The 112,166-nt window shown below is 43.7% G+C and overlaps 3 protein-coding genes and 1 pseudogene across 8 annotated transcripts; 3 read left to right on the top strand and 1 right to left on the bottom strand.

The window, feature by feature from the left end:
• Positions 1-6,465: 6,465 nt before the first annotated feature.
• LOC143975651 (gamma-crystallin-3-like) lies at positions 6,466-10,114 on the top strand (annotated as a pseudogene). The gene is made up of 3 exons (XR_013272405.1): positions 6,466-6,572; positions 9,093-9,335; positions 9,787-10,114. The product of XR_013272405.1 is annotated as a gamma-crystallin-3-like (transcript).
• Positions 10,115-17,442: 7,328 nt separating this feature from the next.
• LOC143975652 (gamma-crystallin-3-like) lies at positions 17,443-29,132 on the top strand. The gene is made up of 3 exons (XM_077478142.1): positions 17,443-17,595; positions 27,522-27,764; positions 28,805-29,132. Exons 1-3 carry the CDS (start codon positions 17,587-17,589, stop codon positions 29,078-29,080), a joined length of 528 nt encoding a protein of 175 aa, XP_077334268.1. The 5' UTR covers positions 17,443-17,586; the 3' UTR covers positions 29,081-29,132.
• A 9,016-nt stretch (positions 29,133-38,148) lies between these two features.
• LOC143975653 (gamma-crystallin-3-like) lies at positions 38,149-77,593 on the top strand. Of its 3 annotated transcripts, none has more exons than XM_077478144.1 (3): positions 38,149-38,285; positions 39,818-40,060; positions 42,674-43,001. In XM_077478144.1, the coding sequence occupies exons 1-3, from the start codon at positions 38,277-38,279 to the stop codon at positions 42,947-42,949; spliced, it is 528 nt and encodes a 175-aa protein (XP_077334270.1). In that variant the 5' UTR covers positions 38,149-38,276; the 3' UTR covers positions 42,950-43,001. The 3 variants fall into 3 exon arrangements, with proteins under 3 accessions (XP_077334270.1, XP_077334271.1, XP_077334269.1); XM_077478145.1 differs by lacking the exons at positions 39,818-40,060; positions 42,674-43,001 and adding exons at positions 75,349-75,591; positions 77,266-77,593 and having other exon boundaries at positions 38,194-38,285; XM_077478143.1 differs by lacking the exons at positions 38,149-38,285; positions 39,818-40,060; positions 42,674-43,001 and adding exons at positions 74,686-74,802; positions 75,349-75,591; positions 77,266-77,593.
• A 5,285-nt stretch (positions 77,594-82,878) lies between these two features.
• LOC143975654 (gamma-crystallin-3-like) lies at positions 82,879-104,040 on the bottom strand. Of its 3 annotated transcripts, none has more exons than XM_077478148.1 (3): positions 103,981-104,020; positions 84,766-85,008; positions 82,879-83,196 (listed from the first exon to the last, which is right to left on the bottom strand). In XM_077478148.1, exons 1-3 carry the CDS (start codon positions 103,987-103,989, stop codon positions 82,924-82,926), a joined length of 525 nt encoding a protein of 174 aa, XP_077334274.1. In that variant the 5' UTR covers positions 103,990-104,020; the 3' UTR covers positions 82,879-82,923. The 3 variants fall into 3 exon arrangements, with proteins under 3 accessions (XP_077334274.1, XP_077334272.1, XP_077334273.1); XM_077478146.1 differs by lacking the exon at positions 103,981-104,020 and adding an exon at positions 89,153-89,268; XM_077478147.1 differs by lacking the exons at positions 82,879-83,196; positions 84,766-85,008 and adding exons at positions 99,474-99,803; positions 100,252-100,494 and having other exon boundaries at positions 103,981-104,040.
• Between the last annotated feature and the right edge of the window lie 8,126 nt (positions 104,041-112,166).

Raw genomic sequence — 112,166 nt, 5'->3', positions numbered from 1 at the left:
GTAACTTATGAAGCACTTGCAGTTTATAAAGGCAAACAGGTTGAGTATTTAATATTTAATATAACAGAAGCATCGTTTTGAAAATATAAAGATAAAGATTTTTTCAAATCTGAAAATAGCAAATGATTACCTGGCATTCAATAGCAGCATGCATGTGTCCCTGGGTTAAAGCAGCGTCTAATAGCTGGAACCAGTGGCCTTAAATAACCGCTACCTGGCCTATATTGGCAGCGGACATGAGGACCGTACCGTGTATGAGCAAGCCGCGTCAGGTCCGCTCCTTTGCTCGTCGGCGCTGAGTCCTAACCATCGGCTCCAGAGGTGAGAGGCGTCACTCCCTCTGGTGGATGGAGGGAAAATCTCACCGCATCTCAAAGGGATGCGAAGAGATCATGTGAAAAGGAGAAAATAGAAGCGAGACGGCAACACGCATGTGGGACAGTAAAACAGGCGTGTGGCCAATTATAGCACAGGCGCCCTGAGCGTCCATATGGTCATCCGAATGCCATGAAACAGGGTCGCAAAAGTCAAACCAGGCACTCAATAGGGCTTAAAGATGTAAGGGATTCTTGAGGAGGATGGATTTCAACAGGATCAGACAGTGTGGTCAGGTGCAGACACGCACATATATTTACAAATAGCTGCCCTTGCGTCATATTTGGTCCGTCGGACCAGCACACAGACTAACGGTTTTACCGATTTTAGTCCGTCGGAATTGAGTCTGTCGGATAGATTCGAAACATGTTCTATTTCTAGGTCTGTCTGATTTTTTTTTTTTAAACGATCGGACTAGCCCACACACGATCGGATTGTTAGCCCCTGTACACACGGTCGGAGATTTCCACAACCAAATCCGTCGGATCTTGTCCGAAACTGTTGCATACACACGGTCGGACAAAGTTGGTGGAAAAATCCGATCTTTCTAAGCCCACGTACACACGGTCTGGAATTTTGCCAACCAAATCCATCGGATTTTGTCCGTCGGATTTAGTCTGACAGATTGTGTCCCAAACTGTTGCATACACTAAGGACTAAGTTGTCGAAAAATCCGATCTTTCAGAACGTGATGATGTAATTTCGTTACGATGGGACTACATTCAGGCTAGTAGCCAATAGCTTTGATGTAGGAATTTGATCTGAGCATGCGTGGCACTTGTTCCGATCAAAATTCGCTACACATGATCGAAGTATGTCCGATCGAACCAGTTGGTCGGGAAATATTTCCAACATGTTGGAAAATTGGGTCCGATGGATATTCGGACGGAATCAGTCCGATGCATGCCACACACAGTCGGATTATCCGACGACACGGTCCGATAGGACACATTCTGATGGATTCTCCGACCGTGTGTACACGGGCTTAGACGGATTGATCCCATCAGACCTAGTCTGCCGGAAAGTCCGGTCATGTGTACGCAGCATAATTGTTAAATTATTGCCCAAATTGCCTTCCTTAACCCCCCCACTGAACTCTGGGTAAGGTGTATTTTTTGTCGTGCATCCCTCCCAGTCCTCCCCACAGAACCTGGCCATGGTAAGATCTTTTAAATAGTTTTGTCTATAATCATAAACAATTTTAACCACTTACCAACTGACCCATAGCCGAATGACGGCAACAGGGCGGTCAGATAACTCTGTTAGGGCGTACTATGATGTCCTTCCAGAATCGCGCTCCCCTGGGGGAGAGGGGAGAAAACAGTTGCAGCAGCGCTGTGGGCTTGATGTGTAGTGCCCACAGCGCTGCTCAGTGACAAATCCAGCATCCATCCATCCATCCACCCATCCCTTTGTATAAGCCATCCACACTCAGCCATCCCACCATCCACACTCAGCCATCCCACCATCCACGCTCATCCATCCCACCATCCACGCTCATCCATCCCGCCATCCACGCTCAGCCACCCCGCTATCCACACGCATACATCCTGCCATCCATGCTTATCCATCCCTCCATCCAAACTCAGCTATCCTGCCGACCACGATCATCCATCCCGCTATCCACACTCATACATCCTGCCATCCACACTCAGCCATCCCCCATCCACACTCAGCCATCCTGCCATCCAGGCTCATCCATCCACGCTCAGCCATCCCGACATCCACACTCAGACATCCCACCATCCACACTCAGCCATCCACTCTCAGCCACCCCGCCATCCACGCTCATCCATCCCACCATCCACGCTCAGCCATCCTGCCATTCATACTCATTCATCCATACTCAGCCATCCCTCTGTCATACTTATCCACCCATCCATGCTCAGCAATACTCATCCATCCATCCATGCTCAGCCATCCCATCCACCCCCAGCCATACTCAGTCATACTCAGCCCTACCCAGCCGTACCCAGCCATACTCAGCCGTACCCAGGCATGCACAGCCATACCCAGCCATACCCAGCCATACTCAGCCATACTCAGCCATACCCAGCCAAACTCAGCCATACCAAGCCATACCCAGCCATGCTCAGCCATACCGAGCCATACCCAGCCATTCTCAGCCATACCCAGCCATACCGAGCTGTACTCAGCCATGCTCAGCCATACATTGTGATACCCAGCCATACTCAGCCATACCCAGCCATACTCAGCCGTACTCAGCCATACTCAGCCATACCGAGCTGTACCCAGCCCAGTCACAGCGCCTAGAGGCGATTCAGTTCGCATTGTGCGCTATACAAGTATTTCATTCATTCATTCATTCAGCCATGCTCAGCCATACCCATCCATACTCGGCCATGCTCAAACACACCCAGCCGTACTCGGCCTCTGTATGTGGCCAGGCTGTGGAAGTCTCACACATGTGGTATGGCCGTACTCAAGAGGAGTAGGAAAATGTATTTTGGGGTGTCATTTTCGGTATGTACATGTTATGTGTTAAAAATATTGTATAAATGGAAAACTGTGTGTTAAAAAACGCGTTTTCATTTTGTTTCCACATTTTCCAAAAATTTGTAGAAAAAAAAATGACATGTTCAAAAGACTCACTATGCCTCAAAGATTATACGTTGGGGTGTTTACTTTCCAAAATGGGGTAATTTTCGAGGCGTATCCATTGTCCTGGTGCTACAGGGCCTTCAAAATTGTAAGAGGTAGTCAGGAAATTAGATGTGTAATTTATGCTCCAGAACACCTGATGGCGCCCCCTGCATGTTGGGCCTCTGTATGTGGCCATTCTCTGTAAAAGTCTCACACATGTGGTATCGCCATACTCAGGAGGAATAGCAGAATGTGTTTTGGGGTGTAATTTGTGGCATGCATATGCTGTGTGTGAGAAATAACCTGATAATATGACAATTTTGTGAAAAAAAAGAAAAAATTATCTTGATCTTGCAAAAATTGTGGGGAAAAAATGAAAACTTCAAAAAACTCACCATGCCTCTTACTAAAAAACCTTGGAATGTCTACTTTCCAAAAAGGGGTCATTTGGGGAGATAGGCCATCAGTACTTCAAGTGTGATAAATTTTCAAAGATTGGCACCATAGCTTGTGGACTCTAAAACTTTCACAAAGACCAAATAATATCCACCAATTTGGGTTATTATTACTAAAGATATGTAGCAGTATAAATTGTGGCCAAAATTTATGAAGAAAAATTGCTAATTTGCAAAAAATGCAAAAACAGAAACAGAGAACATTTTTTTTTTTTTTACAGAATTTTCAGTCTTTTTTTCTTTTATAGCGCAAAAAATAAAAAACCCAGCAGTGATTAAATACCACCAAAAGAAAGCTCTATTTGTGTGAAAAAAAGGACAAAAATTTCATATGGATGCAGTTTTGCATGACTGAGTAATTGTCATTCAAAATGTGAGAGCACCGACAGCTAAAAATTGGTCTTGTTAGGAAGGGGGTTTAAGTTCCCAGTGGGTAAGTGGTTAATATAAAGCAATCTTCTAGAAAAAGATTATTTATAAAATACAGTCTATAAAATGTGCATATGTATAATATAGAAGTTTATAAAAGATTTTGAACTTTTTCACTTTCCTATATGGATAATTATATGACCTAACAAAAAAGATGGTCACAAATAAAGAAAGAATGTAATGATAATGATATATATATATATATCAAATAACCTTCAAAATAGGAAGGATAATAATAAGTTGATTATTCTTTCAGAGTTGAAGGTCAGTGATCAATCATTGGTGTAATATGACACTTTAATATTAGTAATAGCACCTCATCCCTTAATAGATTGAATATAGGAAAAGAGGAGTTGAATTTTCAGAGTGCAATTTTATTTGAAAAATAGTAGTACCCACTATATTATATAAGAAAGTTTTTTTATTATTTTAGAAAAAAATAATAAAATTTGATAAAAAGTACAGCAGTTTGACAAATACAATCAATAGGTACGGCATAGAGTTCTCAACATGTTTCGCCCATATATCAGGCTTCTTCAGGGGATGCTGCCCAAGTAAACGGTACAAGCCTTCTATTAAAGAAGCACATACATACAATGATTATAGCTAACGATAGATATTACAGCCATAAAATATGTAGCACTGACCCCCGAAGGAGCTGTTGGTTTGGTTGGGATTACCGTTACCTTCTCCTCCTCGATCTGTGTCTAGGGGTTCCCGTGATAGATGGCCCAGTGAACTCAGAGACTGACGACAGATCCGCATAAAGGGATTTTTATTTGCAAAACGTAGACAACGAACAGTCTCCTAAAATAGGATCAGTGGGTTAGGAAGGAAGTTCAGCTACTTTTAGTGTCAAAGTCCATAATGAAGAACTTGCTTACTTTGACTAAATCCAGAGAATAGCCATTCACAACTGGATGTTCACTCAAGTTGGATAAGTACCCTCTCCCAGAAAGCACAGCAAGAGTGACACTCCCACTGGGCGGGCTCTGAGAGAGAGTAAACTTAAAACACCCAACTAGACTGTGGTTCTATGCCTGCCAGAAGAGACAGTGCCCCTTGTGGTCAGGCTGAACATCCTATAGTCCAGTCAGACTAATGCTGAGGTCCAAATTTAGAACAATTGTACCCAAACCAAACTGCAGTTCAGGTGTAACCTTAACTTTCAAAAAGCATAGCGCGTGCTCTTCAGGAGCGGCCACTACATATACGTATAATATTTTAATTTAGAAAATTTTACAAGTTTAAAAAAATATAAAACTATACTTGTGCATGTCTGCAGTCCGGACAACACTCCTTACCTTGGTCTCTGGAAAGAATCAAATAAACCACTCATGGGTCAAGGTATCCATATGCATCCAAATAACCATATGCTAGGGGTGACCCTGGTTGTAACAAGTGCTTGAAAGAACTTTCCTTTGCAATGTGATAAAAATCATCTGTCCACTCCTCCTACTGCACAATGCCTATTGGGATTTGAAGTGTAAAGAGTCCATTCACCCCATTATATGGCTGCCAGTGATGTCCCGTCTACTAGGGGAGCCCAGGGGCTGCCCCTTTATCCATGCGTCTAGCTTCATGATCTACATACAGGGTGTCGGAATCATGGATTCCAATGATGGGTGGGGGGGTTTGAAGCACGTGATTAGAGCCAGAGGCTCTATTGGGCTTCAAATTAGGGTGGGCTCGGGGCTCAAACTAAGACTGGGATGCCATTAAAGTTTGTGTGTGTAGAGGCAGGGGTCCCAATACTTCTGACAATATAATATACAGTATATACATAGTATTTTTTTTCTCTGATAGTCCCCAAAACAAATTTGTTTTAGTTGCAGAATAAAATCTTTTATTGACTGTATGAACGAATGTGGTGCCCCCGTCTTTTCAATTTTCTCTTATTAATCTTCTCCGGCGGTCGCACTTTCTCTTAAAGAGGAAGTAAACCCTGACAAACGAAGCCCGCTGGTGGAAGCATCCATCTTCACCCCTCTTCCTTCTGAGGCCGTAGACTCCAGCTCTGTGACTGGCCGGAGCCGCGTGTTGTCACACGTGTTGTCACCTCCGCGCATGTGCGAGCAGTCGCGGCACACGCTGGGGGAAGAAGCGGCCCGGAGCATTTGCCGATTACATCATCATCGCATTGTACATGAAATATCTCCTGAAGGGCGCACGTTCCGGAGATATTTTCAGAACATATGGGTAAGCCTTATTTTAAGCCTACCTATAGGTAAATATGTCTCAGGGGGGTTGACAACCACTTTAAGGAAAGAGTAATTGTTGACTAAACAGGCCCATAAAACAAATGCTTACATTTCTCTGATCCATGGGGGGTGATCAGATTTGAGATCTGAAGTGGTTAACATAATGCTATTACATACAGTATATAAATATATATCTACATAAAATATACATTGTAGACCCTTCACGTGTGTGTATAGCTCATCTCTGTTCATCTCTCGTCTCTGTTCAGGTGTGGTACATATGAATGCTGATGCACTCAGAAAGATGCAAACAATAGTTATAGAAAGAAACCAAGCAAAGTTCAACACAGTAAAGGGAAAAGGCCATTCATACTCCACACAAAGCACAATGTCAGCATGTGAGTGTGTAAGCAGTAAAGGACGTATATAAGGGCCATAGACATCCCATCAGATACTGGTGCAAACAAATAGCAGCACGGTCGGTGACAAACCAAGCAAAATGGGAAAGGTGAGTTTATAAAAACAATTATTTTTTGGACTAAAAATTATTTAAATTGTTTTTGTAATTAATGTCTTTTTATTGCCGTCTTTTTGAAATGTTCCATCCTTTCCTGTCTATTTGACAAATGAAGGAAAATCTACCTAACAAGGACATTGGTGGCAATATAAACAATCCTTTTAACAGAGTATGGAAAGGTTAGAGCCTCTGTCAGGATTTTATTGCTTTTGTGGTATGGGACTTTGTGGTGATTTGTTGTAATGTTACAAGTGGTATGAGGTCCCGGAGGTTGCTTCTCCAACAACTGCAACCCTCAGAGGAACTTACAAAAAAAAATGTAAAAGATGGGAGCACCACATTAGTTTTGTAGTACCCCTTTTGTGCACATAGTTGGTTAATGTAGGTAAATTTAGTTGGGCTTCACTATAGCCTGTGAAGCTAGGTTATTTAAGGTCAGGTAAAGGTCTCAGTCACCTCCCCCTGGCTTCAGGAAGCTTCTAGAAGGTCCCAGAACTTAGTGGGCGGAGGGGTGGGGAGTTCAGCCTGAATGTTCATGGGGCCTCTATTAATCCCTGGGGGGGAAGGACCACCCAGTAGGCTGAGAGTGCCCTATAAGTATTCGGGAGCCTGACCATGTGGGGAGATAGTCCAGGATCCAGAGTCCTGGAGGGGACCCTGGTGCTGGGGGGGGGGGGGGGGGGAGAAGAGGCTTTGGCTCCAGGCATAAGTGTGCTGCTAAGGGAGAGAGAGAGAGGGAGAAGAAAACGAGCCAGAGACTTCACCACCCCCTGCATTCTCAGTCAGGCTTGGCTGTGACAACATTCTAGCAAGAGGGACCTGTACAGAGAAGGCCTGGACAGAAGTTGCCATCTTTGCTCCAGGAATTAACAGGGACTAAGTGAGTGATCTCTATTTGTTAACCCCCCAAGCCTAAAAGGGAGAAACAGCCAGGTGGAAGACTTAGCTAGTATTCAGGAGGGACAGAGCTTAGCCTACCTTCACCTTACCTGCTGGGAACATTTCAAGTGTTGAGCTGCATGTTTTAAGATTTCTTTCATTGGGAAAAGATCTAGATTCCCACAGTCAGTTTAGAAGTTTTCTTAAAGGAGTACAGTCTGGGAATTTGTGCTGGGGGTCAGCAATTGTTATCCAGTTTGTCCTCACGGTTTGTGCTTTGAAGTCAGTTCTGGGCACCCCATACTTCCCTAAACCTGTCCAAGTTACATCCCCTAAAAAAAACAAAAAATATATCAAAACCAAGCCAAGGGACTGAATTATTGACTAATGAGTGCTTGCCAAAAATGTGTGTTGCCTGGCTGTGCAAGAGAAGGGGGACCCAACGGCCCTTTATGGGGTAGGGCTACAGTTCACACATTCCAAAAAATACTTTTTTTCTTCATCAAAAACAAATGTGTTTTGGCGACTTTTCCAGAGCTAGAATCAAGAAAAAAAAAAAAAAATCTATATGTATATACAAGTATAATTACCCCAATGTACTCTCATTGAAACTAAAAGCTCAATGCTCCTTGATTCTTTGACTGAGGTTTTTTTTTTAGCTTCAAAGAGAAATTTAGAAATAATCACAAAATTATATGAATGATGAATAATTGCCAGGGGAGAAACACGGACGATGAAAATTGTAGTGCCCATTGGTGTTGAGTTGAAGAATGCTCCTTATGTTGGTGGTCAGTGGAAAAGTGCCTCCTTATATTGGTGGTCAGCATAGTGTTCCTTTTACTGTAATGGTCAGTGTGACTCCTTATTTTAATGGTCAGTGGGTCACCATTACAATACTGTTATAAATTAAAAAGTGCCCCCCTTACCAATAGCTAAAAAAGATCACTGATGTCAATAATAACTGAGGGACAGATATTGCTTATTGTTCAAGGAAACACTGGCAACCTCTGAAGAAACCCTAAGTGAGAAGGATTGACATTAAATCGAACCAATAATGGGCTTTCCGGCAGAAAAGGTCAGACGGAATCATTTCATCGTATATTCCGATCGCATGTGGGCTTCATCTAACTTTAAAAAAAAAAAATTCTGATGGACCTAGAAATAGAACATGTTTTAAATCTTTCCGACTGAATCAATTCCTATCGGGAAAACCGTTCATCTGTATGCTATTCAGACGGACCAAAAAGGACGCAAGGGCAGCTATTGGCTACTGGCTATTGAACTTCCTTTTTGTAGTCCCGTCTAAACGAACAGACTTTGGTGTGATCGTGTGTAGGCAAGTCCGTTTCAGCAGAACTCCGTCGGAAAGACCGTCAGAGTTTAAACCGGTCCTGTGTACGCGGCATCAGGCTTTAAACAAAGATCAAAGTTTAACAGAGTTTTGAACTCTTCCCCACCCTGATAAAAAATAAATAATTTTGTCTTATGTTAACGGCGATCTTGTGTGTGCCCAGCTGAGTTTTTAGGTTTATATATTGAGTGTGGAACATTCCTTCTCTTTATTTGGCAATCAAGAAGTAAAATGAATTTCACAGTTTATATGAATAAATGTCGACCTTTTTATTCCATTAGATCATCTTTTACGAAGACAAGAACTTCCAGGGTCGCTCTTACGAGTGCAACTCTGAATGTTCTGACCTGTCCTCATACTTCAGACGCTGCAACTCCATCCGTGTAGAAAGTGGGAACTGGATCCTGTATGAGCTCCCCAACTACAGAGGACACCAGTACTTCCTCCATAGAGGAGACTATCCTGACTTCCAGCAGTGGATGGGCTACAATGACTCCATTAAGTCTGTGCGTCTGAGCCCCCAGGTAATACAATGCAGTACAACGTGAATTAAAGCATACTACTGACCCTAGCCACGAGACAAATCTCTTGTGTAGCCAGCTTAGGATCTTGATGCCTGTAATCCATCTTATACTGTTATGCTGCGTACACACGATTGGATTTCCCAACGGGGAAATTTTAGATGTGAGCTTGTTGGCAGTCCATGTGTACGCTCCATCGGACAATTGTTGTCAGACTTTCCCCCAACAAATGTCGGATAGCATGCTCTCAAATTTTTCACCAACAAATGTGTGTTGTCTGACTTTCCGATCGTGTGTACACAAGTCCATTGGAACAAAAGTCAAAAGTACAAACTCGCATGTTTGGAATTGGCACTGGAAGTGAGAGAAGAAAACTCCCAAGTGAGAAAATTGGTAGTGTTGATGTTACAGGTTTGACTGCTTGGTTAATTTCAAGTTTTGTTTCCTTCTTTAGCACCAAGGTTCCTTTAGAATCAGGATTTATGAGAGAGAAGACTTCAAAGGTCAGATGATGGAGTTCACTGAGGATTGCCCTCATGTCTATGAGAGTTTCCGCTACAATGACATTAATTCTTGCCATGTCCATGATGGCTACTGGATGTTCTATGAGGAGCCCAACTACAGGGGACGTCAGTATTACCTGAGACCTGGAGAGTACAGGAGATACAGCGACTGGGGAGCCACAAGCCCCAGAATTGGGTCCTTCAGACGTCTCCATCATTCCTATTAAATGTTTAAAAATATTTTAAGTTTTCTGCTTGACAATAAACTTGATAAAGAAATTTTTCCTGTTTGTTTTTTTATGCAATGTGGATTTTCGATGAGAATTTGTAAAGTGCAGCAATCTCTACCACCGGTCAAAAGCCACCCTTAGTCAGAGACACAATCATCTACAGTATATGACAATGTATTGTACATTGGATGAGATTCGCCCTCCATCATAAAATCACATATTTATTTATTCCATGCAGAATAAGTTGGTTGTTTATATACATACTGGAGGGGATTTACTAAAATCGGAGCTTGCGAAATCTGGTGCAGCTCGGCAGAGAAACCAATCAGCTTCCAGATTTTATTGTCAAACCTTAAAGTGGTTGTAACAAGTGTATAGGGAAAGGGGAGTGGGATTTTCAGGGTTCAATTTGATTTGAAAAATAGTAATAACAACTAAATTATATAAGAATTTTTTTTATTATTATTATTTATATTATAGAAATTTATTATTTTATTATTATTTATTATTTTAGAAAAAAATAATAAAATTTGATAAAAAGTACAGCAGTTTGGCAAGTACAATAGGTATTTACACATACAGCATAAACAGATAATGTTTCCAACATGTTTCATCCATATGTCGAGCTTCTTCAGGGGATGCTTTCCAAGTAAACGGTACAAGCCTTCTATTAAGGAAACACATACATACAATGATTCTAGTTATTGATCGATATTACAACCATAATATACATATAATATTTTAATTTAGAAAATTTTACACGTTTTGACAAATATAAACTATACATGCACTTGTCTGCAGTCCGGACAACACTCCTTACCTTAATCTCTTGAATGAATCAAATATTATTATGGGTCAAGGTATCCATATGCGTCAAAAGAACCATATGCTAGGGGTGACCATAGGGGGCATTCAAGGGCCAACTAAAAAACAAATTGAATCAAATTTAGTTTAAATATAGACATTAAACCGATCTCCACACAAAGGAGCCAAGTATATAAAAGAAATCAACTTACAGAAATAAAATTCTAGACTCAGAATCAGGGGACAAATGCTGTCAAAGTGTGCCAAGGTCTATTGAAAAAACTATCCAGAAAAATGAATACAGAAAGAAAAGACTAATTAGAGAACACGTAACTTATGAAGCACTTGCAGTTTATAAAGGCAAACAGGTTGAGTATTTCATCAACAGAAGCATCGTTTTGAAAATATAAAGATAAAGATTTTTTTTCAAATCTGAAAATAGAAAATGATTACCTGGCATTCAATAGCAGCATGCATGTGTCCCTGGGTTAAAGCAGCGTCTAATAGCTGGAACCAGTGGCCTTAAATAACCCCTACCCGGCCTATATTGGCAGCGGACATGAGGACCCTACCGTGTGTGCGCAAGCCGCGTCACGTCCGCTTCTTCGCTCATCGGCGCTGAGTCCTAACCATCGGCTCCAGAGGTGAGAGGCGTCACTCCCTCTGGTGGATGGAGGGAAAATCTCACTGCATCTCAAAGGGATGCGAAGAGATCATGTGAAAAGGAGAAAATAGAAGCGAGGCGGCAACACGCATGTGGGACGGTAAAACAGGCGTGTGGCAAATTATAGCACAGGCACCCTGAGCGTCCATATGGTCATCCCAATGCCATGAAACAGGGTCACAAAAGTTAAACCAGGCACTCAATAGCGCTTAAAGATGTAAGGGATTCTTGAGGAGGATGGATTTCAACAGGATCAGACAGTGTGGTCAGGTGCAGACACGCACATATATTTACAAATAGCTGCCCTTGCGTCATATTTGGTACGTCGGACCAGCACACAGACTAACGGTTTTACCGATTTTAGTCCGTCGGAATTGAGTCTGTCGGATAGATTTGAAACATGTTCTATTTCTAGGTCTGTCTGATTTTTTTTTTTAAACGATCGGACTAGCCCACACACGATCGGATTGTTAGCCCCTGTACACACGGTCGGAGATTTCCACAACCAAATCCGTCGGATTTTGTCCGTCGGATCTTGTCCGAAACTGTTGCATACACACGGTCGGACAAAGTTGGCGAAAAAATCCGATCTTTCAGAACGTGATGACGTAATTTCGTTACGATGGGACTAGATTCAGGCTTGTAGCCAATAGCTTTGATGTAGGAATTTGATCTGAGCATGCGTGGCACTTCGTCCGATCAAAATTCGCTACACATGATCGGAGTATGTCCGATCGAACCAGTTGGTCGGAAAATATTTGCAACATGTTGGAAAATTGGGTCCGACGGATATTCGGACGGAATCAGTCCGATGCATATCACACACAGTCGGATTATCCGACGACACGGTCCGATAGGACACATTCCGACGGATTCTCCAACCATGTGTACAAGGGCTTAGACGGATTGATCCCATCAGACCTAGCCTGCCGGAAAGTCCGGTCATGTGTACGCAGCATAATTGTTAAATTATTGCCCAAATTGCCTTCCTTAACCCCCCCACTGAACTCTGGGTAAGGTGTATTTTTTGTCATGCATCCCTCCCAGTCCTCCCCACAGAACCTGGCCATGGTAAGATCTTTTAAATTGTTTTGTCTATAATCATAAACAATTTTAACCACTTACCAACTGACCCATAGCCGAATGACGGCTACAGGGCGGTCAGATAACTCTGTTAGGGCGTACTATGATGTCCTTCCAGAATCGCGCTCCCCTGGGGGAGAGGGGAGAAAACAGTTGCAGCAGCGCTGTGGGCTTGATGTGTAGTTCCCACAGCGCTGCTCAGTGACAAATCCAGCATCCATCCATCCATCCACCCATCCCTTTGTATAAGCCATCCACACTCAGCCATCCCACCATCCACACTCAGCCATCCCACCATCCACGCTCATCCATCCCACCATCCCTGATCATCCATCCCGCCATCCACGCTCAGCCACCCCGCTATCCACGCGCATACATCCTGCCATCCATGCTCATCCATCCCTCCATCCAAACTCAGCTATCCTGCCGACCACGATCATCCATCCCGCTATCCACGCTCATACATCCTGCCATCCATACTCAGCCATCCTGCCATCCACGTTCATCAATCCACGCTCAGCCATCCCGACATCCACACTCAGACATCCCACCATCCACACTCAGCCATCCACTCTCAGCCACGCTCATCCATCCCAACATCCACGCTCATCCATCCCACCATCCACGCTCAGCCATCCTGCCATTCATACTCATTCATCCATACTCAGCCATCCCTCTTTCATACTTATCCACCCATCCATGCTCAGCAATACTCATCCATGCATCCATGCTCAGCCATCCCATCCACCCCCAGCCATACTCAGTCATACTCAGCCATACCCAGCCGTACCCAGCCATACTCAGCCGTACCCAGGCATACTCAGCCATACCCAGCCATACCCAGCCATACTCAGCCATACTCAGCCATACCCAGCCAAACTCAGCCATACCAAGCCATACCCAGCCATGCTCAGCCATACCGAGCCATACCCAGCCATACCGAGCTGTACTCAGCCATGCTCAGCCATACATTGTGATACCCAGCCATACTCAGCCGTACTCAGCCATACTCAGCTGTACTCAGCCATACCGAGCTGTACCCAGCCATGCTAAGCCATACTCAGCCATACCCATCCATACTCAGCCGTGCTCAAACACACCCAGCCGTACTCGGCCTCTGTATGTGGCCAGGCTGTGGAAGTCTCACACATGTAGTATGGCCGTACTCAAGAGGAGTAGGAGAATGTATTTTGGGGTGTCATTTTCGGTATGTACATGCTATGTGTTAAAAATATTGTATAAATGGAAAACTTTGTGTTAAAAAACGCGTTTTCATTTTGTTTCCACATTTTCCAAAAATTTGTAGAAAAAAAATGACATGTTCAAAAGACTCACTATGCCTCAAAGATTATACGTTGGGGTGTTTACTTTCCAAAATGGGGTAATTTTCGAGGCGTTTCCATTGTCCTGGTGCTCCAGGGCCTTCAAAATTGTAAGAGGTAGTCAGGAAATTAGATGTGTAATTTATGCTCCAGAACACCTGATGGCGCCCCCTGCATGTTGGGCCTCTGTATGTGGCCATTCTCTGTAAAAGTCTCACACATGTGGTATCGCCATACTCAGAAGGAATAGCAGAATGTGTTTTGGGGTGTAATTTATGGCATGCATATGCTGTGTGTGAGAAATAACCTGATAATATGACAATTTTGTGAAAAAAAAGAAAAAATAATCTTGATATTGCAAAAAATTGTGGGGAAAAAATGACAGCTTCAAAAAACTCACCATGCCTCTTACTAAATACCTTGGAATGTCTACTTTCCAAAAAGGGGTCATTTGGGGAGTATTTGTACTTTCCTGGCATGTTAGGGTCTCAAGAAATGAGATAGGCCGTCAGTACTTTAGGTGTGATCAATTTTCAGAGATTGGCACCATAGCTTGTGGACTCTATAACTTTCACAAAGACCAAATAATATACACCAATTTGGGTTATTTTTTACTAAAGATATGTAGCAGTATAAATTGTGGCCAAAATTTATGAAGAAAAATTAATAATTTGCAAAAAATGCAAAAACAGAAACAAAGAAAAATGCATTTTTTTTTACAGAATTTTCAGTCTTTTTTTCTTTTATAGCGCAAAAAATAAAAAACCCAGCGGTGATTAAATACCACCAAAAGAAAGCTCTATTTGTGTGAAAAAATGGATGCAGTTTTGCATGACTGAGTAATTGTCATTCAAAATGTGAGAGCACTGAAAGCTGAAAATTGGTCTGGTTAGGAAGGGTGTTTAAGTTCCCAGTGGGTAAGTGGTTAATATAAAGCAATCTAGAAAAAGATTATTTATAAAATACAGTCTATAAAATGTGCATATGCATAATATAGAAGTTTATAAAACATTTTGAACTTTTTCACTTTCCTATATGGATAATTATATGATCTAACAAAAAAGATGGTCACAAATAAAGAAAGAATGTAATGATAATGATAATGATATATATATATATATATATATATATATATATATATATATATCTCAAATAACCTTCAAAATAGGAAGGATAATAATAAGTTGATTATTTTTTCAGAGTTGAAGGTCAGTGATCAATCATTGGTGTAATATGACACTTTAATATTAGTAATAGCACCTCATCCCTTAATAGATTGTATATAGGAAAAGAGGAGTTGAATTTTCAGAGTGCAATTTTATTTGAAAAATAGTAGTACCAACTATATTATATAAGAAAGTTTTTTTATTATTTTAGAAAAAATTAATAAAATTTGATAAAAAGTACAGCAGTTTGGCAAATACAATCAATAGGTACAGCATAAACAGAGTTCTCAACATGTTTCACCCATATATCAGGCTTCTTCAGGGGATGCTGTCCAAGTAAACGGTACAAGCCTTCTATTAAAGACACACATACATACAATGATTATAGCTAACGATAGATATTACAGCCATAATATATGTAGCACTGACCCCCGAAGGAGCTGCTGGTTTGATTGGTCTTACTGTTACCTTCTCCTCCTCAATCTGTGTCTAGGGGTTCCTGTGATAGATGGCCCAGTAAACTGGCGACAGATCTGCATAAAGGGATTTTTATTTGCAAAACGTAGACAATGAACAGTCTCTTAAAATAGGATCAGAGGGTTAGGAAGGAAGTTCAGGTACTCTTAGTGTCAAAGTCCATAATGAAGAACTTGCTTACTTTGACTAAATCCAGAGAATAGCCATTCACAACTGGATGTTCACTCAAGTTGGATAAGTACCCTCTCCCAGAAAGCACAGCAAGAGTGACACTCCCACTGGGCGGGCTCAGAGAGAGAGAGTAAACTTAAAACACCCAACTAGACTGAGGTTCTATGCCTGCCAGAAGAGACAGTGCCCCTTGTGGTCAGGCTGAACATCCTATAGTCCAGTCAGACTGATGCCGAGGTCCAAATTTAGAACAATTGTACCCAAACCAAACAGCAGTTCAGGTGTAACCTTAACTTTCAAAAAGCATAGCGCGTGCTCTTCAGGAGCCGCCACTACATATACATATAATATTTTAATTTCAAAAATTTTACAAGTTTTGAAAAATATAAAACTATACTTGCACGTGTCTGCAGTCCGGACAACACTCCTTACCTTGGTCTCTGGAAAGAATAAAATAAACCACTTATGGGTCAAGGTATCCATATGCATCCAAAGAACCATATGCTATGGGTGACCCTGGTTGTAACAAGTGTTTGAAAGAACTTTCCTGTGCAATGTGATAAAAATCATCTGTCCACTCCTCCTACTGCACAATGCCTATTGGGATTTGAAGTGTAAGAGTCCATTCACCCCATTATATGGCTGCCAGTGATGGCCCGTCTACTAGGGGAGCCCAGGGGCTGCCCCTTATCCATGCGTCTAGCTTCATGATCTACATACAGGGTGTCGGAATCATGGATTCCAATGATGGGTGGGGGGGGGGGGGGTTTGAAGCACATGATTAGAGCCAGAGGCTCTATTGGGCTTCAAAATAGGGTGGGCTCAGGGCTCAGACTAAGACTGGGATGCCATTAAAGTTCATGTGTGTGTAGAGGCAGGGGTCCCAATACTTCTGACAATATAATATACAGTATATACATAGTATTTTTTTTCTCTGATAGTCCCCAAAACAAATTTGCTTTAGTTGCAGAATAAAATCTTTTATTGACTGTATGAACGAATGTGGTGCCCCCGTCTTTTCAATTTTCTCTTATTAATCTTCTCCGGCGGTCACACTTACTCTTAAAGAGGAAGTAAACCCTGACAAACGAAGCCCGCTGGTGGAAGCATCCATCTTCACCCCTCTTCCTTCTGGGGCCGCAGACTCCAGCTCTGTGACTGGCGGGAGCCGCGTGTTGTCACACGTGTTGTCACCTCCACACATGTGCGAGCAGTCGCGGCACACGCTGGGGGAAGAAGCGGCCCGGAACATTTGCCAATTACATCATCATCGCATTGTACATGAAATATCTCCTGAAGGGCGCACGTTCAGGAGATATTTTCAGAACATATGGGTAAGCCTTATTATAAGCCTACCTATAGGTAAATATGTCTCAGGGGGGTTGACAACCACTTTAAGGAAAGAGTAATTGTTGAATAAGCAGGCCCATAAAAGAAATGCTTACATTTCTCTGATCCATGGGGGTGATCAGATTTGAGATCTGAAGTGGTTAACATAATGCTATTACATTCAGTATATAAATATATATCTATATAAAATATACATTGTAGACCCTTCACGTGTGTGTATAGCTCATCTCTGTTCATCTCTGGTCTCTGTTCAGGTGTGGTACATATGAATGCTGATGCACTCAGAAAGATCCAAACAATAGTTATAGAAAGAAATCAAGCAAAGTTCAACACAGTAAAGGGAAAAGGCCATTCATACTCCACACAAAGCACAATGTCAGCATGTGAGTGTGTAAGCAGTAAAGGACGTATATAAGGGCCATAGACATCCCAGCAGATACTGGTGCAAACAAATAGCAGCACGGTCGGTGACAAACCAAGCAAAATGGGAAAGGTGAGTTTATAAAAACAATTATTTTTGGACTAAAAATTTAATTACGACTTTTTCCAATACTTTTTTTTATTTTTATTTAAATAGTTTTTGTAATTAATGTCTTTTTATTGCCGTCTTTGGGAAATGTTCCATCCTTTCCTGTCTATTTGACAAGTGAAGGAAAATCTACCTAACAAGGACATTGATGGCAATATAAACAATCCTTCTAACAGAGTATGGAAAGGTTAGAGCCTCTGTCAGGATTAGGGATGAGCTTCGTGTTCGAGTCGAACGTACGTTCGACTCGAACATTGGCTGTTCGTCCGTTCGGCGAAATCCGTACATTTTGATCCGTTCGCGTCAAATTCGCGTGGCGCTCACGGCCCACAATGCACTGCGATGGCGCAGTGCATTGCTGGCTCATGATTGGCCAAGCATGCACTGTGACCCCGCATGCTTGGCCAATCGCAGCGCCAGCAGCGAGGAGAGCCATGATTGGCCACAGGCAGGATGCCTGTATCCAATCATAGCTCAGGCTGTGTAGTGCACGCCCAACACTATATAAGGCCGCCATCGCGGCGGCCTCGTGTAGTGTGTTGGCGTCTGAAGCAGTGGGTGTTCTGTGTACCTTCAACACAGTACACACCGATCATTTTCGGCCGATTTTCTATCTTGCTGTTGTGTAGTGGTTATTGTCTGCGTGCCCTGACCGCAGTATACACCGCTATATTCACCTCACCTATATAGCTAGTGATCTATCTTTTATAATAGAGCTTGCAGTCAGTAGTGTTAGGAGATACCGCTATATCCACCTACATAGCTGTTCTCTATTTGAGCCCACTTGCCATCTGCAGGAGTTATTGGAAGTTGTGTGTGCCTCCAGCACAGCACAGTATACATCTGTATATACTCCTTTATCTCTGGTGTTCTCTGGTTATTGTCTGTGTGCCCTGACCGCAGTATACACCGCTATATTCACCTCACCTATATAGCTAGTGATCTATCTTTAATAATAGAGCTTGCAGTCAGTAGTGTTAGGAGATAGTGCGTGCTGTCTGCGTGCTCTGTACCCAGTACATACCGCTATAATCCACCTACATAGCTCTTCTCTATTTGAGCCCACTTGCCATCTGCAGGAGTTATTGGAAGTTGTGTGTGCCTCCAGCACAGCACAGTATACATCTGTATATACCCCTTTATCTCTGGTGTTCTCTGGTTATTGTCTGTGTGCCCTGACCGCAGTATACACCGCTATATTCACCTCACCTATATAGCTAGTGATCTATCTTTAATAATAGAGCTTGCAGTCAGTAGTGTTAGGAGATAGTGCGTGCTGTCTGCATGCTCTGTACCCAGTACATACCGCTATATCCACCTACATAGCTGTTCTCTATTTGAGCCCACTTGCCATCTGCAGGAGTTATTGGAAGTTGTGTGTGCCTCCAGCACAGCACAGTATACATCTGTATATACTCCTTTATCTCTGGTGTTCTCTGGTTATTGTCTGTGTGCCCTGACCGCAGTATACACCGCTATATTCACCTCACCTATATAGCTAGTGATCTATCTTTAATAATAGAGCTTGCAGTCAGTAGTGTTAGGAGATAGTGCGTGCTGTCTGCGTGCTCTGTACCCAGTACATACCGCTATAATCCACCTACATAGCTGTTCTCTATTTGAGCCCACTTGCCATCTGCAGGAGTTATTGGAAGTTGTGTGTGCCTCCAGCACAGCACAGTATACATCTGTATATACCCCTTTATCTCTGGTGTTCTCTGGTTATTGTCTGTGTGCCCTGACCGCAGTATACACCGCTATATTCACCTCACCTATATAGCTAGTGATCTATCTTTAATAATAGAGCTTGCAGTCAGTAGTGTTAGGAGATAGTGCGTGCTGTCTGCGTGCTCTGTACCCAGTAGTGTTAGGAGATAGTGCGTGCTGTATGCGTGCTCTGTACCCAGTACATACCGCTATATCCACCTACATAGCTGTTCTCTATTTGAGCCCACTTGTCATCTGCAGGAGTTATTGGAAGTTGTGTGTGCCTCCAGCACAGCACAGTATACATCTGTATATACCCCTTTATCTCTGGTGTTCTATAATAAAGGCATCTGCAGGAGTTAGTGGGTGTTGTGTGCCTCCAGCACAATACACACTACCCAACTGCTGTTTTACCCAACTCCCTTCAGGCCATTACCATGTCTGGAAGGCCAGCAAGGAGAGGCAGACAGGCGCGAGCCGATAAAAGAGGGCAAGCAGGCTCTGTGTCTAGAGACAACAGTGCTGGTCGTGGACGCGGTGCATTGTCATCAGCACGTGGCCATGGGACATGCTTGTCCTTCTTTTCGGCAGCTGGACATGTTGAACCGCAACATGCCAACGACTTGGTAGAGTGGATGACCAAGCCCTCTTCATCCTCCTCATCCTCTCTCACCCAGTCTCAGGGTACTAGCAAAGCAGCTGCCAACGCATCGTCTTCCCTCCTCTCAATGTCATCATCAGTGACTCCTTCCCTAGACCCACCACGTCCTCCTGAGGAGTCTCCTGAACTCTTTAAACACAGTGTTGGGTACATGCTCCAGGAGGATGCTCAGTGTTTTGTGGGCTCTGATGATGACACTCAGCTAGAGGAAGGCAGTAGCGTGAGCGCAGACAGAGGGGATGCTCAAGAAGGACAGCAATCTGGCAGTCATGTTCCACAAGCTGCAGCATACTGCCAGGTTTGCTACAGCGATGAAGAGGGAGGGGATGATGAGGGCACTGACTCCACGTGGGTGCCTGGAAGGTGGGAGGAGGAGGAGGAGGAGGAGGAGGAGGCACATGTCCAACGAGGCAGGATGCCCTCCGGGGGCCAGCTTAGGGGCAGAACACCGACTGAATCACACCGCAGAGCTCCGCCTGTGCAGAGCGCTGCCTCTGCGCGTTATTCTAAAAGTTCTTTGGTGTGGGCCTTTTTTGAGACGAGTGCATCAGATCGCACCACTGCTATTTGCAACATATGTCTCAAGCGTATCTCACGTGGCCAAAACATCAGCCGCTTGGGCACCACATGCTTGACCAGACATATGTTGACCTGCCATGCAGCTCGTTGGCAAGCGTACCTCAAAGACCCACACCAAAGAACAAAGCGGACCTCTCCTTGCTCCTCATCAGCTGGCATCTCCAACCCCACTAGACCTTCAGTCCTCTCTGAAACCTGCTCTGAGAGGAATGAAGGTGTAGAATTAGGTGTGTCACAGCCAAGTGCTTCCGGGAACTCTGCTTGCGGTACACCCACGTCCGATTATAGCAGGCAAATGTCCCTGCCCCAGCTGCTGGACCGGCGGAAGAAGTTCACTCCCAGCCATCCACATGCCCAGCGGTTGAATGCTAGCTTGGCTAAATTGCTAGCACTTCAACTGCTGCCTTTTCAGTTGGTAGACTCGGCCCCCAAACGCCACTTTTTCTCACGGAAGGCGATTCCGGCTCTCTACCGGCATGTGGAAGGCAATGTCCTTGCCTCGCTGGACAGGGCGGTCAGCGGTAAGGTGCATATTACCGCTGACTCATGGTCCGGCAGGCATGGACAGGGACGTTACCTGTCTTTCACGGCCCATTGGGTCACCCTTCTGGCAGCTGGGAAGGATGCAGGACAAGGTGCAGTAGTGTTGGAGGTTGTTCCGCCACCACGTCTCCAAAATGCTACTATTGGTTGTGACACACCTCTCTCCTCCACCCCTCCTCTTCTTCTTCCTCCATGGCCTCTTCCAGTGCTCTATCCTCAGAACCAGCGGTGCTCCGTAGGCGTTCCAGGGGCTAAGCAAGTACGCAGGCAAAACGATGCCATGCCGTGCTTGCGCTGGTTTGTTTGGGGGACAGGAGCCACACTGGGGCGGATGTTTTGTCAGCTCTGCAGGGGCAGGCCGAGAGGTGGTTGACGCCACGCCAGCTTAAGCCAGGAATGGTGGTTTGCGACAATGGCACCAACCTCCTCTCCGCCCTACCACAGGGACAACTGACCCATGTTCCCTGTGTAGCTCACGTCCTTAACCTGGTGGTGCAGCGGTTCTTGGGCAGGTACCCCGGCTTACAGGATGTCCTGAAGCAGGCCAGGAAAGTCTGTGTGCATTTCCGCCGATCATTTAATGCCTGTGCTCGGCTGGCTGAGCTCCAAAAAGAGTTGAACCTGCCCAAGAACCGCCTTATATGTGACATGCCCACCAGATGGAACTCAACATTGGCCATGCTGCAGCGGCTGCACACGCAGCAGAGGGCCATCAATGAGTACCTGTGCGACTACGGCACCAGGACAGGGTCAGGGGAGCTTGGTTTTTTCTCACCACGCCAGTGGGGCATGATCAGGGATGCATGCACTGTCCTGTCACCGTTTGAGGAGGCGACAAGGATGGTGAGCAGTGACAGTGCATGCATCAGTGACACTGTACCTCTTGTCCACCTCTTGGAGCATACGCTGCGTGGAATAATGGACAGGGCACTTGAGGCAGAACAGAGGCAGGAAGAGGAGGACTTCCTTGCCTCTCAAGGCCCCCTTTATCCAGACAGTGTTCCTGCTGTGCCACCCATCACACAGGAAGAGGATGAGGAGGAGGAAGAGGAGGAGGAGGATGATTGTGTCAGCATGGAGGTGGAGGCTGGCACTCAGCATCAGCATCAGCAGCAGCAGCAGCAGCAGCAGCAGCAGCAGTCCTGTAGGGATGATTTACAGTCCCAAGAAACACGTGGACTTGTACGTGGCTGGGAGGAGGTAGCTGCGGATCATGTTGTCCTTAGTGACCCAGAGGACTCCGGACCGAATGCCTCAGCTAACCTACGCTGCATGGCCTCCCTGATCCTGCAAAGCCTGCGGAAGGATCCTCGTATTCTTCGGATCAAGGAGAGGGACCATTACTGGCTGGCCACTCTCCTTGATCCACGGTACAAGGGTAAGGTTGCCGACCTTATCTTGCCATCGCAGAGGGAGCAGAGGATGAGACATCTCCGGGAGGCCTTGCAGAAAGGTCTGTGCAACGCGTTCCCAGAGACTGGGAGGTTACAAACTCCTGGTCCTGGACAACGTGTTTCTGAGGCATCGGTCAGAAGGAGCGGTGGAGAAGGTGGCCGTCTGACCGATGCTTTCAGACAATTTTTTAGTCCGCAGCCCCAAGGTATGATCGGTTCCAGCACCCATCGCCAGCGTCTGATTTACATGGTGCAGGAATACCTAGGGGCAAGGTCAGACTTGGACACCTTTCCCACCGAAAATCCTCTGGCTTACTGGGTCCTGAGGATGGATCACTGGCCAGAGCTTGCACAGTATGCAATTGAGCTACTGGCCTGTCCTGCATCCAGCGTTCTTTCGGAACGCACCTTCAGTGCTGCTGGTGGCTTTGTTACCGATCACAGGGTGCGCCTGTCCACCGAATCAGTTGATCGACTGACCTTCATCAAGATGAATCAGTCTTGGATCACCCACAGCTACCAAGCACCTGAAGCTGATGTAACCGAATAATTTTTTTTGAAATACCACATCCCTTCAAGACTGCCTATGCTGATGCTGAGTGACTGTCCTGTTATGTTGATTGTCTATCCTCTTCCTCCTCCGCTGATATGTTGGAAGAACATTTCTGGTTCTGGTTGATGCCATCAGCCCAATTTTTCTGCCCCTGTTTAACAGGGGTGTTTAAGTACAATTTTTGATGCAATGCTTTGCAGCAGGGCTAATTCCTGCAATCAAACAAGAGTATATGGGAGAGGTTGCAGTGTGGTGGCACCAGCACCAGTGCCTAAGGCCCAATTTTTCTGCCCCTGTTTAACAGGGGCGTTTAAGTACAATTTTTGATGCAATGCTTTGCAGCAGGGCTAATTCCTGCAATAAAACTAGAGTATATGGCAGAGGTTGCAGTGTGGTGGCACCAGCACCAGTGCCTAAGGCCCAATTTTTCTGCCCCTGTTTAACAGGGGCGTTTAAGTACAATTTCTGATGCAATGCTTTGCAGCAGGGCTAATTTCTGCAATAAAACTAGAGTATATGGAAGAGGTTGCAGTGTGGTGGCACCAGCAGCAGTGCCTAAGGCCAAATTTTTCTGCCCCTGTTTAACAGGGACATGTAATTACAATTCTTGATATAATATTTCACAGGAGGGCCCCTTCCTGTGCCCACCCAGAGTAACGGTGAGGACTTATAGTGTTGTGGCACCAGCACCACAACCACCAAAGGTCAATTTTTCTACCACTGTTCAACAATGGCATGTAATTACAATTCTTGATATAATCGTTCACAGCAGGGCGCTCCAGCGCCCACCAAGAGTCACTTTGAGGGCTTACAATGTTGTGGCAAAACCAACACCTTGTTCCGCCATTTCTGCAGAGCATATAGGGCAGGCCCCTACTTTCAAACATCCAATTTACAAACATCTCCTACTTGCAAACGGAAGGAGACAACAGCAAGTGAGATGAAAAAAGATGGACGACAAAACAAATTATACAGGGGTGATAACCCTTCCCTATGTTTTCCAAAAAGCTTTAAAATAGTTTTTTTGACTGGAGCTACACTTTAAAAATGTACCAGTTGAAAATTACAAACAGATTCAACTTAACACAACAAACCTACACAGTCCCTGTCTTGTTTGCACCGCCTGTATACTGCTGTTCTGAGTATATAGGGCCTGGGGGCCACACGCATTTCCTTTTTTTAATATGGGTACGGGGTTCCCCTTAATATGCGTAAAAGACCCAAATAGGCTGGTAATGGGCAGGGAGGGCTACCCATGCCATTTTTCTCAATGATTTTCAACCATATTGCAGGAACCAGATATAACATTAAAACCGCAAGCAGTTTTAAATGGTGTTATTTCCGTTTAATGTCATTTTGTGCAGGGACTGTTCTAAACACGGGAAACACTTGGCACTTCACAGGCATACTACAGACACCCCCCAGGCACCATATTTAAAGGAATATTTAACTTTTTTTTTTCACTTTAATTGTCATTAAAATCAGTGCTCCCGCCAAAACGGCCATTTTTAAAAACATTTTAGGCATTGACCCATGTCCCCTGGGGCAGGAGCCAGGTCCCCAAAACCTTTTTAGGATAGTATCTTGCATATTAGCCGTTAAAATTAGCACTTTTCATTTCGAAAGTTCGAGTCCCATAGACTTCAATGGGGTTCTAACGTTCGTTCGAATTTGGGGTCCGTTCGAAAGTTCTGGTGCGAACCGAACCGGGGGGTGCTCATCCCTAGTCAGGATTTTATTGCTTTTGTGGTATGGGACCTTGTGGTGATTTGTTGTAATGTTACAAGTGGTATGAGGTCCCGGAGGTTGCTACTCCAAAAACTGGGACCCTCAGAGGAACTTACAAAAAAAAAAATGTAAAAGATGGGAGCACCACATTAGTTTTGTAGTACCCCTTTTGTGTACATAGTTGGTTAATGTAGGTAAATTTAGTTGGGCTTCACTATAGCCTGTGAAGCCAGGTTATTTAAGGTCAGGTAAAGGTCTCAGTCACCTCCCCCTGGCTTCAGGAAGCTTCTAGAAGGTCCCAGAACTTAGTGGGCGGATGGGTGGAGAGTTCAGCCTGAATGTTCATGGGGTCTCTATTAATCCCTGGGGGGGAAGGACCACCCAGTAGGCTGAGAGTGCCCTATAAGTATTCGGGAGCCTGACCATGTGGGGAGATAGTCCAGGATCCAGAGTCCTGGAGGGGACCCCGGTGCTGGGGGGGGGGGGGGGGGAGAAGAGGCTTTGGCTCCAGGCATAAGTGTGCTGCTAAGGGAAAGAGAGAGAGGGAGAAGAAAACGAGCCAGAGACTTCACCAGCCCCTGCATTCTCAGTCAGGCTTGGCTGTGACAACATTCTAGCAAGAGGGACCTGTACAGAAGAAAGCCTGGACAGAAGTTGCCATCTTTGCTCCAGGAATTAACAGGGACTGAGTGAGTGATCTCTATTTTTTAACCCCCCAAGCCTACAAGGGAGAAACAGCCAGGTGCAAGACTTAGCTAGTTTTCAGGAGGAACAGAGCTTAGCCTACCTTCACCTTACCTGCTGGGAACATTTCAAGTGTTGAGCTGCATGTTTTAAGATTTCTTTCATTGGGAAAAGATCAAGATTCCCCCAGTCAGTTTAGAAGTTTTCTTAAAGGAGTACAGTCTGGGAATTTGTGCTGGGGGTCAGCAATTGTTATCCAGTTTGTCCCCATGGTTTGTGCTTTGAAGTCATTTCTGGGCACCCCATACTTCCCTAAACCTGTCCAAGTTACATCCCCTAAAAAAAACAAAAAATATATCAAAAATAAGCCAAGGGACTGAATTATTGACTAATGAGTGCTTGCCAAAAATGTGTGTTGCCTGGCTGTGCAGGAGAAGGGAGACCCAACGGCCCTTTAGGGGGTAGGGCTACAGTTCACACATTCCAAAAAACACTTTTTTTCTTCATCAAAAACAAATGTGTTTTGGCGACTTTTCCAGGGCTAGAATCAAGAAAAAACAAAAAAAACTATATGTATATACAAGTATGATTACCCCAATGTACTCTCATTGAAACTAAAAGCTCAATGCTCCTTGATTCTTTGACTGAGGTTTTTTTTTAGCTTCAAAGAGAAATTTAGAAATAATCACAAAATTATATGAATGATGAATAATTGCCAGGGGAGAAACACGGACGATGAAAATTGTAGTGCCCATTGGTGTTGAGTTGAAGAATGCTCCTTATGTTGGTGGTCAGTGGAAAAGTGCCTCCTTATATTGGTGGTCAGCATAGTGTTCCCTTACTGTAATGGTCAGTGTGACTCCTTATTTTAATGGTCAGTGGGTCACCATTACAATACTGTTGTAAATTAAAAAGTGCCCCCCTTACCAATAGCTAAAAAAGATCACTGATGTCAATAATGACTGAGGGACAGATATTGCTCATTGTTCAAGGAAACACTGGCAACCTCTGAAGAAACCCTAAGGCCTCTTTCACAGGGGGCGGATCAGTAATGATCCGCCCCGTGATGATCCGCTCGCTCAGCAGGGATCGCTCCGTTGTCCCCGCTGAGCCGGCTGCGGACAGGGCAGTCTCCGCACACTGTGCGGGGACCGCCCTGTCAGCTCTCCGCTCTCCTCTATGGGGATCGGATGAGCACGGACCGTGTGTCCGTGTTCATCCGATCCGCTCTGCAGACGGATAGAAAAATAGGATTTTCCTCCGTCTGCAGAATCGGACTGTTGCGGAGGCGGAGGAAATCGGGTGTCTGCGGATGTTCATCCGCAGACACTCGCTATCCCATAGGGATGAATGTATGCCCGTATTTCATCCGCAAACAGATGGATGAAATACGGACATATCATCCGCATGTGTGAAAGGGGTCTTAGTGAGAAAGATTGACATTGAGTGACATGAAATCGAACCAATAATGGACTTTCCGTCAGAAAAGGTCAGACGGAATCATTTCATCGTATATTCCGATCGTGTGTGGGCTTCATCTGACTTTTTTTTTTATTCTGACGGACCTAGAAATAGAACATGTTTTAAATCTTTCCGACTGAATCAATTCCTATTGGGAAAAACGTTCATCTGTATGCTATTCAGACGGACCAAAAAGGAGGCAAGGGCAGCTATTGGCTACTGGCTATTGAACTTCCTTTTTGTAGTCCCGTCTAAACGATCAGACTTTGGTGTGATCGTGTGTAGGCAAGTCCGTTTCAGCAGAACTCCGTCGGAAAGACCGTCAGAGTTTAAACCGGTCGTGTGTACGCGGCATCAGGCTTTAAACACAGATCAAAGTTTAACAGAGTTTTGAACTCTTCCCCACCCTGATAAAAAAATAAATAAATTTTGTCTGATGTTAACGGTGATCTTGTGTGTGCCCAGCTGAGTTTTTAGGTTTATATATTGAGTGTGGAACATTCCTTCCTATTTGATAATCAAGAAGTAAAATTAATTTCACAGTTTATATGAATAAATGTCGACCTTTTTATTCCATTAGATCATCTTTTACGAAGACAAGAACTTCCAGGGTCGCTCTTACGAGTGCAACTCTGAATGTTCTGACCTGTCCTCATACTTCAGACGCTGCAACTCCATCCGTGTAGAAAGTGGGAACTGGATCCTGTATGAGCAACCCAACTACAGAGGACACCAGTACTTCCTCCATAGAGGAGAGTATCCTGACTTCCAGCAGTGGATGGGCTACAATGACACCATTAAGTCTGTGCGTCTGAGCCCCCAGGTAATACAATGCAGTACAACGTGAATTAAAGCATACCGCTGACCTTAGCCACGAGACAAATCTCTTGAGTAGCCAGCTTAGGATCTTGATGCCTGTAATCCATCTTATACTGTTATGCTGTGTACACACGATTGAATTTCCCAACGGGAAATGTTAGATGTGAGCTTGTTGGCAGTCCATGTGAACGCTCCATCGGACAATTGTTGTCAGACTTTTCCCCAACAAATGTCGGCTAGCATGCTCTCAAATTTTTCACCAACAAATGTGTGTTGTCTGACTTTCCGATCGTGTGTACACAATTCCATTGGAACAAAGTCAAAAGTACAAACACGCATGCTTGAAATGAAGGACAAGCCGGAAATCGTTCGGTCTTGTAAAACTAGCGTTCCTAATGGAGATATCACATGACTATTGAACTTTCTTTTTATTGGCTCGCCATACATCTTGTACGTCACTACGTCCGTAATTGTTGGCCAACATTTGTGTGACCGTGTGTATACAAGACAAGTTTGAGCCAACACCCTTCAAAAAAAATTCCATGGTTTTGTTGTCGGAAAGTCAGATTATGTGTATACGAGGCATAAGTCTTAAGATATGTCAAAACAACACAGACCAAAAATGCCTAACAAAATAAATAAATAATACATATGAGAGGTCTTCAAAATGTTTCCACACTTTTACATTTCGGTTGGAAACAGTGAGGGCGCTGAGTTTCTCTGATGAAATAAAAAAAAAGGTACGAGGCTAGGAAAAATGCATCGCAAAGGAAGGTGACTATGCAGAAAAGTGATATATTTTTTTCATGAAATTCTTAATAAAGAGAGTTAAAAAAAGTGTAGAACATTTTATCTATCTATCTATCTATATATATATATATATATATATATATATATATATATATATATATATATATATATATATATATATATATATATTGACACTGGAAGTGAGAGAAGAAAACTCCCAAGTGAGAAAATTGGTAGTGTTGATGTTACAGGTTTGACTGCTTGGTTAATTTCAAGTTTTGTTTCCTTCTTTAGCACCAAGGTTCCTTTAGAATCAGGATTTATGAGAGAGAGGACTTCAAAGGTCAGATGATGGAGTTCACTGAGGATTGTCCTCATGTCTATGAGACATTCCGCTACAATGACATTAATTCTTGCCATGTACATGATGGCTACTGGATGTTCTATGAGGAGCCCAACTACAAGGGACGTCAGTATTACCTGAGACCTGGAGAGTACAGGAGATACACCGACTGGGGAGCCACAAGCCCCAGAATTGGGTCCTTCAGACGTCTCCATCATTCCTATTAAATGTTTAAAAATATTTTAAGTTTTCTGCTTGACAATAAACTTGATAAAGACATTTTTCTTGTTTGTTTTTTTATGCAATGTGGATTTTCGATGAGAATTTGTAAAGTGCAGCAACCTCTACCACCGGTCAAAAACCACGCTTAGTCAGAGACAAAATATAAAGATAAAGATTTTTTCAAATCTGAAAATAGCAAATGATTACCTGGCATTCAATAGCAGCATGCATGTGTCCCTGGGTTAAAGCAGCGTCTAATAGCTGGAACCAGTGGCCTTAAATAACCCCCATCCGGCCTATATTGGAAGCGGACGTGAGGACCGTACCGCGCATGCGAAAGCTGCCTCACGTCTGCTCCTTCGCTCGTTGCCGCTGGGTCCTAACCATCGGCTTCAGATACGAGGAACGTCATTCTCTCTGGAGGATGGAGGGAAAATCTCACTGCATCGCAAAGGGATGCGAAGAGATCATGTGAAAAGGAGAAAATAGAAGCAAGGCGGCAGCACGCATGCGGGATGGTAAAACGGGCATGTGGCCAATTATAGCACAGGCGCCCTGAGCGTCCATATGGTCATCCCAATGCCATGAAACAAGGTCACAAAAGTTAAACCACACACTCAATAGGGCTTAAAGATGTAAGGGTTTCTTGAGGAGGATGGATTTCAACAGGATCAGACAGTGTGGTCAGGTGCAGACACGCACATATATTTACAAGAAAATTCATATTAGACTCAGAACAGTACATTTAAGGGTAAAGCGGGCAAAAATGGAAAATAAAAATAAAATAAATTCATCAAAAGACATGTCAGGTTCTTAGCCATATATATTGGTCAAACAATCTATGCATTAATAATGTAAGTATGGCATAAGGTCCAACATTTATAGGTATTAATTTGGATATTAAATAAATCAAATCTTGCATATATATACCAGGTATGGGGGGGAATTGGAGATGTGACTAAAAACCGGAATTAATGACATAAAAGGAAGGAAAGGGAAGGGAAAATGGGGAGGAAAGAAGAGAGGGAAAAGGGGAGGAAAGGAGAAGAGAAGAGGGAAAGAAAGGGGAAGCAAGGGATGGGGAAAGGGAGGCGGGTTGAGAAGGGGGGAAGGGAAAAGGGGGGGAATTGGGGAAAGGGAAAAGGGGGGAAATAGGGTGAAAAGGGGGGATAAAAGGGGAGTAAAAGAGGGGAGGAAGAGACGAGGAAAGAAGGAAAGAGCAAAGTTGATAGTGAAGGGCCAGTAATGTCAGTCAGATGGATATATATCAATAATATAGGAAGGGTTTATAGCTTAACTTTTTATTCAATCTGGGGTAAGCTATCACTTTCAATAAATGAATCCATTGTGATTCTAATTGTAAGAGCTTTTGATCATTACTGCCACCTCTAACATCAGTAGAGACGTGTTCTAAGGCCATACATTTTATAGTGTGTAAGTTGAAACCAAACAACCCCACATGGCGACTTATGGGGGTTTGCATTTTATGTATTCCAATAAGGGATATATGATCGTTTATTCTTTTAAAGAAGGGTCTCTTAGTCTTTCCGATATAGAAGTACTTACAGGTACATTTCATCAGGTATACAATACTAGGAGTTTGGCATGTCACTCTATGTCTAATCATATGGATTTGACCATTAGGTAGTTCTATCTCATTATTATTCCGCATCAAATGTCACATTTTTTGCATGAAAAAGATCCAGATGGTAAAGTAGATGATATTAAAGTTTTATAATAACTTTGGACCAAACAGTCCTTTAGGGATTTTGCTAGTCTATAGGTTATTTGTGGCTGTTTTTCTACATATTTGTTCGCTATGGGATCTGCCAATAAAAGTAGTCAATACTTTGTGTGAGACTCACTGGTTGTATTATGGGCTTACTTTTCTTTTTGAAAATTAGAGTATCCCAAACGTGGTCTCTGGCTCTATTAAATGCTTTTTTGAGAATACTGTGGGTTTATAGCCCCTTTCACGAAACCATAAATAAAGGGCATTCACCTCAGTTTTTAAGTCCTCATCCCTACTACAGATGGTCTGAGATATTGACTGTAGGGGATGCTGTTAATCAAAGATATTGGATGCTTGAGGCGTGTAAAATAGTATTATTGGCTGATGGCTTCCTGAATAGGGATGTACCCAGGGAGCCATCTGTTTCAACAAAAATCTGAATATCCAAAAAAACTGATAATTTTCTTATCACATAGCATTGTAAATTGTAGGTTGTATTTATTGTTACCCAAGATTTCCATGAATTCAATCCTGATGTGTACCTGATCATATCATTAAAATATCGTCAATATAGCGATGAAACGTTACTATATAATCCAAATATTTTTTGATATCTTTTCTTGCAAAAAGATCTTTCTCCCACCCCCCCCCCTCCGGGTACAGGTTGGCATCTGATGGGGCACAACCTGGAGGTAGCGGGAGAAACCAAACATAAATACGTTCCTTGTAAGGATAAACTTTAATAAATCCAAGATAAATTCATTATACTTATATGCGGTTTGACCCCGTTCATGTAGGTGCTCCGCTATAACTTGCAATCCCATATCATGTGGGATCGCATTGTAGTTGCTCTCCACATCAACAGTGACAATCCATGCATCCTCAGGGATGGAAATGCCTTTGATTATTCTAATGAGATCAATTGCATCCTGCACATAGGAAAATAAAGATTTCACATGGGGGCCTAGATTGGTATCAATTAAGCTACTCGCATTTTCCATTAAACATCCACATCCGGAAATGATGGGACAACCGGGGGGATTTGTTAATGAACTTTTGGTAAAGCATAAAAGGTCAGGACTTTGGGTTCTTTGACATCCAAGAACGTCCAAGTCGATTTATCTATCAAGTTCTTAGAATAGGCTTTTGAGATGATGTTTCTATATTCTTTACAACAGGACTCAATGACTGTTACTGAAATGGGTCTATACCATTCTCGATTTTGGAGAATGTACGGACACATTCATAATCATTGCGGTTCATTACCACAAAATTACCGCCTTTATCGGCTGATTTAATTACAAGTTCACTGTTTTTTTGTAATGATATCAATGCCTTCCTCAAAGGGGGGGATAGATTATCTTGGGAAGACCTCAACCATGTAGTATCCTCTATTTCTTTGGTTGTTTGTTGTACAAAATCCCAAATGTTGGGATTGTTACCCAAAGTGGGAAAATTTTTTGATTTGGGTCTAAATGGAGGGGGAAAACATCTATGTGAAGTAATTACCGTATTTATCGGCGTATAACACGCGCCGGCGTATAACACGCACCCCAAGTTTAGGAGGGAATTTTGTGGAAAAAACTTTTAGGAGGGAAATTTCAGGAAAAAAAAAAACTTACATTTAAATGCCCATCAATGCAGCCTTATCAGTGTCCATCTGAAGCCTTGTCAGCGTCATTTGCAGCCTTGTCATTGCAGCCTGTCCTCATTGCAGACTTGTCATGCCGCCTGTCCTCATTGCAGCCTTGTCATGCAGCTTGTCCGTCATTGTAGCCTTAGTGCATTGTCCGCTTATTTTTTTTTAAAATGGCGCCGCCGAGATGTCCTGTGTATCTCGGCGGCGCCCGAAAGTTCTTGTCGGCTTTCGGCCGCTGTCGGACCTTCTCGCCGCCTTTCGGCCGCCTCGGACCTTCTCGCCAGCTTTCAGACGCCTCGGCCCTTCTTGGCGGCTTTCGGCCACTCTCGGACCTCGGCGGCTTTCGCCCGCTTTCGAAAGCCGCCGAGGTCCGAGAGCGGCCGAAAGCTGCCAAGAAGGTCCGAGGCGGCCGAAAGCCGCCGAGAAGGTCCGAGAGCGGCCGAAAGCCGCCGAGAAGGGCCGAAAGCCACCCAGAGCCCAAAAAATCATGCGGAAATCGCGGAGTATCGGGGTATAACATGCACCCGCAATTTTCCCCTGATTTTAAGGGGAAAAAAGTGCGTGATATACGCCGATAAATACGGTACTCCTGATGAGGGGGGAGAGATAAAAGGCGAGTCAATAGAGTCGCTGTCTTCCTCCCATAGTTCCATTAAATCCTGTATAGCTTGAATTTCTCTAATTGTTAAATCATTATCACTAGTGGAAGTGGTGAGATGGTCTATGTGAGTTGATTTATGATAAATGGTTTTAAACATTAACCATCAAGCGAATAGATGGATGTCTTTAATGACATCAAAACAGTCAATGTTTGCATCTGGGCAAAAAGTAAGGCCCAGCTGCAAGACATTGCTTTCCTCACAGGTAAGTGTATAAGATGAAAGATTCAAGATTTGGAGTTGTTTTCCCTCATCGGGAATTATACAGTAGAATTATACACCAGATTTCCATTCTCAAGTGTTCCTAGAGGTAAAACAATTGTAGCTACTTTTGGATCAATCTTGCTAACTATAGAAGGAGTGGAGTCGCTTACCTTAGTAGGCATTATTGTGGGTGCTAAAGTTGAAGAGCAAGAAATAGATAAAGAACCCATTGAAACATTCATTTTGCCATTTTTTAGCGCCACATGAATTTCTAATAGAAGTGTGAGAGGTGTTGAGACGTTGTTGTGAATTTTTTGGACGAACCACTGGTGATTCACGTTTCTGAGTAGATACCGGTGTGCTCTTTACATTATCTGAAAACAGGGCTTTTTTTCAGCTGGAACTTGGTGGAACTCAGTTCCACCACCTCTGGCTCAAGCACTCTGCTTCCTGTTCATCTCTATCGCTTGTAAACACCGAAGTCCGGCATAACCACTTACCAACTGACCCATAGCTGAATGACGGCTACAGGGCGATCGGATAACTCTGGGAGGGCGTACTATGATGTCCTTCCAGAATCGCGCTCCCCTGGGATGCGCACACAGGAGCATCCGTGACCTCCGGTTTGCATCATGGATCATGGTAAATGACAGCGGGAATTTACTTTGATCCATGATCTGACAAATGACAGAGCGATCACATGTAAACACACCGGCATTGCGTCCGATTTCTCTCTCCCCTCTCCATACAGTGTGAGCAGAGAGGGGAGAGAACGGATGCAGCAGCGCTGTGGGCTGGATGTGTAGTGCCCACAGCTCTGCTCAGTGACAAATCCATCATCCATCCATCACTCTGTATAGGCCGTCCACACTCAGCCATCCCGCCATCCACACTCAGTCATCCCGCCATCCACGTTCATCTATCTCACCATCCACGCTCAGCCATCCTGCCATCCACGCTCATCCATCCCGCCATCCACGCTCATCCATCCCGCCATATTCACACTGAGCCATCCCGCCATCCACGCTCATCCATCCTGCCATCCACGCTGAGCCATCTCGCCATCCACGCTCATCCATCCTGCCATCCACACTCGTCCATTCCGCCATCCATGCTGAGCCATCCCGCCATCCACGCTCATCCATCCCGCCATCCACTCTCAGACATTCCGCCATCCATGCTCATCCATCCCGCCATCCACGCTCAGCCATCCCGCCATCCACGCTGAGCCATCCCGCCATCCACGCTCATCCATCCTGCCGTCCACGCTGAGCCATCTCGCCATCCACGCTCATCCATGCTGCCATCCACACTCGTCAATTCCGCCACCCATGCTGAGCCACCCCGCCATCCACGCTCATCCATCCCGCCATCCACGCTCTGCCATCCACGCTCATCCATCCTGCCATTCACACTCAGCCATCCCACCAGCCACACTCAGCCATCCCGCCATCCACGATCATCCATCCCGCCGTCCATGCTCCTCCATCCACTCTCATCCATCCCGCCATCCACGCTCATCCATCCCGCCATCCACGCTCATCCATCCTGCCATCCACACTCATTCATTCTGCCTTCCACGCTCATCCATCCCACCATCTACACTCAGCCATCCCACCATCCACGCTCATCCATCCCGCCATCCACACTCAGCCATCCTGCCATCTACACTCATCCATCCCACCATCCACGCTCATCCATCCCACCATCCACACTCAGCCATCCTGCCATCTACACTCATCCATCCCGCCATCCACGCTTATCCATCCTTCCATCCATGCTCATCCATCCACGCTCAGCTATCCCACCATCCACGCTCATCTATCCATGCTCAGCCACCCCCCATCCACATTCATCCATCCACGCTCATCCATCCTGCCATCCACGCTCAGCCATCCACACTCAGCCTTCCACGCTCATCCATCCCACCATCCACGCTCAACCATCCCGCCATTCATACTCATCCATCCATATTCATCCATCCATGCTCAGCCATCCCTCTATCATACTTATCCACCCATCTATGCTCAGACATCCATTCAGTAATACTCATCCATCCATGATTAGCCATCCATCCACCCCAGCCATATTCAGCCATACTCAGCCATACTGAGCCATACCCAGCCATACTCAGCCATACTCAGCCGTACCCAGCCATACTGAGCCATACCCAGCCATACTCAGCCATACTCAGCCATACCCAGCCATACTCAGCCTTACCCAGCCATACTCAGCCGTACTCAGCCATACCCAGCCATACTCAGCCATACCCAGCCATACTCAGCCGTACTCAGCCATACCGAGCCGTACCCAGCCATACTCATCCATACTCAACGATACCCAGCCATACTGAGCCATACCCAGCCATACTCAGCCATACTTAGCCGTACCCAGCCATACCGAGCCGTACCCAGCCATACTCATCCATACTCAACGATACCCAGCCATACTCAGCTGTACTCGTACTCGGCCTCTCTATGTGGCCAGGCTGTGGAAGTCTCACACATGTGGTATCGCCGTACTCAGGAGGAGTAGAAGAATCAAAAAACAAGATTGATTAAACCCACAAATGCTTTTTTTTTACCACTACTATTCCTTTATATTGGCTTTTGAAATGTACAAATTCAGCCATTTAGAAATCAGATGAAAAGGTTTAGCGCTGGAAAACACTTTTTGATAGATAAAAAGTGCATTTTATATACAACTATATAGATGAGACCAAAATGAGGGACAAATGAGGAAGAATGAGGGACAGAGGGACATTGCTCCAAATCAAGGACAGTTCCTCAAAATCAGGGACAGTTGGGAGCTATGACATTATGCCTCATAGATTATACTTTGGGGTGTTTACTTTCCAAAATGGGGTCATTTTTGGGGTGTTTTCATTGTCCTGGTGCTCCATGGCCTTCAAAAGTGTAAGAGGTAGTCAGAAAATTATATGTGTAATTTATGCTCCAGAATACCTGATGGCGCTCCCTGCATGTTGGGCCTCTGTATGTGGCCACGCTCTGTAAAAGTCTCACACATGTGGTATCGCCATACTCGTGAGGAATAGCAGAATGTGTTTTGGGGTGTAATTTGTGGTATGAATATGCTATGTTTGAGAAATAACCTGCTAATATGACAATTTTGTGGGGAAAAAAGAAAAAAAAATCTTGATTTTGCAAAAAATTGTGGGAAAAAATGACAACTTCAAAAAACTCACCATGCCCCTTTCTATATACCTTGGAATGTCTACTTTCCAAAAGGGGTCATTCGGGGGGTATTTGTACTTTCCTGGCATGTTAGGGTCTCAAAAAATTAGATAAGCCATCAGTGTGATCAATTTTCAGAGATTGCCATCATAGCTTGTGGACTCTATAACTTTCACAAAGACCAAATAATATCCACCAATTTGGGTTATTTTTACTAAAGATATGTAGCAGTATAAATTTTGTCCAAAATTTATGAAGAAAAAATACTAATTGTAAAAAACCCAGAGGTGATCAAATACCCCACAAGAAAGCTCTATTTGTGGGTAAAAAAAGGACAAAAAAATTATATAGGTACAGTGTTGCATGACTGAGTAATTGTCATTCAAAACGTGAGAGCACCGAAAGCTGAAAATTATTCTGGTTAGGAAGGGTGTTTAAGTGCCCAGTGGGTAAGTGGTTGATATAAAGCAATCTAGGAAAAGATTATTTATAAAATACAGTCTATAAAATTTGCATATAAATAATCTAGAAGTTTATAAAAGATTTTAAACTTTTTCACTTTCTTATATGGATAAATTATATGATCTAACAAAAAAAGATGGTCACAATTAAAGAAAGAATGTAATGATAATGATATATATCTATATATATATATATATATATATATATATATATATATATATATATATATATATATATATATATATATATATATATGTACATCTCAAATAACCTTAAAAATGGAAAGGATAATAATAAGTTGATAATTTTTTCAGAGTTGAAAGTCAGTGATTTTCTCTGATAGTCCCCAAAACAAATTTGCTTTAGTTGCAGAATAAAATCTTTTATTGACTGTATGAATTAATGTGCCCCCGTCTTTTCAATTTTCTCTTACTAAACTTCTCTGGCGGTCACAGTCACTCTTAAAGAGGAAGTAAACCCTGACAGGTTTTACTTCCTCTTTATTCCCCTGCAAAGTGAAAGCATAATGGGCTAGCATGCATTGTATGCTAGCCCTTTATGTGCCACTTACCTGCCACCGAAGCCCACTGGTGGAAACATCCATCTTTACCCCTCTTCCTTCCAGGGCCATGGACTCCGGCTCTGTGACTAGCCGGAGCCACGTGGTGTCACACCCGTGCATGTGCGAGCAATCATGGCATGCGCTGGGGGAAGAAACGGCCCGGAGGACCGATCCTTCACTGCGCATTCACCAATTACATCATCAACGTATTGTACATGCCCTTCAGGAGATATTTTCAGAACATATAGGTAAGCCTTATTATAGGCCTACCTATATTTAAATATGTCTCAGGGGGGTTGATAACCACTTTAAGGAAAGAGTAATTGTTGAATAAGCAGGCCCATATAAGAAATGCTTAAATTGTTCTGATCCATGGGGGTGATCAGATGTGAGATCTGAAGTGGTTAACATAATGCTATTACATACAGTACATAAATATATATCCATATAAAATATACATTGTAGACCCCTTCACGTGTGTGTATTGCTCATCTCTGTTCATGTCTTGTCTCTGTTCAGGTGTGGTACATATGAATGCTGATGCACCCAGAAAAATCCAAACAATAGTTATAGAAAGAAACCAAGCAAAGGTCAACACAGTAAAGGGAAAAGGCCATTCATACTCCACACAAAGCACAATGTCAGCATGTGAGTGTGTAAGCAGTAAAGGACGTATATAAGAGCCATAGACATCCCAGCAGTTACTGGTGCAAACTAATAGCAGCACGGTCGGTGACAAATCAAGCAAAATGGCAAAGGTGAGTTTATAAAAACAATTATTTTTTTAACTAAAAATTAAAGGCTGACTTTTTCCAATACTTTTTTTTAATTTAAATTGTTTTTGTAATTAATGTCGTTTTCATTGCCGTCTTTGGGAAATTTTCCATCCTATCTATTTGACAAACATCTGACAGAGCAAGTGAAGACAAATCTAACTAACAAGGACATTGATGGCAATATAAACAATCCTTCTAACAGAGTATGGAAAGGTTAGAGCCTCTGACAGGATTTTATTGCTTTCTGTGGGATGGGAGCGCTGAACCTTGTGGTGATTTGTTGTAATGTTACATGTGGTATGAGGTCCCGGAGGTTGCTTCTCCAACATCCAGGACCATCAGTGGAATTTACAAAGAAAAAATGTAAAAGATGGGAGCACCACGTTAGTTCTGTAGTACCCCCCTTGTGTACATAGTTGGTTAATGGAGGTACATTTAGTTGGGCTTTACTATAGCCTGTGAAGCTAGATTATATAGGGTCATGTAAAAGTCTCAGTCACCTCCCTTTGGCTTCAGGAAGCCTCTAGAAGGTCCCAGAACTTATGGGCGGAGGGGTGGAAAGTTCAGCCTGAATGTTCATGGGAACTCTACTAATCCCTGTAGGAAGGACCACCCAGTAAGTGGAGAGTGCCCTATAAGTATTCGGGAGCCTGGCCATGTGGGGGGGGGGGGGAGTCCAGGATCTAGAGTCCTGGAAGGGACCCCTGTGCTGGGGGGGCTCTTCCTCCAGCTCCAGGCATAAGCTGAGAGAGGGGTAGAAGAAAACGAGCCAGAGACTTCCGCACCCCCTGCATTCTCAGCCAGGCTTGGCTATGACAACATACTAGCAGGAGTGACCTGTACAGAGAAGGCCTGGACAGAAGTTGCCATCTTTGCTGCAGGAATTACCGGGGACGGAATGAGTGATCTCTATTTGTTAAGCCCCCAAGCCGACAAGGGAGAAAACAGCCAGGCGCAAGACTTATCTAGTTTTCAGGAGGGACAGAGCTTAGTCTACATTCATACCTGCTGGGAACATTTCAAGTGTTGAGCTGCATGCTTTAAGATTTCTTTCATTGGGAAAAGATCTAGATTCTCAAAGTCAGTTTGGAAGTTTTCTTAAAGGGGTACAGCCTGGGAATTTGTGCTGGGGGTCAGCAATTGTTATCCAGTTTGTCCTCACGGTTTGTGCTTTGAAGTCAGTTCTGGGCATTTTTCTTTATCAAAAACAAATGTGTATTTGGGACTTTGTCAGGGCTAGAATCAAGAAAAAAAATAACTATATGTATATACAGGTATAATTACCCCAATGTACTCTCATTGAAACTAAAAGGTCAATGCTCCTTGATTCTTTGACTGAGGTTTTTTAATATTTATCTAACTGTGTGCCCAGCTGAGTTTTTAGGTGTATATATATATATATATATATATATTGTGTTGAACATTCCATCCATTTATTTGCCAATCAAGAAGTAAACTTAATTTCACGACTTATAGGAATAAATGTCTACCTTTTTACCCTTTTATTCCATTAGATCATCTTTTACGAAGACAAGAACTTCCAGGGTCGCTCCCACGAGTGTCACTCTGAATGTCCTGACCTGTCCTCATACTTCAGACGCTGCAACTCCATTCGTGTGGAAAGTGGGAACTGGATCCTGTATGAGCAACCCAACTACAGAGGACACCAGTACTTCCTCCATAGAGGAGAGTATCCTGACTTCCAGCAGTGGATGGGCTACAATGACTCCATTAAGTCTGTGCGTCTGAGCGCCCAGGTAATACAATGTAGTACAATGTGAATTAAAGCATACCGCTGACCCTAGTCATGAGCCAAATCTCTGTGTATCTCTGTGTATGCTCCATCAGACATTTGCTGTCGGACTTTCCATCAACAAATGTTGGCTAGCAAGTTCTCAAATTTTCCGCCAACAAAACTTTGTTGTCTGAAAGTCCGAGAGTGTGTGCACAAGTCAGTGCACAAAAGTCCACGCATGCTCAGAAGCAGAAGCGGCCGGTCTTGTAAACTAGCGTTCGTAATGGAGAATTAACATTTGTGACGCGGCAAATTAGGAAATCTCCAAATGCAGCGCACAATTCTCTTCTTCTTTATTGGGATAATAATGAAGCTGCTTTGCTGGTGATACTCATGGAGTTATTGCAAAGAATTTTCAAAGGTTGTTTTTTCAAGTGATATCAAGAATAATCATAATAATATTGCAAAATAAAAAACGCAAAAAGAAAAGGGCAAATCAACACTCACCAAACTTCTACTAACACGAAATTAGCAGAAGGAGCCCAAAGGGTGGTTTTAAAGAGCTGAAAAAACATGTAGCACGTCTAGTACGTGCCTACGTTCATAATTGTTGGCCAACATTTGTGTGACCGGTTCGAACGGTTTTGTTGTCGTAAAGTCTGATCGTGTGTACGGGGCATCAGTCTTAAGACATATCAAAACAACACAGACCAAAAATGCCTAATAAAATAAATAAATAATACATATGAGAGGTCTTTTAAAAATTTTCCACACTTTTAAATTTCTGTTGGAAACAGTGAGGGCGCGGACAGGGCAGGACTTAGGGTGGTGGGGGCCCCTGGGCTTGAGTCCCTACCTTCTATACATTACCATATTTTTCGGCGTATAACAAGCACCCCAAGTTTAGGAGGGAATTTTAAGGAAAAAACTTACATTTAAATGCCCATCAATGCAGCCTTATCAGTGTCCATCTGCAGCCTTGTCCAGAGTCATTGCAGCCTTGTCAGTGTAGCCTTATCATTTGCAGCCTTGCCCCAGTGTCATTTGCCGCCTTCTCATTGCAGTCTTGAAGTTTAAAAATGGCGCAGATGAGATACAGAGTCCTGTGTATCTCGGGAGCTCTCGGGTCCTCTTGCAGACCCGAGCAGAGCCGAGAGTGGACAAGTGTACTCAGTTTGGCTCACAGTCACACCCAGTCCCCTTGTTATGTCCATCATAGGGTGGGACTGGGCGTGACTGTGAGTGGAGCCGAGCTGAGTACACTCGGCTATGAATCTCAGCGCGGCCCCCTATTGGGCGGGGCCCATGGGCTTGAGCCCAGTCAAGCCCAATGGTAAGTCCTGCCCTGGGCGCGGAGTTTTGCTGATGGCATTAAAAAAGTACGAGGCTAGGAAAAATGCATCGCAAAGGAAGGTGACTATGCAGAAAAGTGATGTATTTTGTTCATGAAATTCTTAATAAAGAGATTATAAAAAAAAGTATATACCCTATATACTCGAGTATAGGCCGACCCGAATATAAGCCGAGGCCCCCAATTTACCCCCAAAAAAACTGGCAAACTTATTGACTCATGTATAAGCCGAGGGTGAGACATGCCTGTCCATCCCTGTGTGTGTGTCCGTCCCTGTGTGTCCGTCCATCCCTGTGTGTCCGTCCATCCCTGTGTGTGTGTGTGTGTCCATCCATCCATCCATCCCTGTGTGTGTGTGTGTCCATCCATCCATCCATCCCTGTGTGTGTGTGTCCATCCATCCATCCATTCCTGTGTGTGTGTGTCTCCATCCATCCATCCATCCCTGTGTGTGTGTGTCTCCATCCATCCATCCATCCCTGTGTGTGTGTGTCTCCATCCATCCATCCATCCCTGTGTGTGTGTGTCTCCATCCATCCATCCCTGTGTGTGTGTGTCCGTGTGTGTGTGTGTGTGTGTGTGTGTGTGTGTGTGTGTGTGTCCAGCCTACCTGTGTCCCGAGCCTCCGTCCCGTGCCTTGCCTCCTTGCCTCCGTCCCGTGCCGTGCCTTGCCTCCTTGCCTCCGTCCCGTGCCGTGCCTTGCCTCCTTGCCTCCGTCCCGTGTCGTGCCTTGCCTCCGTCCCGTCCCGTGCCGTGCCTTGCCTTGCCTCCGTCCCGTGCCAGGATCGCCGCTCTTCGTCGGCGCCTCGGCGGCCATTCTAAAATTCAAAAGCCGCGCCTCCTCCTTCGCCTGTGATAGGCGGAACACTGAATTTCCCAGCAGCCTGTGTTCCGCCTATCACGGACATCGTCTCATCCTCGTACTACGGACGAGGATGAGACGATGTCCGTGATAGGCGGAACACAGGCTGCTGGGAAATTCAGTGTTCCGCCTATCACAGGCGGAGGCGGAGGCGGAGGCGCGGCTTTCGAATTGTAGTATGTCCGCCGTCTGTCTGCTCGATACGCTGATCGAGCAGTCAGACGGCGATGACTCGAGTATAAGCCGAGGGGGGCACTTTCAGCCTCAAAAAAGAGGCTGAAAATCTCGGCTTATACTCGAGTATATACGGTATATATAGGCACTGAAAGTGAGAGAAGAAAACTCACAAGTGAGAAAATTGGTAGTGTTGAAGTTACAGGTTTGACTGCTTGGTTAATTTCAAGTTCTGTTTCCTTCTTTAGCACCATGGTTCCTTTAGAATCAGGATTTATGAGAAAGAAGACTTCAGAGGTCAGATGATGGAGTTCACTGAGGATTGTCCTCATGTCTATGAGAGATTCCGCTACAATGATATTAATTCTTGCCATGTCCAGGAAGGCTACTGGATGTTCTATGAGGAGCCCAACTACAAGGGACATCAGTATTACCTGAGACCTGGAGAGTACAGGAGATACACCGACTGGGGAGCCACAAGCCCCAGAATTGGGTCCTTCAGACGTCTCCATCATTCCTATTAAATGCTTAAAACCATTTTAAGTTTTCTGCCTGACAATAAACTTGATAAAGACATTTTTTCTGTTTGTTTTTTATGCATTGTTGATTTTCGATGAGAATTTGTAAAGTTCAGCAACCTATACAACTGGTCAAAAGCCACTCTTAGTCAGAGACACAATCATCTACAGTATATGAAAATATACCGTACACTGGATGAGATTCGCACTCCATCATAAAATCACATATTTATTTATTCCATACAGACTAAGTTGGTCGCTTATATACATACTGGAGAAGATTTACTAAGATCGGAGCTTGCAAAATCTGGTGCAGCTCTGCATAGAAACCAATCTGCTTCCAGGTTTTATTGTCAAAGCTTAAAGTGTTTGTAACAAGCAGGGCCGCCATCAAGGAGGTACAGCCAATACAACTGTAAGGGGCCCAAATGTCTGGAGGGGCCCGACCAAGCTAGGAGAAGGCAGGAGCAGGTAAAGGGGAGCCATGCTATGCAGTGCAGAAATGGTCTCTGCAGCATCTGCTCTCTGTTGCATTGAGCTCATACATCGAGTTCTTTACTGACACCTCTGGCTACTATGTGCATGTGCACCCCTCGTGTGTTGCATGTACTAATGTGTTATGTATAGTGATTGGTTGCAGCCCCTCTGTCTCAGCACCTTGTCAGCTTTGTGGAAACAGGAGCTGGGACCAGGTAGGAAGATCTTCTTTACAATTAGGGTCTGTGAAGGAAAGGGAGGGGGACTGTTTGTGTACAGGGAGGGGCCAGAGCTTTGTGTGTTTACAGATGTGTATATGTGGGGAGCTGATATGTATACAGGTGTGGGGGGGTGACATGTATACAGGTGTGAGGGGGGCCTGACATGTATACAGGTGTGAGAGGGGCTGCCATGTATACAGGTATGGGGGGGTTGACATGTATACAGGTGTGAGGGGGCTGACATGTATATTGATGGGAGGGGGCCTGACATGTATAAAGGTGTGAGGGGGGCTGACATGTATAAATGTGGGAGGGGGCTGATATGTATAAAGGTGTGAGGGGGCTGACATGTATACAGGTGTGGGGGGGCTGACATGTATAAAGGTGTGAGGGGGCTGATATGTATAAAGGTGTGAGGGGGGCTGACATGTATACAGGTGTGAGGGGGCCCTGACATGTATACAGGTGTGGGGGGGCTGACATGTATACAGGTGTGGGAGGCTGACATGTATACAGGTGTGGGGGGCTGACATGTATAAAGGTGTGAGGGGGGCTGACGTATACAGGTGTGGGGGGCTGACATGTATACAGGTGTAAGGAGGGCCTTGACATGTATACAGGTGGGAGGGGGGCTGACATGTATACTGATGTGGGGGGCCTGACATGTATACAGGTGGGAGGGGGGCTGACATGTATAAAGGTGTGAGGGGGCTGACATGTATACTGATGTGGGGGGCCTGACATGTATACAGGTGTGAGGGGGGCCTGACATGTATATTGGTGTGAGGGGGGCCTGACATGTATACAGGTGTGATGGGGGGGCTGACATGTATACAGGTGTGAGGGGGGCTGAGTGTGTACTGGTGTGAGGAGGAGGGCTGGCATATTTACAGTTGTGAGGGGGATGACATATATACAGGGTCAGGGGGGCTGACATATATACAGGTGTGAGGGGGTGGACTTTTATACAGGATTGAGGGGGCTGAGTGCATACAGGCGTGAGGAGGGGGGCTGACATATATACAGGTGTGAGGGAGCTGACCTATATACAGTATCAGGGGGGCTGACATATGTACAGGTGTGAGGGGCTTGACTTGTATACAGGATGGGGGGCTGAGTGCTTACAGGTGTGAGGAGGGGGGCTGACATATATATATATATATATATATATATATATATACAGGTGTGAGGGGGCTGACATATATACATGATTGGGGGGCTGAGTGCATACAGGTGTGAGGAGGGAGGCTGAGTGTGTACAGGTGTGAGGAGGGTGGCTTAGTGTATACAGGTGTGAGGAGGGTGGCTGAGTGTATACAGGGGTAAGGAGGAGGGCTGAGTGCATATTCAGTGGGATGGCCCATCAGCAGGCCCTGGGCAATGTTGGTGGTCAGGCTCGGGGACGAGGGGATGGGGGTTCCTGGCCTAAAGCTGTGTAAAGGGCCCAAAAATTTATGTTGACTGCCCTGGTAACAACTGTGTGGTGACAAGAGAAAGAACTTTCCTGTGCAGTGTAATAAAAATCATCTTTCCACTCTTCCTACTACTCAATGCCTATTGGGAGTTGAAGTGTAAAGGGTCCATTCACCCCATTATATGGCTGCCAGTGGCGGCCCCTTCTACTAGGGGGGGCACGCCCCCCCCCCCTTATCTTTGCGTCTGGAGCCAGAGGCTCTAATAGGCTTCAAAATAGAGTGGGCTCAGGGTGCAGAGCACTGCACTCTGAGCCCACCCAGTTGTGTGACAATAGTGAATGAAAATTAGCTATTTTCACACTGATCCTCCTTCTGGCCAATCAGAAACCTGAGACTCGCCATTCTATTGGCTGAAAAGACAGGCGATTCTATTGGATGCCTAGGAGGAGGAGGGAGGAGATGTACAGTGGAAGCTGTGGTGATTCACAAGAGAAAGAAAAAGGTGCCACCCGTCAGACAAGGTGCCCACCCATTTCCTAGATTGGGTGGGTGCAAGTGCCGCCTGCTGGAGGGCCATCTGCCCAGGGGAGAGTGTTTGCCACACCCCCCTCCAAAAAAATGAAACACCAGCCACCACTGATGGTTACTGTGCATAAAACATTTGGATTCTCAGCGCTCTGCATAGAAGTATATGGACTTGCTTGGTTTTAGCATTTACCCTGCTGGCCGGAGGAGAATGGTGCAGCATATCATTCGTATCTCCATATTGCTGTAGTCCTGCACCTGGCTACCTATTTTCCTTTTTAAAATGTATTTATCTTACCTACCTGCCCCTATTCTTGCCTAGACAAAAATGACATTCCCCTACTCCTACAGCCTCTTGTTATATTATTATTATTATTATTATTATACAGGATTTACAATGTCTTGAAAAAAGTATTCATGCCCCTTGAAATTTCCCACATTTTGTCATGTTACAACCAAAAACATAAATGTATTTTATTGGGATGTTATGTGATATACCAACACAAAGTAGTGAAGTGGAAGGAACGTGATAAATGGCTTTCAATTTTATTTTACAAATAAATATGTGAAAAGTGTGGGGTGCATTTGTATAGCACCCCCTGAGTCATTACTTTGTAGAACCACCTTTTTCACTGCAATTAAAGCTGCGAGTCTTTTTGGGGATGTCTCTACCAGTTTTGCACATCTAGAGAGTGACTTTTTTGGCAATTCTTCTCTGCAAAATAGCCCAAGCTCTGTCAGATTGGATGGAGAGCATCTGTGAAGAGCAATTTTCAAGTCTTGCCACAGATTCTCAATGGGATTTAGGTCTGGACTGTGACTGGGCCATTCTAACACATGAATATGCTTTGATCAAAAGCATTCCATTGTAGCTCTGGCTGTATGTTTCGGGTCCTTGTCCTGCTGGAAGGTGAACCTCCGTCCCAGTCTCAAGACTTTTGCAGAACAGGTTTTCTTCTAAGGCCGCGTACACACAGGCGGACTGTCTGTCCAACTTAGTCCGCTGAAACACATTTCAGCGGACAGTCCGCTCGTGTGTGGGCTTCAGTGGACTTTTTCAGCGGACAGTCTGGCGGACTAAGTCTTTCGGAATTTCCGTAATATTGTCCGTCCAACTTTGGTTTCAGCGGACAGTCCGCTCGTGAGTAGGCAAGTTGGACGGACTAAGTATGGCGCATGCTCAGAAAGGATTTACACGGCGAAAGGTTGCATTGCTGTGTATTGGACATCCTATTTCTAGTCCCGTCGTACGTGCTGTACACGTCATCGCGCAAGCTTTCAACGGACTGTCTGTTCATCGCGTGTGGTCAAGTCCGTTCATTCAAAAGTAGGACGGACTGTCTGTCGGATTGTCTGACGGACTTAGTTGGCCAGACAGTCTGCCCGTGTGTACGCGGCTTAAGATTGCCCTGTATTTGGCTCCATCCATCTTCCCATCAACTCTGACCAGCTTCCCTGTCCCTGCTGAAGAAAAACATCCCCACAACATGATGGTACCACCACCATGTTTCACGGTGGGGATGGTGAGTTCAGGGTGATTGGCAGTATTTGTTTTCCTCCACAAACAGCGTTTTGCTTTTAGGCCAAAAAGTTCAATTTTGGTCTCATCTGACCAGAGAACCTTCTTCTCCAGATGTTTGTTGTGTCCCCCACATGGCTTCTCACAAACTGCAAACAGGACTTTTTATGGCTTTCTTTCAACAATGTCTTTCTTCTTGTCACTCTTCCATAAAGGTCAGATTTGTGGAGAGCACCACTAATAGTTGTCTTGTAGAAAGATTCTTCCACCTGAGCTGTGGATCTCTGCAGCTCCTCCAGAGTTACCATGGGCCTCTTGGCTCTTCTCTGATGAATGCTCTCCTAGTCCGGCCGTTCAGTTTAGGTGGACGACCATGTCTTGGTAGGTTTGCAGTTGTGCCATACTCTTTCCATTTTCGGATGATGGATTGAACAGAGCTCCATGAGAGGTTCAAATCTTGGGATATTGTTTTATAATACAACCCTGCTTTAAATGTCTCCACAACTTTATCCCTGACCTGTCTAGTGTGTTCCTTGGCCTTCATGATGCTGTTTGTTCACTAAGGTTCTCTAACCAACCTCTGAGGGCTTCACAGAACAGCTGTATTTATACTGAGATCAAATTACACACAGGTGGGCTCTATTTACTAATTAGGTGACTTCTGAAGGCAATTGGTTCCACCAGATCTTAGTTAGTGGTATCAGAGTAAAGGGGTCTGAATACAAATGCCTCCCACACTTTTCAGATATTTATTTGTACAAAAAAATAAAATAAAAAACATTTTGCATTTTCCTTCCACTTCACAATTATCTGCCACTTTGTGTTGGTCCAACACATAAAATCCCATTAAAATACATTTATGTATTTGGTTGTGACATCACAAAATGTGAAAAATTTCAAGGGGCATGAATACGTTTTCAAGGCACTGTATATTGCGCCAACCGTTTGCGCAGCCCTTTACAATATAAAGGGAGACAATACAGGAATAATACAATTCAATACAAGAGGGTTAGGGGGGCCCAGGTTCTGCAAGCTTACAGTCTAAAAGGGAGGGGCTGGTGAAACAAAAGGTAGGGATTATGAGGGATGAACTGATGAGAGAAGTAGAAGATTTGGTTGCCAGCTAAAGGTAGGATAGGCCTTCCTGAAGAGATGAGTTTTTAGGGATAACCTAAAAGTGGACAGAGTAAGCCCCTGTACACACGGTCCAACATTCTGCCAACCAAATCCATCTGATTTTGTCCGACGGATTGTGTCTGACGGATTGTGTCCGAAACTGTTGCATACACACAGTCGGACCAAGTTGTCGGAAAATCCGATCGTACTTAACGTGATGACGTTATTTAGTTACGATGGGACTACGTTCAGGCTAGTAGCCAATAGCTTTGGTCTAGGAATTTGATCTGAGCATGCGTGGCACTTGGTCCGATCTGAATTCTCTACACATGATCAGAGTATGTCCGATCGGACCAGTTGGTCGGAAAATATTTCCAACATGTTGGAAAATTGGGCCGACGGATATTCAGACGGAATCAGTCCTATGCATACCACACACAGTCGGATTATCCGACAAAACGGTCCGATAGGACACATTCCGACGGGTTCTCCGACCGTGTGTACAAGGGCTAAGAGATAAGCGGACTGATTGGGGTAGGGAGTTCCAGAGGATGGGGGGGTTCTTGAGAAGTCCTGGAGATGAGTATAGTAGTATTTTTAAGCTTTTTGGATAACATAGGGAAGGGTTATCACCCCTGTAACATTTGTTTTGCTGTCTGTGCCCCTGTTCAGAAGATTTCACCTCACTTTCTGTCCCAATGACAACTGGATTTTGAAAATTTGCGGTTATTAGGGAAACAAGGATTGGTGATAATAAAGCATCAGTGGAGACACTTTTCCCATATTAACTCTTACAGTAGAGATTCCTAGGGGTAGATTTCCTCTCACTTCCTGTTGTCTCCCTCCGTTTGTAAGTAGGAATCGTTCATAAGTCGGATGTTTGAAAGTAGGGGACCGTCTGTATATACTATACTGCCTGCCCTATATACTCTGCAGAAATTGGGGCCTTAGGTGTTGGTGGTAAAAGAACACTGTAAGCCCTCACAGTTACTCTTGGTGGTCGCTGGAACGGGCCCTGCTGGGCAATATTAGATCAAAAATTGTAATTACACGCCCCTGTTAAACAGGGGCAGAAAAATTGGTCCTTAGACACTGGTGTTGGTGCCACAACACTACAACCCCTCACAGATACTCTAATTGAGCGCAGGAACGAGCCCTGCTGCAAAATATTACAGCAAAAATTGTAATTACACACCCCTATTAAACAGAGGCAAAAAAGTGAGCTTTAGGCACTGGTAGTGGTGCCCAGAAACAAAAATGTTCTTAAAAGTTATCAACATGAACATTGAGGAGCAATAGGATAGTCACTCAGCATAACTGGATAGTCACTCAGCATCAGCATAAGAAGTCTTCAAGGGATCTCACATTCATAACAAAATGTATTGGTTACATCAGCATCAGGTGCTTGGTAGCTGGTGATCCAAGACTGATTAATTTCTATGAAGGGGAGCCGTTCAACCGAGTATGTGGACAGGCGCACTCTGTGATCAGTTACAAAGCCTCCAGCAGCACTGAATGTGCATTCAGATAGAACGCTGGATGCAGGACAGACCAGTAGCTCAATTGCATACTGTGCAAGCTCTGGCCAGTGATCCATCCCCAAGACCCAATAACCCAATGGATTTTCGGTTGGAAAGGTCTCTAAGTCTGATCTTGCCCCAAGGTATTCCTATACCATGTAAACCAGACGCTGGAAATGGTTGCTGGAACAGATCAAACTTTGGGGCTGGGGACTAAAAAATTGTCTGAACGCATCGGTCAGATGCCCACCTTGTCCACCGCTCCTTCTGTGACTGACTGAAGCTTAAGCAACACGTTGTCGAAGGAGGACAAGGAAATTGCAACCTCCCAGACTCCGGAAATGCATTGCACAAACCTTTCTGCAAGGCCTCCTGAATATGTTTCATCCTCTGCTCCCTCTGCGAAGGCTGGATAAGTTCCGCAACCTTACCTTTGTAACGATGATCAAGAAGGGTTGCCAGCCAGTACTGATCCCTCTCCTTGATACCACAAATCCGAGGATTCTTTTGCAGGCTTTGCAAGATCAGGGAGGCCATGCAGCGTAGGTTTGCTGAGACATTCGGTCCGGAGTCCTTTGGGTCACTAAGGATGACATGATCTGCAGCCACCTCCTCCCAGCCACGTACAAGTCCATAGGTTTTTGGGTACTGTAAACAATCCCTTAAAGACTGCTGCTGAGTGCCAGGCTCCACCTCCATGCTGACACAATCCTCCTCCTCTTCCTTCTCCTCCTCTTCCTGTGTGATAGGCGGGCCTGCAGGAATACTGTCTGGATAAAGGGGGCCTTGAGAGGTAAGGAAGTCCTCCTCTTCTTCCCTCTGTTCTGCCTCGAGTGCCCTGTCCATTATTTCATGTAGCGTGTGCTCCAACAGGAAGACAAGAGGAACAGTATCACTGATGCATACACTATCACTGCTCACCATCCTCGTTGGCCTCCTCAAATGGTGATGGAACAGGGCATACATCCTTGATCATTAGCCACTGGTGTGCTGAAAAAAGCCAAGCTCCCCTGGCCCTGTCCTGGTGCCATACTCACACAGGTATTCATTGATGGCCCTCTGCTGCATGTGCAGCCGCTGTAGCATTGCCAATGTTGAGTTCCACCTGGTGGGCATATCACAAATGAGGCGATTCTTGGGCAGGTTGCATTCCTTTTGAACATCAGCCAGCTGAGTGCTGGCCTTATATGACTGGCGGAAATGCCCACAGACTTTCCTGGCCTGCCTCGGGAGATCCTGTAAGCCTGGGTATCTGCACAAGAACTGCTTCACCACCAAATTAAGGATGTGAGCCAAACAGGGAAAAAGGGTCAAGTGTCCCTGTCGGAGGGTGGAGAGGAGGCTGGTGCCATTGTCAAAAACCACCATTCCTGACTGAAGCTGGCATGGCATCAACCACCTCTAAACCTGCCCCTGCAGAGCTGCCAGAATCTCTGCCCCAGTGTGGCTCCTGTCCCCTAAGCAGACCAACTCAAGCACCGCATGGCATCTTTTTGACTGAGTGCTTGTGTAGCCCCTAGAATGCCTACAGCCAGCAAGGTTAACCAGTGCGCCGTGAAAGAAAGGTAACACCCCTGTCCATGCCTGCTGGACCATGAGTCAGCTGTAATATGCACCTTACCACTGACCTCCCTGTCCAACAAGGCCTAGACATTGCCTTCCACATGTCGGTAGAGAGCTGGAATGGCCTTCCGAGAAAAAAATGGTATTTGGGAACCTGCCACTGAGGTACCGCACATTCCACAAATTCTCAAAAGGGGGCAGAGTCTACCAGCTGAAAAGGCAGCAGTTGGAGTGCTAGCAATTTAGCCAAACTAACATTCAGCCCCTGAGCACCAGTTGGGATGGCTGGGACCAATTTTTTTTCGACGGTTTAGCAACTGGGGTAGAGAAATTTGCCTGCTACAATCATATTTAGGTGTACCGTTAGCAGATTGCCCGCAAGTGCTTGGTACACCTAATTCTACACCTTCATTCCTTTCAGTGCATGGTCTCTGAGAGGACTGAAGATATAGTGGGGTTGGAGATCCCAGCTGATGAGGAGCAAGGAGAGGTCCACCTTGTTCTTTGGTGTGGGTCTTTTAATTACTGTTGCAATGGACTGCATGAGAGCTCGACATATGTCTGGTCAAGCATGTGGTGCCCAAGCGGCTACTGTTTTGCCCACGCTTGATACACTTCAGACATATGTTGCAAACAGCAACGGTGCAATCTGCTGCACACATCTCAAAAAAGGCCCACAAAGAACTTTTGAAAAAACGTGCTGAGTCAGCAGCGCCCTGCACACACGGAGCTCTGCGGTGTGATGCAGTCGTTTGGCTGTCCTTAAGCTGGCCTCTGGAGGGCATCCTGCCTTGTTGAAGATGTGCCTCCTCCTCCTCCTCTTTTCTATCAGGCACCCATGTAGAGTCAGTGACCTCATCATCCCCTCACTCCTCACCACTGGAGCAAACCTGGCAGTATGCTGCAGCTGGGGGAACATGACTGCCAGTTTCTTGTCCTCCTTGAGCACCCCCTCTCTCTGGACTCACGTTACTGCCTTCATCCTCAACCTGGGTACCATCATTGGAGCCCAAAAAACGCTGTGCATCCTCCTGCAGCATGTACCCGACACTGTGGTTGAACAGTTCGGGGCACTCCTCAGGACATGATGGTGGGGCTAGGGAAGGAGTGACTGATGCCATTGAGCCGATGTAATAGGCCGCTTTGGCAGCTGCATTGGCAGCCAAACTTGTCTTAGCCTGGGTGACAGAGGATGAGGAGGAAGTGTCTTTAAATACGTACACCAGGAATGGCCTGTAGTCAGGTATAGGCTTGGCTAGACTAGAATGCAGTGGATATATATGTAGGAGACTGTATATATATCTTTATGCACTGCAGATCACTGAATCACCTGCCTGGCCTGAAAGTGTTTTTGAATACGTACACCAGGAATGGCCTATAGTCAGGTATAGGCTTGGCTAGAATGCATGGCCAGATGCCAGGACATTTTTCATGAGGGAGAATTGGCCAAAATGTACTAGAGACATAGACTATGAACAGGGCAGTAGCCAGTGGTGAACACTGATGGAGTTGAGTGTCCAAAGAGCTAACAATCAGAATTAAAGTATAGTTTCCTAACTAACCCTAATCTCTCCCTATGCAATTTGTCAGTTTTCTCTATTCTTTCCCTACAGAATCATCCAATACACTAGTGCTTCTATGTGTCCCCCCCCCCCCTTTTATGGCTAAGGCTGGCTTACCAAAAGCCCCCTTACACTGCTGCTGGCCATGGTTCAAAGCCCATGCAGTACATTTTTTCTTTTTTTTTTTCTTTGAATTACTTGAGTGAATTTGGACATAAATTCTGAAAATCTCGAAAACATTTAAGCCTGTAGGATTTTCCCCAAACCCACAATGGCAACAAATATGAATCGCAATGATAATTAGTAGAAATATACAGAAAATTAAGATAAAAACATTATGTTTAACACTTGTTGCACATTTCCTATGTTCCACTGGAAGGAGTCTAGACGTGGAATTTTTTTCATTCCTAATTTGTTTTTCTTTATGAATTTTGACAAATTTGTTCATTCGGAAACATCCAAATTAACGAAAACCCATTTAACGATTTTCTCAGAATATTCGTAAATCCAAAAATCCGTAAATTCGTAGATTTATAAATTTATAAATTCCTACATTTGTAAATTCATAAACTCGAAAAATGCATAAATTTAAAATTGGAAAATCCGAAAACCCGAAAATTCAAAAATCTGAAATAAAAACAAACTATTAAATTATAGGTATTGGAATTCCCTTTCAAATTTGGCTGTTAGTGAACGTAACGAATATGAATTTATCTGTATTTACGAAGTATCCACAATAACGAATGCCGTATCTAAACGAATGGAACGTAAAACAAATTAATAATAAGTAATCATACAATAATAGCAACTTTTTATTATTATTTATTATTAATTTGTTCCGTTCCATTTGTTTAGATTCGACATATGTTATTTTGGATAATTCGTAACTTGGGATAAATAGGTATTCGTTCACTAACAGCCAAATTTAAAAGAAAATTCCCATACCTATAATTTAATAGTTAATTATTATTAGTTAGTTAGTTAATTAGTTATTATTTAAAATTTTCACATTTTTGTTCTTTTAAATTTTCGGATTTTCTTTCTTATTTTCGGATTTTCCAATTTACTAATTTTTGAAATTGAAAATTTAGGAAATTCTGATTTTTCGAATTTACGAATTGCGATCATAATGAATGACCCGAAATATGGGAGAAAAAACAAAATGAATGAATTGAAAACGAACACATTTTTCGGCAGTGCACTTGTCTAAAGGAATCCCCTCACCTCCTTAGTTGGAAACTTTCCACATGGTAAAACTCCAGAATTCTCCCAATTCTGGCCTCCTCCCTTAGCTGCCTCGTGCTTTCCTTCACCAAGACACCTTCTTATCTAAATCTGACATATTAATTCAAATAAGAATGCATAATTTACCTTGGTGGATATATTTCCAAATCCTCCACTTTCTGACCTGTACCCAAAACAAACATTATTGTGCTCCATCTTCCAACATTGTTTGAAAACATTTGTATGAGCAGAAATCCCCATACCCATCTGATCTGTTGGATTTAATTTGCAATAGAAGAAGGTTTGGGAGCTCCAACACCTTCTTTCCAGCAAAATCGGGAAAAGGGACTACAAATCTTTCTGACTGATTAGCAGTTCATTTAGCGCTCGTACACAGGAGACCAAGTACAAAATCCTATCCTTCTAGTACAAAACCCCCACAGGTCTGTATAAAATAGTCCCCTGTACACCTATAATCTGCTGGACATGTTAGAAAGAACCTAACACTTTAACGCACATGTTTGGTTATTTTCTGGTAACTTCTGGTAAGGACCAACCTTTACAAAACTTTTGGAAACAGATCTATACTCTAATCCAGTGGTCTCCAAACTGTGGCCCGGGGGCCAGATGCAGCCCTTTTCTTGTTTTTACCCGGCCCCTGGGACACTATTTCATCCACTGATACTAACATTGGGGCATAATTCCTCCCACTGACACCAACAATGGAGCACAATTCCTCCCAATGACACCAACGATGGGGGACAATTCCTCACAATGTCACCGACAATGGGGCATGGTTTCTCTCAATGGCACCAACAATGGGACCCAATGACATCAGTGATGTGGCACAATTCCTCTCAATTATACCAACAATGGGGCACTATTCCTCCCAATGAGACCAACGATGGTGCACAATTTCTCTCAATGACACCAACAATTGGACCCAATGACACCAATGATGAGCCACAATTACTCCCATTGAAACAAACAACGGGGCATTGTTTTTTCCCAGTGAAGTTGGGACCTTTTCACTGACCACTGTCCGGCCCTCGTAAAGTCTGAAGGATAGTAAATTGGCCCTTTGTTTAGAAAGTTTGGAGACCCCTGCTCTAATCCAACAAATCATAAACTTACATCTTTTTTATCTTTTTGTTACATGTTGTCAATGAGTCTTTCAGCCTACCACTTAAACACTTACTAAGACATGTTATTAAAGCTACACTCACTCACAACAAGATACTGGAGCCTACTCACAATTCCCACTATGAACATAAAATGGTGCTACAGTTGGACTATATCCATGACATGTGTAGCGCCACCCCTGTGAGCATCTCCCCGTTCTGCCAAGCAACGTGATTGGAGCAGAGATCAGTGTTCACTAAAAGAAAGCCCAGCAACACTTAACCCCTACACTGCCACCCACTGGTTAACCCCTTCATTGCCAGTGTCATTTACACAGGAATCACTGCATTTGTATAGCAGTGATTGCTGTATAAATGACAATGGTCCCAAAAATGTGTCAAAAATGTCCGATGTGTCCGCCATAATGTTGCAGTCACAATAAAAATCGCTGATCGCCGACATTACTAGCAAAAAAAAAAATTATTAATAAAAATGCCATAAAACTATCCCCTATTTTGTAAACGCAATAACTTTTGCGCAAACCAATCAATAATCTCTTATTGTGATTTTTTTTACCAAAAATATGTAGAAGAATACGTATCGGCCTAAACTGAGGGAAAACATTTTTTTTATATATTTTTGGGGGATATTTATTATAACAAAAAGTAAAAAATAATGCGTTTCTTTATAGCGCAAAAATAAAAACCGCAGGGGTGATCAAATACCACCAAAAGAAAGCTCTATTTGTGGGAAAAAAGGGCACCAATTTTGTTTGGGAGCCATGTTGCACGATCGCGCAATTGTCAGTTAAAGCGACGCAGTGCCGAAACGCAAAAAGTGGTCTGGGCTTAAGCCAGCAAAATGGTCCGGGGCTGAAGTGGTTAAAGTTGGCAGTTGCCTATTTATTATCCTTCTCTTTCCCTCCATACGTTCTTACTCTCTCTTTTTCCCCTATCACACTGACCCCCCTCCTCCCTATTTCTTTCTCCCTACCCAGTAGCCACCCCCCCCCCCCCCCACAACACCTACAACAAAAAAACTGCTTTTATATGCTTTTTTTAACCACTTCCTTACCGGCGCATTGTAAAATGACATCGGCAGGGACATCTTCTTCCTCCAGATGGCTGTCATATGACGTCCGCCCTCGGGGCGCGCAGCGGGGCAATTGGGGATGAACTGTGTCCCTCGGGAGACAGTCCATCCCCGATCAGGGTAAAGAGCCAATGAAATTGGCTCTATACCATGTGAATGGCTGTGTCCAATCACAGGCGATTACACATTTCAACAAACCACAGTAACTAGCTGTTACCGGGTTCTCATCCTCATACCAATCCTGTATGAGGAGGAGATTGCGGTAACAGCTAGTTACCACCTACAGTAGTAAAACACAGTCACAGGTACCTTGCAAAATAAAGAGGGAGGTACTAGCCCACCTGAGTACTTGTCATCATCCCATCAGATTACCCGAGTACCTGTCTGCAGCCCATCAGAGTACCTGAGTACCTATCTGCAGCCCATCAGAGTACCCAAGTACCTATCTCTATCCCATCAGAGTGCCCGGGTATCTGTCTCCAGCCCATTGGAGTACCTGAGTACCTCTCTACAGCCCATCAGAGTACCTGAGTACCTGTCCAGAATACCCGAGTACCTATCTTCAGCCCATCAGAGTACCCAAGTACCTGTCTCCATCCCATCAGAGTGCCTGAGTATCTGTTTCCAGCCCATTGGAGTACCTGAGTACCTGTCTACAGCCCATTAGAGTACCTGAATACCTGTCTCCAGACCAGAGAACCCGAGTACCTGTCTCCAGCCCAGAGTACCAAAGTATCTATCTCCAACCCAGCCTACCCAAGTACCTATCTGCAGCCCATCAGCGTACCCTAGTACCTGTCTCCAGCCCATCAGAGTACTGAGTACCTGTCCAGAGTACCTGAGTACCTATCTGCAGCCCATCAGAGTACCAAATTACCTGTCTCCATCCCATCAGAGTGCCCGAGCATCTGTCTCTAGCCGAGAGTACACCAGTACCTATTTACAGCCCATCAGAGTATCCAAGTACCTATCTCTAGCCCAGAGTACCCAAGTACCTATCTGCAGCTCATCAGCATACCCAAGTACCTGTCTCCAGCCCATTGGAGTACCTGTGTACTTGTCTACAGCCCATCAGAGTATCCGAGTACCTGTCTCCAGCCCAGCGTACCGCACATTTTCCGTCGCAAAATCTGACCGTGTGTATGGGGCATTAGACAAAAAAAATCTAATTTGATCAAAGTTAGCTTAAAAAAATCAATGTGGCTGTAGATATAAAAAGTATACATTTTATTCTATATTTTTTGCTGTTTTAAATGACCCTAAAATTATGATTCTGCAACAAAGCATTGTAAAGTTATATAAAATGAAGTAAAGATGTATTTTTCTTTAATTTTGCATTTTTTCCCGTGACAAAAATGAATATAAAATAAAACAGAAAAAAAATTAAATAAATGATTGTAAAAGTAGAAAAAAAAAACAGGCTTTTTGTTGGAGTCTGGGAAGAAGGGGATGGGCAGGTACAAAAATAAGTTTCAGGGCCCAAAAGCTTCACTTTATGATCTCCATGAATTGCCCCTTCTGCATGCTTTGCCAGGTTTTGGCTGTAGAAATGTTGCTGTCTCAGACGGAGTGCATTTGGTGTCACTCCACCTGGGACAGGAGTTGGTACAATAGAAGAAGCTTATGCAGCTCTGCTCCCTCCACAGCCACATGTTTCCTCTACCGCTGGCTCCATCCACAACACTGATGCTTTGGAATGTTGGGTCGGCAACACACACGCTGGTCTTGCCGACCCAACATCCAAGAGTGTTACAAAAATTGTTGGCTATTATGGCAGTACCTCATGCATTCCAGTTAAAGTCTACAAAAAAGTTTTAAGAAATATTGGACTTTACCTTTACCAAAGAGGGACAACCACAAATGATTCTAAAAGTAAAAATATTTTATTACAAAGATTAAAAATGTTTTATGTTTTGCTTTCCAAAATGGGGTCATTTTGTGGGCATTTCCATTGTCCTGGTGCTCTAGGACCTTTAAAAGTGTGATAGGTGGTCAGGAAATTAGATGTGTAATTTTTGATCCTAGAACACCTGAAGCTGCTACTTGGATGTTGCGCCTCTCTATGTGGCCAGGCTGTGTAAACGTCTCACGCATGTGGTATACTCGACCATACTCCATACTCAAGAGGAGAAGCAGAATGTATTTTGGTGAGTAATTTTTGCTATGTACATACTGTGCGTTATAAAAATCTTATAAATTGACAACTTTGTGTAAAAAAAAAAAATGTTTTCTTTTAATTTTCGAAAAACTTGTGGGAAAAAAATGACATGTTCAAAATATGCATAATGCCTCATAGAATATACGCTGGGGTGTTTGCTTTCCAAAATTTAGTCATTTTGTGGGTAATTCCATTGTCCTGGTGCTCCAGTGCCTTCAAAGGTGTGATAGTTTGTCAGGAAATGATATGTGTAATTTATGCCCCTAGAACACCTGATGGTGGTTCCTGCATGTTGGGTCTCTCTATGTGGCCAGGCTGTGAAAAAGTCTGACATATGTGGTATCACCATACTCAGGAGGAGTAGCAGAATGTATTTTGGGGTGTAATTGGAAGTATGCAGTTGCTGTGTCTGAGAAATAACTTGTTATTATGATAATTTTGTGTAAAAAAAAAAAATATATGACATTCATTTTTTTTAAAGGATATCTAAAGTCTAATTAAAAAAAAAACGTCATACTTACCTCCTCAGTGCAAGGGTCCTCTTCTGGGGTCCCTCAGTGGCGCTCCTGTCTCCTCCTTTTCTCGATTGCCCTGTTGGAGAACCGCTCTCCCTTTGGGCACCCTTGCGGGCACGCTCCCATGTCCTGCTGCTGAGTCCTGCAGACAGCAGGACTCAGCCCCCGCCCCCCCGCTCCCACATTATTGGATTTGATTGACAGCACTGGAAGCCAATCAGGACCTGAGACACCGGCTGAAGCTGGTGTGCTCGTCCCCGTTGCTGGAAAGACCGGACTCAGGTAAGTAAGAAAGTAAAAGGGAGGCTCTGGGGGGCTGCTGCATCGAGGGTTTACAACCCCTTTAACCAGTTGCACGGGCAGGCATATGGGCGTACCTGTATGTCCCTGCCTTCCCGCGGGTGGGGGGCCCGATCCGCCCCCCCCCCCCCCCCGGTGCCAGCGGCGGTCGGAATCCGTTCAGGAGTGATCCGGGATGAGGGCGCGGCCATTCATTCATGGCCACCCCCTTGCGATCGCTCCTGACGAATGGAAGTGCAGCGTGACATCACTTCCTCTCCTGTAATGTAAGCACAGGCAGAGGAAGTGATGTAATCTCTCCTCGTGTCGGGCACCGAGGAGAGAGGATCGGTGAGTTGCACCAACACACCACATGTACAGTAGAACACGCCAGGCACACATTCACCCCCGATCACCCCCCCAATCACCCCCCAATCACCCCTGCACCCCCAGTCACAGTGACACCAATTGCATTTTTATTTTTTTTTGCATTGGTGTCATTTGTGACTGTAATAACTGTTAGGGCAGTTAGGGTTAGCCCCCTTTAGCTCTAGGCTACCCCCCTAACCCCCCCAATAAAGGTTTAACCCTGTGATCACCCCCCGTTGCCAGTGTCACTAATAAGCGATCGTTTTTCTGATCGCTGTATTAGTGTCACAGGTGACGCTAGTTAGGCAGGTAAGTATTTAGGTTCGCCGCAGCTTTTTATAGCGTCAGGGACCCCCATATACTACCGCATAAAGCCCCCTGATTGCCCCCTAGTTAACCCTTTCACCAGTGATCACCATATAACTGTTACAGGTGACGCTGGTTGGTTAGTTATTTTTTTATAGTTTCAGGGCACCCGCCATTTATTACCTAATAAAGGTTTAACCCCCTGATCACCCGGCGGGTGATATAAGTTTGAGGGTCAGATAAGGTCTGCGTCGCCCCAGGCAGCGTCAGGTTAGTGCCAGTACCGCTAACACCCACGCGCAAAGCATACACCTCCCTTAGTAATATAGTATCTGATCAGATCTATATTAGCGTTGCCAGCATTTTAGGTTTCCCAAAATGCATTGTTAGCGGGATCAGCCCAGATACCTGCTAGCACCTGCGTTTAGCCCCTCCGCCAAGCCCAGCCCAGCCCACCCAAGTGCAGTATCGATCGATCACTGTCACTTACAAAACACAACACACATAACTGCAGCGTTCGCAGAGTCAGGCTTGATCCCTGCGATCGCTAACAGTTTTTTTGTAGCGTTTTGATACAGTCGCTGACAGCCTAGGTGCTTTTTTACCTGTGAGTCTCACTAGTGTACCCCTAAATTTAGAGCCCAAAATGGCAAAGCGAAGGTACACTAGTGAAGAGGCCTACACGTTTCTGAGCATGACAGATAGTGAAGAGGAAGACACTGATCTGTCAGATTCAGGCTCAGAATACGATCCTGTAGAGGACAGCGGCTCCATGACAGATAGCTCTGGCGACGGAGATGAGGTCCCTGTTAAGGGCAGGTGTTCCCGATCCCGAATGTTTTCTGTTGTTCAGGTGGAAGAACCGCAGGTCACTCGTATGGAGCAGAGACGTACTAGAGCCGCTCATCCTTCTGGTGAACTGGCAAGCACCAGCGGCCTAGTACACCCTGGACGTACATCCAGCACTGCAGTAGCACGTGGTGACGTGGCGAGTCCCATAAGTGCAGTTCAAGCTGGTGAGGTGGCAAGCACAAGTAGTGTCCCGCTGCCACCAAGACAAAGACAGGCCCGTCGTACCCATAGTGCCCTTCCTGCAGAATTCGCCAATCCTAATTGGGTGCCCACCACTTCTGCAGAACCCGTACTTCCCCCATTCACTGGCCAACCTGGCATTAACGTGGAAACAGTTGATTTTACGACACTTGACTTTTACTCACTGTTTTTCACCAAAGATCTCTATAGATCTATTGTGGACCAAACCAATTTGTACGCTGGTCAACACATCGCCACTGTTCCCCAGTGCGTCCTTGCCAGACAATGGAAACCAGTTAAGGTTTCCGAATTTAAAATCTTTCTGGGCCTCTCCCTCAACATGGGCATAACCAAAAAGAGTGAGTTGCGGTCATATTGGTCCACTGACCCAATTCACCATATGCGCGTGTTCTCTGCTTCCATGTCCAGGGCACGATACGAGCAGATTTTGCGGTTCATGCACTTCAGTGACAATGAACTCTGTCGTCCTCGTGGAGACCCTGAATACGATCGGCTCTACAAAATTCAGCCCCTCATAAACCACTTCAACCAACGTTTTGCAGACTTGTTTACTCCCCATCAAGTTGTCTGCGTTGATGAGTCCCTGATTAAGTTTTCTGGTCGCTTGTCATTCAAACAATACGTTCCCAACAAGCGTTCCAGATACGGGGTCAAGATGTATAAGCTCTGTGACAGGCTATACACGTAGTTTTATGGTTTATGAGGGTAAAGCTAGTCACGTAGAGCCGGAGAACTGCCCTGACTACATAGGAAGCGCTGGCAAGATAGTGTGGGACATGGTGTCACCCTTATTCGGAAAGGGGTACCATTTATATGTGGACAATTATTACACAAGCGTGCCACTGTTTAGTCACTTGTTTGATCAGCAGATTGGAGCATGTGGCACCGTGCGACCTAATCGCCGGGGCTTTCCCCAGCGGCTTGTAGAGTCCCGTCTTAGGCTGGGGGAGAGAGCCTGCTTGCACAGTAATAATTTGCTCACTATGAAGTGGAGGGATAATAAGAATGTTTTCGTTCTTACCTCCCTTCATGCAGACACGACGGTCCAAATTCCTACGGCGACTGGTATTGTGGAGAAACCCCTCTGTGTCCACAAATATAACCTTAACATGGGAGGGGTGGACCTCAATGACCAGTTGTTGGTGCCGTATCTAGTTGCCCGTAAGGCCAGACGCTGGTACAAAAAAGTGTCTGTTTATTTATTCCAATTGGCTATGCTGAATGCTTATGTGCTACACAAAGCTTCAGGACGGACTGGATCCTTCCTTAAATTCCAGGAGGATATCGTCAGAGCCCTTCTGTATCCAGGCGGTGCTCCACCTCACGTTCCCCAACCAGATGCAGTAAGCCGGCTGCATGAGAGGCATTATTCTTATGTCATCCCGAGTACCCCTACCCAACAAGCCCCCCAAAGAAAATGTCGTGTCTGCAGAAAGCGCGGATATAGGCGTGACACCCGTCATTATTGTCCCCGCTGTCCTGACAATCCTGGTCTTTGCATTGGTGAATGTTTTGAACGCTACCATTCACTAGTTGAGTATTAGCGTAGGGTACAGCATTGCACAGGCTAGGCACACGTTCACAGGGTCTCCCAAGATACCATCACATTTTGAGAGACCCAAACCGCTGGAAACGTTACAACAGAACTGTTAAAGTTACATAAAAAAGTGTTTAAAAAAAAAAAAAGTAAAAAAAAAAAAACAAACAAAAAAAAAAAAAATAGTTGTCGTTTTATTGTTCTCTCTCTCTCTATTCTCTCTCTATTGTTCTGCTCCTTTGTACTGTATTCTATTCTGCAATGTTTTATTGTTAACCATTTTTTGTTTTCAGGTACGCCATTCAGCTGTAGCGTGGATTTATTTATCTTGACAGCAACAGCGTTTGCTCCCACGATACGTAAAGCCGCGACTCCAGCGCTGTCGGAGGTGATTTCACCACCACAGTTAAAAAAGAGCATATATGCCGAAGCATGGGGGCATAAGGGGTGGAGGAGCGATCTGCTCCTACCTTTTGCGGGAGGATGCCCCCATGCTTCGGCATATATATATTTTAGGCACAGATTGTGTTAAATGTGTTATTTTTTGCTATTTTTTTTTTGTATTTGCTTTGCAGGTATGGTAAGTCCTACTGTTATACTGTAATGTTACTTTGTTTTATTGTTAACCATCATTTGCTTAGCAGGTACGCCATTCTGCTGCAGCGCCGATTTATTTATCTTGACAGCAACAGCGTTTTGCTCCCCGATACATAAAGCCGCGACTCCAGCACTGTCGGAGGTGATTTCACCACCACAGTTAAAAAAGAGCATATATGCCGAAGCATGGGGGCATAAGTGGTGGAGTAGCGATCTGCTCCTACCTTTTGCGGGAGGATGCCCCCATGCTTCGGCATATATAAATGATGCATGTATGCCCACCATTAGAAGTGGGTGGATGAAGGGAGGTATTCTAATGGTGGGCATACCCACCGATCAATATTTTTTTTTCGTTCAGCCCACAGGCTGCATGAAAAAAAAATTACAATATATGCCCAACCAGTTCCAGCAACATACTGGTATGTTGCTGGACTTTAAGTGCTTATACCAGAATGATGCCTGCAGGTTTAGGTATCATCTTGGTATCATTCTTTTCAGCCAGCAGTCGGCTTTTATGTAAAAGCAATCCTAGCGGCTAATTAGCCTCTAGACTACTTTTACAAGCAGTGGGAGGGAATGTCCCCCCCACCCCGCACCATCTTCCATGGTTTTCTCAGGCTCTCCTGTCCCAACAGGGAACCTGAGAATGCAGCCGGTGGTTCCGCCAGCTGACCATAGAGCTGATCAGAGACCAGAATGGCTCCAATCATCTCTATGGCCTAAGACACCGGAAGCTACGAGCATTTCATGACTTAGATTTTGCGGGATGTAAACAGCGCCATTGGGAAATTGGGAAAGCATTTTATCACACCGATCTTGGTGTGGTCAGATGCTTTGAGGACAGAGGAGAGATCTAGGGTCTGATAGACCCTAATTTTTTCAAAAAAGAGTACCTGTCACTACCTATTGCAATCATAGGGGATATTTACATTCCCTGAGATAACAATAAAAATCATAAAAAAATATATATAAATGAAAGGAACAGTTTAAAAAAAAAAAAAAAAAAAAGCAAAATAAATAATAAAAAAAAAAAAAAACACCCCTGTCCCCCCCTGCTAAGGTGCAACGTCGAACGCAAGCGTAGGTCTGGTGTCATATGTAAACAGCAATTGCACCATGCATGTGAGGTATCACCACGAAGGTCAGATCGAGGGTACTAATTTTAGCAGTAGACCTCCTCCGTAAATCTAAAGTGGTCACCTGTAAAGGCATTTAAAGGCTTTTAAAAATGTACGTAGTTTGTCGCCGCTGCACGTTTCTGCGCAATTTTAAAGCATGTCGTGTTTGGTATCCATGTACTCGGCCTAAGATCATATTTTTTATTTCATCAAACATTTGGGCAATATAGTGATTTTTAGTGCATTAAAATAAAAAAAGTGTGTTTGTTCCCCAAAAAATGCGTTTGAAAAATCGCTGCGCAAATACCGTGTGAAAAAAAAATGAAACACCCACCATTTTAATCGGTAGGGCTTTTGCTTTAAAAAAACACTTCATGTTTGGGGGTTCAAAGTAATTTTCTTGCAAAAAAAAATATTTTTTCATGTAAACAAAAAGTGTCAGAAAGGGCTTTTTCTTCAAGTGGTTAGAAGAGTGGCTGATGTGTGACATAAGCTTCTAAATGTTGTGCATAAAATGCCAGGACAGTTCAAAACCTCCCCAAATGACCCCATTTTAGAAAGTAGACACCCCAAGCTATTTGCTGAGAGACATGTCGAGTCCATGGAATATTTTATATTTTGACAAAAGTTGTGGAAAAAATACATTATTATAAATTTTTTTTTTTTTTGCACAAAGTTGTCATTAAATGATATATTGCTCAAACATGCCATGGTTATATGTAAAATTACACCCCAAAATACATTCTGTTGCTTCTCCTGAGTACGGGGATACCACAAGTGTGAGACCTTTTGGGAGCCTAACCGCGTACGGTACCCCAAAATCCAAGCACCACCTTCAGGCTTTCTAAGGGTGTAAATTTTTGATTTCATTCCTCACTGCCTATCACAGTTTCGGAGGCCATGGAATGCCCAGATAGCACAAAATCCCCCCAAGTGACCCCATTTTGGAAAGGAGACACCCCAAGCTATTTGCCAAGAGGTATGGTGAGTATTTTGCAGACCTTTGTCACAAAGTTTTGAAAATTGAAAAAAAGAAAAAAATATACATTATTTTTTTTTTCTTCATTTTCAAAAACAAATGAGAGCTGCAAAATACTCACCATGTCTCTCGGCAAATAGCTTGGGGTGTCTACTTTCCAAAATGGGGTCATTTTGGGGTGCTATTTTGGCATTTTATGGCCTTCGAAACTGTGATAGGTAGTGAGGAGTGAAATCAAAAATTTACAACCTTAGAAATCCTGAAGGCGGTGCTTGGTTTTCGGGGCCCCGTACGCGACTAGGCTCCCAAAAAGTCCCACACATGTGGTATCCCCGTACTCAGGAGAAGCAGCAGAATTTATTTTGGGGTATCATTTCACATATGCCCCTGGCATGTGTGAGCAATATATCATTTAGTGACAACTTTGTGAAAAAAATAAAAAAATAAATAAAAGTTTGTAATTTTCCCGCAACTTGTGGCAAAATATAAAATATTCCATGGACTCAACATTCCTCTCAGCAAATAGCTTGGGGTGTCTACTTTCTAAAATGGGGTCATTTGTGGGGGTTTTGTGCCATCTTGGCATTTTATGGCCTTCAAAACTGTAATAGGTAGTGAGGAGTGAAATCAAAAATTTATGCCCTTAGAAAGCCTGAAGGCGGTTCTTGGCTTTCGGGGCCCCGTACGCAGCTAGGCTCCCAAAAAATCCCACACATGTGGTATCCCCGTACTCAGGAGAAGCAGCAGAATTTATTTTGGGGTGTCATTTCACATATGCCCATGGCATGCGTGAGCAATATATCATTTAGTGACAACTTTGTGAAAAAAAATATAAAAAAAAAAGTTTGTAAATTTCCCGCAACTTGCGGCAAAATATAAAATATTCCATGGACTCAACATGCCTCTCAGCAAATACTTGGGGTGTCTACTTTCTAAAATGGGGTCATTTGTGGGGGTTTTGTGCCATCTTGGCATTTTATGGCCTTCAAAACTGTGATAGGTAGTGAGGAGTGAACTCAAAAATTTACACCCTTAGAAATCCTGAAGGCGGTGCTTGGTTTTCGGGGCCCCGTACGCGACTAGGCTCCCAAAAAGTCCCACACATGTGGTATCCCCGTACTCAGGAGAAGCAGCAGAATTTATTTTGGGGTGTCATTTCACATATGCCCCTGGCATGTGTGAGCAATATATCATTTAGTGACAACTTTGTGAAAAAAATAAATAAATAAATAAAAGTTTGTAATTTTCCCGCAACTTGTGGCAAAATATAAAATATTCCATGGACTCAACATTCCTCTCAGCAAATAGCTTGGGGTCTCTACTTTCTAAAATGGGGTCATTTGTGGGGGTTTTGTGCCATCTTGGCATTTTATGGCCTTCAAAACTGTAATAGGTAGTGAGGAGTGAAATCAAAAATGTATGCCCTTAGAGAGCCTGAAGGCGGTTCTTGGCTTTCGGGGCCCCGTACGCAGCTAGGCTCCCAAAAAATCCCACACATGTGGTATCCCCGTACTCAGGAGAAGCAGCAGAATTTATTTTGGGGTGTCATTTCACATATGCCCATGGCATGCGTGAGCAATATATCATTTAGTGACAACTTTGTGAAAAAAAATATAAAAAAAAAAGTTTGTAATTTTCCCGCAACTTGCGGCAAAATATAAAATATTCCATGGACTCAACATGCCTCTCAGCAAATAGCTTGGGGTGTCTACTTTCTAAAATGGGGTCATTTGTGGGGGTTTTGGGCCATCTTGGAATTTTATGGCCTTCAAAACTGTAATAGGTAGTGAGGAGTGAACTCAAAAATGTACGCCCTTAGAAAGCCTGAAGGCGGTTCTTGGCTTTTGGGGCCCCGTACGCGGCTAGGTTCCCAAAAAGTCCCCCACATGGGGTATCCCCGTACTCGGGAGAAGCAGCAGAATTTATTTTGGGGTGTCATTTCACATATGCCCATAGCATGTGTGAGCAATATATCATTTAGTGACAACTTTGTGAAAAATTAATAAAGTTTGTAATTTTCCCGCAACTTGTGGCAAAATATAAAATATTCCATGGACTCAACATGCCTCTCAGCAAATAGCTTGGGGTGTCTACTTTCTAAAATGGGGTCATTTGTGGGGGTTTTGTGCCATCTTGGCATTTTATGGCCTTCAAAACTGTGATAGGTAGTGAGGAGTGAAATTACAAATGTATGCCCTTAGAAATCCTGAAGGCGGTGCTTGGCTTTCGGGGCCCCGTACGCGGCTAGGCTTCCAAAAAGTCGACCACATGTGCCCGTACTCAGGAGAGATATTGGTCGAAAATTTTGTGGTGTGTTGGGCTCTTTCCCTGGCTTCGGTAGAGTAATTATCAGAGCATTAAGCATTTCATTGGGAAGAGAAGAGGAGGAGGCAGCGTCATTGCACACTTGGGATAGGTAGGGAGCCAAAGTAGTACTGAATTGTTTATAGTACTCATTAGTTAAGCCGTCAGGCCCTGGTGATTTGTGGGAAGGCAAGGTTGATACTATGTTTTGAACTTCTAAGTGTGTGAAGGGGGTGTTCAGGTCAGAGATGTGTTGTTGTGATAATGTTGGTAGGTCGATCGTTTGAAGAAAGGAATTGATGTCAGCAATAGAGGGTTGAGTGGTGTTGGGGTCATCTTTCAAGTTATATAAAGTATGGTAGTACTGGCTAAAGGCATCTGCAATAGCTTGAGGGTCTAGAAGTTTCTGCTTTGTGGTTGGATGAAAGAGATGATGTATTCTAGATTTAGCATAGTGACCCTTGATCCTTAGAGCAAGTGCTTTCCCCGCCTTGTTACCTGTAGTATAATAGTGTGCTTTGAATTTCGTGTTGGTGCGAGTATGATATTCTAGTAGTAAATTTCTAAGTTCCTGTCTAAGGAGGACTAACTGGTCTTTTGAATTAGGGTCTGGTGTGGTTTGGTTTTGAACATCGAGTGCATGAATTTTGGCTATTAATGTGTCTAGACGCTGTGATCTCCTCCTCTTCTCTCGAGCAGAGAGTTGCATTATAATCCCTCTGACGAATGCCTTATGAGCATTCCAGAGGACAGTATTACTGGAGACTGAGCCAGTATTAAGGGTAAAAAACTCTTCAAGCTGGTTACGTATGTACAAGGAGTGTTCCGGAGAGTGAATGATGTCCGCATTCGCTCTCCATACCGTATGCCGTGGGGAGTTCAGATGATCAGTGACAGTTAGTGAGATCGGAGCGTGGTCCGACCAAGTGATCGTACCAATTCCTGATTCGGTGGAGTTGGTCAGCGTCCATTTATCTACAAGGAAGTAGTCAATTCTCGTGTAGCAGTTATGTCTGTGGGAAAAAAAGGAGTAGTCTCTTTCGGTGGTATGTTGGCATCTCCAGATGTCGTATAAGTCGTTGTTCCGTATGAAGGTAGTCATAGGGGAGGATAGCCTGGAGGAACGGGAGGAGGCATCCATGAAATTATCTGGAACTATGTTAAAGTCCCCACAGACAATGAGACATCCCTGTCGGAACTTGTTAAGCTTGTTCATCAGTCTAGAGAGGAATTTAATTTGGCCCGTATTGGGAGAGTAGACGTTAACGATAGTATATCTGGTTTTGTTGAGGGTACAATCCAGGGCTATATATCTTCCATCCTCGTCCTCCATGCTATTGTGGAGGGCGAAGGTGACAGTGTCTTTTACCGCTATCATAACCCCATTACGTTTGTCAGGTCCTGAGGAGTGAAAGATGTGAGGAAAATGGCGATTGGAACAACGGGGGCTGTCTAGCTTTTTGAAGTGGGTCTCTTGGAGGCAGAGGACATCACATTTGGATTGGAGAGCGGTCCTCCACATGGAGGATCTCTTCGCTGGGTGGTTAAGTCCTTTAGTGTTAAGGGATAGAAATTTCGGCATTGTGCAGGTCAGGTGCAGATGTCAGGCGTGGTGGTCGGTACTTACAGTGAGTGAGGTTCTCTATAAGATGTCAGATGGTGTCCGGATGCGGGTTCCTGTAGCCGGAGCAGGTGCAGTTCTCAAAACAGAGGCAAACCAGGGAAGAGGAGAAGCAGGAACAGTGGAAAGAAAGGGTAGAAATTAGTACTTCAGTAGTGGTAGGCAGAACAATAAAGAGGTACTTAATACTGTAGTGCAGAACAGCCAAAAAAAAAACACTAGGCTGTTGAAACTATGCGGGGTGAAAGTTTATGGATAACACATCTCGAGCAGGGCACCAACCGGAGTAATGTGGTGCAGAACATGAATTGAAGCGGGTGAGCATCGCCAGCAGTAAAGATTCAGCGGGCATTAGGCGGTTGTTTAGGATATAGAGGTGGAGAAGGCCCTTTACGGTTGTTGGACTGTACGGCAGGCTCTTCCGGGAGAATATCCCATTGTTGTAGAAGCTTTATGCCCTCAGGTACTGATGTAATAATGTGTTTAGACCCATTCCTGGTTACAATGAGTTTAGTCGGGTAACCCCATTGATAGGGGATTTTGTGGTTGAACAGCGGTTTGGTAATCGTTATCAGCTGTTTGCGCAGTTGTCTGGTGTGTTGAGACAGATCCGCAAATAGTTGTAGATCAGAGAATGGTTCCGGTAGCCTATTCATATGCCGGGACTTGAACATTAGCTGATCTTTAGCATGATAGAAGTGCACCCTCATCAGGACATCCCTGGGTATGGTGTCAGCCAAGTGCGACGGCTTAGGGATGTGGTGTATGCGATCAATAATGGTCTCCATCGGTGACAGATCAGGTAGCAGTGTTGAGATCATTTTCCTGGCGTAGGTGTTAAGGTCATGAGGTAATATCGATTCGGGGATACCCCTGATCTTGACGTTATTACGTCTAGAGCGGTCTTCGAGGTCCGCCATTTTGGATTTCATCCATTTTTGTTCGTCATGTGTGTGGTCTTGGGCATCCACTAGGTCATTAACCGTAATAGTCAGGTCACTCATATGGTGTTCAATACGTTGGATTTTTTGCCCCATATGTAGCATATGAGATGAAAACTGGGTAAACATGGATGATAGTTCATTATGTATAGAAGATTGCAAGGAGATGAGCATCTCCTTCATAGTAGTGTCCAGGACAGGCTGGTCTGATGTGGGGAAGGCCGCAATAGCTGAGGGCTGGCGTGTGGGTAAGATGGATGCAGGGCTTACCTCAGAGTTGGGCCCTGCAGAATCCATTCGCATCCGCGCTTTGGCAGGGCTGTTACTGGCTGAAGAGGGAGAATTCTGTGGAGATATTGCAGGGGAGTGCTGCTGGATGGATATTGCAGATTCGTCCGCATCAGGGAGGTCAGTGTAATCCGAAGGTTTTCTGACAGGGCCGCGGGCGCCATCTTGGATTTCTGTGTCAGGCGGCTGAGTAAAATAATCGGTCAATTTCTTCGGCGTCCGGTATTCCTTCCGCTTTCGGTTCGCCTGAGGCATAGCTGGGCTCTTCGGTAGTCACCCGGTCGTGTTAGGGAGTTCGTACGTGTGCTCTGTACGGCGATGCTCCGTTCGAAAGTCCGGTCGGTGCGGGAGCTGAGGAGTCAGACGTCCATCCTGCTCGGCGGTTAGCCACGCCCCATGTGCCCGTACTCAGGAGAAGCAGCAGAATGTATTTTGGGGTACAATTCCACATATAACCATGGCATGTGTGAGCAATATATCATTTAGTGACAACTTTGAGGCAAAAAAAAATAAAATATTCAATGGGCTCAACAGGCCTCTTATCAATTTCCTTAGGGTGTCTACTTTCCAAAATGGGGTCATTTGGGGGGGGTTTGTACTGCCCTGCCATTTTAGCACCTCAAGAAATGAGATAGGCAGTCATAAACTAAAAGCTGTGTAAATTCCAGAAAATGTACCTTAGTTTGTAGATGTGACAACTTTTGCGCAAACCAATAAATATACAGTTATTGACTTTTTTTTACCAAAGACATGTGTCTGAATACATTTTGGCCTAAATGTATGACTAAAATTGAGTTTATTGGATTTTTCTAATAACAAAAAGTAGACAATATCATTTTTTTTCAAAATTTGCGGTCTTTTTGCGTTTATATCGAAAAAAATAAAAATCGCAGAGTCAGTCAAATACCTTCAAAAGAAAGCTCTATTTGTGGGAAAAAAAAAAGGATGCAAATTTCGTTTGGGTACAACATTGCATGACCGCGCAATTACCAGTTAAAGCAGCGCAGTGCCAAATTGTAAAAAGACCTCTGGTCATTGACCAATGGTCCGGTCTGAAAGTGGTTAAGCTAACACTGATCAAAGTAGAAAAAACATGCCACTTTTATGCCACATCTTCTGGTATTGCAAGCCTTTAAAATACTTTTGGAAACAGGTCCATACCATACTCTAATCCAGAGGGTTAATCCTCTGATGTGGCCTGTGACCTCCTGCTCTTGGATGGTGGTCCACATTTAGGATATGCATACTAGGCCAGGATACAGCATTGTTTTCCATGATAACTATTGGCTTGCTTCCAAAGTGACTTACATTTAAGTAAGTTATGTGATTTATTTTTATTGTCTTGTATCTGAATGAGCTTCCCTCTGAGAGCTGTGTGTTAATCCACAATGTTTATATAAATATATACATTTTTATACACCACTGGAAAGCTATACATGAGCCTTACTGCCACCAGTATCATGCAATAGGAATACTAGCACTGCATATGGTACCACCATCCTCAGGAGATACCTGGGAAGTGATGTGTAAGTTGACATTGTAAGGCCGCGTACACACGGGCGGACTGTTCGCCCAACTTTGTCCGCTGAACAGTGTTTGGGCGGACAGTCCGCTCGTGTGTGGGCTTTCAGCGGACAGTTTCAGCGGACAGTTTGACGGACAAGGTTTTTCGGAATTTCCGAAAAACTGTCCGCTGAAACCTTGTTTCAGCGAACAGTCCGCTCATGTGTAGGCTTGTTCGTCAAACAAAGTTGCGCGCATGCTCAGAAAGGATTTACACGCCGAAAGTTATAATGCAGTGTATAGGACGTCGTATTTTTCGTCCCGTCGTACGTGCCGTTCACGTCATCGCGCACGGTTTCAGCAAACTGTTCGTCCGTCGTGTGTGGCCATGTCCGTCCATGCTAATTTTGAGCGGACTGTTTGCCGAAACTGTTTGACGGACAAAGTTGGGCGAACAGTCCGCGCGTGTTTACGCGGCCTAAGACATAAGATGTTGATAATATTAATATCATTATAGGATTTATGCCTATTATCGTCAGTTCTTTTCTTCAGTTAGGCCATTTTTCTTTGCAACCAAGCTAAGGAGGTCCCGAGGAAGCTAATCGAAATGCGTCAACCTCTTGAATCGATTTACAAAGATTAATAATGATGGTTATGAGTATGGCAGACTGTCAGGGCTGGGCCCAGCCCTTCCTTCTTTGAGCCGGCCGCTCAGCTGTCAGCTAATTGCCAGCTCCTATCTGTTCACAGTTACTCACCTGTTGATGATATCCTGCTCATCAGTCCTGCTTACTTAAGCCTTCCAGTCCAGAGGTTCTCTGCCTTGGTCACATCTCTAGAGATGCTCCCCTGTGTTCCTGTTAAAGACTTGCTTGGCTGACCTTCTGGCTCCCAAATGTTTTGGCTTGTCTGACTATCCGTTCCGGTTCCTGAACTCCGGCTATGTTTACTCTGTTTACCTTTTTTTTATTATTATTAAACAAGTGTGATTTAACTGTACTTCTGTCTCAGTCTGATTCATGATTTCTGACACCAACATCATATTTGGAATTGTATTCTAATGTTTTTAGCATAAAACATTTTTTAGTCTTGTAATACAATATTATTACTTTTATAATCGTGTGTGGTTGTCCCTCTCTGGTACAGGTAAAGTCCAATATTTCTTAAAACTTTTTTTGTAGACTCTAAGGCTCCATGCACACTGGAGCTCATAAACTGCAGTTTATTGGAGTTTGGGCGTTTTTTTTAAAAGCTCATAAACTTCACTCTATGTTAGCCTATGTGTCCATGCACACATGGACGTTTTTCAGCTTTAATGAGCAGTGGAGTTTATGGGCTTTTATCTGAACGCCAGAAATTCGCGTTCAAAGTGCCGTTTTTCACCACCAAAAAACGACAAACGCTGATAAACGCTCATAAACACGCATTAATTAGTGTTCGGCATTCTATTTTTTCAATGCATTGTGGGAGTTTGGAATGTACTGTGGGATTTTTGGAGTGTCCTCTGTGTATTTTTATTGAAAACGCCCATAAACGCTAACGCTAATAAACGCTCATAAACGCTAGTACAAAACGCTGTTAAAAGCAAGTTTTTCAACCAGCGTTTTCTGCCAGCAATCTGGCGTCCAGAAAAAGCTTTTTTGAGCTTCAGTGTGCATGGAGCCTAACTGGAATGGATGAGGTACTGCCATAATAGCCAACAATTTTTGTGGACGGAGCCAGCGGTATAGGTGGCTCTGGAGGGAGCAGAGCTGCATACATTTCTTCTATAGTACCAGCTCCTGTCCCAGGTGTAGCGATACCAAATGCACTCCGCCTGAGATAGCAACATTTCTACAGCCGAAACCTGGCAAAGCATGCAGAAGGGGCAATTCATGGAGATCATAAAGTGAAGCTTTTGGGCTCTGAAACTTATTTTTGTACCTCGCCATCCCCTTCTTCCCAGACCCCAACAAAAAGCCTGTTTTTTTTTTTCTTCTACTTTTCCATTCATTCATTTTTTTTTTTCGGTTTTATTTTATATTAATTTTTGTCACAGGAAAAAATGCAAAATTAAAGAAAAATAAATCTTTACTTTATTTTATATAACTTTACAATGCTTTGTTTCAGAATCATAATTTTTGGGTAATTTAAAACAGCAAAAAATGTAGAATAAAATGTATACTTTTTATATCTACAGCCACATTCATTTTTTTTTAAGCTAACTTTGATCAAATTAGATTTTTTTTGTCTAATGCCCCATACATTGATTTTTTTTATGTCTAGGGATTGCAAAAAAATGTAAACATTTTCAAGACAGTATCACCAAAAGGATGTCTTGTTTGTCCTAAAAAAAAATCATATATGTTATCTTATGTTTTTCTTTAATATATGTTATCTGTATTGGATATTTTATCTTTGTATAACTATATATGCTATATATAATATACATATACTGTATGTTACATATGATTATATATGTTATCTTTGCTATCTTAAGTAATGAAAGAGTAATTGTCGAAAAAACAGGCCCAATAGCAGAAATGTTTAAGTTGCTCTGATCCATGGGGCTGATGCGAGATCTGAAAGGGTTAACATGCATTACATACAGTACATATGAAAAAAAAAAAAAAAATATATATATATATATATATATATATATATATATATATACACATTGCAACCCCTTTAGATGTGTTTGTATAGCTCGTCTCTGTTCAGGTGTGGTACATATGAATGCTGATGCACCCAGAAAGATCCAAACAATAGTTATAGACAGAAACCAAGCAAAGTTCAACACAGTAAAGGGAAAAGGTCATTCATACTCCACACAAAGCACAATGTCAGCATGTGAGTGTGTAAGCAGTAAAGGACATATATAAGGGCCATAGATATCCCAGCAGTTACTGGTGCAAACGAATAGCAGCACGGTGACAAATCAAGCAAAATGGGAAAGGTGAGTTTATAAAAACAGGTTTTTTTGGGGGGGGGGGGGGGGGAATTAAGTATTTTTTGTTTACAATATTTTATTAGGTGTTGCAGCCTCTGGGGCCTTTCAAAAAGGTGTGTATATGTAATGACAGGTCATGTGACACTTAGATTGCACACAGGTGGACATCATTTCACTAATTATGGGATTTCTGAAGGTAATTGGTTGCACCAGAGCTTTTTATGGGCTTCATAACAAAGGGGGTGAATACATACGCACATGCCAATTATCAGTTTTTTATTTCTGAAAAATAGTTTTATGTATATATTTTTCTAATTTTACTTCACCAACTTAGACTATTGTGTTCTGATCCATCAGATATAATTCAGATTAAAAACACATTGAACTAAAGGCTGTAATGTAACAAAATAGGTAAAAAGCCAAGGGGGGTGAATACTTTTGGAAGGCACTGTATGCATTCAGTGTGGAACATTCCATCCATTTATTAGATAATCAAGTAAAATTAATTTCATGGTTCATATGACTAAATGTCTACTCCTTTTATTCCATTAGATCATCTTCTACGAGGACAAGAACTTCCAGGGTCGCTCCCACGAGTGTCACTCTGAATGTCCCGACTTGTCCTCATACTTCAGACGCTGCAACTCCATCCGTGTGGAAAGTGGGAACTGGATCCTGTATGAGCTCCCCAACTACAGAGGACACCAGTACTTCCTCCATAGAGGAGACTATCCAGACTTCCAGCAGTGGATGGGCTACAATGACTCCATTAAGTCTTGTCGTCTGAGCCCCCAGGTAATACAATACAGTACAATGGGAATTAAAGCATACCGCTGACCCTAGCCATGAGACAAATTTCTTGTGTAGTCAGATTAGGATCTTGATGGTGCCTGTGATCCATCTTACACTGTCAATCTTAAGACATGCCAAAAAAACACAGTCCAAAAATGTCTAAAAATCATTAAATAAATAATACACATGAGGGGTCCTCAAAAAGTGTCCATACTTTAATATTTTCGTTGGAAATAATGAGGGAGAGGAGTTTTGCTGATGGCATTAAAAAGGTACGACAATGGGAAAAATGCATAGCAAAGGAAGGGGAATATGTAGAAAAGTTATATACTTTGTTCTTGATAAGAGTTTAAAAAAATGTGGACATTTTTTGAAGAACACACACACATATATATATATATATATATATATATATAGTGAAGTTTGGGGATACTTGCTCCGCGGGATTAAAGCGGGATTCCACCCTAAAGTGGAACCTCCGCTGATCGGAACCCCCCCCCTCCGGTGTCACAATTGACACCTTTCAGGGGGGAGGGGGGTGGAGATACCTGTCAAAGACAGGTATTTTCACCCACTTCCGGGCATAGACTCCCACGGGAGTCTACGCCATTTCCTGCCCTGCCGCGCTGTCTGCTGGGACACACACGGGTCCCAGTGACAGCGCAGAGATTTCCTATTGCGCGGCGCGGCTCGCGCATGCGCAGTAGGGAAGCGGGAAGTGAAGCCGATTCGCTTTACTTCCTGATTCCCTCACCTCGAATGGCGGCGGCAGCAGCCAAGGCCCGAGCGGTCGATCGGCCTCGGCTGCCGGCATGGCTGGAACCCAGGACAGGTGAGTGTCCATTTATTAAAAGTCAGCAGCTGTAGTATTTATAGCTGCTGGCTTTTAATATTTTTTTTTTGGGCGGAATCCCTCTTTAAGTGCATAAACCGTTATAAGGAGAAACCAAAATATAGTTATTTATAATTAAATCAAAAATAAAGCTTTTCTTCAGCATATAAAAAAAACATAAATTAAAGTCCGCTTATCTTCAGCACAAATAATACGAAAAGAAAGTTCTGTAGACAGGTCTTCACCAAAAAGTTTCTTTAGAGTCCTTGCAGAGATCTTTTTGCAGCCTCCATAACAGCAAAACAGCAAATACAACAACACAGCCAGACAGCTCCTCAGACAGGTGTTAACCCCCTGTGGGCCGAATCCCTGTGGTCAGGGAGGGAGGCTCTTTCCCACCCAAACGTCACTTCAGAGCCTCCCAAATTCCGGGTCCCAACTATCTCTCTTAAAATATAGAGAGAACCACGAGTCAGTCTTCTCCCGAAACTATCCCCGGAATTTGTCACCCATTTTTGGGTGACCCCCTGAGGCCTACCATGATTCCCTTAAAGGGACCACATCCCGAATATGGGCGCCACATAGCACCCGTCCAGGACCCAACCTTGGCGTCCTGTACAATATATATATATATATATATATATATATATATATATATATATATATATATATATAGACTGGAAGCGAGAGAAAAAAAACTCCCAAGTGAGAGAACACCTGACAGTTTCCTTTCTCCTCTACACTCTGTACAAAGCTGAGGCTTGGCTGCATTATGTTTCAATTGGTAGTGTTGATGTTACAGGTTTGACTGCTTGCTTAATTTCAAGTTTTGTTTCCTTCTTTAGCACCATGGTTCCTTTAGAATCAGGATTTATGAGAGAGAAGACTTCAGAGGTCAGATGATGGAGTTCACTGAGGATTGCTCTCATGTCTATGAGAGATTCCGCTACAATGACATAAATTCTGTCCATGTCCATGAAGGCTACTGGATGTTCTATGAGGAGCCCAACTACAAGGGACGTCAGTATTACCTGAGACCTGGAGAGTACAGGAGATACAGCGACTGGGGAGCCACAAGCCCCAGAATTGGGTCCTTCAGACGTCTCCATCACTCCTATTAAATGTTTAAAAACTTTTTACGTTTTCTGTTTGACAATAAACTTGATAAAGACATTTTTTCTGTATGTTTTTCATTTATGCAATGTTGATTTTCGATGAGAATTTGTAAAGTGCAGCAACCCACACAACCAGAGACAGAGACACGATCATCTATATGAAAATATAGTGTACACTGGATGAGAGTTGCATTCCATCATAAAATCGTGTATTAATTTATTCCATGTACAATAGGTTGGTTGCTTATATACACTATATTACGAAAAGTACTGGGATGCCTGTTTTTACATAGATATGAACTTTAATGGCATCCCAGTCTTAGTCTGTAGGGTTCAATATTGAGTTGGCCCACCCTTTGCAGCTATAACAGTTTCAACTATTCTGGGAAGGCCGTCCACTAGGTTTAGGAGTGTGTCTATGGGAATGTTTGACCATTTCATCAAACTCGCTCATCCATGTCTTTATGGACCTTGCTTTGTGCACTGGTCCAAATCATATAGTGGAGGGGGGATTATGATGTGGGGTTGGACTTGGCCTCTTAGTTCCAGTGAAGGAAACTCTTAAGGCATCGGCATACCAAGAATTTCATGCTCCCAACTTTGTGGGAACAGTTTGGGGATAGTCCCTTCCTGTTCCAACATGACTGCACAAAGCAAGGTCCATAAAGACATGGATGAGCGAGTTTGGGGTGGAGGAACTTGACTGGCTGCACAGTGTCCTGACATAAACCCTATTGAACACCTTTGGGATGAATTAGAGTGGATACTACGAGCACCTGGCCTCACAAATGCACTTTTGGAAGAATGGTCAAACATTCATATAGACCAGTGATGGCAAACCTTGGCACTCCAGATGTTTTGGAACTACATTTTCCATGATGCCTAACTACACTGCAGAGTGCATGAGCATCATGGGAAATGTAGGTCCAAAACATCCGGGGTGCCAAGGTTCGCCATCACTCCCATAGACACACTAAACCTTATGGACAGCCTTTCTAGTCTTCCCAGAAGCTGTTCTAGCTGCAAAGGGAGGGCCAAATCAATTTTTAACCCTATTGACTAAGAATGGGCTGCCATTAAAATTCATGTGTGTGTAAAGGCAGGTGTCCCGGTACTTTTGGCTAGATAGTGTATCTGGCAAGATTTACAATGGTGGTGGAACCCTCCTACATATAAATACTACATTTAGACATAGTTTTAGGACCTGGGGGATAAGACAACTTCCAGACGCTCTGGGATGCTAAGCAGACGTTTTATCCGCTAAGCGGACGTTGTAACCTCTAAGCCACAGATCTGCCACATATGAGAACCTCCTACACATAAATACTGCATTTCTTTGGACATACAGGTGATGGAATTACATTACTCAAGAGTTATTCTTCTTGATGTATTCTGTGATATTTGCTGGTTCTTTGTGGGTGAGTGTAGAATAGTGATGTTACCCTCAAATTTTTGGGAATTACATTTTGATTTCTGATGTTGATATACATATCACATTTTTTGAGTTCAAATTATGATTATTTGGAAATAATAAAAAACACAAAAACCATGACTCATTTTAAATTTGCATCAGCAATGGTATTGTTTATGCATTGTAAAGACACCTGTGTGCGTTTGGGTAAAGATTGCTATGAGATGGAGAGTACAAAGTAAAAGTGACAGAGAAAAATATATTTTACCAAAACATTAAAACATTCCACATTCTAGCGTTCTTAAAAGCAAAATATTTGAAGTAGAAGCAACAATGTTGCAAAGGAAAATTTATTTCAGAGAAAGATACATTTCATCTCAACATTAAAAGGATTTATTTGGGAACGTTACAATTGTACCATTAGAATCAATGGCTAAAACTTGCATTGGACTATAATGGTGCCAAGTTTAACACAGCGCTCATTCTGGTATGTACTGTAGTGCCCTGTAAAAAAGACGCTGGAGCTAAAATGAGCGCTATTTGCAGGTCTGAGCTTGCCCAGTTGTGTTGGCACCTAGGTGTACAAAAACGGGGAATTTATCTCTTCGCATACTTTTAAAGATATTTCAGTGTAGAAATCACATTTTCACACAGTTTAAAAGCAGATTATCTTTAAATAATATAATGAGAAAACACAAAATTGTTGCAGTAAGGTTTTCGGACCATACAAGTTTATGTCATCCGTGGGATGGGGGAGGGGTAGAAATTGTCTGAGATCTGAACATGTAGTCCAAAAATCCATAAAGTGGGAAATCAGAAAGTCAATAGTAAATTAGAACTGATATAAGGAGGACTTGTGATAAGGATATATTTGGTGGGGGTCTGTAGCCTGGGTGGTTTACCGCAGGGGGTGTAGATGGCACTGAGAAGGCAGCGTGCTGAAGGGTAGAAGAACCTCTGGCAAAAAGCATAAGAAAGACAAGCAGTGCCAGATCTAAGTGCAGCAATGAGATAACATGTTTTAATGAAAAGTAATGCACTTACTAAAAACAAGCTGAAATCTGATGCCTAATGAAGGAGCATGCATGCTCCGAACACGTGCATGTCACAGCATCATCACACCGCGATCTGGAACTCTCCAACTGACGTCCCCCTTCCCATTTATTTGTGAAAGTTACAATTGTACCATTAGAATCAATGGCTAAAACTTGCATTGGACTATAATAGCGCCGATTTTCACTTCCAAAAAATTCTCTTTAACTCAGCGCTCAGCACTTCTGGTATTTACTATAGCGCCCTGTAAAAAAGACACTGGAGCTAAAATGAGAGCTATTTGCAGGTCTGAGCATGCTCAGTTGTGTTGGCACCTAGTTGTCCAAAAACAGGGAATTTATCTCTTCTCAAACTTTTAAAGATAGATGCAGGATCTTTCTCGGCCGCGCTGGTGGTCTCTGGTGTCCCGGGCTTGAGGCTGCAGAGCGCACGAGGAGGATGTCAGTTGGAGAGTTCCAGGTCACGCTATGTGATGATGCTGTGACGTGCACGTGTTTGGAGCATGCATGCTCCTTTATCAGGCATCTGATGCTTCATCCGGCATCTGATGCTCCTTCATTAGGCATCTGATGCCTTATGAAGGAGCAGGCATGCTCCAAATGCGTGCACGTCACAGCATCATCACACCGCGACCTGGAACTATCCAACTGATGTCCTCCTCCTGCACTCTGCAGCCTCAAGCCCGGGACACTGGAGACCACCAGCGCCGCCGAGAAAGATCCTGCAACGCCATCCGAATGCTCATATTTGGACCCTGTCGCTGAATCTGATCTTAGCTAAGATGTGCCTGCTTTCACCTTGTCTTTAGTAGGTGCATTACTTTTCATTAAAACATGTTAACTCATTGCTGCACTTAGATCTGGTGCTGCTTGTCTTTCTTATGTCTTTAAATAATATACTGTATATTTCAGTACCATTCAGGCAATTATATCATGTTCTAAACATTATTTTCATGTGCAATTCTCCAGGTTTTAGCAGAGTAAGGGTTTGGGTGCTATTTGGTTTCAGGGAACTATAGTTAATTCAATTTTGGGAGTTTTTTTTCTTTAGCAGTGCCATAGTGAATACCATTTTAGCTCTAATTTGCGCTAATTACCACGATTAGTGCTAATCCGAGGTAATCAGTGCTAATTAGCATCGTGCCACTATAGTAAATGACCCCCAGTGTTTGTTGTTTATTTTAACAGTAAAGTATTTGTTATCTAGATGTACACTATTTTGTCAAAAGTATTGGGACACCTGCCTTTACACGCACATGAACTTTAAAGAGGAAGTAAACTCTCCCACTCTGATGCTTTTTTTCATTTAGTCCATTATAATAAGTAATTATCAAACTATAACCACTCTAATCCAGCCCAAATTGCATATTACTTACTGTTTAAAGAAACTTTAAAAAACTTGTTTCCAGGGGTTAGGCAGCGCCATTTTAAGTATTGTTTTCTGAGTCCACAGTGGAGTTTATTTCTGCCCTTACATTGAGCACTTCCTGTATTGTTAACCAAGCCTCCTTCTCAATCCAACGTTTCTATGGCAACTCTGCTTCCCTGTTCATAGCTGACTTGTTTATTTCATAGTATTTACTTGTGCTGATTACCTAGTGTTTGCCTGTATGAGTCCTATCAGCTTCAGCTGATAAGACTGCAGTACTGCTGTCCCATTCCCTGCTTTACACTGTATGTGAGGTCACATGGTCACATGGTGTGTAGAAGGAAGCTCTGAATGAGTCTGAAGTCTCCAGGGAGTTCAGTGCTGTGTGCCGTAGGAAGTCCTGGTAACAGATAGATAAGGCACAGAGAGTGTGCTGTAAATCAGGGGAGATCTGGGCATGCTTAGTGACATCATTCTAAAGATCAAAAAGGATTACAACAATACTAAGCAAGTAAGGAGATATCTACAAGCAGTGTTCATTAGGGGTTTTTTTATGCTGACTCACATGGGACAAAGTTGTAGGGGAGGGTTTAAAACCACTTTAATGCATCCCAGTCTTAGCCCGTAGGGTTCAATACTGAGTTGGCCCACCCTTTGCAGCTATAACAGCTTCAACTCTTCTGGGAAGGCTGTCCACAAGGTTTAGGAGTGTGTCTATGGGAATGTTTGGCCTGTTCTTTCAGAAGCGCATTTGTGAGGTCGGGTACTGATGTTTGACGAGAAGGCCTGGCTTGCAGTCTCCACAATTTCATGCTCCCAATTTTGTAGGAACAATTTGGGGATGGCCCCTTCCTGTTCCAACATGACTGCCCACCAGTACACAAAGCAAGGTTCATAAAGTCATGGATGAGAGAGTTTGGGGTAGAGGAACTTGATGGGCCAGTACAGTGTCCTGACATAAACCTTATTGAACACCTTTGGGATGAATTAGAGTGGAGACTGAGAGCCAGGCCTTCTCGTTCAACATCAGTGCCTCACAAACGCGCTTCTGGAAGAGTGGTCTAACATTCCCATAGACACGCTCCTTAACAGAGAGGGACTTGTGATGCATTGCATGTGTATTACTTCACTTTACTTATTAACAGCAGAGGACTGGACACTTGTTCTCTCTGGGCCAGTACTATAGCATCTGCCATATAGGAGTATCTGAACACAAGCTTCCTTAGAAGCTCTGAGATGTCATGTGAATGAATGTCAATCCACAAAGGGGTCTGATGCTGAAGTTTTGAAATGTGTCCCAATATACTATGTCCTTTAATAACACTCACCTTTCACCATGTCCACCAATAAAAGCGGCCCCATGTTACATTTTCTTTAGTCCACAGAAATGTTTTCCTTTCATGGTTTGATTTGTTCCCAAAGCCAAAGGTTTTCAGGTCTTCTTTGCTTATTAAAATTCTTTTTTATGGCAGTAAGTTGAATAAGTACATACATAAAACGAACACACCTCATTATTTTTTCACATGTTTATTGTAGGAAAGTCACCTTACTATAACTTAAAAATGTTGGAGACGTCTGTAGGACCCAATTCTGGGGCTTGTGGCTCCCCAGTCGCTGTGTCTATTGTACTTTCCAGGTTTCAGGTAATACTGACGTCCCTTGTAGTTGGGCTCCTCATAGAACATCCAGTAGCCATCTTGGACATGAACAGAGTTGATGTCATGATAGCGAAACCTCTCATAGACATGAGGACAATCCTCGGTGAATTCCATCATCTGACCTCTAAAGTCTTCTTTCTCGTAGATCCTGATTCTGAATGATCCTTCGTGCTATTAAAATAGGTTACACCATAATAAAAAAAAAAAAAAAAAAAGAGTATTAATAACAGAGGCAAAGTGATCAAACTGTATACTGTATACACCAAACAGATCATTTTAAGTAGAGTTTTGGATTTTTTGGACTAGGGAATAATTCAGTGCCTCCCACATCTTTATTGCTGTCCTTGAACCCAAGGACACGTGTGGTGAGTGCAGATCTGAATACTGACTGCATGTCCCGCTCTTATCAATGTCTACTCTAAATGGTGAAGTAACGCTACTCAGGACCACTAGCTCAAGATATCTCTTTGGTACTGGCTTGATTGGTAAACTGTCCCATACCTCCAATCACAGTTCTTCCCTTAGGGTCCGTTCACACAGGGGCAACTCAGATCCAACTTCAGGTCGCCCCTAGTCGCCTCAGGTCGGACAACATTTAAAAATCAATGTAAGTGAATGAGAGCCGTCTTAATGCACACTACTGAAGTCGCTCCGACTTCAGAAAAGGTTCCTGTACTACTTCAATCCGACTTGTAGGCGACGGGTACCCATTGATTTCAATGGAGGTCGCCTCCAAGTTGGATCTCCGTCTATACGGAGGCGACTCTGACAGAATTATCAGCTCTCAAGAGGGAACTCCACGCCAAATTTATTTAAAAAATTTGGAGTGGGTTCCCCCTCCAAGAACATATCAGGCCCTTAGGTCTGGTATGGATTTGAAGGGGAACCCCCTACGCCGAAAAAATGGCATAGGGCCCCCCCCCCCAGATCCATACCAGACCCTTATCCGAGCACGCTACCCAGCTGGCCAGGAAAGGGGGTGGGGACGAGCGAGCGCCCCCCCTCCTGAGCCGTACCAGGCCGCGCGCCCTGAACATGGGGGGTGCCTTGATCCATACCAGACCCTTATCTGAGCACGCTACCCGGCCGGCAAGGGTACGCCATTTTTTCGGCGTAGGGGGTTCCCCTTCAAATCCATACCAGACCTAAGGGCCTGGTATGCTCTCGGAGGGGGAACCCACGCCAATTTTTTTTCTAATAGATTTGGCGTGGAGTTTCCCCTTGAGAGCTCATTCTCTGATTGGCCGCGGCAAAAGTTGCCTGGCCTGGGGCGACTTAAAGTCGTATTGTAAGTCACCCCAAGTCGTGGTCAGGTCGTGTCCAAGTTGCCTCCAAAAGTCGTGTTGAAAGTCGTGTTGCCCCTGTGTGAATGGACCCTTAGTGCAATGGTCATCAACCCTGTCCTCAGGGCCCACTAACAGGCCAGGTTTGCAAAATAACTGAAATACATCACAGGTGATATTAATTGCTGCTCAGTGATTGCAGTATTCAAGTCTGCATCTCCCCAAGGTAATACATAAAACCTGGCCTGTTAGTGGGTCCTGAGGAGAGGGTTGATGATCACTGCCTTAGTGTATATGCTTTAATTTGTGTTGTTTGAGCAATGTGTGTGGATTTCAGGCATCAAGATGATTTTACTCCTTAATCTATACTGAAATATATTAACGTAATAAAAAGTTTAGAAGAAGTTTTCTAGATGTATTCTAGAGACCTTGACAATGTCAATTTCTATGTTATTACCTGGGGACTCAGACGACCAGATCTAATGGAGTCATTGTAGCCCATCCACTGCTGGAAGTCAGGATACGCTCCTCTGTGGAGGAAGTATTGGTGTCCTCTGTAGTTGGGTTGCTCATACAGGATCCAGTTCCCACTTTCCACGCGGATGGAGTTGCAGCGTCTGAAGTTTGAGGACAGGTCAGAACATTCAGAGCTACACTCGTGGGAGCGACCCTGGAAGTTCCTGTCCTCGTAGAAGATGATCTGAGGAATAAGAGGGCAGAAATGTAGTTTTGAGCTTCAAAAGGAATTCTACTTCTTGGTTATACTTCTTGGATACATTTTCCATACTCAGTATACTATATATACAGTAGATACAAGTTAGGTATCAGATAGATGGCTTGAATTTCATCTGATTCTTGCCCAATCATTCAAGTCATAGTTGACCCTAAAAGCACCACCTGACAAATTTGAAAAATTATCAATTGAACTTGAAGAGAAAGTCATTGTTTGGCAACGTTATTCTGTATAGGTGTGGTGGCTGCCTCCATCCTCCATGCCTCCATCCATGCTGTTATCACGAATGGAGGAACTGAATGATTTTCTCTTATTCAGTCCACGGGCTTAATGAGAAAAGAATAAATAAAAATCAAGCCATACATGGAGGTTTTTAGTCATCTTGATGCACAGAAAATCACAATTAGGTAATTAGTTTTAATTTTAGAGAACCAGTACCCCAACCTATTGCCACCATACTGCAGTTTAAAAAAAATGCACAACTCTAAAGCAAGGAGAAGTCCTGTAAAAATCTGCTTAGTAGAATTCCAAAGCCAGCCATGGGTTGTTCAAATGATTTGAGGTTAAAAGAAGAATATTGTGGCTGGCTTCTACTCCAACTCCACCTACAGAAAACATCATGGCTTCCCAATGAAGCTTTAATAAATGAAACATAAAAAAACAGGACTCACTGTGGAGTAACTATGCAGCGATACCCACCCTCCACTTACTCATTGGTAGGAATGGGCCAAACACCCCCCCCCCAGGTTCGGTTTGTACCAGAACAACGTGAACACCGTGAACAGCCAAACAGTTCTAGTGAACATGGGAACCATATTAAAGTCTATGGGACACAAACATGAAAAATAAAAGGTGTTCATTTTAAAGGCTTATATGCAAGTTATTGCCGTATAAAAGTGTTTGGGGACCCGGGTCGTGCCCCAGGGGTCATGTATCAATGCAAAAAAAACACTTCCGGACTGCCGCATGCCAATATATGTCCTAACTTTGAAGAGGAATATCATTGTTATGGCAGCAGCTAGCTGTCATAACCACAGTATCTTCTTCTTCGGCTGGCGTCCTGGTTTCCGATAATAGTGGTCTCTGCTGCAGATTCGCCGTGAGATCACTTTTATCGGCGGCGGGAGAGGCGCCCCCCCCCCCTCCCGCCACGCTCCAGTGCCCTTTGCCTCTTACCAGAGCCATCGGCAGTGGTGGAGGTGATCGGATTGCTCTTTCTTGCTGAATATAGAGACGAGTGAGGTGAAGATGGCCCCACACCCGTCTCCATATCATGGCAGGGCGGAAGCGACGTCATAACGTCACTTCTACCCATAGCTCTTAAAGGGCCATTTTTTTCTTATTGCATTTTAGTGTAAATATCAGATCTGAGATTTTTTTTGACCCCAGATCTCATATTTAATAGGTCCTATCATGCTTTTTTTCTATTTCTGTTTATATTCCTTGTAATAGGAATAAAAGTGACACAATTGTTTTTAAAACAACAGTGTAAAAAAAAAGGTAAAATAAATAAGATTTTTTTTTTAAACGTACCCTGTCCTGCTGAGCTTGCGCGCAAAAGGGAACGCATACATGAGTAGCATGAAAAAAACAAATAAAGTTGCGCTATGGACTAGACCCGGAACAGGGAGATTGGTAAGAGCTGCCTCTACTTAATACCTCCTCCCAGAATTGGGGGGGGGGGGGTGATGTAACCAAGAATAAAAGGGAGTAGATTTGATTTTGGCGCTATACCTAAAACATCTATGTCGTGATAAAACACCACTCACCACCCAAAATTTAAATTGGATCCTTAGGTATGTGCAACTCTATATGGAAATGAATGACCTAAACGTGATATAAAAATTGTGCGTATGTTGCTAACTTGGGAAAAATTATTTCAGTGAAAAATCGTGATGCGATTAATTTGAAGAAAAAAAAAAATTATATGTATACCTACTTATACAAACACATATACTCTATGTGCCTAAAAACCCAAAATTCATACATACAACTTTATAAAATGGTGCCAATACAAAGTGCTTAAATTGACAATTATAAATAATATATATCAATGTTTGTACTCATAATAAAGTGCCAATAGATAAATAAAAAATGATTAAATTAATTCAATTGAAAGATGATTAATAAAAAGTCCCACATAAGGATAGGGAAAGGTGACTAGTGCAGGAGTGCTTGATATCCTCAATAGAGAAAACTTCCCCCGGTGCGCTCCTCATTGATTTGATAATGTGGTTGCCCTCACCAGAAATCTTACCCCAGTTGGGGTGGATAGACCTCCACAGTATAAGCCACTGTGCTGCTGTCTGGCGTTGGCTGGTTTTGCGCTGGGAGATGTTCGCTCTTCCAATTGTGTTATGTCCCCGTTTATATATATGTTGGGAAAAGAGACACATCCATGGTGTAGTACGTAATATAAGTATGCTTTATTGAAGAAAGAAAACCTACTAACATACGGTTGATAAAAGATTGCTTGTTTGTTTACAGTAGCCACCGGTCACTATCAGCTGTGTAGGAGATGCATGTAATGTGGCCACATTACGTGCATCTCCTACACAGCTGATAGCGACCAATTTTAATAGGGGGGGGCACATGAGGGGGCACAGCATAATGTTGGGGGGATCATGGCCCCCTCTGGCCCTACTTTAGTGACGCCGATGCATAGGACGCGATCAGGATAACAAGCCGGCACACGCCTGTGGGGGCATACAGCGTGGCGTTCGGTGACCGATCTCTGTAAACGGCTCCTGATGGAGGCTCTTTACCACATGATCAGCTGTGTCCAATCACAGCTAATCACAGCGTAAATAGGAAGAGACATGTATCGGCTTTTCCTATATCACGTCTGACAGAAGCGAGTAGTGGAGAGCCGATCAGCTGCTCTCCTGACAAGGGGGTCTATGCTGATTGATTATCAGCGCAGCCCCTCCAAGGGTACCTGGTTGCCCACCCAGGACCACCAGGTATCATCAATGCCCATCAGTGAAGGAGAAAACCTATTTATTTACAAAATTTTATAGCCAAAACAAAGAAAAACTTTTCTGTCTTTTTTGGTTTAGAGCGAAAAAAATTAAAATCACAGATGTGATCAAACACCACCAAAAGCTCTATTTGTAGGAACAAAAGAATAACAATTTTGTTTTGGGTACAGTGTTGTATGACCGCGCAATTGTCATTTAAAAAGCGGCAGCGCTGAAAGCTGAAAATTGACTTGGGCAGGAAGGGGGGAATGTGCCCAGTATTGAAGTGGTTAAATATCATGCCTGAGGCCCCCTTAGTCTGCCTGTAAAGTGGCACATATGTGCGATGTGTAGAACAGTGCCACAGAAAAATTACATTTCTAAAGGAAAAATGTCATTTAAACTTGCTCGCAGCTGTAATGTTTTGGCGGCCCCCTGCAATATAGATCAATATAGATATAAAATAAGGAAAAAAACAGCGTGTGGTCCCTCCCCCAGGGGAACAGCCCCTCCAGGCTGCTTGCCCTCAACATGAGGAAGGGTGCTTTGGGGTCCCCCCAAAGCACCTTGTCCCCATCTTGATGGAGACAAAAGCCTCTTCTGGACAACCCTGGGGTGTGGGCTGCTACCTCAGGGTGTGGTCAGGTGGTCGCGCCCATAGCTGAGGCTTGAGAGGCAGCCTCTCAATCCTCAGCTGAAAGTCGGACTTCCCCAGACCTGATGCTCTGGTCCCAGACAGACCCTAATGGGATCCATATTTAAACAGCAGCCCTGAGGAAGGTGGAGTCCTTTGTCTCCCGAAACGCATTGGCTATATTCTACCTTCGGTACTCCAAAAAAGGCGTTTTTATTTCACAATTACTGCATTTCGGGCACTCCTTTACATTCACCTCCTTTTGGCCAATCGTGGCTCCCACAGCAGATTGAGCTGTGATTGGCCAAAAGCATGCAGGTCAGGTGCATGCTTTGGCCAATCAGCAGCCTTTAATGCACTGCGATCTATGGGGCGCCCTGCGGTGCATGAATTTGCCGCAAACGCCTCATATGTTTGTTCAGTGAACAAACAGTGGATGTTTGAGACGAACTTACGTCGACTCGAACTTCCAGACCATCCCTACTCACTGGGGCCCTAAGTCTTCTTATGCCCTTACCTTTCCCATTTTGCTTTGATTTGTCGATGTGTTCCACACTGCACCAGTAAACGCCTTGTTGAAACTGGTCCTTATATACATCCTCTACTGCTTACACACTCACATGCTGACATTGTGCATTAGGTGATGAACGAATGGCTTTTTCCCCTTTACTGTGTTGAACTTTGGTTGGTATCTATTGTTTGAACCCTTCTGGGTGAATCAGCATTCAAATTTACCATACATGAACAGAGACAAGGCTGACACACATGGACTAGAATGTGTATACGTATGTCTTTGTGTATGTGTGTGTGTGTGTGTGTATGTATCTATCTATATCTATATATATATATATATATATATATAAGTATTTAATAAAAGTAAGTACACCTCTCACATTTTTGTAAATATTTTTTTTCTATCTTTTCATGTGACAACACTAAAGAAATGACACTTTGCTACAATGTAAAGTAGTGAGTGTACAGCTTGTATAACAGTGTAAATTTGCTGTCCCCTCAAAATAACTCGACACACAGCCATTAATGTCTAAACCGCTGGCAACAAAAGTGAGTACACCCCTAAGTGAAAATGTCCAAATTGGACCCATTCAGCCATTTTACACCCCTGGTGTCATGTGACTCATTAGTGTTACAAGGTCTCAGGTGTGAAGGGGGAGCAAATGTGTTAAATTGAGTGTTATCGCTCTCACTCTTTCATAGTGGACACTGTAAGTCCAACATGGCACCACATGGCAAAGAACTCTCTGAGGATCTGAAAAAAAAGAATTGTTTCTCTACATAAAGATGGCCTAGGCTATAAGAAGATTGCCAAGACCCTGAAACTGAGCTGCAGCACGGTGGCCAAGACCATACAGCGGTTTAACAGGGCTGAGCCATTCTAGCAGCTTTATTTTTTTTTCTTTAACTCTAATTGAGAGTTTCCTTGGCTTTGTGTTTGGGATCATTGTCTTGCTGAATGGTCCTCCCTCGTTTCATCGTCATCATCCTGGTAGATGGCAGCAGATTTTTATCAAGAATGTCTTGGTCCATTTTTCCATTCATCCTTCCTTCAATGATATGAAGTTTGCCAGTAATGTTGGATGAGCGGTTCGGACCGAGCACAAGTACGGCCCGAACATCACCTGTTTGCCAGTTCTGGGCAAATGCGCTGCACAGTGCTTTCTAAGCCCTGATTGATCGAAGCAATGCACCTGACCGATTAAAGTGGTTGTAAAGGGTTTACGACCACTTTAACCACTTAAGGCCCGGACCAATTTGCAGCCAAAGTACCAAGCCCCTTTTTGCGATTCGTCGCTTCAACTGACAATTGCGCGGTCGTGCGACGTGGCTCCCAAACAAAATTGGCGTACCTTTTTTCCCACAAATAGAGTTTTCTTTTGATGGTATTTGATCACCTCTGCGGTTTTTATTTTTTGTGCTATAAACAAAAATATAGCGACAATTTTGAAAAAAATGCAATATTTTTACTTTTTGCTATAATAAATATCCCAAAAAATATATATTTTTTTCCTCGGTTTAGGCCAATACGTATTCTTCGCCATATTTTTGGTAAAAAAAATCGCAATTAGCAAGTATTGATTGGTTTGTGCAAAAGTTACAGCGTTTACAAAATAGGGGATCGTTTTCTGGCATTTTTATTAATATTTTTTTTTTACTAGTAATGGTGGCGATCAGCGATTTTTATTGTGACTGCGACATTATAGCGGACACATCGGACATTTTTGGCACATTTTTGGGACCATTGTCATTTATACAGCAATCAGTGCAATTTAAATGCACTGATTGCTGTGTAAATGACACTGGCAGTGAAGGAGTTAACCACTAGGGGGCAGTGTAGGGGTTATGTATGACGTTATGTTTTTTTTTTATTGTAGGGGGCGTGGCCTGGCATGTGACATCATTGATCGTCTTTTCCTATATCAGGGAACAGACGATCAGTGACAGCCACAGTAGGAAGCATGGGGAGAGGTTTGTTTACACAGACCTCTCCTTGTTCTTCAGCTCTGTGATCCGATCACGGGACACCAGCGGCGTCAGGTCTGCTGGTCCTGCGGCCACGGTCATGGAGCTTATGATCGGGTCAGGAGCACGCCACCGGCGACGCGCTCCCGTCCCACGGCTGGGTACTTAAAGAGCAACGTACAGGTACGTGCTTGTGCCCAGCCATGCCATTCTGCCGACGTACATCGGCGTGAGGCGGTCCTTAAGTGGTTAAGGAGCAGGCCAGGAAGCCAGCCGCTGCGTCCTTAACAACAAATGAGTCATCAGCTGTCAATGGGCTTCCCTGCTGACAGCTGAATGAACAAAAAGAAATTGCTGGCAATAGAAAAATGTGAAAAAAATGATCCATTTGGGTCTGGTATGGATTTAAATGGGAACTCCACACTAACTTTTTTAAAAAACACGGCCCCCTCCCCACAAAAATAAAAAAAATAAAAAATGTCATGGGGTCTTCCCCAAACTCCATACCAGACCCCTATCCGAGCAAACAGCCTGGCAGGTCAGGAATGGGGGAGGTGAGCAAATGCCTCCCTCTCCTGAACTATACCAGGCCACATGCCCTCAACATGTGGAGGTGCTTTGGGGCAGGGGAGGGCCTCTTCCCCACAACAATGGACTGTGATTGTGGGAGTATGCAGGCAGGGGGCTTGTTGGAATCTGGAATCCCTCTTTAACAAGGAGGTCCCCAGATCCCACTCCCCCATGTGCATGAGTATGGGGTACATAATACCCCTACCCATTCACCAAAAAAGTGTAAAAAATAAAGGGGAGGGGGGCTGGGATCTGGGGGGCCCGTGCTTGGATGCAAACTTTTTCCATGTTTGGAAGTTTTGGTATGAAGTGAACTGGGGGGTGCTCAGCCCAACTCTATTTTTCGGTACTGTAGGATGAAAAACAGGCCCACACCATGATGTTCCCACCGCCACACTTCACTGTTGGTATGGGGGTGTTTCTGGGGTGATGTGCCATATGACCTCCAGACATGGTGTGTATTGTAGCAAAGAGTTCAATTTTGGTCTCATCTGACCAGACTGTCCTCTCCCAATATTTCACAGGCTTGTCTAAATGTTGTGCAGCAAACTTTAAACAAGCTTCTACATGCTTTTTCTTCTGCCTTGGAGTCTTGTATGGTTTAGCATGTATACAGGCCATGGTGGTCCCAGAAGCTCTATGATGTGATGTTTCTATGGGGGGTGGAGATTGCACCCGGGTGACACCGATTAGACACCAGGGGCCGACTGGGCCGGGTGGGGGCGTTCTAATGTCCGCTGAAAGGCTGCACCTCTTCCGCCGCAGACATGTAGGGCCGGCGGAAGTGGTGGAGAAGCAATCAGTCATTATAAAAACCTGTAACACACTGCATCCGTTCACAGTCTAAATGGGGAGGAGAGCTGGCCGGAGCAGATAGAGAGGGGATTTATCACCGCTTGGAGTTGAGACGCCGGTGTCTTCATGCTATACTGACCGCTGCCAAACAAAATGCTGTTCCTGAATTGGCTCCTATGATGTACAGCACAATAGTCCAGTGCCGGGAAAATGGACCAGTGTGAAGTCTATCATAGGAGAAGACCCAGGAGGCGGGACTTTTACTCTAGAATTCGGTGTGGTAAATCCACGCTCCCGTGAGACTTTGCACGCCGCATTCCAGATGCACTGCCCTTGCAATCTGCTGCGAGTATCAGAGAAAAGTTAACAACACCCATAATACAGGTTGCAAAAATTATTGGATTGTTTTATCACACCAGGTGACACCAACCCTAGTGACTAGATATGTGCGCTGCCAAATTTTTTTTTCGCTTTCGTTTCATTCAAGTTTATTTATTTTTTTCATTTTTCAAATCATTCGTTATGATTGCAATTCATAAATTAGAAAATTTGTAAATTCGAGAATTCCAAAATTCGTAAATTCAGAAATTTTAAAGAATAACTAACTCATAATAACTAACTATTAAATTATTGGTATTGGAATTTCCTTTCAAATTTGACTGTTAATGAATGTAACCAATAAGAATTTATCTGAAGTTACGAATTTTCCGAAATAACGAATGCCCCAGCTAAACAAATGGAGAGGAATGAATTAATAATAAATAATAACAATAATTATTATTGTTATTTATTATTATAAATTTGTCACGTTCCATTTGTTTAGATATGGCATTCGTTTTTTCAGAAAATTTCTAACTTTAGATAAATGTGTATTCATTACGTTCATTAATAGCCAAATTTGAAAGGAAATTTCAATACCTATAATTTAATAGTTAGTAATAGTTAAGTTATTATTAGTTATTATTCCAGATTTTCACATTTTTGGGTTTTCGAATTTTGAATTTCCATATATTCAAATTTACAAATTTAAGAATTTAGAAATTTATGAATTTTTAAATATTCGAATTTAAGAATGTTTGAAAAAATTTGTTAAAAGGAGTTTTTGTTATTTCGGATTTTTCTATATGAATGAATTTGTCAAAATGTGTTAAAAAAATAATTTGTAATGACACGAATTGCACATGTCTACTAGTGACTCCAGTGCCATGCTCACTAAGGGAAACGGGCAGTGGAGCCTTGCGGCTTCACTGCCCGTTTCCTACTATGCATGCACAAGTCACGCGGTGCTTTGTGAATGGGACGCGTTGTGTTATAGGAAACACAGAGCGCCCCATTACCCAGAATGCAACGCGAGGAGGAGAGAAGATCGAAGAAGAGGCAGATTAGGAAAACTGCCTAGCAACAGGGGTTTCTTGTAAGGTAATTATTATTATTTATTTTTTCAAATGTGTTTTTTTTTTTACATTTTTAAGAATATTAATGCTTCTATAAACAGTTACATGAGTTTAGCTATATATATATATATTTTTTTTTTTATATGAGAAAAAAAATTTTACAAAATGTGCCTACAAGGTGGGGTGTAATTGAAAGACTGAAAAAATAATATTATTGTCACTGCTGTCCAACATTGAATAAAGGAGTTTATTGCTTTATTATGGAAAAAGAAGCAACATGATCGGTATTGGCCAACCTACACAATAATTATATGATATTATATTATATTATATTGTATTATATTTATTTTATCTGGAATATTATTTATTGCCTCTGTAATTTAATTTGTTTAGTATAAAACCTTTTATTTTTTTATATAATAATTTTTTTATTCTTTATTCATATTTTTCCCCATTTAATAATTAATGTTTTTCCTAAACTATCACAATTTATGTGGATTGAATTTTACCTCTGGTAGTCTGATATACAACTTTTTGGTGAGAAGAAAGACCTCCAAAATGGGATTTTTAAGGCAATTAAACAGGAAATATATATAAAAAAATGAAAAAATATAATTTTATTAATACACAAACTGTATAAAATTCTTATGGAAGGAACCACAAGAAAACTATATGTACATATATTCCAATAATATTATACAAAAATGGACAGAAGCGGCGACAATCCTACTACAATCATGAAACCATCCGAGCAGATGACAGAAGATGAAAAGTAGTGGAAAAGACCAACGCGTTTCGAAAAGTGCATACAAAAAAATCTTCATCAGGGACTGTAACCACCTCTGAAATTGTAAAATACAATATGAATATACTAGATAGACAGTTTTACAAATAAAAAATATTGACAAAAAAAATCATCAATTACGGCATATCATACACACCTAACAATATCTTAAATGGACTTACATGTCAGATAGATTGGTTTGGAAAGAGATCTCCACTAGCACCAAGAATCATCCTACAAGCCTATATAGGCCCATACAACTTTTTGGTGGCATGGGTTATTGGACTTTGTATGTGACAACCGCAATTTCTATTATTATTATTATTATTATTATTATTATTATATTATATTACATTATATTATTATTATATTAACCACGTCAATACAGGGCACTTATACCCCCTTCCTGCCCAGACCAATTTTCATCTTTCAGCACTCTCACACTTTGAATCACAATTACTCAGTCATGCCACACTGTACCCAAACAAAATTTGTATAATTTTTTTTTCACACAAATAGAGCTTTCTTTTTCGTGGTATTTAATCACCACTGGGTTTTAATTATTTTTTGCAATATAAGTAAAAAAAGAGCGATATTTAAAAAAAATATATAATAATAATTTTTTTTTTTAGTTTCTATTATAAAATTTTGCAAATAAAAAAAAAATGTTCATACATTTGGGCCAAAAGTGATACTGCTGCATATCTTTAGTAAAGGTAACCCAAAGTAGTGTATATAATTTGGTCTGTGTGAAAGTTATAAAGTTCACAAGCTATGGTGCAAAACATTAAAAATGTGATCACACCTGATGTACTGATGGCCTATTTCATTTCTTGAGGCCCTGAAATGTCAGGACAGTACAGACCCCTTTTTTGGAGAGTAGACAGTCCAAGGTATTTAGTAAGAGGCATGGGGAGTTTTTTCCCACAATTCTTTTATTTATTTCCTTCTCAGAAGAGTTGAAGCTGTTACAGCTATTACACCTTCTACTCTTCTGGGAACAAGGTTTAGGAGTGTCTATGGGAATGTTTGACCATTCTTCCAGAAGGGCATTTGTGAGGTCAGGCACTGATGTTATACGAGAAGGCCTGGCTCACAGTCTAAACTCTAATTCATTCCAAAGGTGTTCTACCGGGTTGAGGTCAGGACTCGCTCATCCATGTCTTTATGGACCTTGCTTTGTGCACTGGTGCGCAGTCATGTTGGAACAGGAAGGGGACATCCCCAAACTGTTCCCACAAAGTTGGGAGCATGAAATGATCCAAAATGTCTTGGTATGTTGATGCCTTAAGATTTCCATTCACTGGAACTAAGGGGCCAAGCCCAACCCCTGAAAAACAACCCCCATAATCTCCCTCCCACCAAATGATTTGGACCAGTGCACAAAGCAAGGTCCATAACGACATGGATGAGTGAGTTTGTGGTGGAGGAACTTGACTGGTCTGCACAAAGTCCTGACCTCAACCCGATAGAACACCTTTGGGATGAATTAGTGTGGAGACTGCGAGCCAGGCCTTTTCGTCAAACATCAGTGCCTGACCTCACAAATGCGCTTCTGGAAGAATGGTCAAACTTTCCCATAGACACCCTCCTAAACCTTGTGGACGGCCTTCCCAGAAGAGTTGAAGCTGTTACAGCTGCAAATGGCGGGCCAACTCAATATTGAACCCTACGGACTAAGACTCGGATGCCATTAACGTTCATGTGTGTGTAAAGGCAAGCACCCCAATATATTTGGTAATATGTTATTTATACGCATATATACTTCTTAGATTGCCAAATCTACCGCGTTCCCTTCGCTCAACTAATTTGAATTGTTTAGAGGTTCCAAACACTAGGTTGAAAACCATGGGAGATAGGGCCTTTTGTGCTGCTGCCCCACGTCTGTGGAATGCTTTGCCTGATAGTCTGAGGGTTTCTCAGTCTACTGAAAATTTTAAAAAGGGGTTGAAGACTTTTCTTTTTAGCAAATGTTTTGTAAATTAAGCGGTTTGTTTGTTTTTATTGTAATTATGTAGCACTTTGAGGTCTTTTGATGGAAAGTGCATTATAAATAAAATTTATTATTATTATTATTATTATTATTATTATTATTATTATTATTATTATTATAATATATATATATATATATATATATATATATATTTTTTTTTTTTTAAAGAAGATTGTTTATTAGATTAAAGCATTTCCCTTCCCTCTCGTTGTAAACAAAGGGGATTGTCTTCATCTATACTAGACTCTTACCCTAGATGAGAGTCTGTTATGGCTTTTCTAAAGCACTGTGTATAATGACCAGTCGTCATTTTTTTCTATAGCATATTGTGTTCACCCTTCTGTATTCCCTTTTGGCATCTTAGTCCTGTTGATCTCCTGGAGCTTCTTAGATCAAATTCCTGTTTATGTGCACTCACCTCAACACTGGCTGCACATTATTGCTTGGGACTTCTGGACAGTGACCATGGTGGACAATGGTTGCATAATGTGTGTTAGCAGAGCTGTTTGTAGTCTCCACTAGGGATGAGCCGAACACCCCCTGGTTCCGGTTCGTACCAGAACTTTCGAACGGACCCCACGTTCGTTACGAACGTTAGAACCCCATTGAAGTCTATGGGACTCGAACGTTCGAAATGGAAAGTGCTAATTTTAACGGCTAATATGCAAGATACTGTCCTAAAAAGGGTTTGGGGACCTGCCTCCTGCCCCAGGGGACATGGGTCAATGCCTAAAATGTTTTTAAAAATGGCCGTTTTGGCGGGAGCACTGATTTTACTGACAATGAAAGTGAAAAAAAAAAGTGAAATATTCCTTTAAATATGGTGCCTGGGGGGTGTCTGTAGTATGCCTGTGAAGTGCCACGTGTTTCCCATGTTTAGAACAGTCCCTGCACAAAATGTCATTAAACGGAAATAACACCATTTAAAACTGCTTGCGGTTTTAATGTTATATCTGGTTCCTGCAATATGGTTGAAAATCATTGAGAAAAATGGCATGGGTAGCCCTCCCTGCCCATTACCAGCCTATTTGGGTCTTGTACGCATATTAAGGGGAACCCCGTACCCATATAAAAAAAAGGAAATGCGTGTGGCCCCCAGGCCCTATATACTCAGAACAGCAGTATACAGGCGGTGCAAACAAGACAGGGACTGTGTAGGTTTGTTGTGTTAAGTTGAATCTGTTTGTAATTTTCAACTGGTACATTTTTAAAGTGTAGCTCCAGTCAAAAAAACTATTTTTAAGCTTTTTGGAAAACATAGGGAAGGGTTATCACCCCTGTATAATTTGTTTTGTCGTCCATCTTTTTTCATCTCACTTGCTGCTGTCTCCTTGCGTTTGCAAGTAGGAGATGTTTGTAAGTTGGATGTTTGAAAGTAGGGGCCTGCCCTATATGCTCTGCAGAAATGGCGGAACAAGGTGTTGGTTTTGCCACAACATTGTAAGCCCTCAAAGTGACTCTTGGTGGGCGCTGGAGCGCCCTGCTGTGAACGATTATATCAAGAATTGTAATTACATGCCATTGTTGAACAGTGGTAGAAAAATTGACCTTTGGTGGTTGTGGTGCTGGTGCCACAACACTATAAGTCCTCACCGTTACTCTGGGTGGGCACAGGAAGGGGCCCTCCTGTGAAATATTATATCAAGAATTGTAATTACATGTCCCTGTTAAACAGGGGCAGAAAAATTTGGCCTTAGGCACTGCTGCTGGTGCTACCACACTGCAACCTCTTCCATATACTCTATTTTTTTTGCTGGAATTAGCCCTGCTGCAAAGCATTGCATCAAAAATTGTACTTAAACGCCCCTGTTAAACAGGGGCAGAAAAATTGGGCCTTAGGCTGAGGTGAATATCACGGTGTATACTGCGGTCAGGGCACGCAGACAATAACCAGAAAACAGCAGAGATAAAGGGGTATATACAGATGTATACTGTGCTGTGCTGGAGGCACACACAACTTCCAATAACTCCTGCAGATGACAATTGGGCTCAAATAGAGAACAGCTATGTAGGTGGATTATAGCGGTATGTACTGGGTACAGAGCACGCAGACAGCACGCACTCTCCTAACACTACTGACTGCAAGCTCTATTATTAAAGATAGATCACTAGCTATATAGGTGAGGTGAATATAGTGGTGTATACTGCGGTCAGGGCACAGACAATAACCACTACACAAGAGCAAGATAGGAAATCAGCCAAAAACGATCGGTGTGTACTGTGTTGAAGGTACACAGAACACCCACTGCTTCAGATGCCAACACACTACACGAGGCCGCCTCAATGGCGGCCTTATATAGTGTGGGGCGTGCACTACACAGCCTGAGCTATGATTGGCCACAGGCATCCTGCCTGTGGCCAATCATGGCTCTCCTCGCTGCTGGCGCTGCGATTGGCCAAGCATGCGGGGTCACAGTGCATGCTTGGCCAATCATGAGCCAGCAATGCACTGCGCTATCGCAGTGCATTGTGGGCCGTGAGCGCCACACGAATTTTGACGCGAACGGACCAAGAGTTCGGATTTCGCCGATTGGACGAACAGCCAATGTTCGAGTCGAACGTACGTTCGACTCGAACGCGAAGCTCATCCCTAGTCTCCACCATGTCACGAGATGTGATGGGGTGACAACGCAGGAGTACATTTGAAATACATTTGCTGTTCCATGGACAAGCAAGGATCTTCCTAATGACTACTTTTGATTTAAAAGGATTGAAAACCCTTGAAACTACATTAACAAAGATTAAAGAGACTTTACAGTTTGGGTTCAGGTCTACTTTAAACATAACTAAATATTTACAAAAAAAAAACGTAATAACCACAAGCAATTTTAACCAAGTTTATTGTGCAGAAAATACTGTAAGTTATGATTCTGTAATTTTAATAGAAATGGTGGAGACGTCTAAAGGATCCAATTTTGGGGTTTGTGGCTCCCCAGTCGCTGTATCTCCTGTATTCTCCAGGTCTCAGGTAATACTGACGTCCCTTGTAGTTGGGCTCCTCATAGAACATCCAGTAGCCTTCCTGAATGTGGACAGAGTGGATGTCATGGTAGTGGAATCTCTCGTGGACATGGGGACAATCCTCAGTGAAGTCCATCACCTGACCTTTGAAGTCTTCTCTCTCGTAGATCCTGATTCTGAAGGAACCTTGGTGCTGTTAAAATAAATTACACCACAATAATACAAAAAGGAGTATAAACAACAAAATCAAGTGATCATACAACTAACACTAATCCAATCATTTTTAGCAAAGTTTTGGATTTAGGACCCAGCACAAACATCTCTTTCCATCTCCTGTCCTATCACGACAGCCAAAGTTCAATAGAACAAAGTTCCATAGAACACTCTTCAAAGAACATTATCCATATATTCCAAAGAAAAATTCACTGGGATGTCACCACCCTCCAAGAATTACCACAGGAACAAAACAAGAACCCACTGTAGATGTAGGATCCAAAAGGTTCTCACAAGACAGTCCTTTCTGTTCGATTAATAATAAGACACTGAAGTTGATCTCTATTATATATGTATCTAAAATAATAAATAAATAAACTGAGTAAACAAAATAATTTTTAATATAGAGAAAACAGGTGTTGAGTTACCTGGGGGCTCAGACGAATAGATCTAATGGAGTCATTGTAGCCCATCCATTTCTGGAAGTCAGGATACTCTCCTCTATGGAGGAAATACTGGTGTCCTCTGTAATTGGGGAGCTCATATAGGATCCAGTTCCCACTTTCCACATGGATGGAGTTGCAGCGCCTGAAGTATGAGGACAGGTCAGAGCTTTCAGAGCTGCACTCGTAAGAGCGACCCTGGAAGTTCCTGTCCTCGTAGAAGATAATCTGAGGAATAAAAGGGTAGAAATTTATTTTTAAGCTTCAAAAAGAATTCTACTCTTGGCTATACTCATTGGATAGATTGTTCATACTCAGTATACTGTATATCTAAGCCCCTGTACACGGTCTGAGATTTCGACAACCAAATCCGCCAGATTTTGTCCGTCGGATCTTGTCCGAAACTGTTGCATACACACGGTCGGACTAAAGCCGCGTACACACGGGCGGACTGTATGGCCTACTTAGTCCGTCATACAATCCGACGGACAGTCCGTCATACTTTCGAATGAACGGACTTGACCACACACACCACTTTTTGAGCGGACTAATACGGCGTACTAAGTCCGCCATACTATCCGCCCTACTTTTGAAATGAACGGACTCGCCCACACACGCGGAGGAAAGTCCGCTCATTTCAAGCGCGTCTCCAGGTAGGCGGGGCCCGCGAAGGAGACGTCGCTGACCCCGCCGCCTGGTATGGACTTAAAGGGGAACCCCAACGCTGAAAAAAATCGGCGTGGGGGTCCCCCCCAAGTCCACAACAGACCCTTGTCCGAGCACGCTACCCGGCCGGCCAGGAAAGGGGGGCGAGCGAGCGCCCCCCCTCCTGAGCTGTACCAGGCCGCGTGCCCTCAACATGGGGGGGTGCCTTGGGGAAGGGGGGGCCGCGCGGCCCCCCCACCCCAAAGCACCTTGTCCCCATGTTGATGAGGACAAGGGCCTCTTACCGACAACCCTGGCCGTTGGTTGTCTGGGTCTGCGGGCGGGGGGCTTATCGGAATCCGGGAGCCCCCTTTAATAAGGGGGCCCCCGGATACCGGCCCCCCACCCTATTTCTTCCTCGCCGCCGGCCTCTTCTCCCGACTTCGGGGGTCTTGTCCCCCTCTTCGGTTCTTCTGCCGGGCCACCGCGCCTTCTTATAGCTCTTTTACAGGCGGTTGGGTTGGTCACATGGGTTGATGTCACATGGGGACTATGACATCGTAAGGGGGAGGGGTCACCATGTGACACCAACCCATGTGACATAAAGCCATGTGACACCGCCCCTTGTCCCTATATAAGTGGCCGCGCAGTGCATCCCTGGCATTCCGGCCGGAGAGATCGTCGAGGCAACATCTCCTGGAGAAGAGGAAGAAGAAGAACGGAAGGCGGCGGCGGCGACAGAAGACCTGTAAAAGAGCTATAAGAAGGTGCGGTGGCCCGGCAGAAGAACCGAAGAGGGGGACAAGACCCCCGAAGTCGGGAGAAGAGGCCGGCGGCGAGGAAGAAAGCCAGACTCCTCCGCTAGCAAAAGAGCTACAAGAAGATAGCGGAGGAGTCCGGCGAGAAGACCCCCGAAGACGGAAGACCCCCGGAGCTGTGCAATAAAGTATTTTATCTCGTGTGTTGTGTTTTTTTTTTTGTACTTTTATTTTACAGGTGAATGGGTAGGGGTACATTGTACCCCATACTCATTCACATAGGGTGGGGGGGCGGTATCCGGGGGCCCCCTTATTAAAGGGGGCTCCCGGATTCCGATAAGCCCCCCGCCCGCAGACCCCGACAACCAACAGCCAGGGTTGTCGGGAAGAGGCCCTTGTCCTCATCAACATGGGGACAAGGTGCTTTGGGGTGGGGGGGCCGCGCGGCCTCCCCTTTCCCAAGGCACCCCCCATGATGAGGGCACGCCGCCTGGTACGGCTCAGGAGGGGGGGCGCTCGCTCGCCCCCCTTTCCTGGCCGGCCGGGTAGCGTGCTTGGACAAGGGTCTGTTGTGGACTTGGGGGGGACCCCCACGCCGATTTTTTTCGGCGTTGGGGTTCCCCTTTAAGTCCATACCAGGCGGCGGGGCCAGCGACATCTCCTTCGCGGGCCCGCCTACCTGGATACCCGCTCGAAATGAGCGGACTTTTCTCCGGGCGGGAAAAGTCCGCTCATTTCAAAAGTACGGCGGACTGGCATACACACGGGCGGATTGTCCGCCGAAATGCGAGTACGACGGACAGTATTACGGAAATTCCGAAATACTTAGTCCGCCAGACTGCACGCTGAAAAAGTCCGCTGAAGCCCACACACGAGCGGACTGTCCGCTGAAATGTGTTTCGACGGAATAAGTAGGCCAGACAGTCCGCCCGTGTGTACGCGGCTTAAGTTGTCGAAAAATCCGATCATTCAGAACGTGATGACGTAATTTCGTTACGATGGGACTACGTTCAGGCTAGTAGCCAATAGCTTTGATGTAGGAATTTGATCTGAGCATGCGTGGCACTTGGTCCGATCAAAATTCGCTACACATGATCGGACTATGTCCTATCAGAGCAGTTGGTCAGAAAATATTTCCAACATGTTGGAAAATTTGGTCCGACGGATATTCCGACGGAAACAGTCCGATGCATACCACACACAGTCGGATTATCCGACAACACGGTCCGATAGGACACATTCCGACGGATTCTCCGACCGTGTGTACAAGGGCTAAAAGGACACACTGAGGCTCAGAATTAGATAAACCCCAACATCAAAACATTTTTTTTTCTTTACTTTTGAATAGGGTGGAGAAGAGTTAGACCCCTTATATCCCCATTGATTACTTTTCATGTGACTTTATATTTTAACACCCATCATCTGGATATGAAACAAGGGGAGGGGGGGGGGGGGCCTTTATGGGGACCAAGATAGTAGTTAAATCTTAGAAGGAGGTCTAATATGATCTGAAGAATAACATGTAGAAATTGAGTAGACGGATTTCTCCTTACTAAACATGTAGATAAAAGTTAGGTCCCCATAGATCTGATTCCTGGGTAATCATTCTAGTTGTGGTTGGGTTTATCATTCTAGTTGTGGTCGGCCCTAAAAGCAGCACCTGGCTTGACTAAACCTACATTGAAAATTGACAAGTCAGGTGGAAAATGTTTGATTGAACTTTCAGATCCAGTTATTGTTTGGGCAACGTCATTGTATTCAGATGCCACGGCTGCCTGAATACAATAGACAGCCGTGGATATTCCTCCATCCACGCTGTTAGCACAGATGGGGGATTTGAATGTTTTTTTTTCTCATACAGTGCCCCGGCTGAATGAGAAAATATCAAACCAATTTAATGAAGGCTTTCGTCTTCGAATTTTTTGAATCAAAAATTGATTCATTTTTAGTTTTATAAAAATCAGGACCCCAACCTACTGCCACCATACTGTCGTTTAAAAAATGCACAACTATAAAGCAGAGAGTTATTTCCAAATTTACTTAGCAGAATTCCAAAGCAGGCCATAGGTTGTATAAGTGAATAAGTGAAGACATTAGTAGACCTGATCATGTGACCTGTCAAAGTCACGTGACTGGCCTCTACTCCGTATCGTCCTACAGAAAACATAATGGCTTTCCACTGTAGCTTTTATAAATGAAACATAAAAAAACAGGAGTCAATGCGAAGAACTATACATTCTCCAGTGAAGAATAATTACTGATACCTGTTTTGCATTTGGAATGAGGCCCCTAAGTGTTCGTATGCCCTTACCTTTGCCATTTTGCTTGATTTGTCAATGTGCTCCACACTGTTTGCACCAGTAACTGCCTTGGTTAAACTGGTCCTTATATACATCCTCTACTGCTGCTTACACACTCACATGTTGACACAATGCATTGTGTGAAGAATGAATGACTTTTTCCTTTACTGTGTTGAACTTTGGTTGGTTTCTATTGTTTGAACCTTTCTGGGTGAATCAGCATTCACATTGACCGTACCTGAACAGAGACCGGCTTGACACATGTGGTCTAGAATGCATTTAGTGTGAGGCCCTGTGACTGTGAACATGGTTATAAAAAGGTCACAGGGTTCACACCTATGCAGAGTGTGGGACTTTGGAATATCGATCACGAGTGGAAAAAAATGCTTTCACAGCTTTCTCCAGATTTTGGTATTCCTGGATTGAGCTCTGTAGTTTGGAAATTTTTAAAGTGCTTCTTTGGCAGGGAAGAAATCTTCAACCCACTGTCAGTCAACAGATTGAGTGTGCAGATGTGCCCAGCTGTTATCTTGATAGGCTTGGGCATTGCTCAAGGCTCACTGTTGGAGACAGGTGTGTGTTCCTATTAGGAGACAAAGATCCTCTACTCAGAAGACAACAATTCATGCTGGAGGAAAGGTTCCATGTCCATCAGACCAAGAGAGTTGAGGCGGCTAAGTGAATTTGGCAGACTGAGAGAGAATCTGTAAAACTGTAAAAGCAGGGGCAACTAGGCAAGTCCAGGGGGACTTGGGGAATCGGTAAGTCTCAGAGAAGTGAGAGAGCCTGGGGTGCTAGGAGATACCCTGTGAAGGGACCAGGGAGTGGACCCATACCGCAGGGAGCTGTAACTACAGGCTGAGTGATGCAGAAGAGCCCAGATAGCCTTTATTTAAAAAAAAAGAGGTAAACATACAAAGGATAAAGACACAGGACAATAAACCCCAAAAAGAGGGGGAAGGAACAGGAAATGACAGGGACGCAGCCCAAAAGTGCATAAAAGTAACAGTGGAATTAAACATTTGACTACTGCAATGCATCCATGTAAATAATAATAATAATTGCCACTAATGCCTATTGAGATCATGCAATTGCAAACCCTCATGGCATCTGAACCAGTGGTTGGTACCGTATAGTATATATAGGTCACGAGGGGTATAAGACATCTTATAATGTGAGGAAGGGACACGAAGGGTCTTGATAATGCAGAAGGGAGATAAACTACAATCCCATGAGTTGGGTCTTGAAGTAGTGTGAAATCAGATGTGGCTGTTGGCATATTGGGTAGCAACCTGTAAGATAGCCAATCACTAATAAGGGAAGCCCACAGGTAGGGGGAGCTAGGAAAGAGAAGAGAGATGCGGCAAAAAGCAGAAAAGAAAGGGGAAACAGAAGGGAGGAGAAAGTAGAATAGAGCAGAAGAAGAAAGGACCGGGGGAGGAGGATTCAGAAGACCTTACATGGGATCTAATATAATGTGTGCCTAAGGTAGTCAAGGGGATAATAACGTTTCATCAAAGATAGCTGGGAGATCATGGTCCTATGGTTAACACAAACATTTTTATTCCTTGGCCCTGTCCAGTAGCTAACCTTAGCATGTATCATGGCCCTGGTAATTCTGTTTTTAGTTTCTGTAATATTAAAATGAGGAGTTTTCCAGGCCCTTGCAACCCCCATGTCTTGTATTTCATATGGGGATCATATTCTGTAACTATAGATCATACCAGAATGGCACAATCATAAATCAAAGCATGGCAACAAGTAAACAAATCAAATGAGCCCTGTTAATAAGTCTGCTCTCCTTAGTTCTTAACCACTTCAGCCCCAGAAGGATTTACCCCCTTAATGACCAGGTCATTTTTTGTGATACGGCACTACGCCGCTTTAACTGACAATTGCGCCGTCGTGCTATAAAAATGCACTGATCAACGTAAAAATTACACCGGCAGTAAATGGGTTAACACTAGGGGGCGATCAAGGGGTTACCTGTGTTCCCTGGGTGTATTCTAACTGTAGAGGGGATGGGCTCACTGGGACATGACAGAAATCGCTGTTCCCGATCACTGGGAACAGAAGATCTCTGACATGTCACTAGGCAGAACGGCGAATCACCTTGTTTACATAGGCAGTTCCCCATTCTGCCTCTGTATACAGCGATCACAGGTCACCGGGGGACATCATGAACCACACATTTGAGATCTCCCCTGAGGAGCTTGATGATATTAAAGTCAGGAGATGACCACTCCAGAACATCCACCATTATATGCTATACCAACTGGAGGGTCATCTTGGCCTTGTGCTTAGGGTCTATCATTGTTGTGCTGGAAAATCAAAGAGCATCCCATGCACATTTGAGATCTCCTCTGAGGAGCTTAATGATATTAAAGTCAGGAGACGTACACTCCAGAACCTTCACCGTTTTATGCTCTATCAACTGGAGGGTCATCTTGTTAAAGAGTTAAGGAGTAGTGGGTGCGGCGCTGCTCTACTAATAATGTTATACAGGTGCTCTTTATTCTCTTTATTTGTGCCTTGTTCTGGTGCTCCACTTTGTGCTCCCCTTATGCTGCTGCACTCACCAGAGAGCTATCCCCTAGAGGAGGTATCTCGCAATCACAGCTGCTTACAGCTGTAACTGCTGTAAGGCCGGACCCAGATCCACGCTTGTACATGTCTTTTCCTCTCTCTTTCTCCTTTAAAAAGTTAGCCCCTTCAGATACCTTCAGATCTCAGTCCATTTCAGCTGTGAAGAAAATGTTACGCACGAATAAAGAGCACCTGTCACTCTATTTTCCAATTATATATATGGACTGATTACTTATTCAAGGACTTTCTTGCACATATTATTAATTGGTCATTTGTGCTGTTATAGAGTATAATGTTTACGCAATATCTGGTGCATAAGAGCACCTGTCACTTTACAAACTTATCAATTGCATGTATATTATTTTTCACTCATTCAGTTTGCAAGCAGCATCTTTGGGACGTGTTTGGAGCGCTGTAAATAGTGCTCCAAAATACGCCCCTGCCCATTGAAATGAATAGGCATCGCTTCCAAAGTGCCTTAAAAGCAATTCAAAACCTGAGATCGAAGCCCCCACAGCAGTCCTCGTTCACTGCTGCGGCGGCCGACATAGCTCCCGGGGGGTTGCTTGCGGGTAACATGGCTCCAACGCTGTGATTGGTCGGAGCCGCGATGACGTCACTCCCGCAAATGCTCTCGGGACCCACCGGTAACGCCACAGTCTAACTGTAGCAACGGCATGTACGTGCCATTGCTTCAGTTTGCTTACGTGTTAAAAAACTTGCCCCGCTAGCGCCTGAAAAAAGGCACTGCAAAAGCTCTACTAAAATGCCACTAAAGCACCGCAAAAACGTCCGGCGCTCTGGTGGCTGTTTTAGCAGCGCTTCAGTGTGAAAGGGGTAACTCTTTATCACAGACTCTACCTCGATAGTTGTCCCAGTAGAGGCAGCAGCTCCCGCAGAAACTAATAACAGCCATATGCACAGGACCACCCCGGTTTCTTCTTAAATTACTAGTTTACAGTGTGCCTGAACCTGTGAGATGTTTCAAGGTGCTGTCGGGCACCTTGGCTTGGCTCGGGCATCAGGCTTTTTTCTGACATTGGCGTAGTAAAAGCTTCTTGGAAGCTAGACCAGGCAGCTCATTTTTGTTCAAGTATCATTATATTCTGCTCCTTGAAACAACCACACCATTTTTTTTCCAGAGCAGCTATTGTAGGTAAACATACATAGGAACATATTTAAACTATTTCTGATAAGAATATGCATATAATTATTTTTCTACATGGGGATTATTGGTGGAATATTGTAGTTAAACATACCTAGGAATATATTTAAGCTATTTCTGATAGGAATATGCATATAATTATTTTCCCACATGGGGATTATGAGTGGAATATTGTAGTTAAACATACCTAGGAACATATTTAACCTATTTCTGATAAGAATATGCATATCATTATTTTTCTACATTGGGGTTTATGGGTGATATATTACAGTTAAAGAGGAAGTAAACTCTCCCACTCTGATGCTTCTTTTCATTTAGTCCATTATAATAAGTAATTATCAAACTATAGCCACTGTAATCCAGCCCAAATTGCATATTACTTAGGGCCGGTTCACACAGGGGGGTGATGCGAGGCGACACCGACTTGCCTCGCCGCGACCTGCCGCGACCTCAGCGGCGACTTGCAAATGACTTCTGTATAGAAGTCAATGCAAGTCGCCCCGAGGTCGCCCAAAAGTAGTACAGGAACCTTTTTTCTGAGTCGGAGCGACTCGAGTTGCTCCTCTCAGAACGGTTCCATTGTACAGAACGGGGGCGACTTGTCAGGACGCGGCACGGCAAGTCGTGTCGCCTCGTGTCGCCCCCTGTGTGAACCGGCCCTTACTGTTTAAAGAAACTTTAAAAAACTTGTTTCCAGGGGTAAGGCAGTTCCTTCTTAAGTATTGTTTTTTGAGTCCACAGTGGAGTGTATTTCCGCCCCTTACATTGAACACTTCCTGTACTGTAAGCCTCCTTCTCAATCCAACGTTTCTATGGGGACCCTGCTTCCCTGTTCATATCTGACTTGTTTTATTTCATAGTATTTACTTGTGCCGATTGTTTAATGTTTGCCATTGTCAGTCTTATCCAGTTCAGCTGATAAGACTGCAGTAATGGCCAGGTTTACACTGCATGTGATGTCACATGGTTACATGGTGTGTAGGAGGAAGCTCTGAATGATTCTGAAGTCTCCTGGGATAGCAGTAGTGTTCTGTAGGAAGTCCTGATAACAGATAGACAAGCACATAGAGCGTGTGCCATAAATCAGGCGAGATCTGGGCATGCTCTTTGACGTCATTCTAAAGAACAAAAAGGATTACAACAATACTAAGCAAGTGAGGAGATATCTACAAGCAGTGTTAATTAGGGTTTTTTATACTGATTTACATGGGACAAAATTGTGGGGGAGAGTTTACAACCACTTTAAACATACATTTTAACATATTTAACCCATTTCTGATAAGAATATGTACATAAATATTTTTCTACATGGGGATTATGGGTGGAATATTGTAGTTAAACATACATAGGAACATATTTAACCTATTTCTGAGAAGAATATGCATATAATTACTTTTATACATTTATATATGGGGATTGTGGGTGGAATATTGTAGTTAAACATACCTAGGAATATATTCAACATATTTCTGATAAGAATATGCATATAAACAAAAACGATTATGAGCTTTGATGTGGCCAGGCCATGGAGCAGAGAGGAGGGATATCAGTGACTTACTGAGCCCTGGCTCAAGCGGACTCTAAAACGCTTCTCATGCGTGAATGGAAAACTGATATACAACAACAATGGTCCCTAGCAGAGTGGCATAAGGCGTCAGTCTATGCTACGAAAGGTATACTTAACACAACTTTGGTCGAAGCTAACCTAAAAATCCTGATGCAATGGTATATGGTGCCTCTAAGCCCTTGTACAGACGGTCAGAGAATCCGTCGGAATGTGTCCTATCGGACCATGTTGTCGGATAATCCGACTGTGTGTGGTATGCATCGGACTGTTTCCGTCTGAATATCCGTCGGACCAAATTTTCCAACATGTTGGAAATATTTTCCGACCAACTGGTCCGATAGGACATACTCCGATCATGTGTAGAGAATTTCGATCGGACAAAGTGCCACGCATGCTCAGATCAAATTCCTACATCAAAGCTATTGGCTACTAGCCTGAACGTAGTCCCATCGTAACGAAATTCCGTCATCACATTCTGAAAGATCTGATTTTTCGCCAACTTTGTCCGACCGTGTGTATGCAACAGTTTCAGACAAGATCCGACGGACAAAATCCGACGGATTTGGTTGTCGAAATGTCCGACCGTGCGTACAGGGGCTATGACTGGCCAGAATTTACCCGTCTGCGTCCTCCTTGTGTTTTCGCAACTGTGGTCATGTCGGCTTACTCATACATATTTGGTGGGAATGCCCAAAAATCAGGAATCTTTGGAACGCCATATTCCATATTATCAGGAAGATTACCACACTCCCCGTATCTAAATCACCTCACCATGCTTTACTTAATTTTCCCCAACAAGGTATTCCAAAATTATATCAAACTCTTATTAGGTTTATCCTAATAGGAACAAAACTGACCATTGCTCGTGCCTTGAAGCAATCCACGGTGTCCCCGAGGCTAGTTAAATGAAAAATATCCTGGATTATGGCCCAGGAAAAAGCTCTCAGCATCTTTTGGACACTGTCGATAGACACACAGCAATGTGGTAACCATGGCTCTCCTACATCTCTGGTTCCACACGTTCTTCTGCTTTACCAGACTGATCCCGGGTAAGAGAGATCCTCTTCATTTTTCTTCAAAGTTGAGGTTTTTAGACACGATTTTGTACTAGTCAGATTATTTATGGCCTAACAGGATAAGTGGCCATATCTAGCAATAGTCTTTTTTTTTTAGCCTTTTTTATACTAGGGTCCTTTCATCCCACATGGGTTCTCTCGGGGGCCACTAATACATCTTTATGTACCAGAAGAGCTTAGCTTACTGATAGAAGTGGGGGAAGCGTTGTGTCCTGTCTCCCAGCACAGTTAGTTCCCTTTAGGGGTGCTGGGGTTGGGATACACCCTCCTTTCCCGGGTGTTGAGGAATCCCTGGTGGTTTTTGACATGTTTGACGTTCACTTTTTTGAAGTTTTATGATCTCCATCCAAACAATGATTATACATAACTGTACTGGTTTGAAGAAGATCCTGCGATAGGCCCTGTTATTGAACTATGTCTATATTCTTGACACTTCATTTAAGTCTGCTCAACTTTGTAATGTTCATTCTTCCTTGTATTTCTTGATTCATTCAATAAAAATTTATTGAAAGAAGAATATGCATATAATTATTTTTCTACATGGGGATTATGGGTGGAATATCATATTTACACCTAACAAGGAACATATATAAAAAATTTCGGATAAGGATATGCACATATATATTTTTCAACATGGGGATTATGGGTGGAATATTGTAATTAACCACTTCAGCCCCGGAAGATTTTACCCCCCTCCTGACCAGAGCACTTTTTACAATTTGGCACTCCATCGCTTTAACTGACAATTGCATAGTCATGCAATGCTGTACCCAAAACTTCCTTTTTTATCCACAAATAGAGATTTCTTTTGGTGGTATTTGATCACCTCTGTGGTTTTTATTTTTTGCACTATAAGCAAAAAAAGACCGACAATGTTAAAAAAACAATATTTTTTACTTTTTGCTATAATAAATGTCCCCCAAATTTTTTTTTTATTTTTTTTTTACATTTCTTCATCAATTTTAGGCCAATATATATTAGTTTACATACCGTATATACTCGAGTATAAGCCGAGATTTTCAGCCCCTTTTTTTAGGCTGAAAGTGCCCCCCTCGGCTTATACTCGAGTCACCGCCGTCTGTCTACACGATCAGCGTGTCGTGCAGACAGACGGCGGCCATTCCACTATTCAAAAGCCGCGCCTCCCTGTCTGTGATAGGCGGAACACTCAATTTCCCAGCAGTCAGTGGTCCGCCTATCACGGACATCCGCTCATCCTCATACTACGGACGAGGATGAGAGGATGTCCGTGATAGGCGGAACACAGACTGCTGGGAAATTGAGTGTTCTGCCTATCACAGACGGAGGCGCGGCTTTTGAACAGTGGAATGGCCGCTGTCTGTCACAGACGAGAAGAGGTGCGGCTATCCTGGCATGGCCGCCGTATGTGCAGAAGGACACAGGTAGGCTGGACACACAGGGCGGCTGGACACACAGGGCGGCTGAACACACAGGGATGGACGGACACACAGGGATGGACGGACACACAGGGATGGACGGACACACAGGGATGGACGGACACACAGGGATGGACAGGCATGTCTCACCCTCGGCTTATACACGAGTCAATAAGTTTTCCCATTTTTTTTGTGGTAAATTAGGGGCCTCGGCTTATATTCGGATCGACCTATACTCGAGTATATACGGTATTTTTGGTAAAAAAAATTGCAATAAGCGTATATTGACTGGATTGTACAGTGTCTACAAACTATGGGAACGATTTATGGCATTTTTATATTAGACAGTCTGACCGGTTTTTGTTTCAGATTTTGTGTCTCCTGTCTGCCTATGGAAGGCTGCCTG

This window comes from Lithobates pipiens, unplaced genomic scaffold (assembly GCF_037356315.1).
Source record: "Lithobates pipiens isolate NorthernLeopardFrog02 unplaced genomic scaffold, aLitPip1_a1.2 Scaffold_13, whole genome shotgun sequence".
NCBI classification, from domain to species: Eukaryota; Metazoa; Chordata; class Amphibia; order Anura; family Ranidae; genus Lithobates; species Lithobates pipiens.
The sequence above is the reverse complement of the archived record's forward strand: the minus strand, read 5'-3'. Positions and strand labels throughout refer to the sequence as shown.

Excerpts from the sequence above, each read along its gene's own strand:
- LOC143975652 (XM_077478142.1), top strand. Across the intron at positions 27,765-28,804 it reads CTGTGCGTCTGAGCCCCCAG|CACCAAGGTTCCTTTAGAAT; the intron begins GTAATACAATGC and ends TTCCTTCTTTAG.
- LOC143975653 (XM_077478145.1), top strand. Across the intron at positions 75,592-77,265 it reads CTTGTCGTCTGAGCCCCCAG|CACCATGGTTCCTTTAGAAT; the intron begins GTAATACAATAC and ends TTCCTTCTTTAG.
- LOC143975654 (XM_077478146.1), bottom strand. The coding sequence starts at position 89,233 with ATGTATATAAGGACCAGTTTCAACAAGGCGTTTACTGGTGCAGTGTGG. Across the intron at positions 85,009-89,152 it reads ATCAAAGCAAAATGGGAAAG|ATCATCTTCTACGAGGACAG; the intron begins GTAAGGGCATAA and ends CTTATTCCTCAG. Across the intron at positions 83,197-84,765 it reads CTGGTCGTCTGAGTCCCCAG|CACGAAGGATCATTCAGAAT; the intron begins GTAATAACATAG and ends CTATTTTAATAG.